General features: G+C 55.8%; 6 protein-coding genes across 8 annotated transcripts; all 6 read left to right on the forward strand.

Annotated features, from left to right (window-relative positions):
* Positions 1-12,445: 12,445 nt before the first annotated feature.
* ARHGEF37 (Rho guanine nucleotide exchange factor 37) lies at positions 12,446-24,816 on the forward strand. 3 transcript variants are annotated; one of them, XM_058815379.1, is made up of 13 exons: positions 12,446-12,599; positions 16,073-16,276; positions 16,598-16,721; positions 17,041-17,188; positions 17,895-18,094; positions 18,582-18,712; positions 19,196-19,300; positions 19,922-20,032; positions 20,589-20,918; positions 21,602-21,730; positions 22,044-22,239; positions 22,882-23,057; positions 23,338-24,816. In XM_058815379.1, the coding sequence occupies exons 2-13, from the start codon at positions 16,085-16,087 to the stop codon at positions 23,545-23,547; spliced, it is 2,052 nt and encodes a 683-aa protein (XP_058671362.1). In that variant the 5' UTR covers positions 12,446-12,599; positions 16,073-16,084; the 3' UTR covers positions 23,548-24,816. The 3 variants fall into 3 exon arrangements, with proteins under 3 accessions (XP_058671362.1, XP_058671364.1, XP_058671363.1); XM_058815381.1 differs by having other exon boundaries at positions 20,592-20,918; XM_058815380.1 differs by lacking the exon at positions 12,446-12,599 and adding an exon at positions 13,799-14,031.
* Positions 24,817-40,324: 15,508 nt separating this feature from the next.
* On the forward strand, positions 40,325-83,214 carry PPARGC1B (PPARG coactivator 1 beta). The gene is made up of 12 exons (XM_058815476.1): positions 40,325-40,408; positions 70,851-71,024; positions 73,849-74,058; positions 75,782-75,892; positions 76,580-77,630; positions 78,105-78,141; positions 78,462-78,526; positions 78,921-79,668; positions 80,177-80,252; positions 81,000-81,121; positions 81,395-81,549; positions 83,111-83,214. Exons 1-12 carry the CDS (start codon positions 40,325-40,327, stop codon positions 83,212-83,214), a joined length of 2,937 nt encoding a protein of 978 aa, XP_058671459.1.
* A 7,944-nt stretch (positions 83,215-91,158) lies between these two features.
* Positions 91,159-96,072, forward strand: LOC131564810 (tripartite motif-containing protein 29-like). Its single transcript, XM_058815398.1, has 6 exons — positions 91,159-91,824; positions 92,439-92,534; positions 92,913-93,146; positions 93,239-93,261; positions 94,241-94,422; positions 95,008-96,072. Exons 1-6 carry the CDS (start codon positions 91,228-91,230, stop codon positions 95,073-95,075), a joined length of 1,200 nt encoding a protein of 399 aa, XP_058671381.1. The 5' UTR covers positions 91,159-91,227; the 3' UTR covers positions 95,076-96,072.
* Positions 96,073-96,434: 362 nt separating this feature from the next.
* LOC131564629 (E3 ubiquitin/ISG15 ligase TRIM25-like) lies at positions 96,435-106,087 on the forward strand. The gene is given in 9 exon segments (XM_058815144.1): positions 96,435-96,797; positions 96,799-97,123; positions 97,353-97,439; positions 98,319-98,410; positions 98,975-99,208; positions 99,328-99,335; positions 100,426-100,562; positions 105,719-105,909; positions 105,986-106,087. Coding segments are annotated over 9 exon segments (1,539 nt in total).
* Positions 105,787-116,516, forward strand: SLC26A2 (solute carrier family 26 member 2). The gene is made up of 3 exons (XM_058815401.1): positions 105,787-105,909; positions 110,920-111,558; positions 113,949-116,516. Exons 2-3 carry the CDS (start codon positions 110,932-110,934, stop codon positions 115,443-115,445), a joined length of 2,124 nt encoding a protein of 707 aa, XP_058671384.1. The 5' UTR covers positions 105,787-105,909; positions 110,920-110,931; the 3' UTR covers positions 115,446-116,516.
* Positions 116,517-128,205: 11,689 nt separating this feature from the next.
* On the forward strand, positions 128,206-131,022 carry LOC131564630 (sulfate transporter-like). The gene is made up of 2 exons (XM_058815146.1): positions 128,206-128,808; positions 129,457-131,022. The coding sequence occupies exons 1-2, from the start codon at positions 128,206-128,208 to the stop codon at positions 131,020-131,022; spliced, it is 2,169 nt and encodes a 722-aa protein (XP_058671129.1).
* The last annotated feature ends 6,056 nt before the right edge of the window (positions 131,023-137,078 follow it).

Below are 137,078 nucleotides of genomic sequence, written 5' to 3' on the forward strand. Positions count from 1 at the left end.
CCCTCACTCTCTCTTAAAGGGGCAGGCGCCGCAGCGGGCGGGGGGTGGTTGGGGGTTTCTTTGCGGTGTCCGCGGTCCCACACAGCCCCTGAGGCACCGCGAGTCCGCGACAGGGACAGGGGATGGAGTTGGGTCAGCCAGCACTGAAATGCTACCCCTCATATCGTGCTGTTGCCAGGCTCTTCTCAAAGGCCAGGCCCCAGCCTGTGTGTATGATAACAGGCTGGTTCATGGATAAATAAATACACAACAATTTCGTTCCGTGGAGGTGTTTAGGAAAGGCTGGTTGGGGCACTCAGTGCTTTGGTCTGGGTCACGAGGTGGGGATGGGTCACAGGTGGGACTCAGTGATCTGGGAGGTCTTCTCAAACCCCAAGCATCCTGTCATGTTGAGATTCTTGCCATGACTGTGGCAAAGCCCTGCAACAGCTGCCGGGGCTGCTGTGGAGCCTCTCACTCTGGAGATCCGAAACGCACCTGGACACATCCCTGTGCCCCCTCTTCCTGACCAGCTGCAGAGGTCTCTTCCAACCCCAACAAATCTGTGATTCTGTGAAATCCACAACCTCCTTTTCCCAGTATCTATGGGGGGATCCTGGAGCTGAGCTGTTCCTGTGCAAACACACCATGCTCCATCACCCTTCCCTGCTCCTCAGCTCACCCTCAGCCCCTCACACCCTGGTCCATCACCCTTCCCTTCCACTCAGCCCCTCAAACCATGTTCCATCACCCTTCCCTGCACCATCAGCCCCTCAAACCATGTTCCATCACCCTTCCCTTCTCCTCAGCCCCTCACACCGTGCTCCATCACCCTTCCCTGCTCCATAACGCCCTCTCAGCCCCTCACACCGTGCTCCACCACCCTTCCCTGCCCCTCATCCCCTCACACCGTGCTCCACCACCCTTCCCTGCCCCTCATCCCCTCACACCGTGCCCCACCACCCTTCCCTGCTCCTCATCTCCCCCTCAGCCCCCACCCTGGCCTGTGCCGTGCCCAGCAGTGCAGCTCCTGGGTGATCACTGCAGGTGAGGAGCCAGGAGCAGCCCGTGACACCCTGACAAGGACACCGCCAGCAGAACCACCCGTGACACCACATCCCCTGTCCCTGCAGTCTCCACCTTCACGTGGCCCCCAGAGCCGGCTCTCTGCAGGCCAGGGTCACCGTGACCCAGCAGCTCGTGCTCCAGGGGCCGATCCTGGCTGTCTGTCACAAGTGACATCTCCTGCCTTGCCCCCTCGCTCTCTCTGTGAGTTTTCCCTCTGCAGGAACACCAAACTGTGAATTCCCGGTGACTCATCGTCACTCGCTGTCACAGCGGCGTCTTCTGCCGTGCAGGGCTGCATTTGGGAAATGATTCAGTCTGCAGGAGAGAGAAAGCTCCTCCAGTAATGTAGCTCATGGAAGTAGAAGGAAAGCCTACTCAGGGTGTCTGCTTTGGAGACAGGCAGGCAGGCAGAAGCTGCTTCCAAGCATGCCTGGTGCACCCAAAGTCATGGAAATAATAAAATTATGGATTTTAAGACCTGTCTATGCATGGATTTTTTTTTTTTTTTTTAATAGTTGACTGCTTTGGAGAAAAGTGAGATTGAGAAGTCCAGGTTAGGACATGTCAGTAGGATATGAAGGTGGAGGAGTTCTCTCGAAGAACAGCATCCACACAGTGGAAGAAGCTCTTCTTGAACTCACCATGTTGCTTTCTAGCTTGGTAAAAACACTTTCTGCCTGCACAAGTGCAAAAGAGCCCTGGATTGTGTCCATCTGGCTGTGAGGCAGGAAGGGAAATCTGTGATTTTCCTGAGTTTCTTCCTGTGGTGGACTGAGTGAGCTCCAGATGACTCCACAGTGAGAGACCGGCAGGATTGGAGAGGGAGGATTGGCACTCAGCAATGCCCTGCATGGCAAATATCATCTCCAAGTTCCCCTTGTGTTTCAGGGGGCTTAAATCCAAGGTTTTACTACAGCTCTCTCTGCGTCTCTGATGAAAAAAAAATTGAAATGCAAATGACTCAAAATCAGCCAGATGCACCAGAAGGAAAAAACGATGCTCTGAGAACTAGCTGGCCTCCAACACATTCCCACCTCGGCTCTGTCAGGGAGCATTTGTGCAGGCAAGAATATCCACACTCTTGTCACTCACAGGGATTGTGGATCTCGTGTGGGGGATCTGGGATGCATCACACGCTCCTTCAGGGGGCTGGAGCTCCAAGGGCAAATGAGGTATCTGAGAACATCTCAGCCATTGCCGCAAGCACAGCCCCGTGTCCTCAGGTGCCCCCTGTGATTACAGACAGCTCAGGGCTGATGTGCGTCTGTCGCCCTTCGGGGTTGTGCTTAATGGCTGCTCTGAGTGGGATCTGGGCAGCTGCGAGGCGTTTGGCTTGAGTCACGTATGCTTGGAGGAGCTGGAAAAACAGGTCTGGAGCTCCTGGGCCAGGAGAGAGCCCCACGCCTGGGTCTGCAGGAGAGCAGGATCCGCTGGGCTGGGCAATGCTGCCACCTCCTGCCTGCCGGGGACAGCTCGGTGTCCTGGGGACAGCTCTGTGTCCTGTGATAGCTCCCTGTCCAGGGGACAGCTCCTTGTCCAGGGGATATCTCCATGTCCAGACACTGGATTTAAAATTCCAATTAAATAGCACTAAAAATATCAGTTGGAAAGGGAGTTTCAGGCTGAGCTGACCCCAGGTCTCACCGCTGCTCGTAATCAGGGTGGTTTCTCTTTTTCAGCCTCTTTCCCTCCTACTCACTTTCTCACTGCCCAGCTCTCCATGGTCAGCTCAGCTCTCCAAACCTACAGAAAATTTTCCAAATGGTTTCTCCCGGTGCTTTCTCTGGGTTAATGTTCTGCCAGGCTGGTGACCCTGATGGAGCTCCAGGGGCAGTGCAAGTGTTGTCTCAACTTGGCAGTGACATGGCAGAACAACAGACAGGAGATGTCAGCTGGAAAAGTGAAGGAACATCTCCCACTGCCTGAAAAGGAGCTCTGAAGACACCAGGGAAGAGCAGGAGAATCCATGAATTCCCAACCTCCTGTCCATTATTATTTTTCATATCTTTCAGGGCCACTGAGACAATGAAAACCTCTTTGTATCTGCATCACTTGGGGCAGTGAAAGGAATAAATCCTCTCTCTTCCCTTTCCAAAAGGCAGGCCAGAAGTCCTGCAGTATGACCAAGGCTCCAGACTGATCAGCCCTCATCTCCAGCCTGAGCTCTGATCTGCTCTCTGAAGTGCTTGTTGTCTCACAGAGATGGAGAACCCAAGACAATTTTACCCCATTTTCCCTGTAAGGGAGCAAAACCCAGGTGGGGACAAAGCCAAGTGACACCAATGGGTGTCACTGAGCCTGGGCTGCCCAAATCGCCTCAGAATCCCTTTGTTCTTTGCCAGGAGGAGCACGTGAGCCTCTGGCACCACTGAGGCTATGTGTCCAGCCAGATCTGGTCCCAGGTGTGCAGTCCCAGCAGGTCCTGGCCTGGGACACCTCTGTGCTCTGGCATCTGCCCTCACCTCACACCAGCAGTGTGTCCCCCTCACAGGGACCTCTGCCCTCCTTCCTGAGCCCCTGCCTCCAGCCTGGAGTGCCCTCAGCTCATCCTCCATGCTGCTATTGTTAGCAGAGCTTGTGGTGTTTGAGAAAGGGGCTGGAGAGGAGCAGCTTGTGCCAGCAGGACCCAAACCGGGCTTGCTCTGAGCCCCTGTGTGAGGCTGCTCACCTTGGACACTCCTGCCAAGGACAGGGGACACTGCCAAACCCTCCTGTCCCTCAGTTGCCACTGCCATACCCTCCTGTCCCTCAGTTGCCACTGCCAAACCCTCCTGTCCCTCAGGTGCCACTGCCATACCCTCCTGTCCCTCAGTTGCCACTGCCAGACCCTCCTGTCCCTCGGGTGGCTCCTGCAGAGCAGGGTGACGTGGGGCTCCCCAGGACATTGCAGCGTGGCAGGAGGGATCCTGTCCCTCCACGTTCCACGGGCACTGTCCTGCCTGACCCCCACCCATGCCAAAGGGGTGCTGCTGGCCACCCCTGCCAGAGCCACTTGTCCCTGCCCTCCCGTGGCTGCCTCCCCTGCACTGGCACAGGGCCGTGGGGAGCCAGCCCAGGGAGCTGCTCCAGGTTGAAAATAACTCCGTTTTTCCAGAACAGTCAGACACTGGCAGCCTTTGCCAGGCTGGATCTCAGTGCAAAGCTTCAATGCCAGTGCTGGCACGAGGCAAGAGGCACCATTATTTTTGGCAAGGGCGCCTGCTTTAAGTGTTTGCACGCAACCCTCAGAAAGTTGTCAGCCCCTGTACAGTTACAGCCAGCACAGGAGATGCCTTTTTGCCTCAGCAGGGATGTGAGCAGCCATGAAATGATGGGATTTCATTCCCAGGAGAAGGCAGCAGGGACAAGGCTGGGACAAGGCTCCCCCACTAATGCCAAACCTTTATATTTGACCTCATCGTGTCTCCAGGCAGATCCCAGCACCCACAGCCATCGTGCTTTGCTCAGCCTCCTGCAGGGAAAGGACACAGCAGGCCCTGGAGATGGGAATGGCTTTGGGACAGAGCCTGGAGCAGGAGGGACAGTGGCACAAATCTCATTCTTGCAGTGCTTGGGTTGAACCAAAGGTGTTTGTGTCCAGGAGCCAACAGCGCCACTTCCAAGCCTGTAAGAAGTTAGAGGGGAATTCTGCAGCCTGAGACATTCTTGGCTGTTTGGAGAGAGGATTGTTGGGTTTTTTTAAGTACTGGAGGAAAAGGGGGATCTTCAAGTAATTTGGATGATTCATAGGAATGTTGTTAGTGCACAGCTGAAGCTCCACCAATGAACTTGTTCCCTGGAAGACTTTTCTGCAGAGTGTGTGGAGCTGATGCCCAAACTTTCCAGTGATGTCAGGGCTGAAATTGCTTTGAGTGCTTGAGAGGATGCACTGGGAGGTGAGGAAAGAGAGTCTGGAGTCATGGGCCCAAAAAGATGTAAATGGCAGCACAGCTGATTCACTGCATGTCAAGTGCTGTGGAGAAGTCTTCAGCAGCAGCTTCTCTGGTGCTCTTGAATTAATTACCCTGCTGGTGTGCAGAGTTCTGGTACTCGGCAGCCAAGGCACATTTCCTCTGTGGCTGCTTAAATCAGTCAGGTTCAAATCACTGAGGTGAGTCTGCTCTAACACAAAATAATTCAGCTGCTGCATGACAGCTGATACACCTGGGAGTAAATCATCCTCCTAAGTGCAATTTCTTGAACCATTTTAGGGAACATGGGTTTTGGGTTTTATACGTGTCGTGTGCTGTGGTTTAGGATACTGGGGAGGATAAGAGGAACAAAAGCAGCTGGTGCAGTGCCTGAGCTGGTCCCATGCAGGCTCTGGCTGTGCTTGCTGGACATTGCTGCTCTCCAGTGGCAGGAGCCGGCTGAGCACAGTGTCCCTATCACCTCTTTTTGGGGTGCTCTGGATCTCTTTACACATTGGGGGAGAAATTAGATGGAGCAGGAGCAGAGGCTGAGTTCCCCTGTCAGGCCATTACAGTCCCTTCCCTCTTTTTTAAAGCAAAATCCTTCCTGCCTGAACATCTTCCCTACTCAATGGGCGAGCTTTTCAGGTCATTCAAAAGCTGATGCTTGCTGCGATTAAAAAAAGCCCAACAATGAGCTGAGAAATGCTGTTTGATTATGCCTGAATTTTTTTTCTCTCCCCTCCTCCAAAGATCATCACGAGCTCCCGGTTCATTTGCGTTTGGGAAGAGCACAGGGTGAAAAGTGCCAGATAAGGGGAAAGGCTCATCACTTGTTATTGTCAGCAACTGGAAATGTCACTAATGGATCCATCAGCCCCTTGGTGCACAAGGCCCTGCCCCAAAACCCCCTGGAGCAGCAGGCAGGGCAGGTGGGTCCTTCAGGGAGCAGAAGGAGCAGATGAAGAGGGAATGGGCTGTCCTGCCTGGATGCTCTTGGGAACCAGCTCTGTCAAGGGCTCCTTCACTGCTGGGCCCTCAGCGAATTCCAGCACTAACAAGCAGCAGCTCAGCTCAGAGCAGGGCCATGGTTTGCAGTCTTGCCCATGTTGGACACTCCAGCCCATATTTAGCACCCCAGGAGTGGCTCTGTGGGCTCTCATGATGGGGACACCCAGCTTCAGCCCCAGAGCTGGGTGGCTCTGTAAGGACAGCTGGGTCAGGGCTCTGTGACACAAGGCAGCTTTGGGCTGAGCTGCTGCTCAGAGGGACAGCCCTGGGGAGCAGCTGGGTGCCTTGAAGAGCAGGGTGCTCCACAAACACCCAAAATGCAAAAGTGGGAGCAGCAGGGCCAAGGATGAACCTCCCTCCTTCTCTTCACCGACTGCAGCTCAGCACACACAGCACAGGCTCCTGCATCATCCCTGCTGATGGGGAGCACATCCTGGCAGGGGCTGCTCCCTGCTGCAGAGCTGGAGGGACCAGATTTGGCTGCAGAGTGGCTTCATGGTGGGAGCACAGCTCTGCTGTCACTGCCTGTGCCTGCTCTCCTTGGCACTGAAAATACAGACAGAATTACTCGTCACCGCACGAGCTCTCATAGCCGCGCTCCTTCCTGAGCAGCTCCTGTGGGTCTGTGAGGTGGTGGCTGATGCCTGGCACAGAAATGTCACCCAGCCATGACACCTCACCCCATTACAATGCTGCTGGCCCAGTCCAAACCCCACCAGTACGTGGGGAGCAGATCAAAATCTCGTGTGACTCAGGCCCAGGACTCAGCAGGATCCTGACTGAGGCAATGCCCATGCTGTCCCAAGGTGTGACCCTTTCTCCAGAGGGACACAGAGTGCCCTGTGTTCCCAGCATATGTGGTGACTGAACAATGTCCCCGCACAGCAAGCCCATGTTCCTGGGCTGGTGCAGCCATGCTCCCAGGAGTGGGATCCCACCTGCTTTCTCTTGAGGAGATTTTTCACTTTGAAACTTCTCAAGAAAAGTCAGACATGTGGGACTTGCCTCCCCTCTGCAGAGAGACAAAAAATGTCTCAGTCCAGAAGGGAAGGAAGGAGTGCTCAGTGCTCCCACAAGGTGACCAAGCCTTGGGGTGCAGCAGGCATTCCCTGAGGAGGATGAGGTGTGCCATGTTCCCAGCAGCTCCTGATCTCTGCTTCCATCTTAGGACAGCACGTCAGAGCCACGGGACACCTCACCCCTGCTCTGGCTGTGGCCTACAGCAGATGTTTGCAGTGTTCTTGTCCCAGGAACATCCCCTGAGCTCCCCCCAGACCTCCAGCCTTGAGGAAGAGGTGGTTGTTCTCTGTCTTTTAATAACCCAAAGGATTTTTCTTCCATGAATTCATCCAGTTCCTGTTTAAACGCTTTGCATCTGTCACATCCTGTGGTGGGGAGCTCCATGCTCTAACTGTACATCGCACCAAGAGCCACTTCCTTTTCCTCACCCCAAACTTCCCTGCAGGTAGTTTCGTTTGGAGCCTGCACTCCTGCGGGGGCAGGGCTGTGAGTAATCCCCCTCCCTGCCCTCACACGCCTCCCAGGGCAGGGCAGAGCTGCATCACAGCCCTTCGGTGCCTTTCCTCATGCAGAGGCTGCTGCAGGGCTTGGGGCATCCCTGCCTCCTGTCTCTGAGCCTCTGGCTCACCCCTCTGGAGAAAGGCAGCGGGGAGAGCTGCAGGCAGCATCCCCAGCGTGGGCTCATCCCCAGCTCACACCCTGCCAGTGATTCCTTTCCATCCTCTGCTTCTTCCCTGCTCATTTCCAAGTCAATTCTCTGCTTTCTCTGCTCCAGGCGTTTTGGAAGCATCATTTAGCAGGACCCCCAAGATTGCCTTGCTGGGAGGAGATGCACCAGTCAGAGTCTATCACTGGGCTAGGACTGGTTTTTATGTGTTTTCCCTGCCCTTTCCTGAGTTCCCTTGGCTGTCCCCTGCTCAGGGACATGGACCAGCAGTTCCTAAGAGCTCAGTACTGGTGCCAAACACGCTCACTCTGCTGGCCCTGCCCTTTTCCAGAGAATTTGTGGACACACTCAATGGCTCCCCACAGGTAACATCCCTTAGCTGTGAAAACAAACTCTTTATTGCAGCCCTTCCTTTCCTGCCTGTAACAACTGCTCTGCCTGCAGGTTTTTCCTCTGTCCCTCCCCTGTCCCTGAGGGCTCTGCTGGATCTCACAGTCCAGGTTTCCTTCCCCATCCCTGCAGGATGGCCCCGATCCCCCTCGGCCCAGAGGGTGTCAGGGCTGGCGCTCTCACCAGCATGGCCTGGGGAGGAGCTGGGGCTGGGCTGGTGACTCAGGGTGGCTGCAGGAGCTGGGATCTCATTAATAATGGAGACTCATTAATAATGGACACGTCCCTCTGACTCTGCAGCCACCCTGTGGCTGGAGGGAGGAGGTGAAGCAATGGCTGCTGGCACACAGGGAGCAGAAGCAGTGGATGAGCAGAGGAACCTTGGGCAGGCGCTGCCACTTTGGCAGGAAGCTCCACACAGCCTGAGCTGGGCTAACCCCACAGGTATGGGGCATTCTGAGCTGTACCTGGCACCAGGCTGAGCTGGCAGACCTCAGTGCCACCACAACTGGGGTTCCTGGCTGTCATTTCATGTTCCATGGCATGAGCTGATGCTGGGGTTTGTTCCCAACCAACTCCTCCCCAGTAAAACGTCCTCCCTGTCTGATGTGACGTGGTGGAGAGGAGGACGTGTGGGCAACACCACGAGCTGCCCTGCAGCCCCTCTGCTGCTGCTGCTGAGGCTCCAGGGACCTCTGGAGCTCCCCTGACACTTCCACCACTTTCCATCCCTTCTGGCTTTGTGCAGCCACATCTCCCTGTGTTCTCAGCCTTGGCACCCACACCAGTCCCAGCTCTCTGAAGCCTCTGGTGATTATTTCTCCCAAAATGAAGGGGGACCCAGGCATTAGGCTGTTCCCATGAAAAAGTTCTGGGTTGTGAATTTCCCCAGGCTGTAGCACAAAGCTCAAGGCTGCCCCCCTTCCCAGCAGAGCCTGGAGCTGGTGATCTGCCAGGCCTTTGCTTTAGGTGTCCCCGCTGTGCTGTGAGCCCCAGCTGAGCCCCCTGGGCTGGGTTTGTGCCCTCAGCAGTGAAACAACACCCGGTGGCTCTCCCAAGGGGCACCTGGTACACCTGCCTGTGGCACAGACACGAGCCCTGTCATGGCACAGCCATTCCTGGGTGCACCAGTGGGCAAAGGGATGGGGAAGCTGCTCAGGGACTGGCTCAGCACTTGAGGGGGCTCTCACCTCCCTGGCACCCCTCCTTTCTCCCTGAAGCAAGAGAAGTCAGCTCCTGCAGCTCCTCCTGCGCAGGTAGCAGCTGCTGCTGTGACTCCAGAACAGCCACTCCTGCAGGAATTTGCCTGGAGGAGTTGGTGGGGCTCCAGATGTGTCTGATCCCAAAGCAGAAGGTGACTCCCATGGGGATGTGCCTCCCTTTGGCTTCTCACTGCCTCACCTTGCTCAGGAGAGCGGCAGCACCCGGGGGTGGCTGTGGGCAGGGGGTGCCCAGGGTGCCCGGCTGTGTGGGGTGCCCATGGGGAGGAGGAGGAGGAGGAGGAACTCACGTGGAGTTCCAGCTCCATGGGTGGGTGGTTGTGATGACGTGGCTGGAGCAGAAATCCTACAAAGTCAGGCAGGGAGGAGATCAGTATTGGATCCGTGCAAATGAGTAATCAGCAGAAACCACCAGAATTTTCTGAGCTTTTCTTACTTTTCTCATGTCTTGTTACTCCTTGCTGCAGGCAGGAGGGTGGGGTGCTCTGTGGGATGCTTTGGGCAAGGAGTGCTGCTGCTCCAATGTGTGGGTGGCCCTGTGTGGGGCTGGGCTGGCCTGGACGCATCTGTCCTTCCTGCCAGAGCTGCAGGATGCTGCAGAACCTTCCATCTCTGCATGCACTCCAGGCCAGGGACTGTGCACACTTCTACGTTCTCCACTGGTCCTGAGAGAGCTATCAGGGCAGAAATATGAACATCTCAGTGCCCTCACACCAGCCTCTGGCTTTCTCCTTGAGCTGCTATCAGCACCAGCTGGCTCAGCTGGCTACAGGGATTGGTGACAAGTGGGTGAAAGGCCCAGAGCCACCAGCCCTGGGAGAGAAATGGAGATCTTGGTGTGGGAAAGCAAGGCAGGGCAGCAGAGGGGAGAGGGAAGGACCACAGAGACTGGTGGACATGAAGCTCCAACCACAAGAACATGGATCCAGGAGGATCCATGCTGTGGCCTCAGAGAGGCCCAGAGGGGCTGAAGCCTCCTCCATGAAGGAGACCTCTGCAAGGCCATAAATAACCCTCTTGGGAATAAAGAGCTGACTCTTCACTTATTCTGCCTAGATCAAATCCTATCTGCTTATTTTTGCTCTGCCTCGTGGTGCAGGCACGGGCTGGAGCCTGCAGCTCCACACAGACCCTGGAGCTGACTCCATTTCCCCCTGCCTGGGAGCGCCTGATGGGATTATCCTGAGCAGGGGGCACAGCCCTCCCTCCCTTCTAAGCACATTATCTGGGGAGGGAAGGAGGAAGAGGAAGCAATGACATCCCTGTGGCTTTTCAGGAGTGCTCATGCTGGTGGCAAGCTCAGCAGAATGAAAACCTTTAATTTCACAGGCTTTTCCCTCCTTTCCAGTGGCTGGAACTGCACACACAGCACACACAGCAGGGTTGCAGGCAAAGTCCACTTCCAGCCCTGCCTCCCTGTGTGGGAGGAAGTTCTGTGATTAGGACGCACCTGGGAGCACATTCTTGAGCTGCTGTTTTTCTCCCTGTGTTTTCCTTTCCATCCTGTGGTCACCAGGTCCTTTCTAGACAGGAAAGAAATCCCAAGAACAGCAAGAATGGAAGAGATTGAATTGAGGAAATGTAACTTTCCTGTACCAACCTGCTGCTGGGGGAGGAACCCCCACCTGCTGGTACTGGGCAGAGCCTGAGCTGTGGTGCTTTGCATGGCTGGAAGCTGTGTTTGTTTTCTGAGCAAGCCCCGTGTAACTCCAAGCTTGTCTGGAGTGTTCCCAGAGAGCTCCCTGATGGCTTTAGCTTTCATCCCCATATCCTGAGCGTTGATGTTTGGAGGAGCTGGGAAAAGGCAAAGCAGCAAAAGCTTTGCAGGAGCCAGCAAGCTCAGGGTGAGATGTAGGGTGGAAATAGCCCCATTCCAGGATGAGTGATGCCTTCTGCCTGGATGTTCCTGCCTCACATCCAGCTCCCTGTTCCCAAGGCTTTCACCACGTCCTGTTTGGAGCCAGAGCACAGAACCATTATCAGCTGCTGCTCCAGCCCCTGCTGAGGCTGTGCTCACCACACAGGAGAGTCCCAGGGATCGAGTCCCACCAGCCTCACGGGGTTGGGTTTTTCCTTAAATACTGCCAGAGCAGGGCTGGCACAGACTCCTGCAGGGGCAGTAGGTCTGGAGAGGGCTGGGCAATGCTCTCCTGCAGGGGCAGTGGGTATGGAAAGGGCTGGGCAATGCTCTCCTGCAGGGGCAGTGGGTATGGAAAGGGCCGGGCAATGCTCTCCTGCAGGGGCAGTGGGTATGGAAAGGGCCGGGCAATGCTCTCCTGCAGGGGCAGTGGGTATGGAAAGGGCTGGGCAATGCTCTCCTGCAGGGGCAGTGGGTATGGAAAGGGCTCCAGTGGCTCTGGAGAGGGCTGGGCAGTGCTGTGGAGGTGGCTCGCCCTGCTCTGTCAGAAGCAGTTTTGCAATGAGCTTGCACACAGCTGGCTCTGCTGCAGGAGAAGCCCTGCAGGGTCCCACACGACACCCCACTCCCTGCCCAGCTTGCCAGGTTTGCGTTGGCAGGGTGGGAGCCCGCCCGGCTGGGTGCCAGGGGACAGCCCACCCTGCTGGGACACTTCAGCTTGGCTTCCCCTGCCCACAGCCCTGGCACGCAAACACTTGTGCTCGACCAGCCGGCGCCTGCTTGTTTTCCCGGTGTAAGGAGAGCCGGGCCGGGGCAGGCAGCCCGCTGCCCCTCCTCCTGGGGAGCCCTGGAGCGGTGACAGCGCTGTCCCTGTCACACGGCGCTGTCCCTGTCGCACGGCGCTGTCCCTGTCACACGGCGCTGTCCCTGTCACACAGCGCTCCCGGGGCCGCCCAGGTGAGGCGAGCGGAGCCGCAGCCCCAGCTAAGGCTGCGCGGGAGGTGTGTGGTGCTAGCAGCAGGGCAGGAAGGAAACGGCTTGTGCCGAGGGAAGGAGCTGTCAGGAAGCAGGACAAGCCCATCCTGCAAGGAACTCGCCGGAGCCAGCCTATCCTGCCTCTGAAAAAGCAGATTGGAATGGGAAATGTGCCTGAGGGAGCACCCGTGGTGTCAGCTGGCCGGGGAGGGGCTGGGGATGGGGTGTCGCTCCTGCCCGGTGGGATGGAGATGCTGGGGGAGGAGAGAGCTCTGCCCTGCTGGATTCCCTGGTGGTTCCTGCCCTGGATCATCCACAATGTGCTGATGGGAGCAAAGCAGCTGTGGTGTGTCCCCATGGCTTTGTTGGACATGGCAGTGAGATGGAGCTGAGAACTGGCATCAGAGCAATGCCAGCCCAAGGGGCCTCTTGCTGCTTCAGAGAGCACCTGGGCAAGGACTGAAGCCCTGCTGCCACCTGCAAGGGAGGAAGGACATCTGTGTGCCCAAAGCCACAGCCAGGTAATGCCCTCGCTGCCCAGCCGTGTATGGGTCCCTCCTGTGGCCATGTCACTGCCTGAGCCCATGTGGCACAGACCAGCCTGGGACTGATCCTGCTGGGGTGCTTTACCACCCAGTCAGCCAGTTCCATGAGTTTTGTCTCTCTGTGGCCAGGATGGGAGGCAGGCAGGACAAGTGGTGGGACAGGATGGCCTTTGTGGCAGGACAAGTGGTGGGACAGGATGGCCCTTGTGGCAGGACAAGCAGTGGGACAGGATGGCCCTTGTGGCAGGACAAGCAGTGGGACAGGATGGCCTTTGTGGCACCAGCACTGGCTGGGAGCAGGTGGAGCAGGTGCGTGTAGGTCCCTGTGCTGCCCTGCCCAGCCCACATCAGAAAGGGTCCCACAAAGGAACCCAGAGGGAAGGGCTGGAAGACCCAGAGAGCTTGTCCTGGCCCATGGGGAGTTTTGGATCTGGTCACAGACGCTGCCTTGTGCTGCATGAGTCACTGAAAACCTGAGTCCTTTTCACAGTGACACCTTCTGCACACCGTGGGTCAGCCTGGAAAAACCCCAGTGCTGCCATCCCCTCCCTGTGGTCAGGACAAGTGAACAGCCTCTCTCTTCTCAATAACTTGTTTATAAGGATGCAAACACCTCACCGAGAATAAAAACCAACTTCGCGCCAAGCAGGCACTGGTTCCCCATGTCCGAGCTTCCGCGGTTCTATTTTCATTTCTGTTTTCTTTGTCCCCGTTCCCGAGGCTGAGCAGAGGTAGGGACAGCAGAGCAGTGCCGGGACATGCCTGACCTTGGGATAACACAGCAGGAACCCTGCGCGTTTGGGATGGGCTGTGGGAACAGCAGGGCATCACTGGGGCTGTACCTCGGAGCGATGCCGGGGAGACATGGGGGAACCTGTCCCTGTTATCGGTGTCAGGGGCGAGTTTGTGTACCCTGCTCTCCCGGTGTGTCCCCTGTCTCCCGGTGTGCCCCCTGCCCTGCCGGCACCGGGGGCTGGACGGACGGGGGGCACAGGGCTGGCGGCACCGGGGGCCGATCCGGACCGGGGCTCGGCTGTTCTCACGGACAGGAGCCCGTGCCGGTGCCGGTGCTGCGGGGGCGGTGCTCGGGCCAGCCGGTGCCAGCCGGGCCGGCCGCCAGCCCCCCCCGCCCGCCGGGCGTGCGCAGGGCCCGCCCCGCTCTGCCCGACCGACACCGAGCGGCGGCGGCTGCGGCGGCCCCGAGCGGCGGGGCCGGGCCCCGGGGCGGGATTATCCCCTGCTCGGGGTTATCCCCTGCTCGGGGTTATCCCCCGCTCGGGATCAGCCCCGCTCGGGATCAGCCCCGCTCGGGAGCCCCCGTGCCCGCAGCAGCGGCTGCGCTGTCCCCGCCCGCAGAGCGGCAGCGCGGCCGGGCACGGCGACCTGCGCAACCCCGCCCGCTCCGCAGGTGAGAGCCGGGGCCCGGGGTCCGGGGGGCAGAGGCGAGGCTGGGCTGGCTGAGGAGCGGGGGGTACACTCCTGGGGCGCGGTGGGAGCTGCAGGGGAGAGCCGGTGCGCGGGAGGGCTGGGCCGGTCTCCGCGTCACGGACAGGGATGCCCCGAGCCCCACCGGGGACAGGGATGCCTGGAGCCCCCCCGTCATGGACAGGGATGCCTGGAGCCCCTCCGTCATGGACAGGGATGCCTGGAGCCCCCCCGTCATGGACAGGGATGCTGGCAGCCTCTGTAAGGACAGAGATGCTGGCAGCCTCTGTAAGGACAGGGGTGATGGCAGCCCCCCATAGGGATAGGGATGCCCGCAGCCCCCGTAGGGACAGGGGTGCTGGCAGCAGCCGAGGCAGCAGTGGCAGCTCAAATGTGGGAAGCTGCCTGGGAGGGAGGCTGGGAAAACGAAACCTGCTCCTGCGCTGTCAGCCTGCTCCAACGCTGCCCCGAAATGCTGCGGCTTCCTTTTGCGCTGTCCCCTTGTCGCTCTGAGGTGTCAGGCCAGGGGGGTGAGGGGAGGCAAGGAGGTTTCTGCAGCCTGGGGTAGCCCCCAGAGCAGCTCTGTGCCCTGGGGATGCTGCTGCAGGGACCAGGGACACCCCAATACTGGCATGCCCTGAACTGCAGGGTGCCCCTCCAGGGCTCAGGGGTGTCTCACCTGCCTTTCCACCTGCCTCCACTGAACTGGGGCTTTGCTGCCACCCCAGGCAGAGGACGCTGGTTCTTGATGGGAACCCCTCTGCCCGGACACCTCGGGAGCACCCAGAGGGGTGCAGGAAAGTCTCCTCTCCCCATGTCCCATGGCAGCCACAGGCAGGACAGGCAGCCAAGTCCCAGAGGACAGGGTGACAGCTGGCAGGGTGACACACTCCTCTCGGGCAAGTGCAGGTCCAATGCCACTTTGCCGGCTGTGCCAAGCCCAGCAGTGGGCGTGTGCCAGGAGGGGACAGTGGCCCTGCCCACGGCTCACAGCTGCATCAGCCCTTGTCAGCTGGACCCGGTGGGGACAGGGAGAGGGGCTGCAGCCTCCCAGGGGGCACCTGGCACGGTGCAGTGTGGCTGTGGAGGCTGGCACTGGCTGGGCAGGCAGGGCAGGGCAAAGTCTGTGCTGCTGCTTGTGCCATCTGGCTTTTATCTGCCGCCTCTGCCTTGCCCTTGCTGCTCTCCTCCTCCGCAGGAGCCTGGCAGGAATCCTGCCCGGCCAGGGCTGTCACAGCCCAGCTGTGCCTGTGCCACACCTCTCTTTCTCTCAAGACCTTCCTGCCAGCAGCCAAGCACTGTTTGTGATGCTCTGGGAGCTGCTCATGCTCCCTGGTATCAGTTAGAGCAGAGTGTGTTTCCTGAGAAGAAAATGTCAGCAATCAGCTCAGATTTTCCACGGCAGAGAGGAGAGAAGAGTGTGCTGTGCCACGCAGGGCCCTGGCATTGCGTACCAGGGGCTGCCAGTGCAGCTGGCAGAGGCAGCAGCAGCTCTGCCCACTTCTCCCCCATCCCAGTGGCTTTTAAAGCAGCTCTTGCTGTCACAGAAACATCTCTTGTTCCAGCACTGCAGAGCCACTCTTTGTACTTTGAACAGGACCCTTGAATGCCAGGCAAGGTGCCAGGCGCCGCCAGCCAAGGCAGGGAGGGAACAATTGGCCCTGGCAGCAAGGAGCTGCAGCGGAGGTGGCAAACCCTGCTCTGCCATGGGGACGGGTCCCTGAACAGTCCCAGTGCTGGGTGGCAGCTGCCAGGCCCTTGCTGGCACCTGGGGGCCCCCTTGCCCCACACCTGGTCACCAGAGCGTGGGCACGTGTGTGTGGCACGTCCCTGCCTGCCACACGTGGGTGTCTGCAGGCAGCCTGCTCCTGCCTCCAGCAATGGATGGTTTGATGGGTTTGGAGCGCGCAGATGGGATGAGTGTCCCTGGGGATGTGCTGTGGTGGCCAGGGGAGGGAGCACGGGCACCGAGCTGGGTTGGGCTCAGAGCACCGGTCCCAGGGCTGCCTTTGCCACCCCTGCAGGTCCCTGCAGAGATGGCGAGTGCAGAGCCCGGCCCCGAGGATGCAGCTGAGGCTGAGGAGGCCGTGTACGAGGAGATGCCCTGTGACAGGATGGAGCTGAGCCAGCGCCTGGCCGTGGAGGAGCTCCTCAGCACCGAGGCCAGCTACGTGCACAACATGCAGCTGTGTGTGTGTGACATCCGGGCTCACCTCCAGGACAAGCAGGTGACACGGGACACCTCTGCCAGGGGACTGCAGGGGGACTCTGTCACAGCTGAGAGATGCCCAAATCACTGCAGGTGCCCCTTCCCCCTCCCTGTGCTCCCTCACCAGCCAGCCTCTGGGCTTGGAGGGACACTGGGTCTGACCCAGTACAGCCACCCTGGGAGCCCAGACAGGCCTCAGCATCCCCAAAGCCTCCTGAAACACAGCATCACTCCCTGGGGTGTCCCATGGGGCAGGTGGAAGTTACCAGCAGTGCCTCTGAAGCACCTGGTCCATCTCTGATGTATCTGGCTTAGCCTGGGGCATCTTTGTTCCCTTCAGCTGCCCGAGCTGGACCTGGAAGGACTCTTCTCCAACACCGACGACATCCTCCATGTGTCCAGGCGCTTTCTGAAGGGGCTGGAGGACATGCCTGGCCAGGGGCAGGAGCAGCTGCTCGGCATCAGTAAGTGGTGCAGTGCCATGGCTGCCCCGTGCCCTCCTGTGGGGGTGTGCCAGCCCAGCCCCTGCCCTAGCACCTCCTGCTCCTGCCTGGGCTCTGGGAAGCTCTGGTGCCACCGCGTCCAGCCAAGGCTGAGCTGCCCAGCCTGCAGAGTGATGGGCACAGCAGCAGGCCCAGCCTAGCAGGGTACCCAGGGGGCAGAGCCCTGCCCTGGCACACTTGGCATTGCTCCATTGGTTTTGTCCTTCCAGCAGGCTGGGGTTAAACCCCTTCCTTGTCATGGGAAAGGACCCTCCTGTTCAGCCCCACTCTCCCTCCCCAGGCACACTGTTCCAGGAGTTCAAGGAAGAGATGGAGGCTGTCTACAAGATCTACTGTGCCAGCTACGACCATGCCCTGCAGCTGGTGGAGAGCTACCGCAGGGACCCCCAGCTGCAGAAGGAGATCCTGGACACCCTCAATGCCACCGTGTAGGTCCTTCTGCCGAGCCACCACCTCCCTGTGCCTGTTTCACATCCTGGCTTTGCCCTTCTCCTCTCTGGACAAGCTGCCTGCGTGGATCTGTGTCACCAGGCTGGCTGTCATATCACGGCCACCGCCTTTGTGGCAGTCCCTGGCAGCCTGTCCTGGACCCTTGGGTCAGGATCTTTTATGATGGATCCCAAAATAAGGGATGGGTGATATCCACAGCTGCTGCCTTCCCCAGGGAGGGCACATCCTTCCCACATTGACCAGAGAGACACAGGCTGGCCCTAGGGGACCTGAACTATCAGGGGGTCACAAACACTGTGAGAGGCAGGAGGAGCAGCAGCGGCAGGGGAGCAGCTCCTGGGATTCTGCTTAGGGCACAGACAATGTGATTCCCAAAGAGAGGTGCTGCCTTCCTGTGGGTGGGAAGGAGACACTGCCAACACCTTCCCTCCCTGCTGCCCACTGATGCCATGCCCAGGGCTGGACAAGCACACAGCTGCCCAGGGAGGCAGGATACCCACCCAAGGCTGGCACTGCCCTTAGGGCTGGCAGGCACAGTCCTCTGCAGCTGGAGGGAGCAGCCAGAAATGCCCCACAACATCTGGGCTGCTCTGTCCCACAAACACTCCCAGAGAAGCTGTGGAGAGCAGCAGGGCAGGAGGGCAGCCCTGCACACCAGCCCTGAGCAATTCCCCTCCCCACCAGGCCTCACACGGGCGCCTCAGACCTCAGCTTCTTCCTGGTGATGCCCGTGCAGAGGGTCACCAAGTACCCTCTGCTGCTGGGGAAGATCCTGGAGAACACCCCGAGCAGTGCCAGTGCCCACTCAGCCCTGGAGGCAGCGGCTCGTGCCATGGCCCAGGTCAATGCCAACATCAACGAGTACAAGCGGCGCCGCGAAGTGGGTGAGTGGCCAGGCCTTGGTGCAGGAGGGGGCACAGCACCCAGCATGACCCCAGTGGTCTCCTGGGCACTAATTCCCACCTAAATCAGTTCAAAGCTCTCCTGCCCTCCACTTAATCCTGCTGCAGACTGTGCAGGCAGCTCCTGGAACTGCTCTGGTCCTGTCAGTGCCACTCTGGGCAAGACCCAAAGGCTGCAGGAGCAGGGTGGCATGGGGGTGATGAGGACTAAACCAGTCTGTCCACATTCCTGGGGCTGGGGAACGGGGAATAACACTTCTGCCCTTGGGGTAGGAGAAATCAGGCTCCCCAGAGATGGGAGCTCACCTTCCTCTTTGGTTTTCCTAGTCCTTCCCTTCTTTGATGTGGCTCGTGCTTATCCTGCCGATCAGCCCCTGTGCTGCTCACCTTCCTTGCCTGCTCAGCCATGAAGTCTCCTCTTCTGATCTTTTTTTTCCCCCCTTATTTTGTGTCCTCCCACCCGAGGCAGCCACCAAGTACACCAAGGCGGAGCACCTGACGCTGCGGGCGCGCCTGGCGCGGCTCAACACGCACTCCATCGCCAAGAAAACCACGCGCCTCAGCCGGCTGCTCATGCACGAGGCTGGCATCGTGGCCAAGGTGGGCAGCCCTCACCCACCCCCCGGGCACCTGCTGCCCCTCCCTGCGCCGTTTCTGGGGCATTTTGGTGCTCCTCAAGTGCCTCGATGGCAGAATGGGGAGTACAAGGCCGGTATGGGGTGGGGTGGCTGGTGCTGCCTCCTGGTTCTCCATCAGCCCAAGGAGCAGTGGGATAGCAGGGATGCAGGGATGCAGGCACGCACCTCACTCCCCACCCCAGAGCATTGCAGGGCAGCACTTTGGCCCCCAAAGGACCTGCAGGACCCTTGGGCCCCCCAGAAAAGCAAAGACACCCCAGTGTTCCCCAGCACCACAACCACACCAAGAGCTTTGTTGCTGCCTGCACCAATGTTTTGACCCTTTCCAGATTCATGGAGCCCCCCAGGTCTGCCCTGCCCCGTGAGCTCCAGGCTGCTGTTTCAGCCCCCAGTGATGGGCATCAGCCCTGCCCATGCTGGTGACAAGCTGCCTCTCTCCTGACAGACTGAGGACAAGGAATATGATGACCTGGAAGAGAAGTTCCAGTGTGTGGCATCCAGTGTGGCCACGCTGAAGGAGAACATGGCATCCTACCTGGGCCACCTAGAGGTAACACCCTGACCACTGGCCCCATCCCTCAGGAGCTGTTCCTTAGGATTGGGGATACTTCCAAGCCCTGTGGAAAGCAGGAGCTGTTGGGGATGTTCAGGGATTTGCAGCTGAGCTGTTGTGTCAGGGAGTTGCACAACACACAAGGATTGCTCCAGCCCAGGGGAGTTTAAACCAAAGCTGAGGCTTTGACAACACTGTCTGAGCTGGTGTCAGTTGAGAATAATCCGTCCTTAAACTTATCATTATTTCAAGGTCTGAAATGATTGAAAAGGCCGGGTGTTGTTCAGCCTGGGAATTCTCAATTTAATAGTGTGTATAAGGCAGAAAGGTCCCCAGATCAGTCCTGACAACAAATTGCCCTTCTGAAACCACCTGGGTCAGCAGCTGCTACGATTTTCTCATGGAAATCCCTCGGGGCATCTGAGGAAAATGAAACTCTGAGTGCTGGCAAAACATGCAATCCCCGGACACGGCATTATCAGGAAAGCCTCGGGGAGCGGCCGAGGGTTCAGCAGCAATTCCTGGGCTGGAAAGACCTTGCAGGAAAGATTGGCAAGGGCTGCCCACGCAGGATTATCGGGAAGGAGCTCAAGGAGAGTGGTGCTGCCTCCCTTGCAGGCGTTCCTGCTGCCCAGCCCGCACCTGTGTGACCTGCAGATGGAGCAGGGACCTGCCCAGCAGCACCGCCGCCTCTCCCAGCTCCTGCAGAGCGCCGTGTTCCCCGAGTTTGTGAGTGCTCCTGCCCCGCACACCTTCTGCAGCTCTCCCACCTCTGCCAGGGCTCACTGGGGGCACCCCGGTGTCCTCAGAGTGCCCCAGAGCCCAGCTGGGCAGGCAGAGCCAGCAGGGAGTAACAGGATCCATCTGCAGTCCTGGCACAGGGAGGGAGGGAGCAGCTCCAGGGACAGGGACACAGCAGGAGCACAGCCAGGGCTGGGATGGGATGCAGTGTGTGCCTGATGTGCCTCCAGGGAGATGGGGAGGAGACCAGAGCACCCCAAGGCAGGGGCAGAGGGGCCTGAAATGGGCTCTGGGCAGGGGTGTGGGCAGAGGCTCAGCTGGGACTGCTCTGAGCCATTGCAGGGTCCTGCCCAGCTGTTTCCATGGAGCACAAGTTTGGAATTGTGTCAGGCTCCCTCCCAAGGGTTTGTGTTGGTTGGCATCCTGTGAGCCCTCAGGGAAAGATGCCCCAGGTGCTCCCCACTCCCCACAGACCCCCTGCCCCTGTGCTGGCAGCGGCTCCTGCCTGGGGGCTCACCTGGAGTTTGGGGTTCTGCCCTGGCAGAAGCAGCGTGTGGGCAGGCTGGTGTGGCAGCCCCTCTGCAGCCTCTCAGACATGCTGGAGGGGCCCCAGCAGCTGGTCAAGAAGCGCCTGGACAAGCTGCTGGACTACGAGGAGATCCAGGAGAGGAAGAGCGAGATGGGCAGCGTGAGCTACGATGAGGAGGCTGCCATGAACACCTACCTGGCCATCAATGACCTGCTGGTGGCCGAGCTGCCCCAGTTCAACCAGGTGGCTGTGCAGCTCCTGGGGCAGATCCTGCGCTCCTTCAGCGCCCTGCAGCTGGACTTGGCTGCCCGGGTCCTGCACCACGCAGAAAAGGAGCTGCAGCAGGTGAGTGGGACCCCTCAGGCGCAGGGGCTGAGCTGGAACTGCCTTCTCCACCTTTGGGGGATCTCTCAGACATCAGGGCACTGAAGGTTTGCTGTGGCCCACCCGCCCTTGCAGACACACAGCTCCCTGTGGAGCATTTGTAAGGATCTCCCTTCCTTCCTGCCCAGGAAAAGCCAGATTTTCTCTTCTGCACTGTCAGACACTGTCCTGCTCTCTGTGGACACTGCTGGTAATTTATTGATGTGCTGCTGTCTGAGAGGTCGGTGTGAGCTCAGAGCTCCTGAGAGCCCTGTGCCAGCAAGGCGGGGAGGAGAAAGGCAGCTCCGGGGCTGGGAACAGCCTCCCCCAGCCCCATGCCCTGGGAGATGTCTCCCAGAACTCCTCACTGCTCAAAACTCCTCACTGCTCAAAACTCCTCACTGATGTTTGTAAATATGGAAGGGAGGGAGGGCTGTCAGAAGCCCTGGGGTGGAGCACAGCCCTGGCCTGGGCCAGGAGCAGGAGCAGGAGCAGCACAAGATGCAGCTCAAAGCCAGAGAGGAGCACATTGATCCCCCATGCAAGGTGAATTTAGTGGCCAGGTCTGCTCTCTTGCTTCCTCACCCCTTTTCTTCCTCCTGCCTCCCTCTGCCTCTCCCCAGAGCTCTGTCAGGGCTCTCCCTGACCCCAGCCTGTCTCCACAGCTGCCCCATGGGCACATGGCCCTGCCCAGCTTCTGGAAGGTGGTGGAGGACAGCCTGCAGCAGTCGGGTGCCCAGCTCCGTGCCTTCTGCCAGGCCTTTGAGACCGTGGCACCCAGCCCTGGCACACAGGTAGGGGCAGGGCAGGGTGGGGCTCAGGCCAGTGGATACAGAGACATTGGGCTGCGGCTCCCCAGGGCAGGAAATGCCCTTGGTGGGGAGGCTGGCCCAGGATGGGCCCTGGGGGTTCCACAGGATTCCCCCAAGCCCCTGAGAGCTGGGGACAAGCAGGGATGGAGGAGCTGAGCTCTGCTGGTTCTGGACTCCCATCTCCAAACCTGGGGGTGTAAAGGAGGTTCTGCTGTTAACCTGGGGTGTGATCCTGCAGAAGGAGAGCAGGAGTGGGGGTCTCATGCAATGTTCCTGTGTCTCCTCTCCCCACCAGGCTCTGACCCTAGCTGAGGAGAGGAAGGTCCTTTCCCTTGTGAGCAAGCACGGCCCAGACAAGCTCTACCAAGTGACCAGCAACATCAGTGGCAGCAGAGAGCTGGACCTGACCTTGCTGAGGGGACAGATCGTGGCCCTGCTGCAGAACTCTGACACCAAGGGCAACACCAGCAGGTGGCTGGTGGATGCTGGAGGTAATGTGGGCACTGTGGGCAGCCTCTCCTCACCCTGGCACCAGGGCCAGGTTCACCTCAATCATTTCCTATCCTGGATGAAGGAGCAGGCTGTGCTCTCCTGTGCTCCTTTCCAGGCTGTGCTCAGCCCAAGGCACCTGAGCTTTGCCACCAGCTGTAAGGCTCAGGTGATTCCCCTGGGGAAGTGTCATGGCTGGGGAAGGGGAATCCACACACACAGAAACACATGGAATTCCCTTTTTGGTGGGGATTTCTCCTGGATGTGATGGACAGGGCTGCTGTGCCATGCCAGGCCACAGCCCAATTGTCACTCCTGTCTCCTGTGTGTGCCAGGCAGCAGGGCCCCGTGACCTGGCTGTGTGTGTGTCCTGCAGTGTCAGTGCTGTGTCTCCACTCCTGGCTGTGTGTGTGTCCTGCAGTGTCAGTGCTGTGTCTCCACTCCTGGCTGTGTGTGTGTCCTGCAGTGTCAGTGCTGTGTCTCCACACCTGGCTGTGTGTGTGTCCTGCAGTGTCAGTGCTGTGTCTCCACGCCTGGCTGTGTGTGTGTCCTGCAGTGTCAGTGCTGTGTCTCCACTCCTGGCTCTGTGTGTCCTGCAGTGTCAGTGCTGTGTCTCCACACCTGGCTGTGTGTGTGTCCTGCAGGTCCCCGAGGGTTTGTCCCTGCTGCAAAGCTCCGGCCCTACAGCCCAGTGCAGGTGCAGCAGCCGCCTGTGCTGCAGCTGCTGGGCCTGGACGGTGACCCAGAGAGGAGGAGACATTCCTATGCATCCCCTGAAGCTCCCAGGCCTCAGGTGGCCACCTTCACCCCAACATTCCAGGTGAGAGCGGGGAACATCCCTGGGGACATTTCCAGCAGCCCCACCAGCTCCCCGCTCGTCCTGGTGTGGCTGGGAACGTGGAGCTGCTTTTCCAGGTGTCCCTTTTGCTGGCACCAGGGCGCACAGGGCAAGAGAGCCATCCTTGGTGGGTCAGCCCCTCCATCCACGGCGCTGCTGTGCTGCCCTCTGGGAGCTGCCACATCCTTGCCACATTGACTCCCAGCTCCAGCCGGGGCTCCCTCCTTCCCTTCCTCCCTCCCTCTCTCCCTGCCTCCCCCAGGTGGTTGCCGGCTTCTCCTTCGCAGCACGGAGCCCGCAGGAGCTGAGCCTGCAGGCGGGGCAGCCCGTGCTGCTGCTGGAGCCCCACGACAAGAAGGGCAGCACGGAGTGGAGCCTGGTGGAGGTGAACGGCCAGAGGGGCTACGTGCCCTCCAGCTACCTGGTGACCGTGCCCGTGCAGGAGCCGGCGGGCTGGAGCCTGCCCGTGTGAGCGTGCCAGGCAGGGCAAGGATGGATGGAGCCAGCCTGGCACTGAGGAAACCTCGCGGGAGATGCTGGAGGGAGGCAGCCCCCGGCTGGGGAGGTGGTGGGAGGCACCCGGGGGACAAGGGCACGAGGTTGGCACTTGGGAGGCGCCTTTTGACAGGAGGTGTGAGGGTGCCAGGTGCTGCGTGTGTGTTGGCACAAAGCAGAGCAGCACCGGGGCGTGAGGGCAGGTGGCTGCAGTTATCCAGGGATTTGCTGCAATCCCTGTGAGTGACAAATGTGCCCTGGGGAGATGAGGTGGTGTCGTCCCTGCTTGGAGCAGGATTGAGCAGCAAGGGAGCAGCACTGCAGAGGGGTCCTCAGCCAGGCAGGGGGCACTGGGGCACCTGGGCACTGAGCATCTGGGCACTGGGGCACCTGAGTGCCTGAGAGTTTGGCTGCTTGGGTACCTGAGTACCTGAGAAACTGGGCACCTGAGAATTTGGCTATCTGGGCACCTGAGTGCCTGAGAAACTGGGCACCTGGGCACCTGAGAATTTGGCTACCTGGGCACCCGAGTGCCTGAGAAACTGGGCACCTAGGCACCTGAGAATTTTGCTCTCTGACCGCCTGAGGATTTTGCTCCCTGGGCACCTGAGGATTTGGCTACCTGGACACCTCAGTACCTGAGGATTTCTCTCCCTGGGCACCCTGAGCCCCGTGGCCGCCAGAGGGCGCCCCGCACCCGCTCCCGGTGCCCTTTGGGCCCGCGCTGGGGGCGCTGGGGCGGCGGCACCGCCCGGGTCCGCCCCGCGGAGGGACCGAGATCGGGACCCCGAGAGCCCCGGCACCCCGAGCGGCACAGATTCCCGGCGGGCTGGCGCAGGTCCCGTGGGAGAGGTTTTTGGGAGGATCGATCCGGGTCGGTCCCGACCTAAGGCTCGGTTTGAGACCGGAGACCCCTCCCACCATTCCCGAGGTCTCCGTGCCTCGGTTTCCCCGTGGTTGCACTGTTAGGGGATGCTGATGGGGCTTCGGTGGGCAGCCCTGCCGTGGTGCCAGAGGGGACTTCAGGAGCGCCCCGGGAGTGGCACCGCACGCTGCCCATCCCTCACCCAGAGCAGTGGAGCACCCGGCTGGCGTCGCCTGGGCTGCCCACATCAAAGGTGCCCGTGCCGTGCCCTGCCCGGCCCTGCCCGGCCACCCACGGGCTCCCCGCGGGCTCCCAGTGCGGCCATGCCCGCGGGCTGGGCAGGGGGCAGGGCTGGCACGGCCTCACCCAGCCCTGGGCAGGTGCCAGGCGGGTGGGGACAGCCCCAGGCAGTGCCCTGTGCGGGGCTGGGGTCCGGTGTGAGGCAGAGGGGGGCTCACCCTCCTTTCATCCGGACCTGGGGGGTGGCTGGGGGCAGCCAGCTCTGCCCAGGTGCCATTGAAAGGCCCAAGGAAATGCTCAGCTACACCAAACCTGGGAGGGGACAGCAGTGCCAGCGCTGGGGACGTGTCCTGGGGATGCTCCCGGCCTGGGGAAAGGCTGATGGGCTCCTCAGCAAGGGAAAATGAGCAGGCTGGGGATGAGGGTCGGTGAGCAGGGGCTGTGTCTGTGCTTGCCCACCCAGCCCAGGCCCTGCAGGCACAGGGCTCACCCCTCCAGCTCCCTGCAGGTGCCTCCTCTGCGTTTTTCCATCCCTAATCAAACCCCACCAGGTCGGGTTTCCCTCCCCAGTGAAGCACCAGCAATCAGCCCTGTGCCAGCCATGGCAGCAGTGGGGCAGGTCCTGCTCCACAGCCCTGGGTGCCTGTGACCCTTTGGGGGCTGAAAGGTGACGGTGGCACACGGAGTGCTCAGCCTGCTGCTGCCTGGGCCTGATCTAACCACTGGAAGGAGATCTGGGCTGGGCAGGGCTGGGCTGCACACCCAGCAGGAAGAGGGCACTGAGTTCACGTGGGTGCCAAGGGGTGAGCTGGGCTCTGCAGTCCCCCCAGCCCTGCTGCCAGCCTCAATGGCCAGGGCACCTTTCCCAGGGCTCTGTCCCCAGGATGGGGCCTGGTGCTTGGCTGCAGGATGTGGGTGCCTGCATCCCTCCCTTCTCCCTGAATTCACCCAAACTCACAGCACTGCTGCTGCCCTGAGCCTGGAAATGCCCTCCTGGAGTCACGGGAGGGCACGGGGCTCTTCCAGCCCAGCCATGAGGGGGCTAAGGGCACAAGTGTGCCTTTAAATAGCCTCTCAAGGACAGGCTCTCCCGGGAGGAATGCTCTGGCTGGCCCGCTGGAACATGCCTGTGCCCGGGGGCACGGAGGGACAGTTGGGGCTGCTCGCCAGCAGCCAGGTCAAGGTTAGGCACGGCCCTGGCCCGGCGCCACCGTGCCATGCTTGGCACGGGGGAACGGAGCCGTGCAAACAGGGGAATGCGTGCCAGGCCGGGGCTTTGCCAGGCCGGGGCTTTGCCGTGCCCGGACTGCTCCAAAGTGGCAGCGGAGCCGCTGCTGCCCCTGACCCGCCCTCAGCCTGCCGGAATTTGGCAGCGGCGCTGCCTGGCTGCCCGAGCCGCCTCCGGGGCAGCTCCGGGTGTCCCAGAGCGGCTGCTGCGCTCCTGTCCGCGCTGATTCATATCCTGGACGTGCAGGCATTTGGATATTGTCCACCCGCGGGGTGTGACAGCGTCCCCGGGGCGCGGCTGCCAGCCCGGCCACGTGCCAGGAGCAGCTCCGTGTGCCCGCTGCTCCCCGGGGACACGGCAGGGACGCACAACACACCCCAGGTGAGAGCCCGGGGTGCCAGGGGCACGGCTGAGCGCCCAGGTGTCCGTGTGCCCATCGGCTCTGCTGGGGCACCCCGGGGGCACAGAGGTGTGAGGAAAAGCAGCTGCCACCAGCCCCAATCCCAGATCCGTCCCCTCACCATGGGGTGCAGAAAGGAGAGGGCAAAGGGAGCCAGGAGGAGCAGGGTGGCTGCCCTGGGCTGAAGGGCACAGCCAGCCCCAGTGGCTTTGGGCACAGAGCTCGGGTTGCCCACGCTGCCAGGCTGAGCTGGCTCCCAGCAGAGCCAGCCTGTGCTGCAATGTTCTGCCACCTGCCCTGTGGTGGCCCACGAGGGGCAGCTCAAGCCCCAGGCCACCCTCACGGGCCCCTCGTGTGCCAGCTGGGATCAGCGTGGCCCGAGGAGGGGCTGAGCCCCATGGAGAGGGAGCCCGGGGCTGCAGAGCAGGAGAGGAGCCGTGAACGGCAGCGCTGGCTCCAGGCTGGTGCAGCTGGCACCTGAATTGTCTAATAAAGTGTGAAATTGCTTTCATGCTCTGCTACCTTTGCTGAGCTGGACCGTCATTACAGCCCCCCCTCGCCGCCCGCACCGGCTGTGCCTGTCCTGCTGTGCTGGTGCTGCCAGCTGAGCCCGGGCTGGGCTGGCACTGCTGGGGCTGGCACTGCCCCATCGCCCCTGTGCCTGTCCTGCTGTGTTGGGCTGGGCTGGCACTGCTGGGGCTGGCACTGCCGCTTTGCCCCTGTGCCAGGGCTGTGTGTGCTCCCAGCGTCCCCTCCCTGCCTCTCTGCCCCTCTGCTGGGTGGGGGCATCACCGGGATGGGGACAGGGGATGGGGGCAGCGGGATGGGGATGATCCCTGCCGTGGGGATGGATCCCCGCTAGTGGGGCTGGGGGCTGCCGTGGGGCTGGGGGCTGCCGTCCCTCTTCCTTGTCCCACAGGATGCCCCGGGCACAGGGATCAGCTCAGGTCCGAGCCCTGCCCTGCGGCTGCCACAGCCCTGCCCGTGCCCATCAGATTGGGCTCCATCCGGCCGCGCCCCGAGCCTGCCGAGGCTGCAGAGAGCTCCCACCGGGGCAGGGACAGAGGGACGGAGGGACAGAGGGACAGCCCGGCCCCCCTCGCCGGTGGGTGACGAATTGCTCCTGAGCCACCTGGCTGTGCACAGAAACTGTTCTCCACCTCTAATAACAATAATCCATCATCCTGCTCTGGGCAGGGGATGTGCAAGGTTTTCCAGGGCTGGCAGGGGGATTTTGGGGGGCTCCCCTGAGGGGACACAGAAGCCTCTGCTCCGGGGGTGGCTTCTCTCCTGCACTGCCCACCAGGAGGGCAATCCATGACCGGGTACACACCCTGCCAGGGGAAGTGCCAGCTCCTCGGGGCTGTGAGAATCCTGGTTTTGGAGGGAAAAGCAGCTGGGAGCCCAGGTGTGGCATGGGGCACTGGGTGCCCCCTGCTCCAGAGGGTCCCACGGCTCCCCATGCCAAAGGAGCTGCTGAGTGAGGCCCAGGAAAAGGCATTTCTGCAGGGATCAAGATACTTTGCCCCAGGGAAGTGGTGCCACGTTTTTCCAGCTACTGATAAAGTTAAACCCTTGATCTGGTTAAAGATTTAGCCCACAAGGCAAGCCAGGGTAGGACAGCAATGCTGTTAGTGCCACTGCCTTGGTGACACTTCCATTTTTTCCTAATATCTGACCCAACCCTACTCTCTGTCCGTTGGAAACCATTCCCCTTGTCCTGCCACTGCTGGAGAAAACCAGTCCCAGGGAGAGCACCCGACCCCAGCAGCATTCCCGAGCCCCCCTCCATTGGCATTCCTCCTCTCCAGCCTGCACAGCCTGTTCCCAACGCCCCGAGGGATGATTGAATTGCTTCCCCCAGAACTGCCAATGCTTTAGGGACTGGAGCATCTGCACACACCAGGGGCAGCCTGCTCTGAGCCTGCTCCATGCTTACTCCGTGCCTGCTCCAAGCCTGCTCAGCCCTTCCCATGGGATGCTGCAGCTGCGGGGAAGGAAAAGGGAGCGAGCAAAGACAAGGCCAGGTTGGTGTGGAGGTGCAGAGACTCATGGAATGAAGGGGATGGAGTCCAGGCAGGAGGCCAAAAAGCTCTGAGAACCCCTTGGTGAGGTCTGCAAGCACCCAGAGGGGCTGGGAAATATCCAGAGGGGCTGGAAAACATCCAGAGGGGCTGGAAAGGACCCAGAGGGGCTGGAAAGAACCCAGAGGGGATGGAAAGGACCCAGAGGGGCTGGAAAGGACCCAGAGGGGATGGAAAGGGCCCAGAGGGGCTGGAAAGCACCCAGAGGGGATGGAAAGCACCCAGAGGGGTAGAAAGCATCCTGCACCCCTCCCTGCTCCCCTCCCCGCTCTATTGGGCACTCCGTGCAGCCCATCGAGCCATCGGGGCTGCTCCTTCATCCCTGCCCGAAGGAGATTCGTGGGTCTGAAATCTGCCTCTTTCAGGCTGCTCCCGACAGGAGCTCCGAGCTGCAGACACGAAGCCTTTTGTGATCCCGACCGCATCCCGGCTGGGATTTACCTAAAACAGCCCCAGGGAGGAACGGCTGGGCGGGGATGCGGGGAGAGGGAGGGAGGGAGGCTGCCTGGTGTTTGTTTTTACTAATGAAGCCCCATAATCAAATCATTTCAATTTTAATTGTGAAGCCAGCAGGCAGATTTCTGTCTCCAGATGGGACGTGATAGGAATGGTTGAAGGCTGGGCACGTTCTGCCACTCACCTTAATGCCTGGAACAAGGCAGATGGGAGCAGCTCTGGGGAGAGCTTGGGAAGAGCCTGGTCCCCCAGGGATGGGGATTCGAGCTGGGATCAGACCCAAAACCTCTCCTGTTTGGTTAATCCAGGGAAATGAACCCCTGGCAAGATGTGCTGTGCCATTCCCAGGTCTGAGCAGGGGAGGCAGGAGCTGATTTCCCTGCTTTCATCTCCCAGCTCTGCCAGGATACATGAAATCTATTTGTGGCTTCCACTTACCGTCTCATTTTTTGGGTGTTTGGACTTTGGGAAAAGAGGAAAATAAAGAAACTGGGTCATTTTCTATTTATTTGGAAGAGCTGAGATGTTAACCCTCCAGATGCACAGAGCTCTGCTCATGTCTCTGTGGGACTGGCAAACTTGGAACAAGTGATGGGGGAGAGGAGAAACCTCCTTCCTCCTCAGCAAAGAAAACACGTCTTGTTCAGGCTGGGGGGAGCTGGCTGCAGTGGGGTTGGGATTGCCCTCCCAATCTAAAGCAGTTACCTCAGGCAAAACACATCAGTTGTTTCTTGTGATGGAGGAATGGAGCTGGATTGCTCTGGGAGTGATTGGATCTTCCAAGAAGGGACATTCCCTGCTGCCTGCCAGGCCTCAGCAGCCACCCAGGGGCATGGGGTGGGCACAGAGGGGTGTCAGGGAGGGTTTGTTCCTCCCAAAGAGGATGAGGCCAGAGGCACAGGGTGACCCAGGCAGGTCACAGCAAGTATGGAATACCTTGTGCGGCTCTTGTGCCTTCCCCACAGCCATAACGGGGCAGAGCCCAGCTCTTATCAGGGCTGGCTTTCACCTCCTCGAGCTGCTGCCCTCCCCATGGCCACAGTGCAGCTCCCAGAGCTGACAGCATTTCTGGAATCCCCTGGAAGGGATCCAGGTGGGGAATGCCAGGCACAGAGCAGCCACCAGCATCCCTCTGGCCGGGCCTCTTCACTCTTATCAGCTCTCCCTTTCCGTGCCTGAGCCATCAGGGACCAGAGCATCACATTAGAAATAAAGTCATTACCCTCCTAAGCAAATACAGATGAAAACCCTCACTTTATTTTTTGAAATCGGAGTCCTGGCTCCTGAGGGCTGGAAGTGGCACCTTCCCCCTGCCAGCCTGCCCTTGGCTGGGTGTGCCCCAGTGCCAGGGACACCGTGGGTGAGGAGAGCAGGGGGACAGGGGCTCTCTCCTGCAGCCCATGGATTTCCTGGGATGGAGGAGCCCTGTGCTTGGTGCACCCTCGCTCTGGTGGCTCCAGCTACATGAACTGGGCACATCCATGGGAGTGACACCCCCTGCGCTGTCCCTGTGACCCCATCCCTGCTGCCAGCACAGCCCCCTTTGCCCCAGGGCTCACCCCTGTCTGTAGCTCACCATCCCATCCCAGCACCGATCAATCCAGGGTTCTGCTCTCTTCTCCCTCCTTTAATATCTTTTTCCCGCCGTGTCCAAAAGGGAATTAAATTGAGGCCACTAAACTCATTTGTTGCAGCTCGGCGCTGGGGCTGCAGGCAGCGTTCAGCCCCGGCTCCCCGAGTGTGCTGGCTCCTGCTGCCTGCCCGGCGTGCCCCTGCCTGCCCCACGGCCAGGCACAGCTGGGGTTAACCCCGACCTGACCCAAACCCGTGCCCGAGCAATTCCTGCCTCATGTGAGCCGAGCTCGGGGCGGCGCTGGGGCTGCTCTGGGGCTGCTGTGGCTGTGCCTGGCCCGCAGCCCCATCCATGCCCGAGGGCTCTCCCTCTGTCCCGGCTGTTCTCCTGCTGTGGGGAGGTGATGGAGGCAGCCTGGGCTGCCACCCCCACAGCCCGGCTCGGCCTCGGGGCTCAGGCAGCATCAGGGGATGCCTCAGGGGATGGGGATGAGCTGGAGCCCGAGAGGTGCCTGCGAGACACCAGGGCAGGGTCTGGGGGTGTCTGCAGGCAGCAGCACCCAGCTGGCGCTGAGTGACCCCCGAAGCGGGCAGTGCCACCCCAGCAGGGCTGGTGTCATCAGGCAGGAGCAGGAGGATGAGGGATGCTGTTCATGGGTGGACTTGTTCTTCTGCCACTCAGGAAAATGTCCCTGGAAGTGCCTGAGGACAGCAAAGGACGGCAGACCTGAGTGTGCTGGTTGGGAACAGCTGCTGGGAATTTCAATGACTGCCCGTGAATGCTGGTTTTGTTTTGTCCCGGCCTCGGCTGGGCTCTGCCTGGGCCAGACAGCATTGAAACCCTGCTGCTCACGGGGCTCTGCAAACGGAGCTCCTCGGGAAGAGCCAGGGAGAAACCTGAGCTCGAGAGGAGCCCTGGAGCAGCTCCCTGACCCTGCTCTGCAGAGAAACCTGCCAGGCTGGCCATGGCTGAGAGAGCCTCAGCAGCAGGGATGGCAGCTGGGGTGGGCTCTGCCCAGGGCCTCCTGTTCAGCTTTGTTCCCGTCTGCCCGAAGGAAAAGGGATGGAAAGAGAAGAGATGGTCAGGAAGTGAGTGAGGTGTGCTTCCTGCATCCTTCCTGCATCCTTCCTGCTCAATTCCTGCACAATTCCTGCTCAATTCCTGCACGCTTCCCTCTCCCCCTGCCTGATGCACACTGTCCTGGGGCTGGGCAGAGTTTTCCAGGGACAGCCTGGGGATGCAGCTCTCAGCCTGCCCTGGAGCCTGGGACATGGAATGCTGCCCCGTGACTCTGCAGGGCTCCCTGGGGAAGTGGAGATGCTGCCAGGCACTGTGGTTTACAGCCTCAGCCCCCGTGCTCGCTGCCAGATGCATGCCCTGAAAATCTAGTTTCCTAAGGATAAACAGGATTTCTTATTCCTGTTGCTAATGTGATATCAGCACATTGCAACACAGATGTTTTAATAACACATAGTTCTTTTAATGAAAAGACTTAAGCTAATTTACTTCCCAACATTTGTATATGTCCTATTTGCTCATTTATTCATGCAGTAAATGAAATTAAAGTTGCTAAACATTTAGAAAATTACAAATACACTGGAGAAGTGCACCTGTGTATTAAACTAAGGAGCAGGAGCTGCTTTCCTGGCACAGAGGCTGCCCAAGGCACGTGCTGCTGGCTGTTTTCTCCTTTCCTGTGCAGCCACTCAGGCTGGGGGGGAAGGCAGCCGGGCACTGCCAGACCCCATTCCCAGGGATGCTGACAGTTGTGACAACCACTGCATTTTTATTTTTATCATCTTGCCAACGCCGCTCTTTAGATCAGCTTTTATTAAAAATAAATAATGCTTTTAAAGCCGCTGCTGGGGCACCAAACTGTAACAAAGGCCAGGGAGGCGGTGCTGAGGATGATTAATGTGGTTTTTCCAGTGAAATACTGTAGCAGCTCTCCCGTGCTGAGTGAGGGCTGTGGGAAGGACAAAGGCTGGGTGCTGTTCTCAGCCTGGCACCTGGAGCAGGGGCACCGGTCTGGCTGAGGCCTCACCCCCTCCCAGGCCTGGCTTTGGTGGGCACAGGTCAGGCAAAGGCCAAAGGGATGCTGAGGCACAGAGCCCTGCCTGACTGTTGGATGTATCCGTCCCTTCTTTTTCCATTTTCCCCCACACCTGGCCCCGCAGGCCCAGCCATCTGAGCCCAGCTGGGGGTGACCACAGCTCACGGTCAGGGCAGGGAAAATGGATTTAGAATGTTCCCTGCCACACAGGCTGCACCCTGGGGCTCAGGGATGTCACACACCCATCGTGTCACCCCCCTGGGCAGACCCACAGAAGGCACATCTCCATTGCATGGGGAGGCTCCTCTCATATCATATCCTCCTGGGGAAGGTGAGCAAACCTCCAGCACCTCGGGAAAACCCCAAAGGCTGTGCAAGGCTGGGCTTGCTCCCCCGGGGCAGACTCGTCCTTCCCAGGCAGGGACGCCAGTCCTTCCCAGTCCGAGCACTGGTGTGATGGCACAGCTGCCTCTGCTCATGGCCACGGGGACAGGGCTGCAGCTCCTGCCCTGCTGGGTCAGCCCCAGCTGGAAAAACCCTGCCACCATCGAGGCTTGTGGCTGGTGGGCTCCATCCTTGTCCCAGATGTTCCCAACACCTGAGGCTTTCCCCAATTCCAGCTCACGGCAACCAGCGGGAAAAGCAGCGAGAAAAATCTTAGGCAAACATTTTGGGAATCCAAAAATCTCACTCTCTGAGTGCAGTTTGGCTCGACAGCTTGCTGGGGCACGGCGGGCACTCGGTGTCAGGTGGAGAGGCAGAGCTGTGGAGCTCCGTTATCTGCTCGGTCAGGGAAAGGCGCGGCCTCTCACCGCTGCGCTCCCGTTATCCCTCCCCTGCCCTGCCTCTCCAGGCCGGAGCATTTCTCAGTCTGTGCTTTATCCCATCCCTGCTTTATCCCATCCCTGCCCTGCCTCTCCAGGCCGGAGCATTTCTCAGTCTGTGCTTTATCCCGTCCCTGCTTTATCCCATCCCTGCCCTGCCTCTCCAGGCTGGAGCATTTCTCAGTCTGTGCTTTATCCCATCCCTGCTTTATCCCATCCCTGCCCTGCCTCTCCAGGCCGGAGCATTTCTCAGTCTGTGCTTTATCCCGTCCCTGCTTTATCCCGCTCTCTCCCCTGCCTCTCCAGGCCGGAGCATTTCTCAGTCTGCGCTTTATCCCGTCCCTGCTGCTCCTTTTGCAGCGCTGACAATGCCCGGTGCCAGCGCTGCGAGCCCCGGGCGCTGCCAGCCGGAGCTGCGGCCGCAGGAGCGCGGAACGCGTGGGCACGAGTGGCACGGATCTCTCCTCCCCCGGCCGTGCGATTCGGGCTCTCGGGATGCCATCCTCAGCCCCCCGGCTCGCCGCTCCCGGGAAACTCGTGCCCGTGCCTGTGGCGGGCGGAGGAGCGAGGCGGCTCTGTTCTTACCTCTCTGCGGAGCCGGGAGCGCGGGGAGAGCTGGAAATAGCCCTGGCTGACACAGATACCTGTGCGGAACAGCAGGGGCCCGCACTCGCCGTGGTAATTGCATACTGCATGGCGATGAGTCAGCCGGAGCCCCGCTCGGGCAGCACGAGGCCGCCCTGCCTCCCGCACCGAGCCCGAGCCGGGCCCCGTTGCCGGGGAAATTGATGCTCCCCCCGTCCTCTAAGCACAGGAGCACGGAGAGGATGGGAATGAGAGCATCTTGCAGCTTTTTAAGCTCTCGAGATGCTTTCAAGTGCCAGGGAGGCTGTGCGAGCTGTGATTTGCTGCATTATTTCTGTTGCTATCCCTGCACGGGGAGCTCCTGTGTGCAGAGGAGCTGCTTGCAGCAAGTCAGCATCCAAACGCTGCCTGTTCTGGGGGGGCTGAGCCCCACAGCTGCCATCACCCACAAGGGACCAGGGCCACCCTGGGGCCAGCCCTCAGTGCTTCCCAGGGTCTCTGGGATGGTCCCCTTTGGGATGGGCCCCCTTTACCTCATGGGGAACCAGAGCAGCCGGACACCAAAGCGGTGTCAGCTCACCCCGAGATCCTCAGCAAGAAAGCCCCATCAGCAGAGCTCTCCATCCTCCTCCTCCTCCTCCTCCTGGGGCTCAGGGGCTGCCTGGCTGCCGGTGATTGCACTGCCAGGACATTAATAAATAATTAGCCGGCAAACTTCCACCAGGGAGCTTCGTTTGCTCTCCTCCAGCGGTGCCGCCTGCCCAGAGAGAGAGCAGCTATTCCCAGGAAGAGGGGCTGGAGGGGGTGGCATTTCCCCAGCCGGGCTGGCGGCTGCCCAAGCTCCTCCACAGCTGACTTCACATTCCAAAGGGATTCGGGGGGGAAGAGGAGGAATAGGTAAAATCAATGAGAACCTATTTGGCGGGATAAAAGAACGGGGTTTTATTTATAGCACTGGCTGGAGCTGAAGTGTCTCCTGCTCAGGGAGATGGTGCTGAGGCGCTGAGGAGCAGCACAGCAGTGTCTGCACAGGGCTGGGAGATGCGGCAGTGCCTGCTGCCCGCCCCTCACAGCCAGCCCCCACTGACTCCCCAGCTCCCCAAAGTGCCGAGGGTGGCTTTGCTGGCCAGCCTGGCAAGGGGGAAACACCTGCTGAGGGGATTCTGCTGACAGCAGTGTCTGTGCTCAGAGGGTGCCAGGAGCTGAGCACCAGCCCCTTCCCACCACTCGTGCCCAGGCAGGGTTGCAGGAGCTTGGGACGGTGGCCAGTCACTGTGGGGGATGCTCAGGGGACAGCTGGTGACAGAGGAGGAGGGGGTGCTGCGAGATGGAGGCCCAGGGACAGACAGAGCCAGCCTGGCATGCTGGGAGTCACGAGCCAGGAGATGCCCATGGACATCCCTGCCAGCAACAGCTGCCTGGGGAACAGCAAGTCCTTGCTCAGCAGTGCTGCAGATCCACGGCGTCTCCCTCCACTGCTCACTGCCTTGGCCAGCTCTGCTGGTGCAGGAGGATCAGGACCTGCTCTGGTGATCATGGCACGTCTCTGGGATGAGGCAGTTAACACAGAGAGAGGAAGAGAGGCACCCAGACTCTGAGCAGCCTCCAGCGAGAGGCAGGAGGAGCTGCCCTGCTTGCAGCCATCAGCAGAGGAGGATGAGGCCAGCCTGGGTGTCAGCCAGCCACCCCAGTGCCCCCCACTCCTCCTGGGAGCCGCTGGCAGCAGGATGGTGGGGGTACAGCTCCTGGGGCTGTCCTGCCAGGCAGGCACGGGCAGTGAGGGGAGCCCAGGCAGCAGCACCAGGAGCACAGGCAGCTCAGCAGGCAGGGATGAGGCCGGGGGGCAGCCAGAGGCCAGTGGGCTGACATGGATGGGCTGTGACAGACACTGGCAGCACAGTGTGAGAGCTGCCAGGGCTGTGGGAGAGCCGAGCTCAGATGGAGTGGAAGGGACACGAAGCACACGGTGCCATCCTGCCGGTCCCACAGCTGGCTGGTGCCCTGTGCCAGGCTGCTCTGGGCAGCACGGGGGGCACCAGCCTGGACCAGCGAGGGGCAGCCTGGGGCTGCAGGCTGGGATGTCAGGCAGTGCAGAAGGAGCAGTGCAAGGGCTCTGACAGCGTGTTCCTTCCCCCAGATGAAGCGAGGTACAGCATGAGCCGAGTGCCCTGGGCTGCTGCCAGCCTCTCATCCCCAGGCAGAAGGGGCCGGCTGGCCCTGCTGCGCCAGAGCAGCCTGGGGAGGAGGACAGGCTGCTTCAGCTGCTGTGGGTGTGCTGCTTCCGTGGACAAATGAGTCACTGAAGGTGCCATAAGGAGTCAATGGGCATCCTGGTCCCCACTCGGCCCACACAGCTGGTGGGCAGCGTGAGCCATCGTGCAGCAGCCATCCCTATCCTCCGCTGCCTCTTGCTCCAGGAAATTCCCATCTGTTCCAACAATGCAGCCACAAAACCCCCTTCTTGCTCCTTTGCCATCACATTTATCTCCTGACAGGTTTTTCTCTGCAATAACTGTGTGGATTTGCCTCTCCAGCACGCTCCAGGCTGCAGTTTGGGAGCGGGGCAGGCTCAGGGTGGGGCAGGCTGCAGCCCTTACAGCATCCCCTGCATGGGTGCATCCCTCAGCCCTCAGTGCTGGCCACAGGCTCCTCTGACAGAGCTGCAGCAGCCCCTGCTCTGGGGAAACAGCCTTACCCCCTGGACAAGCTGGATCTCAGAGCCAGGAGCCCACCTTGCCCTCAAAATCCACTTTTGTTTCCTAGGTCCCCTCCAGCCCCAGGGGCCAGTCCCTCAGCCCTGTGGCAGAGAGGAGATCAGACTTTCATTCCTTGCTGGCCACAAAGCATAACAGAGCCCTCCTGTCACCAACTGAGGAGGAGGAGGAGACAGGAGTTCCCAGGTGCACACAGCTAATGAGGCACAGAAAGCATGGAGGGAAAGCAGCACTCTGTCCCTGTACTCGTGATCTCAGGTGAAGGATAAGGCTGAGCAGGGCTGTGGGGAAGGGAAAGCAGAGCTCCTGGAAAGGAGCCAGACAGAGAAAGTCAGCGAAACCCTGGGCATGGCACTGCCGAGCACTGTGCACGCCTGAGCAGCCCGTGTGGATGGAGAGGGCTGCAGGGCAGGGCTCTGGGCAGCCTGGGGACACCTTCCCCTTCAGCTGCCCCCAGCTCACCCAGCAGCGGCTCACGGAGCTGCTGCCAGCCCACAAAGCCTTCCCCCGTCCCCAGCGAGAGCAGCCACGGTCCAGTCCCCCATGTCACGGGAGCGCCAAGCAGAGAGTGTCACCAGCGGGGGCTGCGGGTGTTGTAACTCCTCGGAGCAGCCCCATTTGCCGCTGCCTCTCACTGCCCGCTCCTTACAACATTCTGCCATCCACAAACAGAGGCAGCTGCAACGTGAGAGCGAGGCGGGCGGCCGCGGGGCCGGGGTGGCTCCTGCCCAGCCGGCGCTCATTGGCTCCGGCCGCTGTCCCACGCCTGGCCTTTGGCAGGCGCAGGGTACCTTCAAACCCTGTCCCCTCCTGACCGCTGGCCCAATGACATTACTCGCTCGCTGTTGTTTTGAAAGGACATTTGCAAGATTTCCTGTTATATTTTACCTCGGTAATGTTATCCCCAGCCCCTCCGGGCTGAGCATCGAGTTGCTGCTGCAGAGGCAGCGTGGTGCCACGGGGCACTCCAGCACAGCCAGGGCTGCCAGGCCAGGGTGGGCACAGGGGGTTTAACTCTGCTCGAGAGGGGCCGACACCTCCTGGAGCCCATAGATACAGGGAGCAGCAGGAGCTGGAGCTCTGGCAGCTGCCCTGCTCTCGAAGCTCGGGGTCTGGTTGAGGAGGGAAGCTGTGAGCACACGGCAGAGCTGGCCAGGTCCTGTGCACAGGGCAGGTGTGTGACACGGGCAATGCGATGTCCCATTCACACCACCACCATCCCTACCACCGCAGGTGGTTCTGAGGCTGCCACATGACTGACTTCTAAGAAGGTGGAGACAACACCACTTATAACATCCTGTCCTCCTTCTCCTCTCTCCTGGTGCTTCCAAAGCCCTTTTTATGAGTGTTATTCAACCAGTTCCTCCAGAAGCTGCAGGACACAGGGAAGTGGTGTAATCTCCATTTCATAGGTGAAAAGAACCAAAAGGCACAGAAAAATGCTTGGACTGTGCAAAAGTCCAGAGCAGTCAGGAGCTGAAGCTGGGCAGGTTAACAACAACTTGCAGCCACGTCAGCAGCTGTACTTCATCCTGCAGGATCCCACAGAAACCCAGAAGCAGCAGAAAGTCCACTTGGCCAAGATGCCCCATTGTGCTCTGCTGTCCTCTATCCTCGTCCCAGCACAAGGGGGTCTGACCCCAATATCACATCCAGTTTTGCTGCAGGGCTGGAAGAAGCCCTCACCTGTCTGTTCAGAGGGGAAATGGGGCAGTGCAGGCTGAGCTTTGCTTTCCTCATGCTCCTCCACGCCTGGGGGTGGCTGCTGCCAGAGGGGTGTCCTGCAGGATGGAGGCTGGGAAGGGCTCATCTCCTCCATCAGAAAGAAAGGGAAATGTTCTTGTACAAGGACCATAAGGGAAAAGGTATTTCTGAAAAGCCCAGCTATGCACAACTTGATTTTTGAATGACAATTGACGAGTAATTCCCACGAATGTTACTTCCGACTTGAGTGCAGATGGTGCAAAGGAAATCACGAGATACACAAGTGCAAACCTCGCCTTTTGTGAAACAAATTCCTCCCAAAGGACTGGTGTGGTGAGGCCTTCCAGCCCTGATGTGGCAAACCTCCCTTCTGCTCTCTGCTCATCTTCATCACACCATAGCCTTCATCACTTTTATCTTCTTCAAGGAAAGGAATGCAGATCACTGCTCAGTGGGCTCAGCTGGGAATTTGAGTGCCAATCTTCAAGGAATTGCACATGCCCCAGAGGAAGGCAATTTCCTTCCTTGGCCCTGCTGAGTGTGCTGTGCCCGCTGTGACTGGGAATCCTGGCAGGGCATTCCGGGCCCAGGCCTCCCACCTATGGGCAGAGAAGTTTCAGTGCTGGCAGGGCAGCCGGAAAAGCACCTTGGGTAAGTGTTTTGGCACTCAGTAATTAGTGTTAGAGTGAACAGCAACGAGGAAGAGTTGCTTTGTCCCATCCCAGCAGCCAGGCCACTCTGGCCTGCAGCTCTCATCAGTGTGACACAACAAACGCTGTTCCTGACATCTCCCTTTGGTGCAAGGCTCGGGATCATCAGGGAAAACCCAGTGTTGCTCCATTGCCTGGTGTTCACAACGTGTCCTGAGCCAAAGGGGAATTTAAAAAGTGCCTGGAAACAGTTCTGCCTTTGAAACAACAGCAAGGAGAACACGGGCAGGCCTTTCCTGCCAGAGGAAGAAGCACTTTCTGCTCACCCCTCAGAGCCTGGCACAGAGCTCCCCACCCCGATAGCTCCACATCACTTTGCTCCATCAGCTCTTTATGGTGACCCTGCAGGCCTGCCTAGGCACTCTGAGGGGAATCAAGGATTTGGAGCCATTAGGCTGCAGGTGTTGCCACTTGGTTGGTTGTGTATCAGCTAATTCAGGCTGCAGTGCCAAGCCCTGCTCTTTCCCATGTAATTGCTACGGGTAAGTAAATAGAACATTCATGAGATTTTTGGTCCCATCATTAATTATTTCTGAAAGGGCTTTTAGGATACGCCTCAAAACCCCAGACAGAAAGATGACGTGCGTGACATCAAGATGCTCGCAGCCGCAGCTGAAATGAAAACAAGGAAAATCAGAAGATCTTTTGCTCCTTTTTACTCTTTACTGCAGTCCCCTGGTCCCACTTCATGCAGACCCACGGAGCCTGGAAGTGACTCCTGGCCCAGCCGCCCCTCTCAGGGTTTTTGTATCTCCAAATATCACTCCAAATGGGGCGATCTGGGGACTGTGGAGAGGTGCCTGGCGCTGTTGGATGCTCCCACTTCTAAACGCTGGCAATTTTAAGGTGTGCGCAGTGGCACTGCTCAAAGCGGGTTCCCTCTGCGTGTGGCGTCCCTGGGGAAGGCGCTCCTGCAGGAACTACTTTAAAAGCCCCAGAGAGAGCCTGGATGTGCCCGCTGGTCTGACCCGCTGCACCCAACGCTTACACATCCAAACTCGGAGCAACCCAGGGGCCGGCGGCACCCCCTGTTTGACGGGGTGGCACTTCCAAGGGACACACAAAAGTGGTGTCCCACGCGTGTCTGCAAAGCCCCCGGGGCGCTTCCTCGCAGCGATCCCCCCGTGTCCGGCTCCGCAGCCGCTGCGGGCGGGGGCTGCGGGCGGGGGCTGCGGGCGGGGGCTGCGGGCGGGGGCTGCGGGCGGGGGCTGCGGGCGGCTCCGCCCCGGCGCTCCGCGCTCCCCGCCCCGCCGGCCGCCCGGCTCCCGCCGCCGCGCCTGCTGCATGCTCGGTGCTCAGCCCCAGCCGGAGGTGGAAGATGGCGGAGCCGGGGCCGGATTGCAGCTCTCTGCTCGACGAGGATCTCTCCTCCTTCGTCTTCAGTTACCTAGCGGACAGCCAGGTAGGCGGCGCGGGGGGGGCTCTGCTGCGCGACTCCCCGGCGCTGCACCGGAGGGGGGAGCTGGACGGACCCCCCCGCTGCTTGCCGGGGCACCCCGGGGAAGAGAAGAGCCGGCGCTGCCGGAGCGGGGCTGCGGGGCCCGGCTCGTTCCGCCGGGTGCCCGGGGTGTGCGGCGGTCCCGTTCTCTCCGCGGCTGCGGAGCCGGCCGCCCGCGGAGCTGTGCGCGCCCCTCCCGGGGCTCCCGGGCGGCCGCAGCCCCGCAGCCCCGCCGGCGCTTTCAGCACCACTCGCACGTGGACTCCCGCGCCCCCCCCATCGGCCGGCAGTCTGGGGGGACAGGGGACAAGTTGATGGCTCGATGGGTTTCGGTGCAGAAGCACCCCCCGGTTGTTAGGGCTCCCCCGAAGGTGGGGAGGGGGCGGCGCGGTGGTGGGGGGGGCTCCGCAGGGGGCTGCGCGGTGGGGGCTGATAGAGCCGGGCTGTGGGATGAGTCATGCCGAGCGTCAATTCCACGCATACGGGCTGGGATCTTGGGGGATGGAGGTTTGGGGAGGGGGGGTGCGACAGCGACAGGGGTCTCGGTGCTGCGAGTCGCCGGCTCCAAAATGTGGATGGGCTGTGTTTTGGACGGAGCCGGGTATTAAAATCAGATTAAGGCTCCTTGGCAGCTCCGGCGGGATCACGAGAGCGAGCCGTGCTGGCTATAGGGCTCGCATGCTTTTCCATTTTGGGGGCTGCAAGAGAGGCGCTATACAATAAACCGGGCAGGAGCCGGAGCCGGGGCTGAGCCCGAGCACGGCCGCGCATTTCGCAGTCGGCTCGATGAGGCTGCTGCTAGTGGGAAGAGTTTTCTGTAGTTATTTATCATCCCCCCCCGACCCTTCACTTTCATAACCACGGATTACAAAATAGCTCTGATTGTGAAGCGAGCGCATTCATCCCAACCCTTGCTCTCTCACCAGCTCAGCCCCGCGATTGCAAACAGCCAGGAGCGTGTGTGTTTGTGGGGGACAGGACCTGGGCTAATCCTGCCGCCGTTTGGGTTCAAAACAAACACGGGCTCGAGACCTGGTAAATCAGATTTGCCCGCGGTGCGTGTGCCAGCCAGAACCAGGCAGGGCTTGCCACCGGCCAGATTGATGTAGTCCCGGCACCTCTGCCCGCCTGCACCAGCGCCAGAGCGCTCCGGCTTGGCACGGGACCGGGCGGCGTCTGGGGGCAGAGCAGGGGGAGGCAGCCTGGCTTCTTAACCGAGAGCTGCTGACAGGTTGATTACAGCAGGAGGGTCAGGAAAGGTGAGAAGTGGGCCGAGATTTTTGTAAGCACTTTGTGGGTTTTTTCCATTTTGTTATTGCTGAGGGAGCCCATGGGCTTGCGGGAGAGGAGGCTGGCTGTGTGGGACACTGTCCCCCGAGCGGGCTGCATGTGTGGGATGCCATCCCCTGGAAGAATGGCACAAAGGCTGCAGCCTCCACCAGCCCCACTGCTCCCTGAGCAGGTGAAAGTTCCTGGCTCCACTTCCCTATAATAACCCTCCTGTTCTCAGTGTGTTAACCACGACATGAAAAGCCCTTATGGTTGCAGCATGTGCCTGGAGCCTTGTTTCTCTTTTTCTTTGCTTTTTGGTCAGCCTTTGATGTGCCAATTTAAGAATCTTATTGCAAAAAGCGACTGCTAAGAGAGGGGAAAAAAAATTATACGAATTGTCACATCTCTCTCGTGCAAGCCCACCATGTTGTGAATATTCCCTAAATATTTAGAACTGTGTAATGGCCTGTGCTGATAGGAGACAACGTTGATGAAACGCTGTTGGCTGTGTCCCCTGTTTTCTCTCCCGGCCCCCGGCGTGGTCTCTGCTGGAGGGAGAAGCACAGGTAGCGCTGCTCTGAAATCTGCAGGTGTGGGAGGAGAGGAGCAGCGGGGGCAGCGTTGCAGCTCGCTGCAGCTCCCGTGCAGCCCCTCTGTGCTCTCCCGTCCGGCGCCTGCTTTCGATAATTCCGTTTCCTCTTCTGACCCCACGTGCGCTGAGGGGCTCAGGGCTGCGATGGGAAGAAAAGAGAAGACGGATAAAGGAAGAAAAAACAGCCCCCCCCAGCTATGATTTGCATGCGTTTGCTAAGAACCGCCTGAAGTTGTAAGCATGTGTTGTGCTTGTACCTTAACCTCTGATGAAACTGGGGGAAGGCTCCAGCCCTGGCTCTGTCACATGCTGCTTCTAACTGGGAGGGGAGGCGGGCCGGGCTGGCGCTGACGTCTCTCCCCATTACTACTGTACGAGCCTCTGCTTACAACTGGGTTACTGCCTCCTCCGGGGAGCCCCCAGGCTGCTGCCCCAGGGACCCCAGTGCCCCAGCACGGAGCAGGTTGTCCTGAGAGGCTGCGCTGTCAGGAGGCCACGGGATGATGAATAGTGGCCGTTTCCTTCGTGGAAATTTTGAGGAACTGGGACTCTCCTGCTCGCTCGCCCCTGCTTCTCCCTGTCCTGCTTTTGCTGTAGGTTGTGAGAAGGGCGCAGTTGGTGCAAGTGCCAGGTGATCCTTTCCCCTCTAGGGGAGGAATCCTGAGCATGGCTCTCAGGGAGACGCACAGGGGTATCTGCATCAGTCCCTTATTCACAAGGGTTTGTGCTGAGGGTGCCAGCTAACCTCTATTTACATATCGAGGACAGCGATGATTCACGTGGTACCTGCATTGCTACAGAAAGAAAATCAGGGTTTTTCACTTGATATCTGCCTTTCTCCTGCCAACTCCTTTTTCCATTTTTTTTCTCTTTTTTCCTTTTTTTTTCCCAACAACAACAAAAAAAAAAGTGATTTTGTTCTGCTGCGCCTCAAAATGTGTCATTTCTGAGCCTCCTTAATCCATTTTGTGCAACTCTGCTGCTCAGAGGTATGAAGCTGGTTGTAGCTGGTTCATCTGCTGGCACCAGGCGCTGGGAAGTGCCAGCCAGGCAGCTCTGCCGAGAGCACCACGAAGCAGCTCTCAGCATCCCTGTGAGAGGCTGGAGCACCGTGGCTGTAACGGCTTCAATTCGTTTAAAAACCCCAAACAAAGTGCAGCAGGAGGGGGGAAAAATAATAATAAAAAGAACCCAGGCTGCTTCTCAGAGGGATGTTTAAAGATCACATGAACTGAAATACAATATTCCCTCTTTAACTTCCCAGCCCCCTGCTAACAGCTTAATCCATCGATGAGTGCAGGAGGCACAGCGAGCCCGCGCTGGGTTGGCATTTCTAGTGCTGAAGTGGGGATGCATCTCTGATTTCTGATAGTCCTCACTGAGCTGACCGATATCCTGCTTTCTGTGGCTTTTCTCTCAAAGATTTGGGGTGGGTTTGGATGATGGACAGCCCGAGGGCCTGTGCAAAATGCATCCTCAGCTGCATTGCTGCAGCGTGGGTCGAAGGGCTGCTGCAGTGGCAGAGCTGGAGGAGGCTGAAGTTTTCTGGGAAGCAGGGTGGCTGTGTCCTGGTGGCTGTGTGCTGGAGCTGGGGGTGCTGGTTGTCCCCTGGCTGTCCCCAACATCAGGCTGTGAAGACTGGCGAGCACAGCAGAGTCTGAGCTGAGCCAGGAGAGAGAGAGCAGCCGGAGGGAGAGGAGGGCTGGGCTGGAACCTGCTCCTCAGAGCCTGCCCCCACACCTGCCTGCCTTCCCCCTGGGATTCTGACCTGTGTTCCCCACCTCAGGGGTGCCCTACACCGAGGGTTTTCCCCCACCTGCCTGCCTGCGCATCCCTGCCCTGTCTCATGCTGTAATGGAAAGGCACCTCTCCAACAGGTGAATAATTAAGGGCTCAACGAGGGCCTCCAGCAAAGGGAGCTTTGTGAGGGAGAGGGATCTCTCTCACATTAACCTTTCCAATGTCAAAAGCCTTTTTGTAGGGAGGAACTCCACTTACATGAGCTCTTTGGCGCGGTTGGTTGGCTAATTAAAAATGCTCTGGGAATGCCCGTTCCAACCCCAGACTCCTGGTTTTGGGAAATGGGTTCCATGTTTCTGGTGCAGGGCTGGGGACAGAGATGCCACAGGCTGGCTCCTGGCAGATGATTTGATGTGGTGCCAAGGGCAGGAGCCCACCAGGCTCTGAGATCCCCTTTGATGGGGCTGGGGGCTGTGGCAGGATGTGGGAGCTGCAGTGCTGTAGTAACGGGACAAGGAGAATGGATCCAAACTGACACTGAGTAGGTTTACAGGAGACACTAGGAAAAAAATCTTCCCTTTGAAGGTGGAGAGGCCTTGGCACAGGTGCCCAGAGAAGCTGTGGCTGCCCCTGGATCCCTGGAAGCGTCCAAGGCCAGGCTGGAAGGCATCCCTGCCCATGGCAGGGGGTGGAATAGATGAGCTTTAAACTCTCTTCCAACCCAAACAATTCTATGATCCCGTGAAGGACACGATTCCCCCTGGCCAGCACGTGCCAGCACCATGGAGGCTTGGGGACATCCCCGTGCTGGGGCAGAGACATTGTGCAGGGCCAGTCTGCGCTGCTGCTGCCAAATGCCACCACCGGAGCCACCACTTCTGCATGCCCATGGCCCTGGGGAGATGCTGTCACCAGGGCAAGGGGCACTGTCCCTGTGTGGCTCTGCAGCAGCGTCAGGGAAGGGAAGTGCTGTCCCCAGAGACGTGGCTCCACCGGGACCACGCGTGTGGCACCGCTTGGCCGCCACCGCGGAGCCGGGGACGCGAGGTGCTGGCAGGGCCTCGGCTGCAGACACGTTTGCCGGAGGAATCGGCTTCAGGCTCCCGCAGCTGAGCCCTGCTCCATGGCAACCCGGCGCGGGCTTATATTTCTCGTGACTGCTTGGCAGCCTGGAGTGATTTAGCAGGGGGGAACTCTGTGTACGCCGGAGCCACCGCCAGCGCGGCCCTGCCACGGTGACCGCCACGCTCCTGGCCATGTGGGGCTCCCGGCCATGTGGGGCTCCCGGCCATGTGGGGCTCCCGGCCATGTGGGGCTCCTGGCCATGTGGGGCTCTGGAGCCATGTGGGGCTCCCGGCCATGTGGGGCTCCCAGCCATGTGGGGCTCCTGGCCATGTGGGGCTCCCGGCCATGTGGGGCTCCAGGGCCCTGTGGGACTCCAGGCCGTGTGGGGCTCCAGGGCCATGTGGGGTTCTTGGCCGTGTGGGGCTCCTGGCTGTGTGGGGCTCTGGCACCCTGCCCACAGCCCAGGAGTGGGCAGGATCCCACCTCCTGCTGCCTGCAGAGCCACCTTCTCGCCTGGACAAGGGGGTTTTAAGATGCCTGTGCTTGTATTGAGGAGACAGGGACTAAAGGTTGAAGTTAATGGGGCAGGTGGTCAGGTGAGGTAGTGACCTACTTCCAGGGGCACGGGCACCGGAGGCACTGGGTGATGGTCCAGCCAATGTGTTTCCCTTCCCTTATCGCTCAGCCAATCTGCTTTTCAGCACTTTTCCTGAACTCTGGCTTACAAATTATTATTTATTTATTTATGGCGGTTGGGTTGGTTTTTTTTCTTTTTCTTTCAATACCGGGAGCTTCCAAGAAACGCCAAAGGACTTTGCACAGGTCTGGCTGCACTCAGGGCCTTGTCAGCCCTGTCCTCATCCAGCTCCACTTCCCCACGTGGAGGCAACAGCCAAGGCCGAGCTGCTGCATTAAACCAGTTCACTTCTGAATTAACACAGGGAAAAGTAAAAGCTGGAAATCTCCTTTGGCCCTGGGAGATCTGGAAACCCACTGGGGGAGGGGTTCTCCATGTGGCAAGCATGGTATCTGGTGGTTCAGCTGGTGGGGGATGTGGAGGGGCTGTGGCAGCCCCGGGGACACGGCCCCATGCAGTAGCCAGAGTCACCTTTGATCTCTATCGGCCGGGCAGCAGTGTGGGGCTTAGGGAAAATACTTCCCTTATCTCACATCCCAGTGTCCCGAGGCAAAGCCTGCAGGCACTGAGAGCTGGGTGGGCACCCCAGCACCAGGAGTTCTCCTGGAGGGAGCATGATGATGCTGAAAGGTGCCAGGAGCTTTTTACATCTGTGTCTCCTGTGCCAGGAGCTTTTTCCATCTGTGTCTCCTCTGTCCCCACGGCCCCCTGCCCACCCAGATGGGGACAAAGGCTGGAGAGCCCATGGAGGGCTGATGTGACACTTCTCCCTTCCCCTGGGATGAGCAGTACATGCTTTATATGGATGTTTTTGTGCTGAGGTGGCGCCTCCAGCTCTTGCAGGGACTCCAGTTGCAGGGCAGCAGCATATCTTCACTGAGATGCATTTTCTGAATTCTTCCTGTGCACCCTGTGGCTGGGGCAGCACCGCAGCCCCTCTGCTGAGCCAGCCACGGCCAGGCCCCTCGGTTCCCGTTTCATTTTGCTGCCAGTTGGGCTCAGGGAGCAGCAGCTCAGCACTGCTGTCACTTCTGCTCCCCCCTTTGTCTGGGGAGGCTGCAGGACACGCTTTGTCCCCGGCATGTGGGGGGACGGTGTGGGAAGTGTCATCCTTTCGCCCCCGCTGCCAAAAGCTGTCTTCCCCACCTATTCCCCGAGGAACCTTCATTTCCTAATTTTCATGGACGTCAAGAGCAAGGAAATCCTGTGGTGAGGGCCGAGCGTCCTGGCCGGGGCTGCGGGCCGAGCTGGGGCAGCCTGGGATGGAAGGAAGCCCAGCTGCCTCTCTTCATGTTTGTTCTCCTCCCTCCTGCACCCTGCAAGGGGGGATGTGGCTTTCACAAGTGACAGCTGGGGACCTGGCTGTCCTGCCACGAGGTGACCCATGGCTGGAGCAGCCCCAGCTGTCCCTGGGGGCAGCATTTTTGCTGAGCGTTTTTTTTGCGTTTTTTAGCCAAGTTCCTAGGTAGGAGGGAGTCGCGTTATTATTTTTTCATGAAGAAAGTGCATGTGTAGCTGCAGGGTGTCAGGGGGCTGCCATGATCCCTTGCATGCACGCAGTTCTGGCACACTGGGCAGCAGCCAGGCTGGCTTGGAGCTGAGACCAGCACTGGTCACCCCGAGGCCGTGGCTGTGCACATGCCAGGGTGGCAGCGAGGAGCTGGAGGTGACAAACGTGACACTCACAGCTCTCCTGGAAGGATGAAGCCGGGCCAGGCTCTGGCTCTCTATCCCCTGCAGAGTCCAGTCCCTCTGCCAGCATCGTGTGGTAACACTGGTGGGCACAGAGCTGGTGGTCCTTTGCTCCACGTGTGCTGCCCAGGCATAGCCCACAGTCCTGGGCCAGATCCCAGAGCCCGTGTGTGGCAGAGCTGGCCAGGGGCTCACCTTGGCTGGTGCCAGGTGAGCTGCCAGCACCCGCTCCTGCCACGCACAGGCTGCTCACCGGGCACCAGCACGGCGGGGCTGAACTTTGTCCAGCTTCAGCCCTGATTTCTTGGCACCTTCCCTGCCTCAGTGCAAATGTTTGCAACTTCCACAGCCCTTGGCTTCCAGCTAATTAAACTTTGCATTCCTGTTGGCTCCCTGCAAACCCAGGCTGCTTCCCTTTGCCCCGGGCTGGGGGACCTGGGGCTCTGCCTGTGCCAGGTGTGTGTGGCTCAGGGCCACCTTCCTGCACCTTCACTGCAGGAGGATTTTCAAACCTCTGCTCCAGCGGCATCAGCCCCAGAGCTCTGCACAGCTGGAGATTTAAACCACCAGCATCGTTTCTCCTTTTGAGCAGGCTTGCACACAGTCACGACCAAACCGTGCTGATAATGAAAAGAAAAAAAAAAAAAAGCAAATTTTTTTCTTAAAAAGGAAGTTTCTGTTTCTGTGTGGGCCCCACTGGGAGGCTGGCGCATGCGGGTTTCCAGTGCTAGAACCCATTTCCCAGGTAACAGAACTCCAGCCTGTGAGAACTGTGTGGTTTTCTCAGGCTGAAAGGTTGGACGGTATTTGAGCTGCTTTTTTTTTTCCTTGTTGCTGTGTCCTTTTAAGAAGGAATAAGTATGTCTATTTATATGTATTTTGAAAATGAAAGCACGTGGCCCGTGTCCCCAGAAACCCTCACGGTACATGTTGCCAGCCAGCTCTGGGGGGACACTGCTTTGCTGGTGACCATTCCCAGCCCATCCCATCAGCAGAACTGGAGCTGGGGATGAGCTGTGGTAGGTGCAGGACGTTCTCCTGGGAATTCTCCAAGGCTTTGGGATGTGAAAGTGGATGCAGCAGGAAGGAAGTTGGTGGCTGAGAGGAGCGCGATGTCATGGGGGGAATGTTGGGACAGCAGGGATGGGAGGGGCTGCAGCTGCTCACTTCTTTATTCCTGTTGACTCCTCCTGCCCGTGCTTTGAGTGGTGCTGCCTGGCCTCCCTGCAGTGCTGGCTTCTCCCTTCCTCTGCCAGGGCATCTGGGATGCAGAGTGGTTTCCCTGGGGAGAACTGAGGGTCTGCCTGCCCTGGCTGCCTCCTCTCAGTGTCCACCTCAGTGTCCAGCAGTGCCCGCTGCCCATCTGCCCAGAGGAGCTGCAAACCCGTCTGCACATCCAGCTGAGTCAAAAATACATGAAAGGCAGATTATCAGGGGGAGACTGTCCTCATCTCTGCCGCTCACTTATGGCAGTGCAAGGACCTGGAAATACAGCTTTCAAGTTTCTCTCTGTATTTATGTAACCCAAACGAACTCTTTTTTGGAAAGAGCCACTCTGTCTCATTTAGATACCTAAATATAGCAGCCTCTCCAGAGGGAGGATTAGCCTGCGAGTGCCCTGGCGGGTATGGGACCTTTGTGCACGGGTGTTATGGGGAGTTTGAACCTCATTCAGTGGGGCCTGGGGGGATTATTCCCCTTGCCATTATCAGGGTGGGCTTGCAGTGTTCTGGGTCAGCGGGGATCTCATGGCAGTGACCGGGTTGGGAAGCACAAACCTGTGGAGATGTGGACTGCAGGGTTTTTTCTAAATGTCTCGATGCCTTTTTGAGGCCAGGGCCCTTCTATGCCCAAACATGCTGTTTGTTATTGTGCCCTGTGGAGGGAGGATCTGTGCTCCAAAGCACTGAAGGAGAGCTGAGCTACGGGGTGAAACCTCCACATCCAGCCCTGCCAAAGGGCCCTGTGGGGCTGCAGCTCCTCGGGGTGATCAGTGAGGGCTGTTGGGGATGAATCACCCCCACAACGTGGCTGGGTGGAAAGGCAGGGAAGTGCAAGGGTCCTTCTGTGCCCATAGGTGCACCTCAGATAAGGTGCACCTTTAGGGAAAGGTGTGGGACCAAGCCTTTGAAATGCCAAGCTGAGGGACACCCCAGAGGTGCCATTTCCCTTTGCCAGGGATGTTCATGGGCATTCAGGGACACCCACCCTCCTGGGCACCAGGGCGTGCACACCTCCAAGATGAAGGTGTTGGCAGAATCCGGGCACTGTGCACATCCCATGGAGCCGCTTCTGCTTCTTCACACACACCAGAGCTCTTTGCCTTTGGATGAGCACAAGAGATGGGTCTGACTATGTGGCATGGGGGGCCTCTCGTGCACCCCCTGGCATCAGCCAGGCTTGCACCTTGCACCAGGCATTGATGGAAGCTGAGTTTCTCAGAGGTGCGCAGGGTGACCTTTGCTTTTGTCTTGTAACATTTCCAACTGCCCTGCAAGTGAGGGTGTCACTTCCAAGGAAGTGGGGAGTGGCTGGCTGTGTGTGTGTGTGCTGGTGTTCCAGGGACTTGGTGATACATGCTGCAGGAGTCTCTGCAGCAGGCTCATTTTGAGAGTGTGGAGAGGACAGCCTTGTGTTCCCTCTGTTCCTGCCTGCTTTGCAGGGCTGACACAAGAGCGGCTCCCTGGTCTGGGGCTGCTGCAGGGGCTCCTTGGGATTTGGAGACACACAGGAGCTGCCTTGTGTTTTCTTCAGGAGAGCAGAGAGTCCCTCAGCTGTTTGAGCACTGCCTCTGTGCTTTTGGTGTGCTTTTGGCTCTGCCTCCCTGCACACCTTGTCCCCCCGCTGCCCATCCTTGCTCCTCGCTGTGCTCAGCTCAGCTATGCAGCCTGTGGTGTGCAGGCTCCTCTGCCATCCCCTGGGGCAGGAGCCACCTGGCTGAACCGTGGGACCCCGGGGATGTGTCAGTGAACACCTGCACGCTGGCTGCACACAGTGCCCTTGGACAACCTTGTGAGCCCCGCTGCCGTGTCCCCTCAGCTCCCAGCGGGCACCAGCCAGGTCCTGTTTGGGCACTCCCCAAGTGTTGGGCCCTAGCAGGGTGCAGGTGGAATGGACAAGGCAGAGGAAGCAGAAGGGGAGGAGGTGGCACGGTGGGCTCTATGTGGAGGGCTCGCAGTGTCCCCAGGATCCCCGGGCTCCTGGCAGATGGCTGCAGCCCTCCCGCCCTGCTCCGAGGAATACAAATGTGCGGCAGATACGGTTACCCGGCCTGGCAGCGGTGTTGGCTTTCATCTGGATCGATATCCCTGCTGGCCTGCGTCTGCGGGAGCGCTCGGCTGGCAGCACAAGGCTGCCCAGGAGCAGACACCCGCCCGGGCTCTGCTGCAGCCCCTGCCCGTCCGTGTGTCCGGCTGCCTCGGCGTGGTGCGGCCGCAGCCGCGCTGTCCGGCTCCGTCATGCGTAAAATGTAATAAATAGGGCCATAAGCCTTTTACAAAGTCTATTTCCACTCTTGGATCCGGGATTTAATGCATGGCTGCTTAGAGAGGCTGAGGATTTCAGGGGTCAGCAAGGCTAATTGCACTGCTGGAATAAAAGGGTGAGTGGTGAGGATCCTGCCCGCCGGCAGGAGCGGGTGCCGGGGGTCCCAGCCCCCCACCTACTGCCCCGGCCCTTTGTGCTCCCTGCCAGCGGTCTGGGAATGCCAGGGCCAGGTGTGGCGGCTTGGCGAGGGCAGGGGTCCCCAGGGAGGTCTCTTTTGGGGCCCGGGAGGCCGAGCCAGCTGGGGAGTCACATGCTGCAGGTGTTCAGTTCCCCGCTGCTCCGTGGTGTCTGTGTGTGTCTGCCCAGGCACGGCTGGCTGGAGCGCTTGATCTTAGATTACCTGTAAGCCAGGGAAAGCCTCTGCGGGGCCAAGGGCCAGTGAGGATCAGGGCTGTCCCGGTGCCAGCTCAGCCCCAGCCTGCAGCATCTCCTTCAGCTGCAGAGGGGAGCTGGGTACCACCCTGCCAGGCTGTGCCAGCGGGCCCTGATGTCACCAACTGGGATGTGATGTGTGTCCTGTGGCAAGGGGACAGCCCCACTAGGAATGGAAATGGGGGAGAGACCTGAATGGGGGTGCTCCAGTGCCAGGTGTGCTAAGTGGCCAGCACAGGGCTGGGGTCAGGACCTGGACAGAGCTTTCCTGGAGGTGCCAGGGAGGGGCTGATGGGATGTGCGGGCTCTGCATCACCAGGACAACCGGCAGCCACACGCTCTGTAAGGAGGGGGACCCAGATGCCCCGAGGCGGCCGGGCGTGCGCCCTGTGCCAGCCTCTCACTCTGGCAGGGCTGTGCCGCTGGCCACGGCAGACGGAGGACGCCGGCTCCGCTCAGTGACTCCGCTGGCTGATCCCGTCATCTCCATCTCGCGCCAAGTGCTGAAGTCGCCATGGAAACCGGCATGGCAGCAGCCTCGCCAGCATCCTCACTGCCAGCGCCCGGCCGGTGCCGCGCCGGTGCCGGGTGACCGGTGGCAGCCTCGGCCACCTCTGCCTGTCCCCGTTCCTTGAGGCTGTCCGTCTTGCTGTTGGGCTTGGGGATGCACATGGGGCCTTCCCCAGAGCCACGGCAGGGCCCGATGCATTAGAGCTCCTCCATCCCGCAGAGCCTTGCAGGAAGCACAAAGCAAAAGCCCGAGTGTATTGCTATTAATAGTACCTGCTCACAAAGTTATCTTTAGCTGCACCGCTCCCACCTTCATTCATAACAGCCATGGCACGGGCCTGACTCTTCTCCCTGCTGCTGGAGTGGCTTTGAGGTAACCCCGGCATCCCCAGGTGCCCCACTCGCCTGGGCTTCCATCACTCAGCAGCCTTTCCTCTGCCTGAGGAGAGGGAAGAGCTGCAAACCTTTCCCTGTAGTGAGAAATGAAGCTGGATTTCTTTTCCAGGGCTCATTTTTCTGTGCTGACCGTAACTCTGAACTCTGCTTGGCTTTGCCTCTCCTCCCACGTCGCTCCTGTGCAGCAGGGTTGTGTCTTGCCAAAGGCTTTCTCCCTGGAGCATCCCTGCTGGAAGTCCATACTGGTGCTGGGATTTTGCTTGATCAGTGGAGGAGGCAGTGTGTGAAGTTGACTATTGGGGATGGAGTATTTTCCCCTTGTATTTCAGTGGGTGTTTTTATGGGTTTCAAGCTGTGGTCCTCCCTTCCCAGCATCTTTCATCTCCAGAGCTCACACAGTTCCTGGAGGGGTGCAGGGCTTTGAAAGGGCTTTGAGGATTCAAGGGCTCATCCCACTGCTTTGAGGCAGCATCTCCCACCATTGCCAGGGAAGGGCTTGTTGCTCCTATTCTTGAACTCGGCAGTCACCGAGTTCCTCGGGTTCCTGGGTTAATCTGTTCCTGCCTTTAATGAGCTGCCTCATTAAAGTGTTTTTCCCTAATAACCAACCCTCCGGGCTGGGTGATGTTCAGCTGCAGACAACTGGAGACCTGCAGGCTGCAAAGGGCTGTTCAGACTGGGTGTGGGGTGCAGGATGAGCACCATCCCTCCTCTCTCACACGGTGCCAAAAAGGCTGTGAAGGGAGCAGCTCAAAGCACCCCAAATCTGCCTCTCCTGGGCTCCAGCACCAGAGCCACTGCACCCACAAACTACAGGGCAGGCTGTACTGAGGGTGGCATCTGCCCTTGGGGTGCAGCAAACTGGGGTACTGGGACTAACCCATCCTGCTGCAGAGTCTTCCTACAAAATGTTCTTACCCAGGGGTTGGACATCACCCTAGGAGCCAAACCTGTGGGTGCATGCCTGCACCCCTTGGGCTGGGAGGCATCTGCCCAGCCCTAATGAGGGGTTTGAGCTGCTTGCCTTGGTGCCTGGGAGCTGATCTGGCTGGTTTGGATAAATGGAAATGGAAATCTCCCTCCTGGGGGCCTGCTCTGTGTGGAGGTGTGCACACACAGCTTGCAGCCATGGCCTCCTGGGAGCATCCATCCTGCAGGCATCTGTCCCACCTGGTCCCCCTGTCCTGCAGGCATCTGTCCCACCTGGTCCCCCTGTCCTGCAGGCATCTGTCCCACCTGGTCCCTCAGCTCCGTGGCGGCTGCCCTGGGCCAGCAGGAGGAAGGCTGGGAGCCCTTGGAGCAGTGGCTCCACAGGAGCAGCTTCAGCAGAGCCTCTGGTGAGGCAGCAGCTGCCACAGCCCCTGTCCCCGGCCGTGGTTTTTAGGGTGTCAATGATGCAAGGCAGGAAGGTGCCTGGTTCTGGGGCTGCTCCATTTATATTTAGCTGACCCAGTTGCTGAGCAGGGGCTGCTGGTCCCTCCTGGTGCTGCACTTGGGGTGCTGTGAGGGAATGCAGCAGCAGCATCCGGCTGGGAGCGCAGGGCTGAGCTGAATTCCTGCATCCCTGCATCCCTGCATCCCTGCAGTCTGCTCTGGAAGGGCTGGACTGTGCTGGCTCCCACCCTGCAGCCTGCCAGCCCCTCAGCAGCCCTCCCAGCCTCCCCCATGCAGCAGCACCCCAGATCCCCCAGGGAAGGAGGAGCTGTGCTGCCCCAGCAGAGGTGGGGAGGCAGCAATTGCTGCTGCAGGGAGCAGCCTGATGTTGTGCACAGACTGAGGCAGCAGCGGGCACTGCTCCAGCCCCGTTCCTGGAGCCCTCCCATGGGGCTCTCCTGCCTCTCCAGCCTCAGCTCACCCCGCCAGCATCCTGCTGCTGTCTGCGGTGGGTGCTGCCGCTGTGTGAGGGGCTTCAGGGAACTCCTGGAAAGCATGGGCTGCCAAAACACATCCTCCCAGTGCCAAGCACCTGCGAGGCAACTGCTTCCCCAGGGCAGGAAGGAGATAAAAAGAAAATCTCTTTCAAAGGCAGGGTGGCCTCCTCCCCGGGATCAGGGCTTGTGGCCAGGATGCTTTCCCGAAAAGAGCCGCAATCGCTGCGTAGAGAGGGGCTGGAGGGGACACGGTGTTCCCATCCTGATGTCCCTGTGGCTGTGTGCTTCCAGGGCTGTTGTGGTTGGCACACCTGGAGAAAGGCGAGTCCCCAAGGCAGGTCAGAGCAAAGCACTTGCTGCGGAAAGGGAAATTAATTATGGGCACTTTGCTGCACTCCAAGTGGCTGCGAAGGCTGATGTTTCTCCTGTTGGCCCATAAACTAATTGTAACGGCAAAACCTCAACAAAAGCCAGGCTCTTAAATGCTTTCTTAATTAATAATTCTCAATAATCACTTGACGTCAATGACCAATTAAAACTTTGGAGAAGGGAAGTTGTTGTTAAGTGCCCGGTACCTTTGCTCCTCAGTGGCTGCAGCTCTGATGAATCCTGCAGAAAAGCACCGGGAGGGCCAAGCCCGATGTTTTTAAAGGAAAACATTAAGCAGGAAAAACGTGAATATTCACGTGTGTCCACAGGGACAAGAGCAGGGAAGCTGAGCAGTCACTTGGCTCTGCTGCTCCCTGCTGAGCAGCCAGCAAGGGCTGGCAATGCAGGCACCCAGAGGGTGGCACCAGGGGTGCCCCTTTCCTGCCCCTCTGGTGTGCTGAGCCCCCAGGGGCAGCACAAGTGGAAGGGCATCGTTTCAGGGAGTCCATATTGCAGGGACCTTTAAGGTCCTGCCGAATGTCCTGTCCCATGGTGGGTCCTTGATTTGTCATGTGCCTCCTTCTCCTCCTTCTCTTTCTGCTCCTCCTTCCCACAGCTTGTCTGAGGTCAGCATCTCCCAGCTCGGCCCTGCCAGGCCCGAAAGCATCAGCAGCTGGATTTTATTGGGTGGGAGTTGAGTGGTCCCCAATCCATCTACGGCTAAGTGGAGCCTCTGGAAAGCTGCCATTCATCTCCCTGCAGTGCTGGTGGCTGCAGCGCAGTGCTGGGAGGGTTAATGTCCTCCTCCTTCTCCTCCTCCTCCTCCTTCTCTCAGCTTCACTGCCATCTTAAAACTGCTGGAGCCAGGGCTGTGCACTCCCTGCTCCCACTCCTTTTACAGTATGGGCTGGCTGGCCAGGGAGCCTGGCCTGCTCCTGCATCCATCCAACTCTTTTCCTTCTTTGGACGTGCCCTGCTCGGGCTGCCCGGGCACTGCCTCCCCCCACGGGCCCCGTGCCCCTCGCCAGGGGCGATGCCCAGGGCCAGGGGCTGCCATGGCTGGGCTCAGCAGTGCCAGGGTGAGATTTTTGCCCATGTTTCTCCAGGACAGCACTGGGTGTCTGCCAGGGTGGATGCCAGCGGCTCTCAGGCACTGAGTGGGCACTTTATACCTGCAAATCCCTTGGCAGGCACTGGGAAATCCTCCCGTGGGAAAGGTGGGAGAGGGTCAGAGCTGGCAGCCAAAGGAGGGTGAGGAGCATGGCAGAGGGGAGCTCTGTGGCACAGTGTCCCGTCCACGATGGGCACAGGCTGCTCCCAGCAGGGCAGCAGCACTCCTGCAGCAAGGAACAGCAGTGCAGCCCTGCAGTGCAGGGAGCACAGGGGGCAGAGCCTCAGGCAGGCAGGCTCTGCTCCCCACTGAGCTCCTGCCCTGCCTCTCACCCCTCACAGCTGGCCTGGGGGTCCCTGGGGTCCCGGGGGTGTTGCTGGTGGCCGTGGGAGAGTTGCTGAGCCTGTGCTGATGGCCAGGCACAGCCCCAGCCCCGTGTGTGTCGGGACAGCAGCAGCACGCGCTGCTGCCTCTGTACCCCAGTGTGGCCTCTTACCCAAATACCAGCCACTGCCCAAGGGTTTGTGCCCCTCCTGACCCGGGGGAAAGCGGGGGAAAGGCCTCTGGGGCCGAGGGGGAGGCAGAAACAGTGTCCCTGTGTCCCCTCTGTGCTGCTTCAGCACATGTCAGCACAGGGAGCAGGAGGAGGTCACCCAGGGACCACATCTGGGCATTTTTTGGGTTGCACAGTCCGTGCATAGGATGGTGCCTGAAAAAGGAATGAGGAGAAAAGGGGAGCAGCCCCAAAAGGCACAGGGAGGTCTTTGGTGCTGTGCTCCCCGTGTGTCAGTGGCAGGAGCAGTGGGAACACTGAGGGGCCAAGGACTGTCATTCCAAGTGGCTTTTCCATGAGCCCCGTGCCTGTCCTGCCTGTCCCTGTATGGGGACAGCAGCCTGAGGTGTGACATCCCTCGTGTCCCCAATGTCCCTGCAGCCACCAGGCTCAGGGCAGGGACTGTCACCTCTGTCCCTGCTGGGGGATGCTCCTGGGGCTCTGTCCCCCCCTCCAGTGCCCAGCTGTGACAGGGTGGGTGCAGCACGAGTGCCAGGCAGGTTCCCAGTCCCCTCCCGAGCAGCTGGCACAGCGGGCACCAGGCTGCCTCTGCTGCTGCCACCACTGCACCCCATTGTCCCCAGGGAGGATGAGGCAGCCCCAGCAGAGCCCACAGCTTGGGAGACCCTTCAAAGATCCCAGCAGCAGTGTGGGGGCAGGACTGGTGCTGCTGTGGGTCCAGCAGGGATGATGAATGTCTTAACCATCTCCGGGTTAAGCATGCCAGCCTCCTGCTTGGATGGATGCAGCAGGATGGGATGGATGCAGCAGGATGGATGCAGCAGGATGGGATGGATGCAGCAGGATGGATGGAGCAGGATGGGATGGAACAGGATGGATACAGGAGCATGGAATGGCAGCAGGATGGATGGAGCAGGATGGATGGAGCAGGATGGATACAGAAGCATGGGATGGCGGCAGGATGGATGGAGCAGGATGGATGCAGCAGGATGGGATGCAGCAGGATGGGATGGATGCAGCAGGATGGGATGGATGCAGCAGGATGGATGGAACAGGATGGGATGGATGCAGCAGGATGGGATGGATGCAGCAGGATGGATGGAACAGGATGGGATGGATGCAGCAGGATGGGATGGATGCAGCAGGATGGATGCAGCAGGATGGGATGCAGCAGGATGGGATGGATGCAGCAGGATGGGATGGATGCAGCAGGATGGGATGGATGCAGCAGGATGGGATGGATGCAGCAGGATGGGATGGATGCAGCAGGATGGGATGGATGCAGCAGGATGGGATGCCTGGAGTTCTGTCCTGCTTGGCCCCATCTCAATGGCACTTGGTGCCAGCAGTGGGGGGATGGCTGCTGTGAGTCCCAGCAGGGCCACAGCCCAGCCTGGCTCCCTGGCCATCCCTCTTTTCACCCCTTTGTCCCAGATGTGCTGCTGGAGGCACGCAGAACTCCTGCCAAAGGATGGGTGGCTTTCCTGTGGCTTCCCTGCCACCAGAGCCCGGGGATGGCTCCTCACCCAAGGCAGCCACGGTGCCAGTGCTCAGCCTGGCTGCACTCGCTGTCTCCCTGGCACTGCAGGCAGGGCATTGTCTGCCAAGCACCGGGGTCACACCAGGATTTGTCTGTGCTGCACATGCCAGAGGAGAGGAGGTGGAGGCACCCATGGCTCCCTGCCCCTCCTGCCTCTGCTCCAGCTGTGGCTGGCTTGCTTGAGGAAGATCCCTGATTTTGGCAGTGGGGCAGCCACAGGAAAGCCTCCCATCCTTTGGCAGAAACCTGGGTACCCTCACCAGGAGCAGGGGACCCCCTTCCCAGCCAGGCAGGACTGCTCATGCCAGCACATGTAAACCCTTGTGGGATGCAGGGTGGGGGATTTGGACTCAGTCTCATCTCTCAGGAGACACCCAAGGAAAAGGTTTGTGCATTATTTTATGCTTTGCAGCCAGTGTGAGCCTGTGGCTGTGTCCAGGCAGCCCCAGCCATGGGTGAGGGGAGCATCAGTGCAGCCCCTGGCTCCTCTCACACCAAAGGCAGCAGCTGAAGGATAATAAATGAGCAGTCTAAATTTAGCCCCTGTGTCTGGAGCAGCGTCACGGCGTTGCCAGAGGATTTTACCATTCACCACAGGCAGGTTTCCCTGCTCCTCCTGCTCCATGCCACCTCTGCAGAACAGCTCATCAAAGACATCCAGCTGGAAAAGCACCCTGAACAGAAAAACTGATACCTGCCCAAAATGTCAGCGCCCACCGAGGGATGACAGAGCAGAGCATTCCAGGGAGCCCTGGAAGGAGCTGGCCTGGGGCCCCTTTCCTTTGGCAAAGGCTTTATTTTGTTGCACAGAATTTTGTAGTAAAGAAAACGGGGATGGAGCCATCCCTTGTGCCACCCCAGCCCCGTGTCACCCGTGTCCCAGGCAGGACAGCTGTCACCCATGGAGCTGCTGGCCCCTGTGGTCCCTGGATCCCCCAGGAGCAGCTGGGCTGGGCAGGGGGCAGTTCTGATGGAGCTGGGGGTGCCTGGGAATCCGTGTTGAAATTCCAGCAGAGCTGGAGTGCTGTGCACAGAGCCCTGTGCTTTCCTGGCAGCCCAGAGTGCCAGGCTGCACTGCCTTGGGAATGAGGATTTGCACGAGGATTCCTGGTGCTCGCATGTGGGATTTTCCCCGTGTGTTGCAATGTCAGAGGGTGCTGGGAACAGATGCTGTCCACTGCTGGCTCCTCCTGGCCTGGGGAGGGTTTCTCCAGGCAAAGACAACACTGAGCCCTTGCCATGAGGCGTGAGTGTGGCAGGGACAGCTGGTGACAGGAATGTGACCGGCTCTGCCCAGGCCTTCCTTTGTGGACCTTTTCCCTGCACCCTTCCTTCCACAGAAAGTTTTTTCTTGCGTTTCTGCACTTCCCAGGGATGGGAAATGGCAAGGTGAGCACAGTGCTGGGTAAAACTCACCAGCACTGGGGCTGACAGCCCCTTCCCCTGCCTGCACAGCCCCCCATCCCTGCTCCCAGCTGGGCACCGTGGGCGTGGGGCTGCCCCTGGATCCCTGGCAGTGCCCAGGGCCAGGCTGGATGGAGCTTGGAGCACCCTGGGCTGTGGAAGGTGGAACAAAACCTTTCAGGTTCCCTCCCAGTGCAAAGCATTCCCTGGTTCTGTGCAGGTTCACAGCCTTCCCTGTGCCTGCCCGTGGTGCCAGCTGTGCCCTGGCAGTGCAGGACACCTGAGGGCACCCCAAGGACACCCCACTGGCAGGGCTGGCTCACAGCTGAGCTGGGGGAGAGCAGCACTTGGTGCTGGGGGTCAGTGAGCCCCTGCCTGCCCCCCACATCCCGGGGCACCCCAGAGCCCCTCGCCCAGAGCAGCGTGGGGACAGAGGCACCCACGGAGCTTGGGCAGCTGCCCGGGGCCCTGGCAGCCGTTTGGGAGGAGGAGGAGGAGGAGGAGGAAGGCACCTGACTGCCAGGCAGGAGTCCAACTAGTTGAAACAGCTCCTGTTGTGGTTTGCATAACCCAGCGTGGCTCGGCCAGCTCTGGGTACACGCGGCGCCACCTGCTCACCAGGCTGGCACTGGGGCTGGCTGGGCAGGCTGAGGGGCTGCCTGGCCGGTGCCCACCATGCCCACCGTGCCCTCTGTGCCCTGCTGCCGGGCTGGCAGGGGCAGGGCTGGCAGTTCTCCTCCAGTGCAGCCCCAGCTGTGGGGCTGTGGCCCAGCAATGTCCCCTCGGTGCCACAGCGAGCGCAGCCCTGTCCCGCTGCCCTGCCTCCCCGCAGGACCCTCCAGGGTGACCCTGCAGGCTCTGCCAAGGGCTCCTGGCCACGTCCCCACATGGCAGCCCCTGCCAGGGGGGCAGCAGAGGCACGGGGATGGATAAGAGCGGGTGGATAAGAGCGAGGCAGGGCTGGAGCTGGAGCTGCTCTCGTCTCACATGACTGGGGAGCTGCTGCCAGGCTCTGGGGCCATGCAGAGTGCATGAAGGTGGCACACCAAGCCAGCCCTGGGCAGCCTTAACCCCTGCCAGCCCTGCACGGGGTTCAGACCAGCTGGCATGTGGCACTGCCAGGCTGGAGGTGCCTTCCCCTGGCTCTGATGGTGCCAGCCCAGGGGTGGCTGCTGGCTCAGAGCAGTTCCTGTCGCAGCCAGAGCTCAGGGCTGGCTTTCAGGCCAGCCTGCCCTGGGGTCTCTGGCTTTCTGCTGATCCCGGGATTAGCTGGGGTCAGAAACAGGGGGGACAAGGCTTGGGGGCAGGCAAGCTCAGGCCAGGGTGGCACAGCACGTGGAGCAATTAAAGGATCTGGTTTAGTGTAAGAACCTGAGCTTGTGGGCTTCACCCCAACTGGTTTGGGAAGAGAGAAGGGGCTCCCAACTGGTTTGGGAAGAGCAGAGGGGCCCCCAACTGGTTTGGGAAGAGAGAAGGGGCTCCCAACTGGTTTGGGAAGAGAAAAGGGGCTCCCAACTGGTTTGGGAAGAGCAGAGGGGCCCCCAATTGGTTTGGGAGGAGCAGAGGGGCCCCAGCTGCTGCCGCAGGGAGCAGCCAGACCCCTCCTCTCATGCCATGTTGGAGCCTGCCTGGGGTTTTGGGGAGGGGAAAGGTGTGGTCCCTCACAGGAGAGAATTTGGAATAGAACAAAGCTCTGTGGATGTGGGTTTGCGTGTGCTCCTGAAGGAGCTTCTTGCCCTCATAGAGGTTTTCTATCTGGAGATCTTGGAGCTGTTTCTTTCCAGGGTGAGTCAGTTGTTTGCAGAGTAGGAAGCCCGAGGAAAGCAGGTTGGCAGCAGCAGCTCCAGGCTCCCAGAACTGCTTCCTGCAGAGCCAAAAAGCAGGGGCAGAGCCCAGCCCTGGGGCACTGGCCTGGCAGTGTAGGTGCAGACCCGGACACAGCAAAGCCTTGAGCAGCCCCAGGAAATGCCCAGAGCAAACAGGCTGTGCTCTGCGTGCCCAGCCTGCCCCGAGCTGCTGCTCAGGGCTCTCAGCTCCACATCCACCTGGGAGGTGTCCCTGCATCCCCAGACCTGCTGGGACCTGCTCTCCTCCCACCTTTCCCACAGAACTGGGGTGGTGTCCACACTGAGAATCACTTCATGCCAGGGGCTCCTGGTGCCCACCTGGAAAATACCAGCTGGCAGCACTGCCCCTCCCCAGCAGCTTTCTGGGCACAGAGGGGTCAGAGCAGAGGCACGAGGTGACCACAAGGTGACCATGAGGTGACCACAAGGTGACCACACTGGGTGGTGACAGTCCCCTCTGGCCAGGGCACCTGCAGAAAATGGGCAATCATTTATTTGGTGTAACAGGATGGGGGAGCAGAGGGAGCCCCTGATTCAGGAGCAGAAGAGGCAGGGACTCAGCTCTTGCTGTGCCCAGGTGATGGGGACAGGGAGGTGCAGGGTGCCAGCTTTGTGCAGGGCACAAGCAGGAGCTGGCATGGGCAGTGCAGCAGTGAGGGGTGGCCAGCAGTGCCCACCCACCCACCTGGCACGGCTGGGGCTTCCAGCTGCACTGGGCACACCTGGGCAGGCTGGGCAGGGGCTAAGGACAGATCTGGGTGGTTGGAGGGTAAGGACAGATCTGGGTGGTTGGAGGGTAAGGACAGATCTGGGTGGTTTGGGGGGTAAGGACAGATCTGGGTGTTTTTTCCCCTTTCACAGGGGTTTGCATCCTCATGCATCCAGCTGAAAACTCCATTTTCACATGGGAGCTGGGCACAGAGGGGGCTCCCACAGCCCCCCTGGCAGCAGGGCCAGCTCAGCCCATGTCCAGCAGCAGCAGGGCTCTGGAGGGTCCCACTGAGGGTTTGTGCTGGCCCCTGAGCCCCAGCAGGGCAGGGCTGTGCCTGGGCTGCCTGGGAGGTCAGGCTAATGCAGGAAGATCCTCCTTGTGCCTTCTTAACCCCGGCTTGAACCCTCCCCGTCTCCTGCCTCGGCCTCATTAGCACTAAGAGGCTGCTGGTGGCACCAGCAGTGCCAGCCCACGGTGCCTTCCATGGCAGGGGCACCTGAGCCCCCCCAGGAGCAGCAGGAGCTGGGCTTGCCCTGCCAGGAGGGGACACCTTGTGCAGGCAGTCCCTGCTGCTCAGCAGAGCCCCAGCCAGCTCTGAAAGGGCTGCTGTGCCCTGGGGAGGTGAAGGCTGTGCTGCAGGTGATGGGGACAGCGCTGGCAGCGGGTGACAGCGGGCAGGGGGTGACAGCGGGCAGGGGGTGACAGTGGGCTGAGGGTGACAGTGGGCAGGGGGTGACAGCGGGCAGGGGGTGACAGCGGGCAGGGGGTGACAGTGGGCTGAGGGTGACAGTGGGCTGAGGGTGACAGTGGGCAGGGGGTGACAGCGGGCAGGGGGTGACAGTGGGCAGGGGGTGACAGCGGGCAGGGGGTGACAGCGGGCTGGGGGTGACAGCGGTCTGAGGGTGACAGTGGGCAGGGGGTGACAGCGGGCTGAGGGTGACAGCGGGCTGAGGGTGACAGCGGGCAGGGGGTGACAGCAGGCTGAGGGTGACAGCGGGCTGAGGGTGACAGCGGGCAGGGGGTGACAGTGGGCAGCGGGTGACAGCGGGCAGCAGGTGACAGGTTCTCCCCAGCTCCTTGTCAGCTGTGAAAGGGGCAGGACTGGGCCCAGTGTGACACGGTGTGACCTCAGCTCTGTCACATGGGGTGACACCAGGATGTGCTGGCAATGCCAGCCCTTGCCCAGCTGGGCAGGGAGGCTGAGGCACTGCAGGGATTCCCAGGCTGTGGCTGCTGGAATGCCAAGGGCAGCTCTGGCAGCCTGGGAGATGCCAAGGCCGTGCCTGTGGGTGGGGAGCACGGCCGTGGCTGGCCTGGGTGGCACCAGGCAGTGATGTGCCCATGGGCAGGGGCTCTGCCTGCCCCTGGGTGCCACCACAGCTCTGTGTGGCAGTGGAGGGACAGCCGGTGCCTCCCTCTGGGGTTTGCTCTTGGAGCTGCCAGTGCCAGGGTGAGCAGTGCCCTGGAGCTGGGCTGGGGTTAGGTGTGCCAGGCTGTGCCATGGCGGCATGGATGTTTGCAGCCTGGGCACAGAGGGTCTGGTGGAGCCCTGTCAGCCTCTGAGCTGGGCACCCAACCTCCCCAGGGCAGGGCAGGGCTGCTCCTGCTCGCTGGGGTCCCTGTGCCCACGTCAGTCACGAGGCTGCTGGCTGCAGGGACATCAGAAGAGGAAGCTCTGAAAATAATCACCCCCTCATGTTTTCCTTGCAAAGGGGGCAGTTGCCATCGAGGGGAATTCTTGTGACCAGCAGAGCTGGCTAACAGTCAGCTCCTCGGTGAGTCAGGCGTGTCCCCATCATGGCACAGCCAGGCCCCTGTGCTGCCAGCCTGGCCCCAGGGCTGCACAGCCTCTCCTGCCCCTCAGTGCTGTGGGAGTGGGAGCCATCCCAGCAATTTCAGTGTCTCAGTGCTCTGCTGGCCTCAGCCACGGTCCCCACTGCTCCCAGTCCCACTGGGATCCCCTCAGGGCTGCAGGGCTTGTGCCACCTCCTGCCCTGTCCTTGTCCCACACAGGCTGGAGGGCACCTCACAGAAGGAGGAGAGGGGTGCTGGGGGAGCCCTGCCTGCTCCTGCTCCTTCTCCTTCTCTCCTTCTCCTTCTCCTTCTCCTTCTCCTTCTCCTTCTCCTTCTCCTTCTCCTTCTCCTTCTCCTTCTCCTTCTCCTGCCCCTGCCCCTGCCCCTGTTCTTGCTCCTGCTCCTTCCCTGCCTGTCCCACAGCCAGGGGCTCCCCCTGGCAGGGCTGGCAGCTCATGTCCCATTTCAGTCCCCTCTGTGCTCTGTGCCCAGCCCGTGTCGTTGCTGCTGCCTTTGCTTTGGGGAGATAAAAAGGAATTTCCTAGAAAACCCCAGCAGAGTTCAGCCCTGCCTGGCTCATGCCATCGAGGGGTGGCAGGGAGCCGGTGCCAGGGACAGGCTGGCAGCAGCCACTGGCACAGGTGTGTTTGGTGTGGATGGGGTTTGCCAGGCTGGCTGCAGCCAGCGCTGCAGGGTGAAGCTGTCCCAGTTCTGAGCACGCTGAGGGTGCCCAGTGTGCTGGCACTGCCTGGGCAGCCCTGGCAGCCCACAGGGACACACACAGGGCTCTTTCCATTAGGTGGTGTTGAGAGAGGAGGTGTTCCTCGGGAACAGCCTGTTCTGCTCTGTCTGCTCCTTGCACGGGCACCACCTGCCCTTGCCTTGTGCCTGGCACCACTGGGGCTGCTTTGGGGTCTGTGGGGGCTGCTTTGGGGTCTGTGGGGCTGCTTTGGGATCTGTGGGGGCTGCATTGGGGTCTGTGGGGCTGCTTTGGGGTCTGTGGGGGCTGCATTGGGGTCTGTGGGGCTGCATTGGGGTCTGTGGGGGCTGCATTGGGGACTGTGGGGCTGTTTTGGGATCTGTGGGGCTGCATTGGGGACTGTGGGGGCTGCATTGGGGTCTGTGGGGCTGCATTGGGGTCTGTGGGGCTGCTTTGGGGTCTGTGGGGGCTGCAGGGGCTCCCTGGTGGGTGCTGCAGCCCTGGGCTGGTCCTGGAGCTCAGGCAGAACCAAAGTGGACTCTGTAATCTGGAGCCTGAAGAAATGAGCTGAGTGTGTGTGCACATGCAGCTCTGTAACCTGTGCTACACTTTGCTGTGCCCTTCTTCCTAAAGCAGACACACCTTTGTTTGAAGTATTCCAGCAGAATGTTGTTTATCCAGGGCATTATTACCAGTATCTCAGGCTCCTTTCTTCTGTCCTGTGACTCAAGGACAGTTTAGTGCAATTTCTTCCATCTTTCCTGCATATCAAAGTTATCCTGGCAAGTTCATGTTTATTGTTTGTGGTTAATGTTTAATATTTCCCATTACTGGCATCTCTTGGTTGATCTTAATTACACCTTCCAATGTAAGACAAAAGTCAAGGAGTGAGACTGTGCTCAGCCTGGGGCTCAGAGCCTGGCACTGGGCACCCCTTTTTCCCACCCAGCACCCTCTTTTTCCACTCAGCACCCCCTTTTCCCACCCAGCACATCTCAGGCTGTGTTGGGAGTGCAGCTGCTCCACGTGTGCCACTGAATCACAGAATTATTTCAGTTGGAAAAGACTTCTGAGGCCACCAGGTCCAACCTTTGGGTCGAAGCTCTGAGTGCAGGCTGCGCTGGCACAGCGTGGGCAGCTCCCACGTGCTGCACCCACAGGCAGAACTTGGTTTGGAGTGCCTCAGGAGGAAGAAGGAGCTGCTGTTTGCTCAGCCCAGGTTTTAAATGAGGTTTTGCCGCTTGCTGGCTGGGCTGAATCGTTAAAACGGATTAGCAGAAAGTTAAAAAAGTAATTAAAAATTAACAGGGGGCAGAGGGCAGCGTGCCTGGCAGGACAGAGAGGTGTCCCTGCTCTGTGCAGCCCGGGAGGTTCCTGTGGGCCTTGCCCCAAGCCTGGGCAGGGGGTGAGGGCCCTGTGCTCCCTGTGGGTGCAGGCAGGGTCCCCTCACCTCCAGGGACCTTCATGGGGGCTCTCAGGCTATAAATATGGGGGTGTCAGGGGGTGACAGGCACAACCCGACACCGCCTCTCCCTCATTCACAGTGACATTTTGTCAAATGCCACTGGGCAGGGGGGTTGCTTATCTGCTGGCACACACTCTGGTGACCTTCACAGCTCTGGCCAGGTGCCTCCTTGCTGTATTTACACTTATTTATAGCTGTCTCCTCCGTTCCCACCTCTGCCCTCCTCCCTGCTGCTGGAGCCAGGCTGTCCCCACTCATCCCTCATCCCTTTGGGCTGGCCACAGCAGCCAGTGCCACACCAGCCAGTGCCACACCATCCAGTGCCACACCAGCCAGTGCCACACCAGCCAGTGCCACAGCAGCCAGCCCAGTGGCACAGCAGCCGGTGTCACAGCAGCCAGCCAGTGCCAACCCCTGGTGCCAGCCCGTCCCAGGGACACGCTGCTGTCTCCCTGCAGGGCTGTAATCCCCGTTTGAAGCAGTCTGTGATTACGGATTGCCCTGATAAGCCCAGACAACGCTGCAAAACCTCTGCCCGAGGATTTTCTTTCCTTTTCCGAGTCCCGGTGAGGGTGAGGAGGGAGAAGCTGCCCTGTGGCCGAGGCAGGGCTGGTGGGAGCAGCTCTGGGTGTTCTCAGCAGTTGTCCCTGCTGCTGCTGTGCTGCCAGCCCGACTCTGCTGGCTGCTCTGGGGCAGTGCCTGCAGCACGAGGGGATGGAGATTTATCCCTCAATGCCCTGGGCAGGCTCCTGGCTCTGCAGGGAGGAGCCGAGCCACTGTTTGCTCCCTGTGAGGGGTGGGCTCTGCTGTCCCTGCTGCTGTTGTCCCTGCTGCTTCCCTCGGCCCCTCCGAGGTGCTGCCCCTTTCCCGCCCTGTTCCCATGGCACGTGGGTGACAGGGCACCCCGGGGCACCCCGGGGCACCCCAGGGCAGGATGAGGCTGCTGAAGGTGCTGCCCGTGCTCAGCAGCTCTTCAGAGGCTGCCCCTGAGCAGGCTGAGTGAGCACCAGCCCCGTGTGCCATCCCCCGTGCCCACGGCCACGCCGCGGTTCTTGGCCACGACTTCAAGGGCTGGGACCCAGGGCTTGTGCAGATAAGGGCGATTTCTGGCAGGGTTGGAGTGAGACAGGAGAGCACCTGCAGGTCTGTGTGTCACGGTCACTGCGCTGTCCCAGCTCCTGAGCAGCTCACAGAGCACACAATGAGCTCAGCCCTTGCCTGCCCTGCTCAGCTGCTGTTCCCTGGCTGCTCCTGCTCTCCCTGGGCTCGTGGGTGCAGCTGACCCCAGGCAGCCTCTCCAGTCCTGCTGACTGCAGGGGATTTGTTTGGGGAGCCCAGGTTGACACTGAAAAAGAGGAAAACATTTCCTGTCTCCTTAATCCAGTGTTTGAATTAGAGCTGGGCTCGGGGAGGAGTCTCGTGTGTCCTCAGAGATAAAACCTCACGTGCCAGAGTTCACACTGCTCAAAACAGGACTGAAAGGGACAGGTCCCACCTGCTTTCCCCAGCGTGGCAGAGCCAGCACTGAGCTGGGACATCCTGGGACGTGGCTCCAGCCCAGGACATGTCCCCACAGCTTCTGGGTCCACCAGAGACAGTGGCCTGCATTGAGGGGAGGCAGGGAGATGGATCTAACCCTGTGCCAGCTCCTCATGCTGCCACTGCCCTGGCAAGGACAGACTGGGGACATGGCAAAGGGACAGCAGTGGGAGCACATTGCAGCCCCAGAGCAGCCAGGAGCCAGAGGATGCTGACCATGGGCACCCAGGAGCCAGAGGATGCTGACCATGGGCACCCAGGAGCCAGAGGATGCTGACCATGGGCACCCAGGAGCCAGAGGATGCTGACCATGGGCACCCAGGAGCCAGAGGATGCTGACCCAAAGCAGCCAGGAGCCAGAGGATGCTGACCCAGGAGTCAGAGGAGCTCTCCCCTCTGGAGCAGGGGCTGCTCAGGCATGGCACAGCTCTCTGGTGGCTGCTCAGGCATGGCACAGCTCTCTGGTGGCAGCCTTGCTGCTCACAGCCAGGTGTCTGGGCTGGAGGATGCCTCCCAGGCTCTGAGCATGTCTCCATGGGTGTTTGCTGGCTGCACACCAAGAACCCATGGCTGATCTTCCTACAAAGTCCCGAGTAAAATTAGAACAAAAGTTCACTCCTCTCCCAAGGCAGCAGGAAGTGCAGAGGGTGGGAAAGGGACAGTGAGAGCAGATGAGGTCCCGTGCCCACAGGCAGTGTCCCCATTGCTGCTGCCACCCCCGAGCTGGGCAGGGGCTGCCCCTTCCCCAGAGGGGCTCAGCCGTGGGCTGGCAGCGCTGGGTTCCCTCTGCAGCCCAGGCCCGTGGTGCCAGGGCTGGGTCAGTGGCACTGCCCAGCAGAGGGGACTGGCTGGGGGCTGGGGTGCCCATCCAGGTGACCCCACCAAGCAAAGGCTGTCCCCATGTTTGTCAAGGAGGAGAGGAGGAGGCTCCACACACACAGAGCTGAGGTTTGGGCATTCCTGACCCGTGGGAGGCAGGAGGATTGGAGCATCCCCAGCGTGGCAGTGACAGTGGCAGTGACAGTGACAGTGGCAGTGGCAGTGGCAGTGACAGTGACAGTGGCAGGGCAGTGGCAGTGACAGTGGCAGTGACAGTGGCAGGGCAGTGGCAGTGGCAGTGGCAGTGACAGTGGCAGGGCAGTGGCAGTGGCAGTGACAGTGGCAGTGGCAGTGACAGTGACAGTGGCAGTGGCAGTGGCAGTGACAGTGGCAGGGCAGTGGCAGTGGCAGTGGCAGTGGCAGTGACAGGGCAGTGACAGTGACAGTGGCAGGGCAGTGACAGTGGCAGTGACAGTGGCAGGGCAGTGACAGTGGCAGGGCAGTGACAGTGGCAGTGGCAGGGCAGTGACAGTGGCAGTGACAGTGGCAGGGCAGTGACAGTGGCAGTGACAGTGGCAGGGCAGTGGCAGTGACAGTGGCAGTGACAGTGGCAGGACAGTGGCAGTGACAGTGGCAGTGACAGTGACAGTGGCAGGACAGTGGCAGGGCAGTCCTGCCCCCAGTGCCCAGAGAGGGCAGCTCAGCAGCCTGGCATTGCAGGGGTTTATTTTTACCCAGCCCTGTTGCCAATGGGGACATGTCACATCTGTGGAGTTGATCAAAAGACATCCCGAGCACTGGTGTCAGCTGCTCCTTGTGATCTCAGCACCAGGATCTTTTCCCTTGTGGCATATCAAAAGGAGCAGGAGAATTTGGCTGCTCTGCTATTTTTAATTGCACGCACACACGCGCACACAGACACACGTATAGCTGGGGATGTATGGCTTGGCTAAAAATAAAAACCTGTGCCTGTGTTCCCATGGGAAGCTTTGGGGAGAGGGGGGAGACGAAGTTGTCACAAGATTTTTTCTGGAGCAGGCACCAGGGCAGGGACAGGAAGGCAGGCACGAGCCACAGCAGGTAAGGGACACATCAGAAAGGCCACAGGACACCTGATCCCAGAGCAGAGGGACCGCTCGAGGGGGAAGGCAGCATCTGTGTCCCCCAGGGCTGCCCGTGGGGACTCCTGACCTGCTGCATACTCTGACACCTGGCAACAGAGGGTTTTGCAGGGCAGGTTAGAAAACCCCCATCCCTGGGGAGGCAGTGAGGAGTTTGTGCTCCCAGAGCCCTCAGGGGTGCCCGACACTCTTTGTGGCACCACATCTGTGTTGTCTACCTGGTACGCAGCCCTGCAGCAAAGAGGTGAAGGGAGGGAGCTGGGAGAGAGTGGAGGCAGCTCCCAGAACTTTGTGTGGGGCAGCCCCAGCTGCTCCCTGCATCCACGGCAGCCCCTGCATCCCCTGCATCCACTGCATCCCCTGCATCCACTGCAGCCCCTGCATCCACTGCAGCCCCTGCATCCACGGCAGCCCCTGCATCCACTGCAGCCCCTGCATCCACTGCAGCGCCTGCATCCACTGCAGCCCCTGCATCCACTGCAGCGCCTGCATCCACGGCAGCCCCTGGGCATGGCTGGGGCGTGGGGCATGGCACTGCTCACCTTCAGGCCATAAAACCACGCTCTCTGCCCTTGCTGTGCCCACCGAGGTGCTCTCCCTGTTTCCCACCTCCCGTGGGATGGGGCAGGGTGGGAAGCAGGTGGGAAATGCAGGAGGGGAGCGAGTGTGTGCAGGGGAGTGTCCTTTGGAGTGTCCTGGATGTGGTGGGGAGCGTGGCAGACAGGCTCCTCAGCCTGGGGGAACACAGCCAGTAATCCCAGATTATCCCAATTTGAAAAACAAAAAACGAGAAGAGAAAGAGAGAAAAGCTGTCTTTCCCATTCCCGCAGCTGGGTTTGAAATCCCCTTTCCTTCCCACTGAGGGATGGAGCAGACCCTTCCAGGGTGCTCCAGGAGGAGGGGCCCCCACGCTCCCCCGCAGCCTCTCTCACATGCTCAGATGTTTGCCTGCTCCAAAATCCATTTGCTCTGTAAATAAACTTGCTTCCCTCGCTGCCAGAAGCCTCCCCTTGGGCAGGCGGTGCTGGGAGGAGCCTCTCCAGACCTTTCCCTGTGCTTTACCCTGACACTGAGGCAGAACCAGGCACGGTGCAGGTGCCAGGGCAGGCACTGGGTGCTGGTGCCAGCCCCAGCCCCCTCTGGGGTTTCGTGGCTGGAACCCAAGTGGGGCGGGTGCCAGCTCCTTTCTGTGGTTAAATGGAGATTTTTAGTTCACATCGCCCCGAGTGCTCTCAGACATCCATTCATTTCCAGACTGTCCTCACCCTGCAGGGAGCAGGGAGCAGCTCTGGTGGGCTGGGTGGTGCTTTGGGATCCTGAGTGCTCCAGGGCTCTTGGGGGGACAGGGTGAGCAGCAGGTGTGGGGCTGGCCCTGTGTGCTGCTGTCCCAGGTGTCCCGTGCTGATCCCCAGGCCACCACTGGATGTCACTTTTAGGGCACCAAGGGCAGGAATTGCCCCTACCACGGCTGTGCTGTGCCCTGACCATCTGCTCACTGGGAAGGGATGAGGCTCTCCCCAAGCAGTTCCAGCTGTGCCACAGCTGGGACACCAGCGGGGTTGTGGTGGAGCTGTGGGGCTGCTCCAGTGATCAGTGCCAGGCTGAGTGGGTGAAAAGGTGCCCAGCACACCCTGCCAGTGCCTGGAGCTGTATGGGAAGAGGGGCTGGAGCAGGGCTGGGAGCACCAAGGGTGTATCTCTGGGTGACAGGGGGTGATGCTGCTGTCCTCAGTGCCTGCTCCCCTGGTCTCAGTTGTTTCTCTGCTCTCCTGTGTGCAGTATGAGGTGTCTGGAGAGGAGCACCTCTACTCTGACTTCCCCGAGATCGATCTGTCCCAGCTGGACGCCGGCGACCTGGACTCTGCTGGCTGCTTCAGCGAGCTGCACTGGGACAGGGAGCACTCGGAGACCGACTCCAGCCAGTACAGCACCGACGACTCCGAGCTCTTCCAGGTACCCCCTCCATCACCCCTGGGTGCAGGCAGGGGCACAGGGAGCCTGGGAGCAGGGAACACAGAGCTCCCCAGGTACCCCAGGATGGAGACAGGAGGAGAAGGAGCCTGGGAGCAGGGAACACAGAGCTCTCCCATGTACCCCAGGATGGAGGCACAGGGAAAGGGAGGCTGGGAGAAGGGAACACACAGGACTATTAATATCTCCTCCCCAGCTGATTAGTGCTCCATTAATTTGTGCACCAGCTCTAAATGGGGCGAGCGGAGTAAGGCTAATGAGGAGGAGGAGGAGGAGGCTGCTGAGGCAGCCCTCCTGTGCTGGATTATTCACTGGAATCGCAGCCGGGGTGCAGCGTGTCCTGTTCCATTCCTGGAATGCCAGGGCGGCAGTGCGGGGGTCTCAGCACTGGAAAGTTCCTTCCCAGGAGCTTAGAGCAGCCCCTTCACCCCGTTCCTTTAGGATCCAGCCCCTTCACCCTGTTCCTTTAGGAATCAGCCCCTTCACCCTGTTCCTTTAGGATCCAGCCCCTTCACCCTGTTCCTTTAGGAATCAGCCCCTTCACCCTGTTACCTCACAGCAACCAGCCCCTTGCTCTGTTCTCCCAGCTCTGGCAGCCCCTCTGTCCCTGGGGTCCCTGTGTTCCTCTCCTCAGCCCTGGGCTAGGATGGATCTGTGGCTGTGTCAGCACGGTGCAGAGCTGGGACCGGGGATGCTCCTGGGGGGCAGGAGATGCTCCTGGGCATAGGGGATGCTCCTGGGGCAGGGGATGCTCCTGGGGCAGGAGATGCTCCTGGGCATAGGGGATGCTCCTGGGGCAGGGGATGCTCCTGGGGCAGGGGATGCTCCTGGGGCAGGGGATGCTCCTGGGCATAGGGGATGCTCCTGGGGCAGGAGATGCTCCTGGGGCAGGGGATGTTCTTGGGGCAGGGGATGTTCCTGGGGCAGGGATGTTCTTGGGGCAGGGGATGTTCCTGGGGCAGGGGATGTTCCTGGGGCAGGAGATGCTCTTGGGGCAGGGGATGCTCTGGGGCAGGGGATGCTCCTGGGGCAGGGGATGCTCCTGGGCATAGGGGATGCTCCTGGGGCAGGGGATGCTCTGGGGCAGGGGATGTTCTTGGGGCAGGGGATGTTCCTGGGCACAGGCAGGACTGCTCCATGTCCCTCTGCTCCTGTCTCATCTCCTGGAGCTGTAAGGACAGGGCAGGGCTGTCTGACAGCACAGCCAGGCTGGAAGCAGGGAGATGCAGAGGGGACTGGGCACAGAGCAGGCTGGGCAGCCCCTCACCCTGCCCAAGCTCGTGCCATGCCCTGCATGTGCCTGTCCCTGGGGCTGGGGTCTCTGTGCCCTCCTGACCTTTACCCCCTTGCACAAGGAGGTTGTGACCCCCTGGTACCAGCTAATCACCAACCCTGGGTCACATTTTGGGAGGAGGAAGATTTCTATTTAAACAAGGAGATGAAAAAAAAAGGCTCAATATTTTCTAACCTGCCCATGAAATAACAACCCTCTGGCTTTTGTGCTGGGCTGATGCTGTGCTTGAAAATGGTCCAGTCCAGCTGAGGGACCTTCATCACGAGATGCATATTTTCCGTGAACTTCCTGGGGAAAAGATAAACAGAAAAGAAATGCAAAAGCCAGGCTGATGAGGAGCAGTGGAGTATGATGAAATGTATCCCACTGAACTTGTATGCACAGCAATCTCGTGCCAATAACAGGAGGAAAAGCAACTGGGCCAAAAATGGAGCATCCTGCTGCCTTTCCCTGGAGCCTGCTCTAGTAACTGCGAGCAAGGTTAGGGCATGGAACAAAAGATGTTTAATTTTCAAACAAGAGGAGAGAAGCGCAGGAGGCTGTGTGCAGGCAGCAGTCCTGCCTGTGAGCCTCACTTTACCCCCGTGCTAATTTTATCCCTGATGGTAGCCTGCCTCTCCCTGGACATGGTTTACATTCAGATTGTCATGGAGGAGGACCAAAAAGAAGGAGCTGCTGGCTCACTCCAGCCGTTCCTCAGCTTTGCATTCTCTCCTGGACTTCAGCGCTGTATTGCCAGACTGGAATGAGCTCGTGGGGCTGGGTGGGACTGGGAGGGCACTGGGAAGGCTGGAGGTGCATCAGCAAAGCCAAAGCACAGTGAAAGGAGGGACCCAAGCCAGGCTGGAGCAGTGGGCAAGGGGGAGGCAGAGCAGCTCCTGTCCAGGAATGAGATGGGCCTTGCACTACAGCTCCCCTGACGCAGTTTTGGGTGAACAGCATGATCTGGGGGTGCTGATGGGAGACTGGGGAGTGGCTGGGGCTGTGCTCTGGACAGGATCTCTCACAGAGCCCTGGGTGCAGCAGTGCAGGAGGGCTGAGAGCCCCTGAGCAGCTGGAGGTGCCTGTGTTTGGGAGTTCTCAGTGAACACAAAACTCAGCGTGGTTCTTGTCACAAGCTGTGGCATCAGGCCAGTGGTGCAGCTTCCCCTGTGCCCTCCTGGGAGGCTGTGCCCTCTTGTCCACTGGGCAGCCCTGGCTGAGCTGACAGCTCTTGGCACTTGTAGAGTCAGGAGGATTTGGGCCAGGAGCTTTTTCCTGACAGATCCTTCATCTGCTGCTGTTTGCCTCGTGGTGGGGTGGAGGGGCTGTGGGGAGAGAAGATGCTCTGGTTCATTCTTTTCCTGGTGGGCTGCGGGTGGACAGACTGACACTGCTTTTCCAGGTCTCACAGTGGGGTCACTAGGCAGTGTGGGAGCTGGTGTGGCTCTGCTGGTCCCTGTCCCCATCCAGCATCCTGGGGACCCTCTGCTCAGCCTAACCCCTGCTTTTCTTCTGTGCTGCTCCTTTCAGATAATAGACAGCGAGAACGAAGCGCTGCTGGCAGCCCTGACCGAGACTCTGGATGATATTCAGGGAGATGACATGGGCCTGGCTGCCTTCAGAACTATGGAAGAGGGGGACACGCTCAGCCCTGCCACCACCTCACCTGCCCCCTCCCCCAAACCCACCGCCCCGGTCACGGGGGGCCCCCCGGCCCCCGAGGGTGATGAGCTGTCTCTAGTAAGAACCCACTTCCTACTGTTTAAGGTGGATTTGGATGAGCCCCAGATAAGCCGGCTGCATGGGTATGATAGGAAGCCAAGGTCTGAATTTTTTCATTCTAGGCTTAAAACTCTCTTTAACCGTCAATACCAAAGCATATACTTGTATTGTATACGTATACATGTTCTGCATCATTGCTGTCACCTCCATCACCATCCTCACGGGAACCAGCTGTGTGTATACAAACCTATCTCTGGGCGGGGTGGGGGCGGGTGCCAGAGGGCTGGGGGCTGCTTTGGCACACCCACACCTGCTTTTAGCCCCCCTGCAGGTGTGGGGCTGCCCGGGGCTCTCCCTGGTTCATCCCAGCCCCATGCCCATGGGCAGTGGTGGCTTTTCCCCCGGCTCTGCCCTGGGCTGAGCTGCCTGTTGTCACAAGCTGAGTGTCAGCCCCTGCGCTCGGCTGTCAGTGGGAGGGTTTGACCCTCCCTGTGCCTTCCACCGGAGCCCCTCAGGGGCTGTGTGGCCTCCAGTCCCCCCAGCTTTGGTGGCTGGAGCATCCCCCTTGGTTCCCGGCAATACTGGGGCTCCAGCCCCGCTCCCCTCCCTGCCCCGGGAGCGTTTCCTGCCGTGCCCGGGGGGTTCCCTGGCACAGGACCCCCAGCCTGCCGCTCACAGCACCCCCCGAGCCCCCAGCCCGGCCCCGGGGTGTCCCCCCGGTCCCAGCCAAGGGGAGCAGTGACATCCAGTGGTGACAGCGTGCATCTCCACCGCGCCCGCCCCGCAGGGGTATATATCACACATGACCTGTATGTGTATATATAGGATGTATACGTTGCAGGGGCGGGGGGGAACGGGAGTTGGGCGCTTCCACCCGCAGGAGCCTCTCTCCTAAAGCCTCGGGTGCCCCGGCTGGCATTTCCTGGCCGACCCTGACCCGGGCACCCCTTTTCTATCAGCCCCAAGCCCCAGACCTGTCTCTCCTGCAGCCCCCGGTGCCTACGCAGTCGTCTTGCTGTTGAGCTGTTGTCGCCTCCGGTTATAGCGCCACACGGGCACAATCTCAGTTGTTGTTGCTGGGTGTGGGGTCTGGGGTTTTTTTCCCTCCCCCTGACCAAAATTGGGGTTGAGCAGAAGGATAACGTGCTGGCCCTGCCATCAGAAGGGGTGGCACTGCGGGTGAGCTGGGGAAAGCCCCTCTGCAGCGCCCATGGGTGTGACAGGGTGCTGGGGGAGATCCCGGCAGATCCCACAGGGATTCGCATCTCCAGAGAGCCTTGAGAGCTCGTTAATTAGTCGAGGCCCTGTCTGGATGTTTTGGCTAAATGAGCCTCACACGGGGACTCAGCGAGCTGTCCAAACCCATCACTCACACCAGTGTAAAGCCTCTGTCACCTCAGGGCAGAGCTGATGGAGTGAGAAGTTGGGATGCCACGGCAGCTCCCGTGTGTCTGACCCGAGTGGGGCTGTCCCTGGGAAGCAAATTCCCTCCTGCACACTGCCCCAGCCTGCCTGGGATCCCTGGGCTGAATGCTGTGGGGACACCCTGACACAGCCAGGCACCTGCCCCACAGCCACGTAGGGTGGGAGCTGCTAAGCCTAACCCTCCCTGCCTGATGTTTCTTTGCCCCATTTTTGGGTGGGATGCTCTGGGATGGGTGTGCTCACACATGAGCCAAGGGGTGCTTTCTCCTGCCCTCGCTGCGATGCCGACTCCTTTTCTTGCCCCTTCTCTCTGCAGCTGAAGAAGCTGCTCCTGTCTCCGTCCCCTCCGAGCTGCGAGGCCCAGCGGGACGGGAGCGCCCGGCGCCCGGGGACCCCAAGGTGCCGGCCCCCACGGCCCTGCACGAAGGTACTGCCTGAGCCTCTGCAGCACACAGCTCCTGGGAGATGGCCCAAAGGATGGTGCTGGGGACTGTGAGCAGCCTCTGGGCTGGGCAGGGCGTTGGGAACAGGCAGGCACTGTCACCCACAGTGCTCCCATCCCTGTCTGATGCAGTCTGGGCTCTGCAAAACTTTAGACTCTGTGCTGTGCTAAGAAGCACCTTGATGTCACTTGAGCCCAGGGGGGTTTGGCCTCTCCCAACTTCTCTGAGCACCCCTTTGTGAAAGCCCCGTGTGTTCCATCCTTGGTCACCCCCTTGCCCCCGTCCCTGCTGACTCTCAGCCCAAGCCAAGGCCTTTGGCCAGGAGTCACTGCCTGTCGTACTGCAGAGCCCACCCCAACGCTTGAGCTGATCTGAAACCCGGCCGAAGGTGCCATGAGAGATTTTCCTGCTTTGTTAATGGTAATTGAGCAGTGCATTAGGCCTGGCCAATTAGATTGTGTGGGAAGAGCAGCAGATCCCTCCTGGGGAGCGGGAGCATCCTTGCCTGCAGGAGGGGCAGCACTCGGGGCACGGGGCTGACCCCAGGGAGGCTGGGGTGCTGGTGAGCCACAGCTGGGGGGTGTGAGGGTGTGGGGGGCTCTGTCAGCCTCCTCTCAGTGGCTGGGGGGCTCTGGGCTGATTTTCTCCTTTCTCCTCTCTCCTCTCTGAAGGTGGAGGGTCCCCGGGACAGGAGGGCGAGCGTCCCGCAGGCACAGAGCCGCAGCTGCACGGAGCTGCACCGGCACCTCACCTCCAGCACCTCCTGCTCCCAGACCAAAGCCCCCCAGGCGCCCGAGGAGTGCCCCGGCAGCGGCCGCCACCCGTCCCCAGGTGACTGCGCCCAGCACGAGGACGACAGCGACTCCAGCGAGGACTCGCTGAGCTCCGGGGACTCGGCGGCCGCGCTGTCCTCGGCGGAGGAGGGCCCGGGCCCCCAGTTCTCCTGCGAGGGGGAGCTGCACTCGGTGCTGGAGCTGATCCGCTACATGCACACCTACTGCCTGCCGCCCCGCAAGCTGCCCGCCCGCGACCCCGCCGAGGGCCGGCCCCAGCCCTGCGGCAGCCCCTACAAGAGAGCCAAACCCGACTGCGCCCCCGGGCAGGGCCGGCCGGGCTGCGCCTGGCAGGCGGCCGGCAGCTGCAAGAAGCCCGGAGCGTCCTTCTCCATCCTGAAGGAGCTGCTGGCGCGGGACCTGCTGTGCGATGTGAGCAAGCCATACCGCCTGGGCAAGCCCGTGTACGCCGCCCTGGCCCCGCCGCCCGGCTCCGGCTCCCCCGTGCCGCCCGACGGGGAGGATACCGGCGGGACTTGCGCGCCCAGAGGCAGAGCAGAGAGCGGCGAGCCCCGGCAGAGCCCCGAGGCGGAGGCGCCGCGGGAGCCGGGGGCCCTCGAGGACGATGCCGGGAGGCAGGAGGGGAAGGCGCCCCGCAAGCAGGACAGCGCCGTGTACGCCGTGCGCCGCTCCAAGAGACTCAACCCCGAGCTCGGGCACTGGCTCTCCTTCCTCGAGGAGCCCCACGCCGAGCCCTCCGTGCCCCTGGGCTGCAGGGAGGCCGCGCCCTGCCCGCTGCTGGAGGGGTTCTCTGCCGAGGAGCCGGCGGCCGAAGTGGAGGTGGGGGGCACGGCCCCGTCGGCAGAGCCCCAGCCCCTCTGCCTGGGCTCCCCGGGGGATGGAGAGGTGGCCACGGAGAGCCGGCGCTGTGCCCTCCTGGAGCAGACAGGTGAGGGGCCTGGCCACCGTCACTCTGCTCACTGTCCCTGGTGTGCCCGTGCTGCCCGTGCCATCCCTGCCGTGGGCCAGTGATGCTGCCCGGGTGCTGGGCACTCAGCTGGCAGGAGAGCTGTGAGCAGCCCCCTGTGCTGCCTGGCTGTGGGGTCCTGTGCATGGGCAGCTGGGGGTCTGTTCTCTTTTGGGGTGCTTTTTCAATCCATGGGCATCTTCTGCCTCAGTTTGCCTGTCCTTGTAATGAGGTGGAGAGTTGGTGTGGCCATAACCCCGCAGGGACCAGGTTGCCCCATCCCTCCAGCTTTTTCCCTGGGTTTGGGCTCTGGGGTTCAGCTGCAGTGGTACCCCAAAACCCCAGCAAGTGCAGGAGTGGCTCAGCCCTGCCAGTCCCTCTCAGGTGGGCAAAGCCCTCAGTGGGCACTGCAGGGGTACAGCCCCACTGGTAACCTGCTTCTCTCCTGCCTTTCAGAAACACCCAGGTGTCTCACGCTGTCCTTGGCACAAACGTAAGTGCAGGTGGGGCTGGATGAACCATTCTGGGGCTGGAAACTGCCTGGGGTTGTGTGGCTGGGCAGGGCCCCTGCCGGCAGCACAGGGAGCTGTGTTTGCAGAGCACAGGGTGCGAGGAGCTGGGAGAGTCCCATGCCCAGGGCAGGGCATTTTGTGTGTGCCCTGGAGCTGCTCACCCCACTGCCCTTGCGGGGTTACTCTGTCAGGCACCAGCCAAAGTGGGAGGGTTCACTTGTGGGAAGGCTTTTCTCAGCTTGCTTTTGGGTTTTGGGACTGTGTTCACCTAAACACTTTCTGGTTTTCTGCTCTTCTCCAGTGACCCAACCTTTGGGAAGAGAAACTTTGAGCCAATGCTGACTGTGGAGCTGTGTGGGACAGCAGGTAGGATGTGCTTTGAATTCTTTAGTTTTGTAAAAATGTACTCTAGGAGGGGGCTCATTCACCCTAAATTCAGACTGGAGTCATCATTCCAGCCTACCCAGCCAAGGGGGCACCTTCATCCCATTCACACTATAGACACAGGAGCCTGCTGTGCGCTGCCACATCCGAGCACCAGGAGCAGCTCAGGGGAATGCCTTCGGGGTGGGAGATGTTCAGGGGGGCCCTGCATGAGCCAGGAGGGAAGGGAGAGTCCTCTGCTCCCCACTGGGATCAAGGCATCCTTCCTGTTCCCCCAGGTGCCACTGGATGAGGCTATGGGGGCAGCCAGGACTGGGGTGGGGCAGGGCAGGCCGGAGGGGCAGAGCTGACTCCTGCTCTTTGTTTGGGGCTCCAGGTCTCACACCGCCCACCACTCCGCCATACAAACCCGCCGAGGAGGACCTGTACAAGCCAGACATCCCCCAGGAGGCCGGGAAGGAGGAGGGGATGTCCCCCAGCCCCGGGGACGCGGCAGCCTCACGGAAAGCGCCCAGGAAGCACCCGGAGAGGACGGAGCTGTTCGCCCACCTGAGCCGGGCGCGGGCGCTGCCCGAGCAGCAGGGCGTGCTCAAGCGGCCCTTCTCCCGCTCCTTCGGGGACCACGACTACTGCCAGGTGCTGAAACCCGAGCCTGCCCTGCAGAGGAAGGTGCTCAAGTCGTGGGAGCCCCCGAGCCAGGTGGAGACGGAGCACAAGAGGAGGGTCCCGGCCGCCCACTACCAGGGGCTGGAGCTCGGCAAGGACACGGGCACCGAGATGCTCTGGAAGGACGGCGTCAAGCAGCTGAGAGACCAGGAGATCAGAGCCAGCTTAACAAAGCACTTTGGCTTTCTGGACAGTGCCCTCGATGACGAGGACATGGTCTTCTGCAAGACCCCCGAGTACGACACCGTCTTTGAGGACAGCTGCAGTGAGAGCGGCTCCCCCGTGGAGGAGGATGAGGAGGAAGAGGAGGAGGAAGAGGAGGAGCACAGCGACACCAAGCTGTGCCTGAGGAGAAGCGCCCTTTCCAGGGGCAGTTTGCGTTACTGCTCCCGGAGCAGGTCCAGCTCGGGCTCCTCGTGCTGCCGGTCGCGGTCACCTGCCAGCAGACGCACCTTCAGGTACGGGCACACGGGGACATTGGCACTGGTCGTGTCCCCTGAGTTTTCAGTGTGGTGCAGGGCACTTCCAGTGCTCTCTGCTCCGCTGGCACAGGTCGTAAAGATGCTAATTAATGAAAGAAAAAGTGTGAAAATAATTGGTGCTGCAAGTAGTAAAGATGTTAATTAATGAAAGAAAAACTATGAAAATAATTGGTACTGCATCAGTCACCGCTGCCAGTGTCAGCCATGGCCTGAGGAAGCAGTGGAGGACTGAAGCAGCCAGGGGGTTCCATGGGTGGCAGGGCATGGGCAGGACCCAGGCCTGGGAAGGGGCAGGTGCTGCCTGGGGACACCCTGGCATCTATCAGAAAACACTTTGCAGTGTCCTTTTCAATGGGTCCAGACCCCAGTCTCTCCTTGGCTCCCAGTGCCCCCACTCCTGTGGGTGTCTCAGCTTCTCACTGATGTTTGAAGCTTTCCCAGCAGCTCCCCCAGCCCCGGGCTGAGCTCCTGTCCCTCCCTGCAGGTGTGAGAACGGCGAGCAGTGTCAGGGCGGCAGCGGGCAGCGGGGCCAGCTGAAGAAGAGACGGGAAAAGGCCATCGTAAGTGAGGGGGGACCCCACGGGGACACAGCAAGGCCAGCCCTCGGCTCATCTCCTGCTCCCAAAAGCAGCAGTAGAGCCCATTAGCCCTGGCTTCAGCATCCCTTGGTGCAAGGCCAGTGTTAAACAAGGACAGGGGCTGGTGGGGGGAGGAAAACCCAACGTGCAGCAGGAGCCGCCAGCGATTGGCAACACACGGAGTCCTTGGCACAGGGATGCCCAGAGCCTCCTACGCTGGTGCCTCAGTGCACTTGGCTCTGGCAGTTTGTGGGGTGAACTGGGGAATCCCTGATGGCACAGATATGGCCCTGCTGCATCCTCGTGCACCAGGAACCTGTGGGCACATGGAGGGAGATGGGAGAGGAGTGGGCACATGGGAGAGTAAATTGGTGCTCCCTACTGCTGTGCACACACACTCACACTCACACTCACACATGCTGCTTTGGCACTTCTTCCTGCAATGCAATTGGATTTTGCCACTGGCAATTCTTGGGACTGTATCCCACATTTGCCAGGAGAAGCTGCAAGAATGCAGGAGAATTTTAAAAGAGAAAAGGGGGCAGTGGCTGCTGCAGCCTGGTAATGGCTGTCCTGGGGGTGACACTGTGACCTGGCTCCAGATCCTGGAGATGTCAGGCTGTGTCCATGGCAGAGTTTCCCAGTGCTGGCTGCAGGGGCTCCGCCACAGCCCATCAGCAGCACAGAGGTGCAGGGTCCAAGCCTGAAAGCTTTTGGTTGCTTTGGCAGGGGGAAGGCCGGGTGGTGTACATCAGAAACCTCTCCAGCAGCATGAGCTCCAGCGAGCTGAAGAAACGCTTTGAGGTGTTTGGTGAAATCGTGGAGTGTCAGGTCCTGACCAGGACTAACAGGTGGGTGGGCAGTGAGCTGTGGCTCAGGTCTCCAGCAGCTACAGGCAGCTCCTCTCCTCAAAGCCCACAGCACTGCCAGGCAGTGCCACATCAATCCCCTGGGTCAGCCGAGCCCTCGGTCTCGGTGCTTTTGTCAAGGAGATTCAGTGTGCCCAGAGCTCCAGGGGCATCTGTGGGGTGGAGGAGTGGGAGAATGATGGGCCAGGGGTGTAGTGCTGCAGCACAAGGGCTGTGGGGCTCTTCACATCCTGAATTCTCTCTCTGGTTGCTCAGGGGGGAGAAGTACGGCTTCATCACGTACCGCTACTCCGAGCACGCCGCCTTATCGCTGAAGAACGGCCCCTCGCTGAGGAAGAGGAACGAGCCCTCCTTCCAGCTCAGCTCTGGTGGCCTGGGGCGCTTCTTCTGGACCAGATACGCTGACCTGGGTGAGGAAGCAGCAGCTGCTTTGTCTCTTTTATCAGCACAGAGCTGTTAGAGCACTGTGCACCGCTGAGCCCTGGTCACCCAGGGATCCCCAACGCCTGCAGAGCCTGCAGGAGAAGCCCACTGCCTTTCCTATGGCTCATGGGACAGGTGGATTGGGGAACTGGGGAGAAGGAAAGAAACTGGTGTGAGGCCTCAGGGTGTGCTGGCTGCAGAATGTATCATCACAGCCCAGAGTGTTGGGTCTCAGCTGAGCGCAGCCCATCTTGTGTCTGCTGAGTTTCTGCACAGTGCTGGAGGCTTTCCAGCAGAAAACTCCCTTCCCAGGCATTAGAGAAGGCAGTCAGCAACATTTCATTAGCCCAAGAGGTGATGTGGGTGGTTTGCTGCTCTGCAGGACAGATTCACCAGCTGCACATGCACTCTGGAGCCAAAGTGACAGCACTGAAATGTGCTGTGCTCGCATTAATCCTTTCAGTGCCTCAGCAAGGTCTCAGGGACTGTGTCACCAGGGCTGCAGCCTGAGCTGAGGGCCAGGAGCCAAACCCTGTGCTAGTCGTGCAAGAGAAATGTGTCCTGGGCTTTGCCCAGCCCTCCTTGCTTCAGGTGTTTCACCAACACTGCATGTTTATTTCTGTACCCTCTGCAGAGGCTGAAGGGTTCTGGATATCACTTGATGAGTGAAGGACTGAGGTCCAGAAAATAAACCCCAAGTCTTGACTTACCTGCAGATGGCCCATCTGATTCAAGTACTCCCTGAGTTTTTATCACCCTGCAGTATCTGCTCTGCTTAGAGCAGCCATCCCTTGACTTTGATCGTGGGCACAAATGTCCAGTGTTCACCTGAATAAACCCCAGAGCCTCCCATTTTGGACACAGAGAAATTAGGAACCAGATAGCACCCTGTGAGGAAGATGGTGACCATGCAGGGCTGTGGGGAGGGGTGCCAGAGCTGTCCTTCTGCCTAAGAGAAGCCCCCTGAGTGCTCCTCACCTGACTTCTGCAGAGCCATCAGTCACCCCCTTCCTGCACAGCCCAGCTCATCCCTAAAATCCTGCTCATCCTGGTACAGGGTGAGAAGGGGAGCCCCCAGGCAGAGGTGAAATGCAACCACACCATTCAAAAATACACACCCAAAATGTTAAGCTGCTGTGAAATTCGGCAGCCTTAGTTCTGCTGTGTGCTGAATTCCCTGGGCTTTCCAGGGGCACTCTGTGTTCAGCTCCTGGCACAGGGCTGGCAGTGGAGCAGGCTGGCTCTGCCACCAGCACAGCTCCCATGGGATGGCCCAGTGTCAGCCCTTCCAAATTCAGCTGCACACAGGAGATTTTTTCACCCCTGGCAGTGAATGCCAGTGGTGTGTGCCCTGCCCAGCTGGGCCTGGCTGCAGCCCCCCTGCCCCAGCTCTTTTCAGTGTCACCATCACCGCTGTGCCCAGCCTGGCTGTGCAGTGGCAGGGCAGTGAGCAGTGCCCTGCTGTGCCTCAGTTTCCCTCCCCACGAGGCAGAGAGGACGCTGATCCCCCTGCCTGACCCGGCTGTCCTCTGTCCCTGCCATCCCCAGATTGCGGCACGGACGAGTCGTCCCCAGCTCCGGTGAAAAGCAAGTACGAGACCATGGATTTCGACAGCTTGCTGCAGGAGGCCCAGCTCAGCCTGCATCGGTAACAGCCTTAACCTTGGAGGAATACCTCAATACCTCAGTCAAGGCACTTCCAATATGTTTACGTTTTCAAAGAAATTATTCAGTCTATGGCAAGCGAGAGAGCGAGAGAGAGCGAGAGCACGCCCGCGAGAGAGAGAGACTGCTGTCCCCTGATCGATGTTTACATTGAACAAAGCTGCTTCTGTCTGTGAGTCCCCATGGTGTTGATGTCTCACTGCCACACGTTAGTCCCCTCTCTGCTTCTGACTGGTTGTTTTAGGGTGAGCCTAGGAGCCCCCCGGCCCCTCTTCCCCCTCCCAGCCCTCCCCATGCTCCCGCCGTGGAGTTGCAGCTGTGTTCACCATAACATTTTTTTGTCCGTAGTGTGTGATGATGAAATTGTTCATTGTGAATAGAATCAGGATTATAAACTAATTTTTAATAGAAGAAGAGAAGAAAAAAAAAGTATATACTTAAAAAAAATGTATTTATGGCTCAGATGTACTGTAATTCAGATTTATTGTACCGCTTCCTTGATTTTTAACTATGCACTGTAATGAGGCACTTGCCACTCAGCAAATGGGGGGTCAGAGCAGTCACAGAGCTGACATTCCCCTGCCTCCCCTGCTGGCAAACCGGGGTGCTCGGTGCTTGCCCCGGGGTCACCCACTTTGCTGTCAAAGCCATTCTTCGTGCTGGCGTGGCCCGAGCCCCCAGCATCACCCCCATGCTGAGCTGGGTGCTGGTGGGTGATGGATGCAGCTTTGCAGGCTGCAGAGGCTGGGAGAGGGATGCAGTGCCTGCAGCCAGCGCTGCTCCGGCCTCCGCTGCCTTTGGAGCCAGGAGAGAGGGGCTGGGGGCTGCAGCCAGCTGGGCACATGTGTCCTGCTGGCACAGCCTGGGGCATGGATGTCTCCGGGCCATGTGGAGGAGCTGGCTCCTCTCCAGCTCCTTGGATGGCTGCGAGACTGGCCAGGCCCTGTGGCTTGATCCACACTCGCTTCCACACCCTGCAAAGCAAGCGGGGCGAGAAGACCTGTGTGTGCTTCCCACTGGGCAGCCAGCCCAAATCCAGCCCAAATCCAGCCCAAAGTAAGGCCAGCCCCAAGTGCGGAGAGGTGGGGCGGGCACAGCACCCACACTGAGCACCCCCACTGAGCACCCCCAGCCCCCTGCCCCGTAGCTGATAAGCCATACACGTCCCAGCACCCACCCGCACCCCGGATCCGTCCAGCGCCCCGGGGCACAGCTCTGCCTCTGGCCAAGGGCCCTCGGCGCTGGATTGAAGTGTAAAATGAACTTGTGGACTTGCCCTCCGCGTGTGGGTGTGGTGGGAAGGGGACACAGCCCCCACCAGCCGGAGCAAAGCCCACCACCAGCCGGCCAGAGGCGCTGTTTTCCCAAGGGAGCGGGAACCTTGCCGCTCCTCAAGCCATCGCCACCTTCTCCTTTTATTTTTGAGCCCCAGAGACCACTAGGGATTCAGCCATCCTCTGTAGATAGAATATTATAGCCTTAACTCTGCCAATAGATAGATTAGAGTCTCCTGGGGTCTCCCCTCCCTACGACCTGGGGGTTTCACCCCCGGTTCCCTGGGTATGTTCCGTCCTGCAGGGAGAGCGACCAAAGCCTGGGAAGTGGCACAGGATGCGAGGCCAGGAGCCGGAGCCGTGCCAGGGTGGGCCCTGGCAGGAGCAGGAATGCCGGCAGCGCCGACACCAGCACAGTTCCCTGGCTGTTCCCTCGGGAGAGCCGTGGTTCTGACAACACCAGCCCGGCAGCACCGGGGCCCGGGGCCACCGCGGGGTCCCCACGCTGCCACCGGTGACCATCGCTGCCAGGGAACAGCCCTGGTGCCATTCCAGCCTCAGCAGAGAAATCTGGCGCCTCTCCCACCCCTAAATCCCCCGTTCTCATCCCACCTTAGCGACCACGAGCAGCTCTGGCCGAGACTGAGCATCTGCTATTGGCAATTGCCTCATTGTAGCTTTGCCTTTTTCTGTCCTAGTATTTCCTCACGATGATGATGTTTACATGTGATTGCTATAGAGCTTATGTAGAATGTATATAGCGACACATTTAGGGTGGGTAGTACTGTCCTGTGCTGTGCTGATGTTTTTCAGAAAACGATCAATCCAAAAGAAAAAAAACCAACAAAAAAAAAAAAAAAAAAAAAAAAAAGAAAAAAAGAAAGAAAGAAAAAAAGAAAAGCAAATAAGTGGAATTCTTCCATCTCCCACTCAGCTGGGGGCACCCGTGGCTGGGCCCCACTGGGGATGCATCAAGGGTGGTGGAGGGGAAGGGTTAGTGCAGAGCTGGGGGGGCTCCAGCCCACGCCAGGGGATCAATCAGTCACTTCCAAGCACTGGTTTTGGCAGACCCAGCCCCAGCATTTCCCAGTGTTTTCCTGTGGCTGGGTGCCCTGGGTCGGCCCCAGCCCAGCTGCTGGGTCCTGAGGCCGGTGCTGGGGAAGGGAAGGGCTGGTCCTGCACAGAGCTCATCAGTACTGCAGCCCTAGGGTAGGAAGAGATGCAATAAGTGGTCTTTGTGGTGCCTGAAGCCTATAAGTGGGGTTGGGTTTTCTTTTCTTGTTTTCTTTTTTTTTTTCTTTTTTTTTTTGTTTGGGTTGTTACTTTTTTTCATTCACTTGGGATGATTTGTTTTCCTTCCTCCCCAAAAAAATCTTTCCAGACTTATGCACTATGCTTAGAGCCCCTTGGGCTGTGTGCTGCCTGCCCTGGGGCTTCCCCCATCTCTTAGGACTGGGTGAAAAATAAATTTCCACTTGATTTTTTTTTTTTTAAATTTTGTGGGGTTTTTTTTTGTTTGTTTGTTTGTTTTTAACTCTAAAGGTGTCTTTAGCTCACAGTGCTCGAGTCTGCAGGAAGGTGGGTCGGGCACAGGGGCAGGTGAGAGCTCCCTCCTGAGCTGCCTAAGGTTTGCATGCTGACAGGGAAATGGGGCAGGAGCAAAGCAATGCCCAGGCACTGCTGCCAGGGAAGCCAGAGGTGCCCAGAGCTTTGCAGGAGCTGCCAGGGACTGGGGATCCCCCCTTTCCCAAGGGTTGCCTTCCCCTCCCACCCAGCCTTTGGGACCCTCACACCCCAGCCCCCTGCAAGGGCTGGGGATGGGCAGGAGAAACTGGGAGCAAAAGGGTTTATTCTGGTAGGCAATAAGTCAGGAGGAGATTTATTTTTTTAAAGCTGTGTGAGTATAGAACGCCCCCCAGCCGTTTCCTGCAGGTGCTGTGGGCAAATGCTGAATGTGTGAAGAGTTTCTGATAAAATGCCCCTTTGCTTGTTTTGCACAGGTTTGCCCCAGAAAAACTCGTTGTTCAGGGGGGGCAGCAGGTTTCTGGCTGGAATCCAGCGCGTCCCTGAGGCTCCGCAGGGAGGAGCAAACGTTTCTGAGTGTGTGGGCTGAATGCAGAGGACAATCCCAGGTTTTAAGGTTGGATGCTGCCCCAAAGCAAAGGTTTCTCTCATTTCCTCAGCACATCTTTCAGGAAGCAGCAGCTCAGTCACCTTGTTGCAGTCCTGGGTCTGGTCTCAGCTCTGCGCCGTGCAAATCAGTTTTGCAATTGCAGATCAACACGGTTTTCTCCCTTTTTTGGGGATTTTTTTTTCTTTCTGGAGGTCTGCTGAGTCCTGAGGTACTGGTGTTGGAACTGAACTCAACACCTGTTCTGTTCTAAGTCCATCCCTGACAATCTCAAGCAATACAGAGCCAAATGCAGCCTTGGGGTTTCATTTTGGGGTTTCATTCCTCTTCCCTCGCCCTCCCCGGGGCCAGGGGCAGCAGCAGGAGCTGGGGAGGGAATGTGTGAGTGCATGTGAGAAAGAGAGAGAACGGTTCAATTGATGCATTTCTTCAGAAAGGTGTAAGAATTTCACCTAAAAAGGGGCACATCTGCTTTGTTATTTATATAAAAAAGCTAAATTCTGTGTTTTTCTTCTTTTTTTTTTTTTAATGTAAAAGGACACTGCTCATAATTATTAGGGGCCAATTCTGCCTCTGTTGCTCATGCTCAGTAAGTACTACTTAACTCTGCAATTTTCTACTTGCAGAGTAAGTAAAAGCAGAATTGATCCCTCTATGATTAAGAATCAAGTTTTTAGTATTTTTTTTTAATTGGTAGTGGTTTTTTTATATTTCACTTAATTTTTCCCCCAGTTCCATTCTGTTGTGTCCTTATTTATGTAATATACTTTAACCTTAAGAGATGGCATGGATTCTTATGCCTTTCCTTTATTATTATTGTTATTATTTTTAAAAAAAGAAAAGAGATTTATTTCTAGTGTGATTTAACTGTCTACCTTCTAAAATGAGAGAACGTTTTCTTGTATTTTTACATTGTCAGATTCTATAGTTTCATAGATAATTTAACCAAATCGCTCAATGTATTCTCTATATCTATCCAGTGGGTATAAAAGTTCTATTTTAAATTGTGTAAATACTTCAGAACTGGCTTCTTTTTCCAGACTCCCCTGCCGTGGAGTTTCTTGTTTACATCAAAAAGACTGTAGAATCTCTACGCTCATGTACTGTAAATAGTGAAGTGATCTGCCTATAAATAAACGATAACATATATACTATAAAGTGGAAACAACACAAAAAGGAACCAGTTTGTGCTGCTATACTTTGGTTTTTAGTGCAAATCTGCTCGGGGTGAGGTGTTTTCCTGCGCCAGGGCCAAGGGGGTGGCAGAGCCTGCCAGCTGCCAGGGATGCAGCTCCTGCCTGGGAACATCGCTGTCTATTGCTATTTAAAGTGTGCCTGCTCCCAGTTTAAGTCATGCAGAAAAACCTGGGCCCTGCACTTTGAGAGGTGCCACTGCCACAGGACCCTTCCTGAAGGAACTCCTCAGATGGAGGGGGTGAAAAATGCAGCTGAACATGCTCCTCAGAATTTCTGGAGTGGAGTAAGAGGGCAGGAGAAAATGTGGACAAGACTGCAGGTGGTGATGCAGCAGCCGAGCAGCTGAGGCTGGCAGCTGGAGAGCCCCTGGAGCCAGGAGAGCGGGCCCTGGGAGCCAGAGTGCTCCCCCAGGGGCAGGGCCGTGTCCTGGTGCCCTGGTGCCCGTGGCAGTCCAGGCTCTGGGAGGGATGTTTGGAAGGCAGGGACAGGCCCAGCACGGGCACAGCTCCCCCGGGCACACGGGAGCCCTGTGCCAGCCATGCCCTGATAGGGCTCACCAGGCTGCAGGGGTGGCACAGGTTTTATCCAGACCATGGGTCAGTGAAGCTGCTGGGCTGGGGGATCCCAGCAGCCCCAAAGGAGCAGCTCTGCGAGGCGCTGAGCTGTGCCAGCTGCTGGGGTTTGCTGACTGGCACCGATTCAGGCAGCAGCTCTGCACCTGCCTGTCTCCAGCACATCTGTGGGAGCCCGGTGTGGCTCCCCCAGCCTAGGCACAGATCTGGAACCTGCCTCCCAGCCCAAAGCCAGCCCCCATCCCTGCCACTGCTGCAGCCAGAGTGCAGATCCATGGGAAGCCCATTCCCTGCTGCTTTCCACAGCCAGCAGCCTTCAAGGCCACCAGAGAGGAATGTTTTTCTGAGCTACATCAGCTCTGTGATGCCAATAGTGCCCAGACAGATGAAAACATGAATTTGGAGGGTGGAAATGTGGGAATGCAGCAGGGACAGCCAGTGATGGGGTGCCCGGGGTGGGCACTTGTGGAGCAGAGACACAGCACTGGGTCCCCAGGAGGGACAGGGGCACACAAGGGAAGGGCCTGCAGGGAGGGACAGACCCAGGGCTGATGTTTGTCCTCCCAACCTGACCTGTGCCTCCAACACTGCATTCCCAGGCAGCCTCCTGGAAAACAAAGCACTCATCTGTTTATTAAATACAATTGTTTGTTGAGGACAATTCCTGCAAGCAGACCTAGAATCTGTCTGAAGGGATGGTGAATGCTGACACCAGTTCATCAGTTCCCTTGGTCCCAGCAATTACTTCCAACCATTTGGGATAAATCCCAGCTGGGTGGTTTTTATTTTGGCAGAACTTTGTGATTAAACAACTCCTTTTCACACAGACACTGGATCTGTTTTGGAGTGGCTCAGTGGCTGCTGCAGGGGAGGGGGGCAGTGTTATTTCTCTCCCTGCACAGTGTGCCTCGTGGGAGGGGAAAATCAGTCACTCAGGAGCTTGTGTGAACAGGGACAGCTTTGGTGGTGCCCTGGGCTGGCTGGCACCTGGCAGTGGGGGCAGCCCAGCCCAGCTGCTGCTCCTGACCAGTGTGCAGTGCCCACTGTGCGGACTCCATCTCACTGCCTGCTGAGCTGTGCTGGGCTGCTCTGTGGAGTCTCAGCTCCACCTGTGCCCTCAGCAGTGGCACCTGACACCAAATCCTGCCCTGGGCTCTGCTGGCACGGGAGCTGCCTGACAGGGACCTCAGCTTTGGGCCACACAAGCTCTGCCCTGGGCTCTGCAGGCCGCACTTCAGCTGAGCCACACAATTGCTCACTCAGGGTTTATCAGTCCCAGCCTCTCGTCCAGCTCCATCCAGGAGTCTTTGCAGAAGGGAACAGCTTTGCTTCCTTTGGTCCTCTCTGCCTGCTGGTCCAGCTCTCCCAGCCTCCCTGCCCACAGGGATTCTTCCCAGCTTTCCTTCCTGCCTCATTTCCTGACCCATCACAGCAGGGCTGGACCTTCTGCCACGCTGCCCTTGAAGTGCCCAAGCTCTCAGCCTCGAGCTGCTGTGAGGAGTTTGACTTGCTGTCGCTGGGGAATTCAACTCTCTAACGCTGGGATTTCAGTATTAGAAAGTGGCGTTTCTTTATTTCAGCCCCAGGCATGCGGGGCATAACTCCCTATTACACACAGCACACCTGGCTGACCGACCTGCTTTAATCTATGTGGCTTTACATGCCCAGTACATTTCCCTGAACTATATGCTAAACATCCCCTGTATTCTCTGCATGTTTAAATCACTTCTTAGAGTTTATTTTCATTGGAGTGGGGTTCTTTTGAGGATCCTGCCTAGTCGTTTGGGGAACATCCCATTTCTCCAACTATTCTTTTTTGGTCACAGACCTCCAAAAATGTGGAGGTCTTCTTCTCTTTCAATGCATCCCATTGCTGTTGTTATAAATACATATAATATTCTTGGCTTTTCACAAATATTAAGATAAATGCTTTATCTATAATGGTAAAAGGACTTTGCTTTTATTTCTGCTATTAACAAAAAACCTTAAGACATAATAGTAGTGGTAGGTGATATAGTTGTAAGTGAACTGTTTGGTCAGGATAACATGCAGTGAACATGTCATGAGGACACTGATATTGATATGCCAGCTATCAGCGTCTGCCATCTGAAGGAAGAATGAACCAAGGCTCAGATGAGAAGTGGAAAGGAGAAGGAGCCAAAACCACAGCCAAGAAACACGCATGCTCTACAAAGGCAAACCCAAGGAGGGGTCACGCAAAATAGTTCCTGGAATATGTGAACTAGTTTATGGGAAAAGATGGATATGCATAAGGGTCTATGAGAATGCAACAAGCTGATGGCATTGTGAAGGTATTTAAGGTATCCCCGAAGGTAAAGGTGTGCTCTTCACTGACTGCCAAGACACACCTGGCGGTAATCTTCGCTTTACTGTCTCAGTCTCCTATTGTCCTTTATTAAACTTTTTAAATTTTCAAAGGAGCATGAAAGGGTTTGTCACACTGTAGTCTGACAAAATATGAGTACTTACCAGCATAGCTCAGGCTCACAGTCTTTACGGCTGAGATAACCGCTTGCACACAGCACAAAGCCCTGGCAAGGAAACCGAAGGAATGAATTCAACACGACTTGTTACTTGTTTTTGTCAACAGCAGGACAGCCACAGCCCCTGCACACGTGGCCCCGAGAGGCAGGAAGCTGGACAGAGAGGAGGGAAGACCCTCCCTGGTGAAGGGGAGGAGGCAGCAGCCATTAGCCCGCAGGGTAAAGTTCATTCCTCGTCACTGCCCGCGTTCAGTTTCGTTTCCCAGCTGAGCTCTCCCTGTCAGCCGTGCCCGGAGCCGGAGGCACGGCCCAGGCAAAGGCCATGGCGGGGCTGAAGGAAGAGCTGACCTGTCCCATCTGCCTGGACATCTACAAGGAGCCCACGAGCGCGGGCTGCAGCCACAGCTTCTGCAAGGACTGCATCAAGCAGGCGCTGCGGGGCCAGCAGAGCCCTGCCCGGTGCCCGCTCTGCCACTCGCTCGTCGGGGAGCTGCGGGCCAACTTCCACCTCCGCAACATCGTGCAGAGGTTCCTGGATGATCCCGCGCACCAAGAGGAGGAAAAGCAGGAAGCGCAAGGCCAGGAGAAGGGGGAAAGCTCGGGCCAGGCCGGGGAGGTGGTGCTGTGTGACTCCTGCCTCCAGGAGCCGCAGCCCGCAGTGAAGACGTGTCTGAGCTGCGAAGCCTCGCTGTGCCAGGCGCACCTGAGCAGGCACAACAGCCGGCACGGGCAGAAGAGCCACGTGCTGGTGGAGCCCTGCGATGGGCAGCTTTTGGCTGAGAGGAGATGCCCGCAGCACGGCAAACTGCTGGAGTGCTTCTGCGAGAGTGACTCGGAGTGCATCTGCGTCCTGTGCTCCGTCATCTCGCACAAGAACCACAAGATCATCAGCTTGGAGGAGGCTTTCAGCGAAGCGCAGGTAAGAGGCTGCTGGGGCGGGGGCCCTGGCCGGGATTGCACCAGGAGAACCCCAGAGAGCTCCCGTGGCACAGGGGCAGCTCCTGAGTTTGAGAGCTGCAGAGCCAGCACGGGGCTAAACTGCAGTCCTGGGCTTTTATTCTGAGTTTTTTCACAGATTCTCTCTGGCTTTGGCCCCTCAGATATAAAACGAGGTGTTATAAACGCCTTTTTCCCCTCCTGAGGGAGGAGTTTGGCCAGACTGGTGGGCCTTGGTGCTCCTGCAAGGTTTTAGTCCTTGGTGCACCTCCAAGGCAAAGATGAGCCTGAGCTGCACTTATGCAAAGATAATTAATGACAGAGTAAGAGAAAGAAAGGTGCCAACAGGGGAAATAGCTTTGTATGTGGCTAGTGCACGTGAACAGTTTTCAGCTTCAAATTGTCCTTTTTGTGCTTGTAATTGTGGCACTTGTTCAAGGATAAACCCTTCCAGTGAACCTTTATCCTCTGATTAGTCCTGAGAGCATGCAGTGAGCAGACCTTTTGCAAGTCCAGCTTAACCCCTGTCGATAAAACTGCTGATCTCGTGCATTATGCCAGTCCTCTCCTGATATCTCCTTCCCATGATATTTGTAGGAATCTTTTCCTGGAATACTGGAATCAATAAGAAACCATGAAGCTGTCGTGGATAAAGCCCTTGCAAACCTGCTGAAACAAATGGAGGGACTAAAGGTTTGTTTCAAGGTCCCATATCACCTTGGGGTGGTTGCTTGCTGGTAAAAAATGAGATGAAGTTTTCTTTTGTCCTTCCCAGATCATGGATTCTGAAGCTTTTTTAGTTCCTGGGTGGTTTCTCATGTATTTTTGAGATTTCTTCTTTGGGAAAGGGTGATGTAGAACTTTCTAATCAGTGTGGGAAGTCCATTCCTAGTTAAGCTTGAAAGTCTGTGCCTCCAGATGAGTGGCTGGTGTGTGGCTTTTTTATTTTTCCAACCTTCAACGTTTAGTTACTTTTTCAATCCCAGAAAAAAGACAGATTTTTTTTTTTTTTCGGAACAAGAGCTAATGTAGAAAATGTCCCTTACAAATTTGAAAATGTTTTCATGATAGAGTGATGATAGCCATCGGAGGGCACGGCTTGACCGCCTGTTCCAGGAGATGCATAAGGAGCTAGAGAAGAAAAAAGGGGAGGTCCTGAAAGTTCTCAGTGACTATGAGGAGGAACAACTTTCTAAGATTAGGACAGAGGTGAATAATCACAAGAGGATGAAGGATTCGGCCAGCCAGGATGTTCAGAAGCTGCAGGATCTGAGGAATCAGAAGGACACACTTCTTTTCACCAAGGTACCTCTCAGCATCCCCCTTCCCAGAGACACACAGCTCCAGAGCTGGCCTGTGCCTGCACTGTGCTGATTCTGCTTTCCAAATCTTTACAGGCTTTTTCAGCGATCAGAGGCAGGTAAGCTGCTCCTGAGGTTTAATATCTTTATTTATGTAGTGGACAAGGGACAGAGCTCTCGGTGAGTTCCAGACAGCCTAAGGCAGGCTGGTGTGGGTCTGTGCTGGAGGGCAGAGAGCTCTGCAGAGGGATCAGGACAGGCTGGATCCATGGGCCAAGGGCAGCAGTGGGAGGTCAGTGAGGCAAAGAGCCAGTCCTGCACTGTGGTCACAAGAATCTTGTGCAGTTCCAGGCTGAGGGAACAGTGACTGGAAAGGTACCTGGCAGGAAGGAAACTGGGAATGCTGTTCAGTGTTGGCTGAACATGAGCCCAGGTGTGCCCAGGTGGGCAAGAGGCCAATGGCACCTGGGCTGTCTCAGCAATAGCGTGGGCAGCAGGAGCAGGACAGGGACTGTCCCCTGTGCTGGCACTGCTGAGGTGACACCGTGAGTGCTGTGTCCAGTTCTGGGCCCCTCATGGTGAGAGAGACATTGAGGGGCTGGAGCGTGCCCAGGGGAGGGAACAGAGCTGGGAAGGGGCTGGAGCCCCAGGAGCGGCTGAGGGAGCTGGGGAGGGGCTCAGCCTGGAGCAAAGGAGGCTCAGGGGGCCCCTGTTGCTCTGCACAGCTCCTGACAGGAGGGCACAGCCAGGGGGCTCAGGCTGTGCTCCGGGGAGCAGGGACAGGAGCAGAGGGAACGGCCTCAGGCTGGGCCAGGGCAGCTCAGGGTGGGCACAGCAGGAATTTCCCCATGGAAAGGGGGCTCAGGGCAGGCTCAGGGTGGGCACAGCAGGAATTTCCCCATGGAAAGGGAGCTCAGGCACTGGAACTGCCCAGGGAGGGTTGGAGTGCCCATCCCTGGAGTGTCCAAGGAAGGGCTGGAGGTGGCACTGGGGGCTCTGGGCTGGGGACAAGGTCAGGATGGGGCACAGCTTAGAGTTGATGGCCTTGTAGGTCTTTTGCCATGTCTGTGGTTCTGTGATTCCTTCTGCATGTTTTAGGAAATGCCAGCCACTTCCTAGCGTGGATGGTGTGATGTTGCCAAAGCCATCCATTACTGTGGATAAATCATCAACCGATAATATTCTGAGACTTTTCCAGCAATTCATCTCAAACATGGAGGTCTCCTTTAAGCCACCAACACCACCACCACCACCTAGGGGATTTGGAGCAAAGCCTACTGGTAAGAGCTCATTTGCTATGTCAAAAGCAAATGGGGAAGTCAATCAAACATCTTTAAGAAAGGACTATAATGAAGCACCAAGTACACTGGGTACCTCTAGAAATGCTAATTCCTTACACCTGTGCTTATTTGCACATGTGTGTGCAGCAAAGGGAGCTGGTCCTGCCATTCAGGGCTTTGGGGCATGCCTTGAATGCACCTTGCTAAACCAGGCTATGGATGGAGAGGCTGTGAATTCCCAGGAGTTTTCTGGGAGGATTAAGAGAAGCAATACCTCTGTTGCCTCCCTTTGATTCAAGGGGAAAGTTGAGAACTCATCCCAGCAGGGGCAGGGTCAGACATAAATAACCTCCTCTTCCTGTGTAAATATTTCTACTCCTTTGCAATGCTTTGCAAGCTTAGCCCACAGTCCCAGAGCTGTGCACAGTGGACACCTGTCTGACTGAATTGGTGAAATTAGGGATCCCTAGGTACTGCTCTCTGGGTGTTGCTTCAGCCCTTACTGGCAGTGGGCCTCGGGTCAGGACAGAGGCAGACTCCAAATGTCCACAATGATCTGGTAATCAATGCATTTTTTCTCTTTAGGTCCCTTCTCATTTGGTGGTACAACATCCTCTGGATTCACATTTGGATCTACCTATCATTTTCCTTAAACTAGCCTAATGAAACACAAATTCAGTGGCCATCATAATGATAACAGTCATAGAAAGGAGGAAGAGAGAGAACCCAACGAAAACTATCAATGCCCAGCACGATTGCTCCCCCATCACCTGCTCTCTGATGTCCAGCCACTGTTCACAAGCAGCAATTGGCTCCTTGTGGACATCTGGCCCCAGTTCCTACACTGGGCTTCGTGTTCTGTGGTGTGGAATATGCCCTTGGCCAGTTTGGGTCACCAGCCCCAGCTATGCTCCTTCCCAGCTTTCTGTGCACCTCCTCGCTGGCAGAGCATGAGGCACAGAAAGTTCCTTGGCTCAGGTCTAGCACTGCTCAGCCACAGCCAAACCAGCTTTTTCTGTTACCAACATTATTCCCTACTGTACCAGCTGCTGAGAAGAGAATGAATTCTCAGGAATGGAGTTCTCATAATTAGAATGAATCCTAACCCAAACCAGGACAGGACTCCAATATACACAGTGCCATCCCAGAGCTGCTGGGAGGAGGTTACCAGCAATGAGAGCTGCTGGAAGCTTGGAATTGTTTGTGCCTGGTTAGAATGCTGCTTCTTTGTGTTCCTTAGGTTGAAGATATTAATGGTAGAAGAAACACTGTCTTTTCATGATGTGTCTGTCAAGGCTGGGCATCCTGCTAAGAACTTCAGGCTTATAGAGACTGGAACCATCCCTTTCAAGTATCCCATCCATGATGCCATCAGAGTGATGAAGCTCCTGTTAGTAATGTGATTACAAGGTGTTTTGTTTTTTCAGGCCTAGAAATTGTGAGCCTTGCACGTAGGCTATGCCAAGCTGGATTGTGGGCTGCTATGAGGGGGTGTATCACAGCACCCCACCTCTTCCTGCAAGAGCTCCTCTTATTTATTCTGTTAATCATAATGGAAATACCGTTAAGTTGGGCATTTTTGCTCGGCTGTTTTAAATACTGTGTTAGGTTCTTGTTAATAAAGTCATGTTATTAGTTTGTTAAACGTGATGGCAATTTGTTTTATCTAAAAGTTGACAGCACAACATTAACTGCTACAGCACTAGCAGTTCTGATCTTTGAGCTAAGGCAGCAGCTTTTGCCTCTGCCGCCTCTTTCCATCCTGCACATCCAGTGCAGAAGCAAAGCTGCCCTGGGAGGTGAGGAGAGACCGTGCAGCGTTCCCTGCTGGAGACTGAGGGGAAACTTCCCGAAGTGGCTGCCACAGCGTAGGGAAGGGTAGAGCCGGCAGGGGGAACATTTCTCTGCCTGGCCTGGGGCGGAGGAAGGGGCTGGAGGGGGCGGGCTGGGAAGACCCTGGGCCGGCTGCCTGCAGCAGGTTTTAGTCTCGGTTCTGTGCTCCTGCTGCAGCCATGGCCCAAGCTCGGCAGGGATGTGGAGGGGCTGGCATCCTGGAGGCCGAGCTCACCTGCCCCATCTGCCTGGAGCTGTACCGGGAGCCGATGGCGCTGAGCTGCGGCCACAACTTCTGCCGGCTGTGCATTGAGGAGGCGCTGTATTTCCAGGCCCTCTGGACTTGCCCCACATGCATGGCCGACCTGGGTGTCACCTTGGAGCTACACAACAACTTCAAGCTGCGCAACATCGTGGAGGCATTTAAGGCCATCACTTTCAAAGCTCGACGAGAAAGCCTCCAGCAGGACGAAGGCGCTGAAAAGGGGAAGACGGACGTGGTTGCCTGTGAGCAGTGCCTGGATGAGCCCCAGCCGGCCGTGAAAAACCTGCCTGATTTGCGAGGCGTCCCTGTGCCAGGCCCACCTGAGCAAACACAACGCCAGGGCTTTCCATCAGGAACGCATCCTGGTGGAGGTGGGAGCAGGCAAGGAGGAGGAGAGGAGGTGCCGGGATCACGGCAAGCTGCTGGAATGCTACTGCCTCAGGGAGGAGAAGTGCCTCTGCGTGCTCTGCTCCATGGCCGGGGCCCACAAGGGCCACGAGGTCATCACCATGAAGGAGGGACACGACAGAGAGCTGGTAGGGAGCTCTTCCCTGCCCATGGCCCCTGCCCTGGCCGCGAGGACGGAGGAAAGCCGCAGGAAGGGTGATGGGGCTTCCACAGGGAGTGGGGATGGGTGTGAGGGCAGCCCCCATGAGGGAAATTTCTCTCCGCCCCAAGCAAGGGACTGGTGCATTGCGCTGGAATTTGCTTTTCGTTCCCTCCTGTGTGTAGCCAGAACAGTGCGAACAGCTATGCAGAGGGAGCAGAGCGGGGAAAGGTGCTCGGGGCTGGCCCTCAGGGTGTGCGGGTCCCTCAGGGCGGCTCCCCGCAGGAGAGGCTCCGCTGCCCCACGGCAGTGAGGTGCAGCCCCGGCACTGCCCGCCGCCCTCACTGCGGCGTTCCTGGCTGGCATTGAGAAGTATTCCTGCAGGGATTAGAAAGTCCCTTCCTCCACAGAGCATCGGGAATGCCATGCTATTGAAGTTTGCGTGGGAAAGGGATTTTTCCCTCTCGAGGTCCTTCCCTTGGTCTCTGTCCGTGCTGTAGCACGGTGGGATCAGGCTCTGCTCCGCAATAACCAGTGACGGGATGAGGGGATGCAGTCTCAAACTGTGCCGGGGAGGTTCGAGTTGGACATCAGGAGGTGTTTCTTCACTGGGAGGGTTGTTAAACATTGGAAGGGGCTGCCCTGTGAGGTGGTGGAATCCCATTCCTGGCGGTGTCCAAGGAAAGACTGGACGTGGCACTCAGTGTTCTGGGCTGCGTGACAAAGTGAGGATTGGTCACAGGTTGAACTCGGTGAGCTTGGAGGTCTTTTCCAATTTCAGTGATTCTATGATTCCTCCGTCTGCCACAAATTTTATGAAGCCAATGTCCAGTAGATACAAGAGATGGGGGTCTCCATATTCCTGCCTCTGAGTCCAGCTGCTGTCCTTGAAGTGCTCCGGAATCAGCTGAGACTTAGGGGATGCATTCCCTCTGCTCACTCACTGCCTTGCACTTGAAATATCTGGGCTCAGTTTAGAGCCCAAGCAGAAACGCTGCAGGAACCCAGTGCATGGGCAGGAAATGGCTCCCTCTGGACCTCAGGACAGGTCACAGCCTCCTCAGGAATTAGCAGAAGCATCCTTGGCAGCTGTGTGAATTGCAAACTAACTTCCTCCCCCAAGTTACATATCCAAGTTTCGGGGCTGCCAAGCAGAAGTGGGATATGTGAGACAGTGGTCATTTCATCAGCTCCACAAACTGCCCGTCTGGTTTGAAGCTGTTCCTTCTGTGCTGTCTTTCCTTCTGCCAGGTTCTGCCAGCATCATGACAGACCTGCAGGAATCTAAAAGTGATTTAGTTACTGCCCTAGAAGAGCTTCAGAAAAGGGAGAATCAGATCAAGGTTGGTATCAGGGTTATTGGTAATTCAGAGCATCTTTCCTTCACAATTTCCCAGCAATAAGTGATGGAAACTATACTGTTAAAAGCAGATGAATAGACAGGGAAAAGAGTGGTTTGAGAAACTGCCAGAAGCCAAGCTTCATTGCAGCCCTCCAGCTCCTCCACAGGAGGAACCAGCTGGGGGATTCCACTCTGTATTGTGGTTGCACAGACCAGGTTGCAGGACTGGCAGCTCACAGATTGTACATAAGATTATGTATTTTTAAAGTTTTCTACCTGTTTAATAAAAGAAAAGCAGTTTATATCTACAAGTGGGATTTTCAGTGTGTACCGGTAAGCTCTCACATTGGTATTCAATTCAAGAAATTCATCTGACTTTGTTACTATATCAGGATTAATTTTGAAAAGCCTCTGTTGAATCAGATATTCCAAGCAAATGTTTATTGTCTGCTTCCTTCTAAAGCCAGCACAAAGGACAGATGGAATCCTAATTGATAAGCAGAGGCACTAAACTGAAGGGTGGAGGTTCTGAGCCAGTGCCCCTTTTTCTTATCTCTTCATTTAGAACAATACCAAAACACTGACTTCTGACCTAAAAAAGCTGTTCAGAAGTATAAAGGCAGAGCTTGATAAGAAACAGACGATGATCCTGAGTGACATTCAGTCTTACAAGGAAGCAGACCTGGCAGTTGTCACCAAGGCAAGGAAGGAAATGGAACAGAAGAGAGACCAGGCTGAGCAGAATCTTCAGGCTTTGCAGATGTTAAAAGAGCAACCAGATATTTTCCTCTTCCTCAGAGTAAGCAGTGGTATTGTGCTTTTCTTCATGCATCTGCCTGTTTCTCAGCCAGGTGACCTTTCTGAAAATCACATTAATGATACCTCTTTTTCTTTTTTCTTTTTTTATTTTTTTTACAGTCCTCTTGGTAGGATCTGAAAGTAGTCACAGACAGGTATGTTACACTTCATAACATTTGTTTTCTTATTTTAAAAAATATGTTGTTGATAACTGGGATCAAACCCCACCACCACCACCCTGTGCTGCAAAGCTGCTCCATATTCCAGCTGAGCCAGAGGGCACCACATGCACACAAGTAACAGGGATGGAGAGATCCCTGCCTGCTGTTACACTTGTCCCTTTAAATTTCAGTTTCCTGGCTGGATTCTCATAGAAACCACTGGCTTTATTACCAGAAAACTTTTTATCAGGGATGAAGCCCCTAGGGTTCAGTTTACATTAACACTGTCCTGGATTCATGTTGGTGACTCCCTCAGCTGAGTTCCCAGGGAACAGCCTTTGGCAGCAGAGATAACCAGCTCATTTCCCAGCAAGTTTTTGAGTTGTGGACAAGCTTGGTACCTAGAAAGATTTATTATTATCTTTATCTACCACTTCCTATGCAATGCCTGGGTGTCAGCTGTAATTCAGTGGTGCAACAGCTCACCAACAGTTCCAGATCCATGAGAGGCTTTGCAGCAGCACTGCAGACCCCAGCTGTATGAAAGGCTGGCTCAAGCATCTACCTGGAATTTGAGATGTCACCTCGGTAACTTGCACAGAATAAAGCTGAGTTCAAACTCAGCTTGTAAGGAGAGCTTGGAATCACCGTGTACCTCAGGGCTGCAGCTCAGTACATTCTAGCCCGTGGGATCAAGGTAATTTTCCAGAAACCTGGACACCATTTAATTCATTTGGCATTCTTGTTCTGGCACTGCTACAACAGTAAGAGCCTGCCTGCAGCAAGTCAAGGCCCTGTTCACACATGGGGATTATCAAAACACCTTGTCCTCTCTCTTTATCAGCCTTTGAAAGTTCCAGTGCAGGTTGGTTAGAATAAGGCATTGCCAAGTAAATAACATGTAGTAATTGGAATTCAACCTTCCCAAAGGGCTGTTAACCCAGTAATTCATGTTGCCAAAGCCCTCTCCTCTTTGCAGACTCTGTCCTAGTGAAGAATTCTGTTACCTTTGGATGCTGGGTGGTTTTCCTTGGTGCAGTGACTCTGTGTGCCCTAGGATTGCGCGTCTGGATCTGGTCCTGGAGGATGTGAAGGTGGAGGCAGTACAGCTGAATGACAGACTGATGATCCAGTATGAGACCCAGAAAAAGAAGTTTTTGTTGCAGCTGGACTCTGTGCTGGATGATGTGCGCGGTGAGGGGTCCCAACCCAGCCCCACTGACACTGTGGGAAACAGGCACCCCAATCCTTGGCAGCTCCTTCCACCAGGGTGTGAGGGGCTGGTGTGGGGTCCTGAGAGCTGGGGGCAGGGGGCAGTTTCTGTGGATAACAAGGAAGAGGTCTGCTCCTGAGCAGTGCAAGACCAATTTCTCCTCTCTCTGATGTGGTTTCCTGCTCCCATCAACTTCCCAAGTTCTGGGTGCTCAGTCCCACTGTCAAGAAACATCCTCTGTGTTTGCCCAGCCCCATCCCCTCCTGGTTTATCTCTGACCATGAGATCCAGGGGGACAGTACCCAGCCCTACACTTGAGTTCATTGCCAGCTTTGTTAACCATTCTTCTCTATTTTTTTTATTTTTTAGATCAAAATCGCCAAGTAAATTAAGAGAAGCAGGTAAATCCTTTTCTTTACTTATAAAATGTTCCCTGCAGATTTCTCCAATTGTTAATTTAAGGACTGTATGTCCTGCACTTTCCTGCTTCAGTTTTAAGGAGACCTAAGCAGAGTCTCAAAGGCTGTCCTTCACCTTATAAGAAGGGACTCAGATCTACTCACATCTCTTGTTCTGCTATTAACAAGATGTGATTTGTGTTTTACAAGGCTCTAACACTGAACACCATTTCTTTACAGCGAGGCTTCACCCACTGATACCTCTTCAGAATGTAAGTAAATGTTCAAAAATACCATTTATTCCTCCGGACTCTGGCTTGGGGCTGTGAGTCTTGCAGAGAAAATCTCCCACCTAACAATGTGATCAGCATTTTGTTGCATGTATCTCCTGTCCTTGCCACAGTGTGTATCCTCAGGGCAGAAATCTCTGGGAACTCACCAGGGAAATAATTTATCTTCAGCCTGAGGGAGACACTGGCTTTGCTTCAGCACTCAGGAAAACTGAGCCTGTTCCAAGGAAAGACCACAGAGGGGTTCCCACCAGCTGGGCAGGAGCTGGAGCAAACTCAGAACCTGAGAAGGTTCCCTAAATAAATCCAAATGCTGCAGGAGATATGGATTGCTGCAACTGAAGTTCAGTTTGCAAATTACTATCTTCTTAATTAGTAAATTCAAAAGAAAATCTTACTTTCTTCATCACATTAACTTTTGGAGCAAATCTGGAGGTATATTTTTTAATCAGTGTATATGTCCATTTATTTCTCTTGTGAGCTCAGTCAGTGGCTGTGCTTTACACAGAATGAGACAGTCACTCAAAACAGGTCAGGGAAAAAGAAATATATTTTTCTGAGACAAAGCAATGCTCTACTTGGAAGCAACTTGTCAAATATGTTATAAAATATTACTTTATTTTACAGTAAGTGAAACTTTTTCACCTTGTTTTTTCCTACTGCAGGAAAGCATTGTCAAGAAGGAACAACATACTTGTTGGAGAATTTTGCTTCTCTTAGGTCCAGATGTAAGGGAGATGTGAAGAACAGATGTCAGAACTGAGATGGAAAGAAAAACTTGAATATTATCCAAAATTACCTCTAGTAATGAGAACCTGCCACATGTTTTGATCTCCCCTCCTACCTAAATTCTCCTCCCCTCCTAAATTCTGTAACACATCAAAATTTTTTTTATAAGTACTAAGAATTAACATGAACATAATAAAATTTCCAACTGCTGCTGCACTGCAAACTGTGAACTGTATTATCTCATGGGTCTAATTATATTTTTGTATGATGATTTGTGGTGACTCTGTTGTCACTATGTGGCTGAATAACCAAATAAATGCCTCTAGACATATGTTAGCAGGGTTGGAGGGTTCCATACCATCACCAGGAATTAGATGTTGAGAGCATTTTTTGTGGGTAGACTCCCAAGAAATCAGGGCTGAAGCTGTCTGTGTTTTTACGGGACTTGTAGCTACAGCTCTGTTCTGTCACTTGTGATGATCAACACATTCCTGATTTCAGGGATTAAAAGTAAACCCAGCAGTCCATCTCAGATTTAAGGTAACATCTCTTCCTGATTTAAATGGACTCTCCAAGCTGTGCTGTGTGCTCAGCCCTGGCTCTGCTGCACCCATCAACTGTCAGCACAACAGAAAGTGTGTGGCCAAATTTTGGGAGCTCAAGGTGCAAATATTCCTTCCTGCTCGAAGGCAGCAAGGCACAAAGGGCAGCTGCTCTCAGCACTCAGAGGAGGGAAAAGAATTGAGCCTGTCCTTCAGCACTTTCCTGACCATCCTGGGCTTCTCTCTGGCTGCCAGCTGAAGGAGCTGGGAGCAGCCAGTGCAGGTCAGTGCTGCTGCTGCAGACAGAATTCCTGCAGTGCTGCAGAGTTCCTGCAGCATCCCTCCCTCAAACCTGGGATTTGTAATCCTGCTGCAGGCTCACCAAGCTTTTGGATGAAAATGAGAATCTAGGAAGGTGGAATTTCTGAGTTAGATGCTAAGTTGATGGTGCAGTTTAATTCCCCCATGCATTTGCTTGTTTGCAAAGGGACTCAGTAGAAAATGTGACTTTTTAAAATGTCCTATGCTTTAGCCTTGAGGAAGCAAAGAGCTGAAAGACTGGGTGAAAGCAGGGTAAGAAAACACACAGAATCCAGCAATTAACTAAGCTTTCTAACACATCAACACTCTGAAAATTTTATCACATAATTACTTTTTGACTCTAGGTGACAACATTGGACCATGACACACACTGAAAGTGCAGCAATTCTGCACAGATGTTTGTGCAGAACACTTTTTCTTGATTGCAGTATAATTGTGACATGCACAATGACATGCACATGAGATAAGGACAGAACTTATTTCTTTTTGATAGCTTTATGGCTTAAGTATTTTCATTACCTAAGAACTCTGATTCATTGCATCTTTCCTTTTGTATTACGCCCTCTCACCTCCAACTACTCAATTTTTACTTGGCATTTGTCTCATCCTTGATGGAAGCCTTTAAAAGCAGCTCATTTTAGCTCTTCTTTTTTTGATTTTTGCCAAGCACTGAATGATGTGACTGAATTAAATTAAATGCATTTCAAGCATTAGGATGGGCCTCTTCCTGTTACTTAGTCTGATGGGTTTTCTAAGTAAGTGAGACCTGCCACACGTAGACGTGTGTGTGTGACATTAATTAGGCCCTTCCAAGCCCAGCAGGTCAGGGTGGGAAGGAAGGTTTGTCCCAGCTCTGACAGAACTCACAGATGGGAACCAGGCAGTTCCATCTTCTCCATCTCCAAACTTAATGCAAGAATGTGCAAATTCAAGCCCGAATCTCAGTGCACTGCAAACTGTAGAGGGAGGGAAGGGCAAGGAGAGTTAATAACTCATTTTTAACCACTGTCAGCATAACCCAGCCATCCTCCCATGGAGCTGTAGCAGCAGGAGCGGGGCACTGGGCAGGGAGGTGCCAGGAGGACAGGAAGGAAGGAAGGAAGGAGGCTCCTTACTCGAGGCTGGGAGCCAGGTGGCACAAAGCAGCTGAGAGCCGGGGGAATCACAGGCTGCCCTTATCTGCTGGGTGATAACACTGAGCTGGGAGCCTGGGAAGAGCCAGGGAGAGCCACTGCCTGTGGGGTTTATGGACACAGAGGGCTGATAACACCATCACAGGCAGAGCAATGTGCCAGGTGGCACCAGGGCACGGCAGGGCTGGACAGGAGCTGCGGGCAAAAGGCAAGGAGGGAGGGCTCCCAGGGCAGCCCAGGAGTACCTGCTCTGTGGAACAAAGCAATTTCCAGGATTACTTTGCAGTCTGACCAACTGGTCTGTGGAGATCGGATATTCCAGAGAGGGTGTGGTGATCTGGAGAAGCAGTGGGTTTGCCAGGCAGGCTGAGTGGGATGGGCAGATGGCACACGCTGGCATTCGTGTGTCAGCAAACCCCAGCTCCTTGGCAGGAGATTCTGGAGCATGAGGAGCCCAGAGACACATTTCTCCAAGGCCAAAGGTTCCCTCAGCACAGAAATATATTAACCATAAAGCTTAATATACCTTGAGAAAGGAAAGCACTTGGAAGTGAAATTATTTAATTACCTTAAATAATTGCTTGGATTTTTTCCACCCATTTGTAAGAAAATCAGTCTAAAAATAAGAAGGAAAAAGCCTACTTTTTTTAGGTCCAGAAAAATAATAATGCTTGGGATTTTTTTTTTTTTTACTATCATGTTCCAAGAAGATATTATTTCCCTGTTTCTTCCATGAAGACATGATGTATTGGATGACCCAAGTTTTCCACAGTCTGTGCTTCTAGAACAAGAATGAAAATGCTGGAACACTCATAGCATGGGTTTGTGATTTCCTATTAGGATTCTGCAGAGTCCCTGCACAATAGGCTTTGAATGCTTTTGTCATAGATGTCACTCCTGCCAAGGATTTGCTCTGGTTGTCTTGAAGTCACCATACTTCAAACTCAATTAAAACTCCTGTGGAAGTCCCTAAAGGGATTGGGAAGTCAGTCACTGATGTTTTTGACAATGGACAGTCAGCAAAGAGGGAGGGAGCTCTTCTATTTCCATTGCAATTGCCTGTTCTGGTAACCATGACATCTAATAAACCCTCATGGAGAAAGGAAATGTTGTCTGTGGAAATATTCAGTATTTCTACAGGAAGATTTACAGCATTTAACACTGAAAGACAAGCGCATGAATTCTGCAGGCTTGAAGTTGGCCTCCTTTGCTCCAACTGTGTATTGATGGGGGTTTTTGACAGTTTGCATTCAAGGTTCCACCTGGAATGCAAATATTGGGCAATGTTTGACTTCAGATGAAACGTCTGCTTTTCTGTGTGATGGGAAGGGAAGGCAGACAGGGCTGGGCATGGCCCCTCCGACCTTGAACCCCCAGCCCAGAGACAAGAGCAGAGCACTTAACAGAAACCTGAGATTTTTAATACCCACATTGCCAAGGATCCTTCATCCTTCCCGGGTTTCAATGAATCCCATTCATTTCAATGAATCCAGGTTTCATTAAACCCCAGTGGTACCCCAGGGCAAAAAGGGCCAGAGAGTGCCACGCTTCCCCACCTGCACCAAGTTTAACTTCACTTCACCTCACATTATCACCCCACATTATCAACCCTATACTTTCAATTTAAAAGGGCTGCGTGCAAAGCAAAGGACCAGGAGCAGCCTTTGCCATAACTGCACACAGCCGGAATCCCCTCGGAAGTGCCCCGGGCCCGGGGGTGGAAGGGGCGCGGCCCTGCCCGGCCCTCCCTGCCCGGAGCGGGGCGGTGCTGCCGGGGCCCGCCGCGGGCGGGCGGTCCCTCCGTCTGTCCGTCTGTATCTCTGTCTGTCCGGCCCGCCGTCCGTCTGTCTCTAACTCTGTCCGTCCGTCCGCCGGTCGGTCCCAGCCGCCGCAGGTCCCCGGGGAGCCGCGGGCGGTGAGTACTGAGGGAAGGGGCCGGGGCACAGCGGGGTCCGGCTCGGAGCCTCCTCGCTTTCTGCTCGCCGCCCCAGAACGAGCGGCAGGAGAGGAAAATGCCCATGGAAGCCGTGAGGAAGCTGGGTAGGAGGGAGCGGGACCCCGAGGCTGAAAGTGAATGTGGCGTTGAGAGCTGAGCTGTTGCTCTCACTTCGCTTCCGCTCTGCCCGGACCCTCAGTGCTGGCGAAGCGCTCAGCAAAACCCGCAGTTTCAGGGGCACACAGCGTGCGGGCTTCTTCTTGCAGGCTTTTATTAATTTTACCAATTTTTGTTAATTAAAACACAACAATTGCATCATGCAGCGCAGTCCCGGTGTGTTTCCATTGGGATCGGACAGCCCCAGCCCTGTGGATGCAGCCCGGGCTGTGATGGGCAGTGCGGGATGCCCTGGGCTGAGCTGGCAGCTGCTGCCTGAGGAAATCCCTTTGGGCAGCTCTTCCTCAGCCCATCCTCAGTGCCCGGCCCAGCTGCTCAGTGTGCCACCTTCCCCTGCTAACAGAAAGGGTGGGAGAAGAGCCCTAACACAGGAGTAACTTGCTGAAAGCCTTGGCAAACTCTCCCTAGAAATCCGGGTGGGATGGAAGCTGCTGGAGGGATCTGCTTCAGCCAGGGCAGGACAGGGCAGCCAGCACGCTCAGCTGCCCTTGGGAGGTGACACAGCTTCCCTGGAATAGCTGGCTGCCAGCAGGGATTCCATGGGATCTTCCCCAAAAATGCAGGAGGCTGCTGCCGCTCGGAAAAAGTGAGGAAATCCCATATTTGTAGTGGAAGCAGATCCCATTTTCCACAAAAGTGAGGTTTTATTGTCCAGCTTTGCAGGTTTTCCCACATGAGTGGATGGCTGCTGGTTACTGTGCCAAAAACGAGGCAGCTCTGTTTCCACATGTGTTCTTTAAACGTGGTTTTCATTATTCATGTTATTTTCAGCCCTTTGTGAAAGTAAATGTTTGTGGCTTGAATGTTTTGCTGGAGGATATGAAGGATTCTGTCAAATTCCAAGGTGCAGGCAGTGTTGTTCCAGTGCTTATCTGGGTGTTATCATGGTAATATTGAATTTCCTTGTTGCTGCACAACAGTCAAGACATTATTTGAAAAAGGTTATTGTCCAACAAGAGAAAGGTCAAAGATTTAGTTGTCAAAAGGATGTGATATACTTTCCTCTTGTATTCTTAGGGGGTGAATACAAGAGGGCCCAGCTCCGGTCAGTTTGTGTGGAATTTGGATTTCTGATTCACCTTTACAATTCTCCACAAATTGTTCATGTGTTTTAGATTATGGATTTATGCATTAGTGTTTAGTGCATATAAATTTTCCTATGTAGCAAGGAGTACATGAGGGTGGGGAGTGATCACATACAGTGAAAATTTAAATGTAGAAAAATAAGGAAAACTGACACGGGTGTTGTAGCAACTGACATCATGTTTTGATTCAGTTTCTACTCTGAAATGCTCACATCTGAAGTTTCACCTCGTAGTAGTTATTTCAGCAGGTGAATGAGCTTCACAATCCAGTTTTCCCTTACTCTCAGGGTGACTCTGATGTGCCACAGATGAATGAAGTCCAAGCCAGCCCTGGGCTGCAGGTAGTGCTCCCCCAAAAACAGAAGCCAGGCAGATGCTGCCACATCATGGGATCAGAAAGAAGGGCCCAGATGGGCTCCAGAAATAGTCTGGAGGTCTGATGACTTCTAGAGACTGCAGGACCTCCCTGTATCTTCACTTTATGGCAGTCAGTTGATGACAGATACTGGAAATTTCCTCAGTTCTGTCTTGTAGTTTGTTTTATCTTAAGCAAAGTTTGTCAGAACGAGACACTCCCTGAAAGGCCAAAAGGAGTGATAAAAGCGAATTCTGGGTTGTGTGTAAATAGCAGCTTTCAGAATAAAAACAACAGCAGCTCCTTTTTCAAGTTATATATACAGAATGTCCTTCAGTGTCCAAACCATGAACCAAAGGTGTTTTCTCAGCATTGTTTTTTTTTTCATGTGTAAGAATAAAATCCAGTTTTATTAGACAAGCCAGAGCTAACGGTTACAAAATTAATACAGGGCAGCACTTTGAGGCAGAAAAGCGTGAAATGAGTGTTGGAAATTGTGATATTTCCTACTGTCCTGACATGGCAAGGGGCAGGGACTGTGTGCTGAAAGGTCCTTTTCATGCCACGGAGAGAAAGCTGTCATGCAAGTCAGCACAAAGGGCCAGTATGTGCTCAGAGCTCAGGAGCCAAAAAGGTTTTTACTTAGAACATTTCCCTACTGTCTGGACAGGACTGAAACCCAGGCACCCCCTCCATGCAGATGTTTTACAGCAGCACAAACTGAGCTGTCTGGGGTTTGTCTTGGCACATTTCAGAAAATTCCCAGGTTCGACTGAGCTGCCTGCAAGTCCTGGAGGAGGGACAGAAGGAATCAAAAGAATTTTCGCTACTGAAATCTTTACTAAAATCTCACAAAACAAACTCATTGCTACACATAAAAAGTACCCTGGCTTGATTTTTTTTCACTGTCAGCTTTTACAGTGTTGATTTGCTGAGCTTTGGGTGAGTGAGAAGCCTTTTGATTTGTAACTGAGCTGGTAAAACAAATAAAACTTCTTGAGCAAATACAGCTCCAAAATGGACTTTTGCAAAGTAGAGCTGACACAGGCTTTTGTAAGACTCCCTTGATTCTCACTGGTATTCAGGGTGGTTATGAGGGCTGTAAATCATCCCTGAGCACAATTTGCAGTCCTGTACAGGTGGGTGAGATTGGAAACCTGCAGGGTAGGGCTGGGGGTCTCCTCCAGGTGTGATCATCTTGAGCATGTCCCTTCTTGCAGTGCAGGTTCTTCATTTGAAGATCCTGACTTCACGTGGCACTCGGTGCTCTGCGCTGGGGACAAGGTGGGCATTGAGCACAGCTGGGGCTGGGAGGGCTTTTCCAACCTCAGTGATCCTGGGATATTACAGCAGGGAGGGAGACAGCTCCTGTGACACAGAAAATCCATCCCTGCTGGTTTGGGGTCTGTGTTTGAAACCCTTCTTTCAGTACCAGTTCAGGCACACCCAGCAAAGAGTGGCAGGGTTTGGTTATTTGGGAGGGTGCAGGAGCTCACCCTCCAAAGAGATGCTCCCTGTCTGGGTCTGTGCTGAATGCAAACTCCTTTGGGAATCCCAGCATGGAGCAGGGGATGAAACAGAAACTCCTCCCTGGTGTTTTCTGTGTGTTGGCTTTAGATGTGTCTGCAGCTCCAGGGACAGGGTCACCATGGTTGGATTAGTTGGGTGCAATTACTTTCCAATTCATTTTGGAAGTCTCTGAAGAAGCCATTGTAAATACATAATTCTGTATTTTGTTCTGCTCTTGTGGGTTCCTTCTGCTCAGGCTATCCTAAGGCACACAAAGTCATTCCTCTCACTTCTGCCTCCCATACCTTTGGGAAACCCACACTGCAGGGATGGTAGCAGGGAGTGTTTTAATTGGGAATATTTCTGTACCAATAGGGCTGTCCAGCCCTGGCACAGCTGCCCAGGGAAGTGCTGGAGTTCCCATCCCTGCAGGGATTTAAGGCTTGTAGATGTGGCATTGGGGACATGGGTTAGTGGAGGCCTTGGCTCTGCTGGGAGTGGTTGGACTGGGTGACCTCAGAGGGATTTTCCAACCCGAATGACTCCACAGTTCTGTGGTGCTGCGGCTGCTTTAGAAATGGTGATTAACTGAACACATTCTGGGGCAGACTCAAGTGGCATCCTCAGCACTGCCAGTTCCAGTAGCAATTTATTAATTGGTACAATTAATTCAGGACAATTGGACAATTAATTGGGCGATTAATTCAGCAGTGAGCGTTCCATGGACAGGAGTCTGGCTGATGTTTGCACTGCACAGAGGGGACGTGAGCAGCACATCAAATTCATGTTGTCATTGGCATATGGGACTGCAGTGCCACAAAGGGAGGCCTGGCAGTGACACTTCTCAGGGTTCTCTTGCTGGGTCTCACCCCAGACCAGTGAGTTTCTGGCTGAAATGGCCCCACTGTACTGGTGGTACCAGGTGTTGGGGCTTAAGGAGTTTTCTGGAGAATTCTGGATGTTTTCTGCAGGTGGGAGAGCTGTCTAAGTGCTGGCAGTCACTTGGTATGCTCAACTTCCATTATGGCTTGTCTCATCAAGAGTTTGCTCTTTCTCAGTCAGGCAATATGTTCCCAGGATTAAATTATTGATATAATTACTCTCTTTTACTGTCTGTGGGCAGCTTGGTCTAGAGCACCAGTTCCAGCAGAAGTGTCCCACCTACCTATCATTGTGCCCAATAATATGTTTTTCACTTCTGTACATTATTTTGATCAGGTGCAATTTCCTTGTAAAACCAGTTTTGCAAAAGTGTGAAGTGCTTTTTTTTGCAGCGTGTCATTGGCTGTAAAAAAGCCACTTCTTAGGTAACAAACCTTTACAGTACTTGGCAGGCGAAATCCCTGCATCAAAAAAAGAAAACAAAAAAAAACAATCAACCCAGAAGAGATGTAGACTGAGCTGTGCTTTGCTGGAAATGTCCCACTTGCAGTTAATTTTTAGCAGCTGAGCTGGAGTGGCTGTGGCACTACAATAAACCCTCTGTCTGGCTTTGCGAGGTGGAACAGGCTGCAGGCAGAGATTTCTTTTCAGAGGCTTTTTCAAGGAAGCCTCCCAGAAAGGCAGAGCTGCTGCATTCCTGTCCATTTCCCAACCCTGCCAGCAGCAGGTGTATTCCACAGGATATCAGCTTCCCTCCTGGGAAAGGTCATTCCTTGCTTCACAGGGATGCAGTGGGGAGGCTTCCTTGAGAAAATCTCATTTTCTCAATTCCCAAGCAAGCTGAGAGGTTCCCAGTTTGCTTGGAAGTTGCTTTCTCTCCGCTGAACTGAGAGTTTCAGCCCCTGCTTTTCATAAATGCTGTGTTCAAGTCTCACGCTGTACATTCATTTTTGGTTTATTGGTCCTTCTTTGTGTTTTCAGTGAGTGCTGGTGATGACAGCGATGACAGAGACCAACCATATCCATGAAGTGATGGAAGGGCCAGAAGGAGATGATGCCAAGTGCAGTTTCCATCACACTATGTTCCTGGAACCCCAAGAGAAGAAGAGGAACATGAAGGCTCTGCTGGTTAAGCGAGCAAAAGAAACTTGCAGCTGCACCCCTGCCAAAATTAAAGATTGTGTTTTGGGGTTTTTCCCCATCTTACAGTGGCTCCCTAAATACAACTTAAGGGAGTACCTCCTGGGGGATGTAATGTCTGGTGTGATCGTGGGGGTCCTGCTGGTCCCACAGTCCATTGCCTACTCCCTCTTGGCCGGGCTGGAGCCCATTTATGGCCTTTACACCTCCTTTTTCTCCTGCATCATTTACTGCATCTTCGGCACCTCGCGCCACATCTCCGTCAGCATCTTCGGCGTGGTGTGCCTGATGCTGGGCCAGGTGGTGGACAGGGAGGTGGAGAGGGCTGGCTACCAGCTGGAGCCAGCTGTGCCCAGTGCCCTGCCAGGCCCGGGGGGGCACGGGAATGGCACTGGGAACAGGACAGAGCCGCTCTGTGACAGCGGCTGCTACGCCATGGCCGTGGCTGCCACCGTCACCTTCATCTCAGGGGTGTACCAGGTAAGGGCACGTGGAGCCGGCCCACGCCTCCTGTGGCTTCTCTTTTTTTTTTGTTTTTATTTTTTTTAATGCAGTGATTTCACCTGCCAAATACTGTAAAGCTTTGTTACCTAAGAAGTGGCTTTTTTACAGCCAACGACACGCTGCAAAAAAAAGCACTTCAGACTTTTGCAAAACTGGTTTTACAAGGAAACTGCACCTGATCAAAATAATGCACAGAAGTGGAAAACATATTAATGATAGGTAGGTGGGACACTTCTGCTGGAGCTGATGTTGGCCTTGTGTTAGAGATAGATATGACACTAGACATTTGCTTTTTTTTGGCAGAATGTTACATTTTTTTATTACGGACAGTTCATTTTTATGTGATATTAGAAGGTACTGTGTTTGAATGCAATTGGTTAGTAATCTAGTGAAACTCAGTTCATTGGTTGGTAAGAGTTATTGTACATGTCTATCAAACTTTTCTAGTTTCAGATAGTTTACATATTTTCTTCTGATATTCTAGTATTCTTCTGTATTAATATTCTAATGAGATAGAATTCTTGTTTTTGTAAGTGCATCTCACTTTTTTCACAAGAATAGATTGTTATGCAAATTGGTTTTCATTCTTAGAGTTTGTTTCTCATTGAAACTCAACAGACTGTTAATTGAGTTAAAATAGTAATAAGGCCTGATTTTATAAGGCCTTTCTTTTGTAAAGTTTTACCTGCACCTCCAGCTCTCAGTCCCACTTCTGCTCACCACCTTCCTCGCTGTGGCCTGAAGCTCTGTTTATTTTTTTGACATTAGACCCCATTTCATCCAGCCAAAATGTGGTGCATCATCTCCTAATTCCAGTCTTTAATCATTTGCCTATAACAAAGAAAAATTTGGACAGTAAAAGTATCTCCATTTTCCTTTTATTTGTAAATGTGCTTTTAAAAATTTGCTGTTTGCCCATTTGAAGCCAAAACAATGCTATTGCATGGGAAGGATTCTGCTGAGAGGATACAATATATTTTATATTTACATATCTCTTTTTATTTTCTAGAATTCAATACTTGCCTAAATTAAAGCAGGTATCCTTGTTTTTAGAGTCTTATACATTAACCAGAATGGGATTTTTTTAGCAGTACTGCAGAGCTGTGGTATTTGAGTTTGTGCGTTCACATTCATTTGTTCTCATCTGTCCAGGGTGACAGCCAATCAAAATATATAGGAGAGGAACAAAACATGTTTGTGACACTTTAAAACACAGGTTTTGGACACAACCTGGAACTTTTAGTATTGCAAGTTCCTGTTGAGCTATTTCAGAAATATTCTGGGCCTCCCAGGCTACACTGGATTTTGGGTTTCATCTTTCATCCCTGTGGGATGGGTGCAGTTTGTGATCGCACTTAATAGTCTTTGCAAGTGAAAATACAGTTAAGTTTCTTTATCTGAAGAAATCAGATCACTTTATCTTCAGTCCCTCTGAATATTATGCATATTCTCTACAGGGCAACACCCTCAAATTTATTTTTTCAACCAAAATCACATATTCTTTATATCAGAAACTTTACAATCAAATCATAAAAAGAAAATCTTCTCACACCAGTTAATACTAACTAGGTAAGCTAATTATTATTGTTTTACACTTAGAACAACCTTGAATTAATTATCAAGGCTGTAAGGGAGCCTTTGAGAGCTGTGAGCTGATTTCATCCAGTGCAGGTTCCAGACCTGCCTTATCTTCAGTAATTCTTTGAGATTCTTGTGGAGTTGCCAGTTATCTCTGTTTTTATGATCTGCAGCAGAGGAGTTTGCAGCTCATAGACTTTCTGAGTCAGAGGCACCAAACTTTCTGCAGTGCAAAGGACAGTTGTCACCCCGCAAGCTGTGGTTTTATTGCAGGCTCTGAACTCCAGTGCAAGGCACACAAAGGTCAGCAGGAAAGTTTTAAATCCTTGCAAAGTTCACAGAGTTTATAGGAACTGAAAGAGAAATGGCAAAAGCAGGCAGTATTTCAAATGTAGGGTTTGGATTTTTCCCCTAGGTTTTCTTTTTTACCCACCAGGGTAATTAGCAGAGCAGACAATAAACATTTGTTCAGGGAATGAAGATCTCCCAAAAAGCTTGGTTTGAATACTTTTATATACAGGGAGTATATAATAATTTATATATATATATATAAATAAAATTTTGTAAAATATAAAAATATTGTACATTTTAATATTTTTAATCATTTTATATTTAAATAATATATTATTACATATTTTTAAAATACTTTGAATACAGGGAGATTTTTCTCCCTGCTCAGACCATGCCTGGTCCTCCAGGGCTGTGCACAATGTTGGGTTTTTTATCGCAGCTGACAAATTCTGTGGGATTTGTGTCCTGACATGTTGTGTGTGGTTGGTTCCTTCCAGGTGGCCATGGGCTTCTTCCAGGTGGGCTTTGTCTCCGTGTACCTCTCGGATTCTCTGCTCAGTGGGTTTGTCACAGGGGCCTCCATCACCGTCCTGACCTCACAAGTCAAGTACCTGCTGGGCCTGGACATCCCTCGCAGCGGGGGCGTGGGCTCCCTCATCACCACCTGGATAAACATCTTCAGGAACATCCACGCCACCAACATCTGTGACCTCATCACCAGCTTCTTGTGCTTCCTGGTGCTCGTCCCAGCCAAGGAGCTTAACGAGCGCTTCAAATCCAAGCTCAAGGCTCCGGTTCCGGTGGAGCTCTTCGTGGTCGTGGCGGCCACTCTGGCCTCTCACTTTGGGAAGCTGAATGAGAATTATGGCTCCAGCATTTCAGGGCACATCCCCACAGGGTTTCTGCCCCCGCGCCCTCCAGTGTGGACCCTGATTCCCAGCGTGGCGCTGGATGCCATCCCCATTGCCATCATTGGCTTTGCCATCACCGTGTCCCTGTCGGAGATGTTTGCCAAGAAACACGGCTACTCCGTGAGGGCCAACCAGGAGATGTACGCCATCGGCTTCTGCAACATCATCCCCTCCTTCTTCCACTGCTTCACAACCAGCGCGGCTCTCGCCAAGACCCTGGTCAAGGAGTCCACGGGCTGCAGGACGCAGATGTCCGGCATGGTGACCAGCCTGGTGATCCTCCTGGTCCTCCTCATCATCGCCCCTTTGTTCTACTCCCTGCAGAAATGCGTCCTCGCCGTCATCACCATCGTCAGCCTCCGCGGAGCCCTGCGCAAGTTCAGGGACCTGCCCAAGATGTGGCACCTGAGCAGGGTGGACACGGTGATCTGGGCGGTCACCATGGCGGCCACGGCGCTCGTCAGCACCGAGATCGGGCTCCTGGTGGGGGTTTGCTTCTCCATGCTCTGCGTCATCTTCCGCACGCAGCACCCCGAGGCGCCGCTGCTGGGCTGGGTGGCCGAGTCGGAGACCTACGAGTCCCTGTCTGCCTACAAGAACCTGCAGACCAAGCCTGGCGTGGTGGTGTTCCGCTTCGAGGCCCCCATCTACTACATCAACAAGGAGTGCTTCAAATCCGCCCTCTACAAGCAAACCGGGGTCAACCCCGCCTGGGTGAAGGCAGCCAGGAAGAAAGCAGAGAAAAGAAAGCTCAAGGAGAAGGAGGAGGGGTCTGGGGACAAGCAGAGCAGCATCCCCGTGGATTTGGGGTCGGAGCCGGTGGGGTTTCACACCATCGTGATCGACTGCTGTGCCGTGCAGTTCCTGGACACGGCCGGCATCCGCACGCTCAAGGAGGTCTGCAAGGACTACAGGGACATCGACGTCCACGTGCTGCTGGCCCAGTGCAGCCCTTCTGTCAGGAGCTCCCTGCTCCGAGGGGAGTTCTTCCAGGAGGGGGAGGACCAGCTGCTCTTCCACAGCGTGCACCAGGCCGTGGACTTTGCCCTGGGCACGCAGGGGCACGGCACTCCGAAGAAATAGATTGGAAAGAGAGGGATTGGAGCAAAGGCTGGGCAAACGTGTCTGTGTGTGTGTGCAATCAATGTGTGTGTGCTCAGGGAGCAGGGCAGGGTGGTGCCAGCACTCTGGTGCCCTGCAATCTCTCTGGATTTACCTGCCTGGGGTAGTAATTCCATGGCAGGTGCTGAATGAAGGCAATTCTTAACTTGATTGTGGCCAATCTGCAGATCTAAAGTTTCCATGGGGTTGTTCATCTCATGTCTCCTCTCTGGAGCTTTCTGTGTGTCAGTTCTACTCTGAAATTGTGATCAAGTCTTTTTTGCCACCCTGTCCTTGTGGGTGGGGTGGGATTTTGGAGTAGTCTGGACATCCTGTGCAGCTGAAGAATGAGGCAACTCATTTCTCATCCCTCATTCTGGCCTTGCTTTCCATCACCACACCCTTGTGTTTGCCAAGGAAAGGCTGCCAGGGACTGTTTGCTCTGGTCTTTACTGGGCAGTGCTTCAATTTGCAATCTCCCTGAGTTTCAGATAGAGAAATCAAATCTAAACATGCAGGAAAATATCTCAATGAATATCTTCTAAGCAAACACTTCTCACCTGCAGAGGTTTTGACACTGCCTCCTAATTCAGCCAGGCCACGAGGACATGGTTATCTCATTTCTGCACAGGCCTTTACCTGCCTGTGCCCATGGAAATGCTGCCCTCTCCAGCTTGTTTTTAGCGATTTCTTTTCCACAGATGACTCTCTAGAAGTCTGATTCATTCTTATGGTCAGTCAATTGTTTTCCTAATATTTAGGAGCTCTTTGGAATTATGAACATTAGATATGGAAAATATCTAGCTCTTTAATTTTGACCAAAAAAGTCCCTTCTAGGCAGTTTTTTATGCCAGGTAGAGAGAATCACAGGCACCAAAGTGAAAAGGGACAAATAAATTATCCAGCACGTGCCCAAATGCGTCCATGTCACACAGATTGTGCATGAATGCAGGATTTATTGGCTATAAACCCTTTGCTCTGTCCTGGACTTTATGCAATGGGAGTGCACACACCATTGGAAAAGGAGCCAGGAAAATTCTTTCCTGCACCTTTTTTTACCGGGTCAGTATAAATAGAGTTTTTTCCTTTGATTTTAAATTCTGTGGAAGTGAAGAGTGCCTGTTCTTCATGCTAAAATACAAGAATAGGATTTTTTACTGCTTTCCTCTCAGCAGTAGAATACAATTGTGAAGGCAGAACTGAGAGATTAACAGGTTTTCCTGAATAGCAGCTCTACACAGCACACATCCCTGCAAGAGGGTGCTTTCCTCCCAGAGGAGTTTACAATCTGAATTTCAGGTGCTTCACAGCTTTTAAAAGGGAAAGGTGCTGTGAATAGGCAATATTCTCATCCTTAATAATTAAAAAATAATGAATCAGAAGTCAAAAAAGGTATAAAATCCAATATGAATTGTGAAATGTTTACTAAATAGAAAGAGAATTTGAGTTTAAACTGTTTTGTTGTTGGTTTTTTTGGTGGTTTTTTTTTTTTTTTTTTTTTTTTTTTGAGCAAGCACCAGTAACTATTCTTTCTGTGAAAGCTGAATGTCATGGATCACTTCACTCTGGGAGCCTCAGAGAAGGATGAGGCAGCAGGCAGATGAGTTAACTGAATTTACTGCGTTTTTGAGGGCACAGAGCAGCACAGAAGTGCTGGGGAGGTGAGGGGTGGCTGCAGCACAGCTTGGGAAATGAGAACCTCACCGATCCCCACCCATGGCACCTCACAGAACTGGCGCTGGTGAGGAAAAAGCCTCTGTGTGTCCCTGGGGAAAGCCTGCAGTGTTCACACCCCACAGATGCTGTTCTGCCTCTGCCCTCATCTCTTTATGGAGGAGATGAATCCCAAATTCTGCTGAATTTCTCCTTTGCTGCTGTAACCTCCTGCGGGAAGGTTTTTATTCTGGGCTGGGGATGCTTTGTGCAGCGTGGGGAGTTGTGCTCACTGCATTGGCATTGCCAGGGAGGACTGGGCTGAGCTGTGAGGAGCAGTGGGCAGGGTTGCATTTTGAGGCTGTATTTCAGTTTTTAGCCAAACCTGGTTTGTGTGCAGAGCCCCTGCGAGGGCAGGTTTGTGCCTACAGGGGTGGCAGTGGGGGGAGTCCCTTTGCAGCTCAGTTTGCTCACAAGATCACAAAGAATCTCCAGAACTTTGAACAGAAGCCTCGATGCAGCTTTGAAATGCTGATTTTTAACTCCTGTTTTGCCAGAGGGCAGAGCAGCATTGACAGTGCTGATGGAAAAGGACAGCACGTGGTGGCTGCAGATGTTTTATTTGTTATTGCAAACGTTCCTGCCTTCCTGCAGCTGCTTGTCCTCACCCCTCTGCCCTGAGGCTTGGGAGGAAGGAGCTGCTGGCCAGGACACTCCAGGGCAGCCAGGAGTGGGACAAAAGTCAAATAACAACTGCTCCGGGTGATTCTTCCCTCTTCCCCTCTGTCCCTTGTTCTTTCCATGCTGCCCAGGTGGAGATTTTTTCACCTGTGACCCTTCACAGGTTTGTGTAACCGAATTCCAAACCTTTATTTATTAAAAGATGGTTTTGTAAGTCCATTCCTGCCTGTGCCAGGAAGGGAGGAATAGCAGTGTTAACTCCAAAAAGGACCCACTTCCTGCAACTAGTGGGATGTGCATTTGTGGCTCCTGGGTATTTATTTACATAAAAGCACAATAAAACAGCCATAAAATCATTTTTCAGGTAATTAAATTAGATTATATCTAAAAGATGTGCTGAACGTTGCCTGGAGCACGTTGCGTTTGGCCTCAGTGCTGTTTGTGCAGCCTCCAAATTTCATTTCCAGCAAAACACAAGAAACTATTAAAATGCAACAGCAAAAGCAGTCAAAATAAATACTTTTAATGTTCTTATTTAAAATTAATAAGTATCTATTAATGCACGCTGCCCTGGCTAAGTAGGAACTGAAATAAATGCCATTTGCCAGAGTTCAGTGCAGTAAGGAGTTCTTGGGAATTAATTGGAGATTAAAGCTGATTATGGCTGGAATTTCTTACAACAGTGGGTTTCAGCCCTGTTCCTCTTAGGCCTGGAATTGTTTTTTAGCAGTGACACGGATCTGATTTGATCCTACTGGCAAGGAGCACGTTTTTTGTTTATGGACCCTTTAAAGCAATCCAATTTATCTTTAGGACTTGGGGATCACTGATTGGAAACTTTTCCTCCAAAGCATTTGTTTTATAAAGTAATCCATATATTTATATGTTCGTGTTTTGCTGCTGTGTGATGGGTGCAGCAGCTGGATATCTCCATTTATGCTTTTGTGGTATTCCTGTCCTGTCCTGGAAGGGCTCTCCTGCCTTCTGATGTTTGAAATGAACAGTGCTGGGCATGTGCCAGGATTTTTAAGGGGAAATCTGCCATACTCACTGCTTCCTGTGCCTTCCCCCATCCCGTGAATTTGTGAATTTGGCCCCTCAGACCGGTTGGGTTTGGGTTTTCCATCGGTCTGGAGCAGGGATCTTCCTCCCAGTGCAACCTGCAGAACCCCAGGCCAGACTGGAAGCTGGTGTAAATCAGCTCAGCTCTATTCCCCAATGTCCCAATCAGCAATTATCACTCTAAATGAAGAATTAAGAGATCATTAGCACGTTCATTAATGACACAACAGAGCATTATGTAAATGAACTCTCAGTCTCAGCTGTACTGGAAATCTCTTCAGCACTCTCCTGCTGAATGCCAACTTCTGTTTTTTCCTCGAAATGTTTCACTTGTCTGAGTGTTCTGACACAAAAACCATTTTCAGTTCACTTCAGAAAACCGGGGACAGGCACTGCAGTGGGCACGGGGAGCTCTTTTGGGTTTCATGCTGACATTTCCAAGCCGGGACTGAGTGATGCTGATGTCCTGTAAGGCTCTGCAGGACCAGCTCCTCCTCCTGCTGCTTCCTCCTGGGTTGTGCTGCCAGACTCTCAATATTGACTGTAAACACACGGAGCTGTGTGTGATGAGTTCCATGTGACCTGCTGCTCCCTTTGCATGATCTTTTGATAAAGCCAAAGCTCCTGAGCAGTAAAGTGAGTGTAAAATAACACTCCAAACCCCCAAACCCCCCCAGTCCTCTGGGAGAACCAGAACCTCAGCCTGCTTTGGGGCTGGCAGGGGGTTTGTGGGGCTGTTTGTGCTGCCCAGCTGAACCTGGAGGTGTCTTTATTGTGGGATTGCTGTGATTTGTTGTGCCTTTGTCCACAGTTAGTGTGGCACAAGCAGAAATCAGGGATTTCTGGGTTTGTGGTTATTTATTTTTGTCTCTTTGTAATCTCAGTCCACACCTGGCTGTGATTTGGTGTCATGCCTTTCTCCACAGTGTGACACAAGCAGAAATCAGTCATTTGTGGGTTTGTGGTTATTTATTTTTGTCTCATTGTAATCTCAGTCCCCACCTGGCTGTGATGCCTTTGTCCACAGTGTGACACAAGCAGAAATTAGAGGTTTGTGGGTTTTTATTTCTGTCTCATTGTAATCTCAGCCACTTCTGGTTGTGATTTGGTGTCATGCCTTTCTCCACAGTGTGACACAAGCAGAAATCAGTCATTTGTGGGTTTGTGGTTATTTATTTTTGTCTCATTGTAATCCCAGTCCCCACCTGGCTGTGATGCCTTTGTCCACAGTGTGACACAAGCAGAAATTAGAGGTTTGTGGGTTTTTATTTCTGTCTCATTGTAATCTCAGCCACTTCTGGTTGTGATTTGGTGTCATGCCTTTCTCCACAGTGTGACACAAGCAGAAATGAGGGATTTCTGGGTTTGTGGTTATTTGGTTATTTTTGTCTCACTGTAATCTCAGCCACTCCTGGCTGTCCCACCAGGCCAGCAGAGCTGCAGCCATGGAAGCTGCTCCCTCCTGGCAGGAATCTCAGCCACCTTTTGTCTCTGCTTCGTTTTTCCAAGGGGTTGGAATCCACTGCTGGTGGGGCTGAGGAGCAGAGGTGAGAACTGCAGGAAAAGCAGCTAAACCCTGCCTTTGAGCCATGCCCAGAGCCTTGGGCTGAGGTTGGTGAGCTCTGCCCGGGCTGTCCCAGGTCCAACTGAGGGTGAAACTTCAGGCCAAAACCTGCTTCAGGGCATTGTGGCTTGGGTTTCTTCCACCTGCTTTGGAAAAGTGATTAAACACTTCAGTTAATTGACATTTTTAATTTCTTTATTTTTAATGGACATGGCTAAGCTGGTGCAGCTGAGATGCAAATATTCCTGTGCTGCTCCTGCCATGCTGGGCTCTGTGTTTGTGCCACTGCCTTGCTGATTTCTCCACACCAGAAGGGTTTGCCCTTTCTCCTGGCACAGACAAGAGCAATCCTGGCCTTAGTGCAGCCTTGGCACTGGGAATGACCTCGTTAAATCCCAAGAATTAATTACACTGGGTCATCATCCTAATGAGCCTTTGGAGGGTCAGCTGCTCGTGTGAAAATCAACCTGATTTTTGTAATTTCAGTCAGATTCTCTCTGAAGTGGAAATCATTCTGAGCCTTGCTTTTTCCTTGGAGATCACTGCAGTGCTAAAAGCAAGGCCTCTGGTTTGGTAAAATGGCAAATATTTAATATTTAGATTTAGTTCACAGCATAATTAGTACCTCTCTATTTTATTTCCTGGAGATTCTATAAGTTAAGGCATAATGGTATTGGATGTGCAAATTCACCAAATATTTCAGCATTGGATGGAGGACCAAATTTCCGTTGAGGTAAAATTACTGCTTCAGTATTTCAGTCCAAGCTCTGACAGCACTTAGTCCAGTTCCCAAATGATCTAAAGATTCCAAATGTAGGTGGGAAACATTTTGTTGAATTTGGATCCAATTTTTAATATCTGATTTTTTTCACTTAAAGAAGTAAATTTTAGGTTTATTTGAAATGCAGTTGAAACATGGTTAAGGAGAGGTGAAATCTCATTTTTTATGACAAGCACATGAATCTTTGAGTCTTTAGTTTTGTGTTCCTGAATATCTCTGATATGTTCTTGGTATGTTCTGGGGTATTTTAATAATTGAAATTTGGTGATAAATAATTGAAATTAAAAAAAAAAGAAATTTGGTGATTTAATAATTGAAATTCTGGTGTTTTTTTAATAATTGAAAATTCAGAATATTTTTAGATGTAAATAATCTTCTGCAGAACACATGAAGTGGCAAACTGTGCCTGGAGCTGGTCGGAGAACCAGTTTAACCAACCAGGACCTCAGGCCTGGCCTAGATCCCACTGGTCAGCAGATCTGACCTGTTTACAGAATAATTTGTGTGTTACTGGAGTAAAATGTGGGGAAATTATGGAGTGTGTGGAAAAGATCACTTTGGTTTTTTGCTGTGATTTGTGTGTGCAGTAAAAAGGTGTAAAAGGCCCCAGGTGGGTGGTGGAGCCCAGGATGCTGGGGGAGCTGTGTCACCCAGGTGGGGACAGAGCTGCTGCCACCAGCCCCTGCCTCACTGCTGGGCTCACCAACCACAGCTTTGTGGGGAAAATTGGATTTTGTCCCATGTCCTGCCATCGTTTCTGTGCCCATCCCCTGCCTGGTGCTGGCTCTCTCTCCTGGCCCTGTCCTGTCTGAGCTGTACCCATTGTTATTCTTAATTGTTAATTTGTTAACATGAGAATTTTCTGTCAAATCTGGTAAAATCACTGGGATTTCTTCAGCACAATTAAAATATGTCGTTTATGGGGTTTTTTGTTGTCACTGACTGATGGCACCTTCACCTTGCTCTACCAGGATGGGTTTGTGGTGGCATTAATAACCAAAATCAGCATGTGGGGACAGTGATGTGCCCTGTGCCAGGGAATCAGCACCCTCCTGTGCCAGGGCTGAGTTCCTGAGGTGTGGAAATGGCCACATTTTGTTTGGTATTTGGTGCTGTTCTTTGCAACAGATGCAGTTACAGCACCTGCTATTGCACACTGAGCCTTGTAAAACTGCTGCTGTGGATTTCAGTGCTCCTTGAGATGAATTTCAGTGTTCCTTAAGATGAATTTCAGTGTCTTGGAAATAAATCAAGCTGTGCCAGGGAGCATGAGGGTGGATTTTGGGAAAGGTTTTTCCCCCAGAGGGTGCTGGGCACATCCCTGAGGCTGCCAGAGCTCCAGGAGAATTTGGAAAACCCTCCCAGGGATGCCCAGGGTGGGATTTTGGGGCTGTGCAGGGCCAGGGGCTGGGTTTGATGGTCCTTGTGGGTCCCTTCCCTTTGATTCTGTGATTCTGTCCCAGGTTCTGTGGCTCGCTCAGGTCATGGTCAGGACAAGCCAGAAAAACCCGTGAGCAGCTGTGAGGGCAGTTCTGGGCAGTTCCTGTGACTTTGTGTCTGCAGAGTGTCCTTGAGTTGTGGAAAAGGCTTTCCTGGCCCAGCATGGCTCAGCTTTTACCTGAGGATGCCTTTTACCTCAGGGGACCTCTGTGCACGGGCTGCAGCTCCTGTGCTGGTGCCAGCGGAGGAGAAGGAGCACTGGGCTGTGGCAGTGCCTGCAGGGGCTCCTTCCTGGAAAGCAGAGAACAGCCCTTGCCTCCAGCCAAACCAGTCTGGTTCCCAGCTGAGGGAACCAGGCTCGGCCAGCAGCACATTTAATTAATTAATTAATTTATTTATTTATTTATTTACCTGGGCAGCTTTAGGCACTGCCTTACCTGGGATTAACTCATCCTTGCCATCCACACTCCTGTGGGACCCCCAGCCCCATCTCCTGCCTCTGGGGGCTGCTTGGGAATGGTGTCCCAGGGCTTCAGCCCCTTCAGAGCCTCCCACAGAAATCTGTGAGACCTTTGGGGGAAAGGTGTCCCAGGGCTCCAGAACCTCCCACACAGACCTCTGAGACCTTCGGTGCAGCTTCTGCAGCACATCCTCATGGAGAAGCTCCATCACCCCTTGTCCCAGAGCTGCCACCACACCCTGTGGCAGCATCCCAGTGTTTGAGTGAACAAAACTTCTCCTGTTTGAAATCTGGTGGAAGATCCAATCCTGTCGCATGGCAGGAGATTAGATGAGGTGTTGTGTTGCAATAGGACATGAAATGAATTTTTTTCTTCCTTGTTGTATAGAGTGCTCCCCAAAACCTCTATAGCTGATGGGTTTGGCTCTTTTTTCCATCTTGCAGGAGTGAAAATGCTCTTTATTGTTGTTTGTTTATATTTCTCCTGGTCCCTCAGCCCCTCAGGTGCAGGCCCAGGGGCAGGAACACTTTTGGCCTCTCAGTATTTGTGTTATCTTTGCTCTGCTGGGGCCCCTGAGTATTAAACTGCCCTGCCAGGGAACAGGGGATGTTTCATCTCCTGCAGAAATGTAAATAATCCCTTTCCAAGAAACAACTGCAGAGGTTCTGTTCAGCTCTTGTGTCCTGGGGTGCTTGTGTTCTGTTTTGCCATCTCAGCAGTGGCACCACTCCTGGGCTTGTCTCCTTTTCCTTGTTTTCCTTTTAAAAAAGATGATGTTCTGCAGTAAATACATTTCAAGTGAAGCTGAACGAGCAGGCATCCAAAAATGCTGTCAAACCCCCCCCATCTGAAGGTAAGGAAAAGCTTAACCTTGCACCTTTACCTGGCTCACTTCCTTTTTTTAAAATAAAAATAGTGATGCAAGTCATGGGGAGCAGTGGGTGCAGCCAGGTTAAGCCAGCCTGGACCATGACCTCAGAGGCTTCCAGAAGCCAAATAATCACAAATATATTTACAAACCTTGAAGCAGACCAAGCCCCTTTGTGCAGTGCAGTTAAATCTGTTCCAGGAAAACTGGAGGTGCCAACCTGTCCTGTAAAACAGAAGGGATGCATTGACACAGCAGCACAGACTTCACTTTGCTGCATTTCCCTGTTGAAAATGCCTGGATAACAATCACAAATACAGGAAATTCCATGGTTTTTGCTGACTTTAGGCTAGAGAACAGCAAATGCCCCTCCTGCATTTCCTTGTGCCTTGTTGGCACTGCTCTGTTTCTCACCTGGCTGCAGCGTGGCATAGATGGATGTTATATTGCTCACACACCATGCCAGGAATAAAACCTTTGGATTTCATGCTCTGGGAAGCAGAGGGGGCTGTGTCAGTGCAGGCAGGCTCCTGTCCCCACCTGCATTGTCCAAAACCATCTGTGCAGCCCGGGATGGAGCTGAGCACGGGCTGAGTTTACAGTGGCAATAAAGAACAAGCCCTGAAGATGCTTTTGGAAACAAAACTGTTTCAGCTGTGCTTGGGAGGGCAGCACAGCCCTGGGTGCCTCAAGGTCACCTGGAGTTCCGTGGTGGGTTTCTTTTTTTTTTTTTTTTTGTGTGTGATGTTTTCCCCATAGCAAACGTGAAACTTTTATGTTTTCTGCCCTTGCCTCACCTCATGCAGGAAAAGGAATTCCAGAGATGTCCACAGTGCCACCAAGGGTGTCCTCACAGCCCCTCCTCAGTGCCCACAGCTGGAATTTCCAGCACAGAGACCCAGCTGGGACAAGGAGCTTGAGAGCTGCAAAAAGTATGGAATATCTTAAAGTAAAGTGTGGAATGTACTGAAATAGATATTTATTATTGGAGTATACAAAAGCAACTGGGAATTTGAACACAAGAAATTGGAGAAAAAAGTTCTAGGGGAACTTATTACTTATTATTACTTATTATTACTTATTATTACTTATTATTACTTATTATTATTACTTATTACTTGTTTTAAAGTAAAATAAGAAATGTATTGAAATAGATATTTATTATTGCAGTATACAAAAGCAACTGGCAATTTGAACACAAGAAAGGGGAGGAAAAAAGGTTTTAGGAGAAGATGGCAGGGAAGGCTTGGAGGCAGAAATCTTGGGGAGGGGGAAGAGCAGGGCTCTGTCAGGGCTGCCCAAGATTGATCAGGGCATAAAGGAAATCTCAACAGATAAAAGAGCTCCAGAGTATAGAAATGAAGATGGAATTGGGAGGGAAAAGCAGCAGCAGGCTGGAGGTAACCTAAATCCTGCCACACATTGAAAAAGTGCTTCACCCCATTTTTGTGGTGCTCAGAGCAGAGATCCAGAGCTGGAAATTCCTAAATAAGATCAAACCCAAAGATGGATTGTGCTCAGCTGCGTTTCATCCCAGGGAACAATCAGACTTAAAAGTCCAGCCTGGCCAGCTCTTCAGTGGCTGACTCATCACTTCTTCAGTGGATTTCAAGATGAAGGATTCATGGAGAAAATAGAAATTTGGGTCATTTGCTGGGGAAGGAGATGGAAAAAGAAAATAAGTGAGTAGAGACCACATCATCCAGGCCAAGGCACAAAATGAGCTGTGAGTAGGGACAATTACACAGTGCCTGGAAGGAAAGATAGAATCTGTTACTGAGAGCAGGGGAAGGGAAAGGGGAACTCCTGAAAAAGCACCTGAAAATACATGAGCTGTGGAGGAATGGCAGAGAAAAGAAAGAATTGATATAAATAGATAAAAAGATTGAGCAGCTGCCTCCCTACCATGTGCTCTCATTTTCCCCTGCTGCCAGAGAACACGGATGTTCCTTATTTATTTACTCCTAATTACTGAGATCCAGACTTCCCCTGATGAGATAAATGCAGCTCAGGATGCTCGTTTTCCCCTTCTCTTCCCTCAGGGTGTCTCCCCAGCATCTGCATCCCAACCCTGTGGAATTCCACCCCTCCATCCCCTGCCCCTCTCCGAGGTGCCTGCCTGGCAGGAATTGATCCAGCTGCACAGGGCAAGGCACATCCAGCAAAATCTGGACTGGGTCAGTGGGAAAGAGATGGAAAAGAAGGGGTCAGGACAGGGGGAGTGAGTGCTCAGAGGGCTGCTGGAGGTTGCTGGCACAGCTGACAAGGGCAGAGCAGTTCCAGCTGGTATTTATGAGGCTGCTCTTTCCATTCAGGGTGATGAACAATCCTCTTTTCCTGGCTGCTGCTGCAATTGCTCACCTTTACCTACCAAATAATACAACCCTGCTCTTCTCCCAGTTGTGTTTCTGCACAGCAAAGCCCCTTGGTATGTGTGCCAAAAGGCTCTGCAAAATGTGAATTGTGCAGATTGGACACATCCACAGTTCTGCTGTCTCCCTGAAATAACCTGTGTCGCCGCAGCTCTGCTCTCAGCTTTGCAGCGCCTCTGTGGAGGGAAAACTACCAGGAAAGGAAAATCATTCTGGAATGAGCTTTGCTTCTTGGTTTTTGGCACGAAATCCTGTCTAGAACAGCTGAGAACCTGAGCAGAGGAGCCCAGTGGGACCTGAGCTCGCTGGGTTCAGAGAGGGGCAGAGCAGGGAGGTTTCTTTCCATCGCTGCCCTTGTTTAGCAAACACTTCTCCAGATCCAAGCAATCCTCTTATCTGGCAGGAGCACTTCTCTAAGGCCCCTCAATCATTCTTGGTGTCCAGAACAAGTTGTCAGCCCAAATACACGCTGAGAATGGTGTTTGTTTCCCAAACACAGCTCTGCTTGGCGGCTGCGGCGTTTCCAGCGCCTGCACTGAGATAAAAGAGACGTGGCTTGGCCCAGGAGCTCAGATCCCAAGGGAGGAACCACCTGGGCCAGGTTTCCTCTGCCCAGGGGTGCCGCCAGGTGGAGACAGCTCTGAGCCCAGGGGAGAAGCTCCAGGTGCTGAGGAAACGCCCTGTTTGCAGCCACAGGTAAGATTTGGTGATGTGTGCAGGGCAGGGAATGGGATTTCTCCTCATCCCAGCTCGGTTCCAAACCACAGCCACTCTGGGGCTCCCCTCTGGAGTGTTTTTGTCTCTCTGTCTGTGGTTCAGCTGTCACAAAAAGGTGTTTTGGTGCAGCTGCATTTTGACTGAGGAAACTTGGAGTGGCTCTGAAGGTGTCTCTGTAACTTCACCAGGCTGAAAAAGCAGAGTGGTTTCATTCTGCAGGTGGGAGCCCCTGTTTGGTGGAAGCCACTAACGCAATTTAAAATTATGTAATGTTGAAGGAAAAAATAATCGGCAAATCATCTCCCTTACCCACATCTTGATTCCTAAAGTATCCCTTGGAATGTCTTAAAATTTCCAAAAAGAAGGTTTTGCCTAAAGTAGCAGTGTCATGACAGCAGAATGAGTTCTAGTTTGAGTGAAATTCAGTGAAATTTCACTGAAATTGAGTGAAGTTCCCGTTTCAAAACAAGAGGGATGGGGAAGGAGTATGAGGGGGGGCTCTGTAGCTGTACCCCAGATTTGGAGGTTGTGGTTAATCAGCTCCAGAAGTGACAACAAACTAATTAACCTTTTGAAAATGCTTTTGTTGGATTTGTGTGAGATAATTTCCCTTTATTTATTTATTTATCTATCTGTTGATATTTTGTTATTAATTTATTAATATTTTTGTATTTATCTTATTTATTTATATTTATTAAGCTAATAAATTGTTTATCTATATTTTAGCATTTGGTTTATTTATTCATTCACTTACATTTTATAATTTTTATCATTTTATTCGTTTAGCTATATTGTAGTAATTAGTTAATTTGTTTATTTATAACTCATTATTTAATTTATGTACATTTTTGGTGATTAGCTTATTTATATTTACATTTATAGTTATGAATTTGGTACATTTATATTTATATTTATATTTGTAGAATTTATAGGTATAATTATATTTTATATATATTTATATATATATTATATATTTATATATTTATAGGTATAGTTGTATTTTATTTATATTTTATTTATTTATTTAATTATTTATTTACTTTTCTGCCCATGCCACGAGCCCTGGAGCTAAGCAAAGCCCCTGTGCTCGTGCCTGCAGCCCCTCACTCCTGCCCGCTCTCCCTCCTCAGCTCCCCTGTGCCCATGGAGGACGCGTCCAGCCAGGAGCCAGCGCCCAGCAAAGCCCCGCTGGGCTCCCTGGGGCCACACGAGCCTCCTGCCGCCTTGATCGTGCTGGAGGAGCAGGAGCCCCCGGGCTGCAGCAGGGAGCTGGTCCTGGCGAGGGCCAGAGCCGCCTGCAGGTGCAGCCCCGGGGCCCTGGGCCGGGCCCTGCTGCGGCTGCTGCCCGTGCTGGAGTGGCTGCCCCGCTACAATCCCCGCTCCCAGCTGCTCGGGGACGTGGTCTCGGGGCTCCTGGTGGGCGTCGTGGCCATCCCTCAGTCCATCTCCTACTCCCTGCTGGCCAACCAGGACCCCGTCTACGGCATCTACACCAACTTCTTCTGCAACATCATCTACGCGGCCACGGCCACGTCGCGCCACGCCAGCGTGGGCTCCTTCGGGGTGCTGTGCCTCATGGTGGGGCAGTCGGTGACGCGCCACCTGCAGCTGGCGGGCTATGGGGACAGCAGTGCCGCCCTCGGGGACAACTCCAGCTCCCCCAGGAACGGGACAGAGCCGTGTGACAGGAGCTGCTACGCCATCACCGTGGCCCTTTCCTTGAGCTTCCTCGTGGGCCTCTACCAGGTACCAACGTTCACCCTGGTGCTGTTTGCTCCTAGGAATGTCTCTGAGTTTGGGATCTCTAAGTGTTGGGTCAGATTTAAGAGTTCTGAGAAATGTTTCTAGACCCCTTCACTTGAATATTTGTGAATGCAGTGATTTTAAAAGTGCAGACACAGCTGAATGGGGGCTGTTTTCCTCCATGGATAACCTTGGATGTGTCTGAAGCATCCTCAGCCAGGGAAGAGAAGGATCTGTGAACCGTCTTCCCACCACCTCAGTCCTGCAGCTGGGCAGCTCAGAGCAGGTTTGGGGCTGTCAAGGACCATCCTGAAGGATCATGCCATGCTCTCTGGCAGTGTCCCCACTGAGAAATTCCAGGCTCTTCCAATGGGACAGCTAAAATTCAGGGCATCCCAAGTGAGTGCTACCCAGAGCTGCTCATGAGGAGGCAGCAGCAGGGACCTCATAGGACTTTCTGTGTGGCATCCTCAGCCACAGAGAAGTGTTAAAGGTAAGTCTCTCTAGTATTCCATACCCCAAATTAACTCCTGAAGACAAATTAATATCCCCAGCCAGAGCTGCTAAATTGGCAGCAAAGTGACATGAATTGCCAGCCACCCCTTCCAGCCCTTCTCACTCTGCTAAAGCTGTGGCTGCTTTGCTTTTCAGATCCTGCTGGGGGTTTTACAGATGGGCTTCGTGGCTGTCTACCTGTCAGAGCCTCTGCTGGGTGGCTTCGTGACAGGCTCCAGCCTCACCATCCTCACCTCCCAGATGAAATACCTGCTGGGCCTGAAGATCCCCCGGCACGAGGGGGTGGGCTCCTTCATCCTCACCTGGGTGGACCTCTTCAGGCACATCCACAACACCAACATCTGCGACCTGCTGACCAGCCTGGTGGCCTTGGCCATCATCGTGCCCGTCAAGGAGCTCAACGAGCGCTACAAGGAGAGGTTGAAGGCCCCATTCCCCATCGAGCTGCTGGTGGTCATCGCAGCCACCCTCATCTCCCACTACTTCGACTTCGAGCGGCGCTACAAGGCCGCCGTGTGTGGGGACATCCCCACGGGCTTCAGGAAACCCACTGTCCCAGACTTCAGCCTGTTGCCCAGCCTGGCACTGGATGCTCTGCCCATTGCTGTCATTGGCTTTGCCATGACCGTGTCCCTGGCAGAGATCTTTGGCAAGAAGCATGGCTACGCCGTCAGCGCCAACCAGGAGATGATCGCCATCGGCATGTGCAACCTCATCCCCTCCTTCTTCTACTGCTTCGCCAGCTCTGCTGCCCTCACCAAGACCCTGCTGAAGGAGTCCACGGGGAGCCAGACCCAGGTGTCCGGGCTGGTCACGTCCCTGGTGCTGCTGCTGGTGCTGCTGTGGATCTCCCCGCTCTTCTACTCGCTGCAGACCTCCATCCTCGGTGTGGTCACCATCGTCAACCTGCGGGGCGGCCTCAGGAGGTTCCGGGACACGCCCAGGATGTGGCAGCTCAGCAAGCTGGACACGGCGGTGTGGTGGGCCACCATGCTGTGCTCCACGCTGGTCACCACGGAGATCGGGCTCCTGGTGGGCGTTTGCTTCGCGCTGCTCTGCATCATCTTCCGCACGCAGCGCCCGCGCGCCACGCTGCTGGGCAGGGTCAGGGACAGGGAGGTTTATGAGGACCAGGCCGCCTACAAACAGCTCAGCAGCATCTCCAACATCAAAATCTTCCGCTTCGAGTGCTCCCTCTACTACGCCAACAAGGATTACTTCAAGGCTGTGCTGTACCAGAAAACCGGGCTCAACCCTGTGCTGCTGGCTGCCAGCCTGGGGAACCGGGCACGGCCAGAGCCAGGCAGCACCAGGGGCTGCTGTGGCTGCCCGAGACAGGGCAGGAGCAGGGCTGAGAGCCCCTCCGGAGATGCCTGTGCCCCCTCCACGGACATGCACACCCTGATCCTGGACTGCGGGGCCATGCAGTTCATAGACACCGTGGGTCTCTCTGCGCTCAAGGAGACGCACCACGACTACGAGGAGGTGGGAGTGCAGGTGCTCCTGGCCAACTGCAACCCCTCCATCCGCCAGCGGCTGCGGGAGGGAGGCTGGGCCGGCCGGGCTGGGGGCCAGCTGGCCTTCCACAGCATCCACGATGCCGTGCAGTTCGCCGAGCGCTGGCACCGGGGGGACAGCAGGAACAAACGGGCTGCTCCCCCGGAGCCCGAGGAACAACAGCACTTCCAGGTGTCTCTGTAGCCCTGGGTGCGAGCGGAGGTTTCTAACGGGAGCAGGTTCGGTGTTTGTGCCGTCAGAGAGAGCAGGAGGGGCTGGGATGCTCTGCCAGAGGGGCAGAGGGTGGGAAGCGTTTGGGGAGGGCTGAGATCGGGATGGGACCGGGAATTCGGGAAGGGTTTGGGGAGGGCTGAGATCGGGATGGGGCCGGGAATTCGGGAAGGGTTTGGGGAGGGCCGAGCTCGGGATGGGTGCCCGGAGCTGCGCCTGCTCCGCGTGGCCGCTGGAGGGCGCGAGTGAGCCGCGAGCGGGGCCGGGACAGGCCGGGAATTCGGGAAGGGACCCCAAAAACTGATCCAGTGATCCCAACCCATCCCTGCCGTGACAGGGACCCCCAAAACTCATCCAGTGATCCCAACCCATCCCTGCCGTGACAGGGACCCCAAAAACTGATCCAGTGATCCCAACCCATCCCTGCCGTGACAGGGACCCCCAAAACTCATCCAGTGATCCCAACCCATCCCTGCCGTGACAGGGACCCCAAAAACTCATCCAGTGATCCCAACCCATCCCTGCCGTGACAGGGACCCCAAAAACTGATCCAGTGATCCCAACCCATCCCTGCCGTGACAGGGACCCCAAAAACTGATCCAGTGATCCCAACCCATCCCTGCCGTGACAGGGACCCCAAAAACTGATCCAGTGATCCCAACCCATCCCTGCCGTGACAGGGACCCCAAAAACTGATCCAGTGATCCCAACCCATCCCTGCCGTGACAGGGACCCCAAAAACTCATCCAGTGATCCCAACCCATCCCTGCCGTGACAGGGACCCCAAAAACTGATCCAGTGATCCCAACCCATCCCTGCCGTGACAGGGACCCCAAAAACTCATCCAGTGATCCCAACCCATCCCTGCCGTGACAGGGACCCCAAAAACTCATCCAGTGATCCCAACCCATCTCTGCCGTGACAGGGACCCCAAAAACTCATCCCATCCCCACCCCCAAAAGAAATCCTGCTGGAGGGAGCTGTGGCTTGCAAGCCCAGGGATGGGAGGCTGTAAATAAATTTTATGGAAAGGGAATGCTGTGGCTGTGCTCAGGAAAATTAATTTTTGTGCTTAAAAATTGATTTTAAATTGATTTTAAAATGATTTTAAGTTGTGTGCCTGTCTGTTTGCAGTCCTTGAGGCAAGGCTGTGCCCGGGGGGCTGAGCTGACCAAAGATCTCTGGATGTTTGTGCTCCAGGTGCTCCAGGTGTGGCTGGGATGCAGCTCCCAGGAGGTCTTTCCAAGGATCCTCTCAGGCCATCCCAGAGTGGGGAAACTCCCCAGGGAGTTACCTCAGCCCCAGAACAGAGGAATGGGACGCTTCAGGGGGGGACTTTGCAATAAACCCCAAGTTCCCAGCCCTGGCTGCAGAGATCTCTGCTCTCCGTCCATCCTGACCGTGCTGCACCATCAATCCTACAGTGGGGGCTCCTGCTGAGGACAGCGCCCCAAACCCTCCGTGTCCCACCGGGGGCTGGCCCCAGGAGCTGCCCCTGTGTCCCAGAGCCAAGGGCTGGGGCCCTGCTGGGCTCCCCAGGGGCTGAGGAAAGGCCAAGCAGCCGAAAGCAAATGTTCAAATGTTCCCCCCTGGCAGCATCTCCCCTCCCCTGCTGCTGCTGCCCCTGCCCCCTGCCTGCCCAGGCCCTATAAATACCCCGGCAGGGCCACCAGGAGAGGATTTGCTGCTGAGCCTTTGTCAGCCGCAGTGGGAGCTGACTGTGCAACTGGTAATTATGGCTCAGCAGCAGCTGGACAGGTTTAAATCCTTCTGATGCTTTGAAATGTTCCCTCTGGGGAGCTTTGAGGAGGAAAGGTTGTGGCTGGTGCCGATTGCTTCCCCTCTGGAGACACTGATTGCTGCACCGGCGGCTGCTCTCCTCTCTCCCAGTGCCTGTCCCTGGAAAAGCAGCCCCTGGAACGGCAAGGAGTGTTTCTGCAGCTTCTAACTGCTCTGGAGCAATGAAAGAGCTGCCAGCGTGTGCTGATGTGCCCATGGGGAACAGGGAAAACTGAGCAGGGAGCTGCAGGTGGCGATGGCTCTGGATTTCCTGGGGTAGGAGCCAGGCTTGGGGACATTGATGCACCCCTGGTGACACAGGAGCCAGCAGAGGGGCCTGGGAGAGCTGAGGGACAGAGAAAGGGGAAGGACAGGGTGAGAGGATCTGAGGAGGAAAATGACTCTGGGTGGAAGCCTTGCAGTGGCTGAGGTCCCTGTGATCCCCACGGGGGCTGGGAAATGTTCCTGCAATTGCTGCTCTGCCCCTGAGCTGCCTCTGCCCTTTGCCCCTTTCCACCCTGGATGGAGAGGAGCTGCTGGAGCCCATTTGTCCCACTTGGTGTCACTTTTCTGCCCCGCAATCAGGGACAGGAGGCAGATCAGCCCCCTGCTCCCTTTAGTGACAAATCCTGCTGTCCCCTGTCCCTGCAGTGAAAGCCTCTGGCATCCCCAGCCTCCAGGAGAGGCAGAAAAGGCTCAGAGGAGGGCAGGGAGAAGGAAGAGATAAACGGCAAGGCAGGAAAGGAACTAAAAGCCCTGAATCAGGAGAGCACCAGCATTAAACTGGACTCCAGTTCCAGCTGCAGTGGAGCAGCTCTGGTCACCTGCTGCCCTGGCATTTATTGAAATCCTGCAGTTTGGTTCCATGTTCCACAGCTTTAGGGTTTTCAGGTCGGTGCCTGAACTCCTGGGAGCCACAACAGTTCATGGGGATGGCAGCTTTAAAATAAAAAAACTGCATAACCCACATAGTTATGAAAAGCAGCTACAGAAAAGGAGCTTTTTTAAGTTTAAAGGCTGAAAAAGAGCACAACAAGAAGAAGATGTCTCTTTTGTTTTCTTTCTTTGGTGGCTGGGGAGTGTTTCAGCAGGTACAATTGTGGTTTCTATAGAAAGATGAAATGTCTTGTGAAATACCTGCCAAGCCTGCAGCAGCTGAGGCTCCCAGTGCAGAGCAGATCCCAGAGTTCACCAGAGCAGAGCAGAAACAAAAGTGCTGAAGGTTGACATCTCACAGCTGGTTCTATTTCAGACCATCCCCACCAAGGAATCTGTGCTTTCTACCTCACATTAATTTATTCTTTTTGAAGAAAGAGGCATTTAATTGGATTTTTGAGCTCCCAGACAGTGCTTGGCCTTCTCCTCCAGATGTGTCTGTGGATGTGGCAGCTGGCAGGGGGTGTCCCTGTCACCCTGGGGACAGGAGGGCACAGGGATGGGCAGCTCTGCTTTATCCCAAATGAGGAAACCCCAAGGGCAGGGTGGGCTGGGGTTTTCCACAATCAGGACAGGACTGCTGGGGTTTGTTCTGGAGCTTTATTGCAGCATCAGCCTCATCAATGGTTCAGACAATTGGAAGGTGCCAAAGCTCATGTCCTGCCAGCAGCAGCCAAAGATTTCTTTGTTCCAGAGCATTTAAAAACTTTCTGGCCAATAGCACATTGCTAAACCCACAGATAATTGTTTGGGCAATCACTAAAAGCACACCTACACCTGCTGCACACACAGCTTGTCTGCTTTCTGTTAACAACGCACAAAAATTCATTATTCAGCTTTAAACCTTCCACTATCTTGCTTGGCTTGTTTTTCTGCACTCTTGAAGTCCATCTCAGCCAAGCTAAAACTCAAGCTGTTTTTTCATGTCCTTGCTTGCTGTACCATTGTAACTTTTCCACTTCCACACCTTGCAGCTGTTCTAGCTCCAATTTCTCTGCTCTGTTTTTAAAACCTTTCCCAGCTTTCTGAAAGTCTGTTTGCCTTCGCTGTTTCCCACAGCAGGGCAGGTGAGGGCTCTTGGTGACCCGAGTGTCACCTGCCACAGGATGGCCCTGTTGTGTCACAGTGCTGTCCCACCCTGGGGCTGTGGCTGGACCACAACTGACCAATTATTTTTTATATTTTAAATTTTTAAAATATTTTTGTATATTTTATATATTTATATTTTAATATTTTAATATTTAACTAATTTTAAATTTTTAGTATTTTTATTATTTTAATATTAACTAATTTTATATTTCAATATTTCTATATTTTTAATATTTTATAATTTTTATAATTTTAATATTGAACTAATTTTATAATTTTTAATATTTTTATATTCTTAGTATTTCATAATTTTTACAAATTATATTTTTTTGACTTTTAAATTTTTTATATTTTTTACATTTTCTTTTTTTACAGTTTTTTATATTTTCTCTTTTTTGTCACCCCAGAAGCTGCATTTGTGCAGATAGCTGTGTGGGCCAGCAGCTGCTGCTGGTGAGAGGTGATTTCTCTTGCTGAGCCCTCCCCACCCTGTGCCCAGCCCATCCTTGGTGCCCTTTCAGCTCAAAGCCCCTGCTGTGCCTGGGCAGCTGCAGAATGGCTTTCCTGTCAAGGTTTTGCCATGAATTTTGCCCAAACCAGGGTGGAAACTGCAGGAAGGAGATGTGAAAACGGCTGAGGTTAAACGTGGCACAAGAGGTGAGTTAAACTGGGGTGGGGAACTCCTGGTGTTTTCCTGGAAGGGCAAATACTGAATTTCCTTCTGCATTTATTGGACCCAGGGCTGGTCGGGCACATCCCAGCTGTGCCTTTGAGTGCCAGCCAGAGAGGGGAAAAGCCCTGGGTCCATCTTAGCAAAGCCTGGCCTAAACCTGTGGGTAGCACAGCCCTGTGCTGCAATCCCTGGATGCCAGCCTGGAAACGTGAGAGGAACGTGAGGAAAATCCAAAAACCACCCTGGGAAGTGGAGCCCTGGCAGGAGCTGAGCTCAGGACCCACTGCCCTGGGCACAGGTTGGTTTTACCTCTGGAGGTTTGCAGGGAGGGTTTGCAAACCCCCTGCAGGCTCCTCTCATCTCTTTGAACAGCTCTGAATAAAGAATTCGCCTTCTTTTTCCTTTTATTTTTGATAGGAGTTTAATAATCAGAAATCAGAAAATATGTTGCCTCACCGAGCAGGTAAAGGATTTGGGAAATTGGTTTTGCATCTCACAGAAGCCCCAAAGAGCCGAGGCACTGCTGACAGCAGCCCAGGGAGCTCAGGGGACAAAGGGGGAGCAGAGGCTCCCCAAGGGCAGGGCTGGGCAGGGGGAAATCTCCCTGCAGGTTTATTTTGGTTTGCGCTCAGTCCAAGAGGAATTGGCTCCGTGCTGCCATGGAAACAGCAGCAGGCCCCAGCAGGGTTTGCAGCCATCTCCGGGGAGCAATCCTGGGGAAATTCACCCCAAACCATCCCTGCGGGGCTGGGGGCTGAGGGAGCCACAATCAGACAGGGCAGGACCTTTGTCACACCAGTGAGGGGACACAGAAACAGCACACACAGAGCTGGGGATGTCCTGTCTGGAGCAGAGCTGATGTTAAAAATCCCAGTGTGACCCCAAGGGGTGTGATACCAGCAGGGAAGACACTTCAGGGCGAGTCAGCAAGGGTTAACCTGACAGCAAACATCTCATTCAGCCCAGCAAAGAGCAGGAAAATTACTTGGTTTTAATCTACTTTGTGTCCAGAAATATTCCATTAAAGAGGGGGAAAATAAATTCAGGGGGGGCTCGTGGGCATCCTGAGAGCAGAAAAAGAGGTAAAATTAATCCTATCAATAATCCATGATGAATGATTCACTCAGCTCTCTTATTCACAGCCCCATCAGTTATCTCTATTCACAGGGAATTACACTCACATGGAATTACACACAGCCTCATCTGCATGGAAATGAGCAGCCCAGGAGGGCTCCACATCCCAGAGCCCATCCCTGTGCTTGCCAGGGAAGGGAAGGAGCTCTGCAGGGCAGAAGGACAGACACCCACCCACCCTCAGCGCTGGGGGGATGGCAGGAGATGGATTTCTGCTTCACTTTTATTTTTCCTCCAAAACTTCCTTGCTGGAGCAGAGAACCAAGTGCAAATTGCTCGTTAGAAGTAGAATTTTGGGAAAAAATGGTGGAAAGTTCTGTCACACTTGTGTGGCTTACAGAGAGAGACTGAGATGGGCCAGGACTCAGAGAGCTCTCCCAGGAGGAGTCTCATCCTCACATTCCTGAGGGGTTGTTCA

Source organism: Ammospiza caudacuta, chromosome 16, assembly GCF_027887145.1.
Source record: "Ammospiza caudacuta isolate bAmmCau1 chromosome 16, bAmmCau1.pri, whole genome shotgun sequence".
Classification (NCBI taxonomy): Eukaryota; Metazoa; Chordata; class Aves; order Passeriformes; family Passerellidae; genus Ammospiza; species Ammospiza caudacuta.

What these genes read in the sequence shown, in the direction of transcription:
- PPARGC1B (XM_058815476.1), top strand. Translation starts at nt 40,325, where the DNA reads ATGGCGGAGCCGGGGCCGGATTGCAGCTCTCTGCTCGACGAGGATCTC. An exon ending in GGAGCTGTGTGGGACAGCAG is followed by an intron (nt 78,527 to 78,920) that starts GTAGGATGTGCT and finishes TTGGGGCTCCAG; the next exon opens with GTCTCACACCGCCCACCACT. An exon ending in GACCAGATACGCTGACCTGG is followed by an intron (nt 81,550 to 83,110) that starts GTGAGGAAGCAG and finishes TGCCATCCCCAG; the next exon opens with ATTGCGGCACGGACGAGTCG.
- ARHGEF37 (XM_058815379.1), top strand. Translation starts at nt 16,085, where the DNA reads ATGGCGAGTGCAGAGCCCGGCCCCGAGGATGCAGCTGAGGCTGAGGAG. An exon ending in GACACCCTCAATGCCACCGT is followed by an intron (nt 17,189 to 17,894) that starts GTAGGTCCTTCT and finishes CCTCCCCACCAG; the next exon opens with GCCTCACACGGGCGCCTCAG. An exon ending in CCTACCTGGGCCACCTAGAG is followed by an intron (nt 19,301 to 19,921) that starts GTAACACCCTGA and finishes CCTCCCTTGCAG; the next exon opens with GCGTTCCTGCTGCCCAGCCC.
- LOC131564630 (XM_058815146.1), top strand. Translation starts at nt 128,206, where the DNA reads ATGGAGGACGCGTCCAGCCAGGAGCCAGCGCCCAGCAAAGCCCCGCTG. An exon ending in TCCTCGTGGGCCTCTACCAG is followed by an intron (nt 128,809 to 129,456) that starts GTACCAACGTTC and finishes TTTGCTTTTCAG; the next exon opens with ATCCTGCTGGGGGTTTTACA.
- SLC26A2 (XM_058815401.1), top strand. Translation starts at nt 110,932, where the DNA reads ATGACAGCGATGACAGAGACCAACCATATCCATGAAGTGATGGAAGGG. An exon ending in TCATCTCAGGGGTGTACCAG is followed by an intron (nt 111,559 to 113,948) that starts GTAAGGGCACGT and finishes GGTTCCTTCCAG; the next exon opens with GTGGCCATGGGCTTCTTCCA.
- LOC131564810 (XM_058815398.1), top strand. Translation starts at nt 91,228, where the DNA reads ATGGCGGGGCTGAAGGAAGAGCTGACCTGTCCCATCTGCCTGGACATC. An exon ending in AGGCTTTCAGCGAAGCGCAG is followed by an intron (nt 91,825 to 92,438) that starts GTAAGAGGCTGC and finishes TGATATTTGTAG; the next exon opens with GAATCTTTTCCTGGAATACT. An exon ending in AACAAATGGAGGGACTAAAG is followed by an intron (nt 92,535 to 92,912) that starts GTTTGTTTCAAG and finishes TTTTCATGATAG; the next exon opens with AGTGATGATAGCCATCGGAG.